The 119,908-nt window shown below is 38.9% G+C and overlaps 2 protein-coding genes and 1 non-coding gene across 5 annotated transcripts; 2 read left to right on the forward strand and 1 right to left on the reverse strand.

The window, feature by feature from the left end:
* The first annotated feature begins 4,372 nt into the window (after positions 1-4,372).
* On the forward strand, positions 4,373-84,268 carry KLHL2 (kelch like family member 2). 3 transcript variants are annotated; one of them, XM_045831724.1, is made up of 15 exons: positions 4,373-4,657; positions 17,194-17,319; positions 27,465-27,571; positions 34,259-34,380; positions 56,186-56,348; positions 61,810-61,919; positions 66,154-66,270; positions 67,685-67,834; positions 72,999-73,116; positions 75,334-75,531; positions 75,961-76,062; positions 77,295-77,423; positions 78,475-78,615; positions 81,599-81,742; positions 83,147-84,268. In XM_045831724.1, the coding sequence occupies exons 1-15, from the start codon at positions 4,632-4,634 to the stop codon at positions 83,173-83,175; spliced, it is 1,782 nt and encodes a 593-aa protein (XP_045687680.1). In that variant the 5' UTR covers positions 4,373-4,631; the 3' UTR covers positions 83,176-84,268. The 3 variants fall into 3 exon arrangements, with proteins under 3 accessions (XP_045687680.1, XP_045687681.1, XP_045687682.1); XM_045831725.1 differs by lacking the exon at positions 17,194-17,319; XM_045831726.1 differs by lacking the exons at positions 4,373-4,657; positions 17,194-17,319; positions 34,259-34,380 and having other exon boundaries at positions 27,482-27,571.
* Positions 15,736-15,880, reverse strand: LOC123814226. The gene has a single exon (XR_006784852.1). It is a non-coding gene; the product is annotated as a U4 spliceosomal RNA (small nuclear RNA).
* A 4,380-nt stretch (positions 84,269-88,648) lies between the features above and the next one.
* MSMO1 (methylsterol monooxygenase 1) lies at positions 88,649-104,036 on the forward strand. Its single transcript, XM_045831166.1, has 6 exons — positions 88,649-88,800; positions 93,712-93,997; positions 97,875-98,023; positions 98,885-99,011; positions 100,764-100,918; positions 102,956-104,036. Exons 2-6 carry the CDS (start codon positions 93,743-93,745, stop codon positions 103,149-103,151), a joined length of 882 nt encoding a protein of 293 aa, XP_045687122.1. The 5' UTR covers positions 88,649-88,800; positions 93,712-93,742; the 3' UTR covers positions 103,152-104,036.
* Positions 104,037-119,908: the final 15,872 nt, after the last annotated feature.

Genomic DNA, 119,908 nt, shown 5'->3' on the forward strand with positions numbered 1-119,908 from the left:
CCAAGGAATTGACTAACCACTTATACCCACATTAAACATGTTTTTCTGCATCCAGAAGCTGACTAAAACCAGACTAAGAACCAGAAAGGATTTCTTGGCAAAGGATCCTTACTTGCAAAAATAATTCCAAGACTTGGGCTGAGCTCAAATTTTAGGATTTATGTTGACATTCAAGACTTATCCTTTCATATTACCATGTGAATAATTTGACCAAGTCACACAGACTCCCAGAGGTTTGTTCTCAAAAGGTCTAGGTTTAAGAAGGATATTTTTCATCTCTTCTCTCCGCATTGTCCTTTATTATAGTAAATCATTTTTTTATTAATAGAAGTATAATAATACTTCTATTAATGAAAAAGACACATTTCAACATCACTTTGTCATCGAAAATGTGTAATTAAACCAACATACAAGGCATTGGAATACATTCTTAGGAGAAAGGTTAATAGGGGATAGGGTATAAAGATTTTATTTGGCTAAAATAATACCACGGGAAGTTACCCCATTATGTTAAAGTATAATCCACAAATCATCCTACTAACTGACAGTAGGTAATTTCTAAGTCTGATTGAAAAGAGGAATGGAGCACACTGATGACCTGCAGATGGTGATGGTTAGAGGTGATAAACTGATGCCAACAAGAAAAAAAGAAAAGACTGGGAAAAGTGGTAATGCCAAAAAAGCAAACACTTCACAGTTTTGCTTGCAGTCCTTGCTATTAACAGTTGTGATGGACAAATCCAAGCTGTGTGTTGAAGTGTGTGTGTGTGTGTGTGTGTGTGTGTGTGTAACTTGAGATGAATGATAACTAGCTAATAATGCTTCCCATAATTTATCAAGAATTTTTACTTGCTTTTTTCTTATCCCCAGCATTGAGTCTGTGGAGAAAGATGTTTAGTCCTAGATAATTGTATAATGAGGTATTACATCACCAGACTACATAAATAGATGCCATATAACGGTATACAAGTACAAATAGATTAAATAAATTTCCTTTTTTAAAAAAAACACAGAGAAACTGCTTACCTGATATGCATTAGTGTGAGGTCTATTTTTGGATACTTCCTGTACTAATACTTCCAACGTACTTCCAATTAAACTTTGCAGCAAACAATTTGTTTTTGTTTCTCCAGGAACCTCTGATACAGGATAATGGGCAGGTGTGCTGGACTGGAAGAAAGGTTGGGTACCTTTTTTTTAAGGGTAAAGTTCTTATTCACTCTCCAAGAAAGGAGAGGAGCATGGTGTGGAGAGATACAGGAGCTAAGGTGGGTATCTCAAAGACAATGAAAACAAGGAAGCAAGCATTCGTAAACTGAACTCATCGAAATGAAGGTCTCCTTCAATTAAAAGTTTTCTATTTGTCTGGAGCAGAAGCTCACATCACCTTATTTAACACCACAAAGCTTGTAATAAATACCTTCGTGTATTGACAAATCCATTTGCTAGATAGCACAGTCTCACAAGAATATTTTGAAATACTTCATAATATATTATGCACACTAAGCTGCTTCCAAATCAAAAGAATAAAAGCAAAACCTTAATTCAAAGTTAGAAAATCAACTCAAGTAATCCATTTCAGGCTAACTCTTTAGGATAGAAGACATTTTGGAAGGTCTCCATCTTCTCTAAGACTATTTTTGAATGAGTGATGCTTTTCATACTTGTTCTCTTTACACTGGAAGGGATGACAAAAACGTGATGTTTTATAGCCTTTGATAAAATTTTTTCTTTACAGGAGCAAGTCTCAGTCCCCGGCTTCTTGCCATGTATGTGTCTATGCCTGCCATGTCAGGCCTGCCACGTCACGTCATGCAGGTCTGTGGCAACATCCAATTTCAATTTGATCTAAGTAATTTTTGCCGCCAGCTACTGTCATGGACTTGTTCCTCTGTGTGGTTTATCCTTCTTTTGAAATTGAATTTATTGGGTGAACTTATTGAATTTAATAACATTGGTTTTAAAATGATATGCTTAAGAGGTGCGTTCCTATAACATACTCTCTGTATATCGAATTGTGCATTCAAGACCCCAATTCAAGTCCTCCCATCACCATTTATCCTTCCTTTTTACAAGTGATGTTCAGGTTACTTATATTAGTTTTAGGTTATTGTTACTAATTTGTCTAAGGAATTGTTTTATTTTACAGTATAGAAATAGATGGACTTTCTAAGATCTCATTCCTCACTGGGGAGTGAAGGGCTCAGCTAAAGAATAAGCAGTACATGGATGGAGCTAATAACCTGAGCCGGGAGAGGTCAAATGCCTGTACGTGTTCCATCAGTTCTTATGCTAAGCGAAATAAAAATAAGTTTTTGGTGGCCTTGGGTATCAATTGCTAATCCTTCGTGTTCTTTACTTGAGAAAATGGTGAAATGGACATCCAGAGGAAGACATATTAAAATATTTTCCCCCATAGATGGATTTCTGTTCATCTTCACAATCATTTCTGTTGTGGATGCTGAGACAGAGGTAAGTGCGAGGCTGCATCTGGCTGAGTACCAGTTTTGTGAAGTAATTTGGCCCACACAAAGATGAAAATGGAAACTTTGGCCTCATAAATTGCTACAAATCTTAGGTAGGTCTGCTTATGTCTGAAAGCCTGAGATTTTGTCAGGATCTTCTCAGAAAACAACAAAAACTCAGCACAGATTAATTAACATTTTCAAATTGCTTCAAGATTCTTAGATGAGATACCTGATTAAATCTAAGCCTAGACTACCAAGATACTTCAGATCCTCCTCCAGCTGCTCCTTCTCTGTCTCCTTTGCTGAATCCTCTTCATCTTACTGTCTTAATGTTGCAGTGCCCCACAGCTCACTTCTCCAGCTACATTATCTAGTTGATCTCAACCAGTTCCATAACTACCATCCATATGCTGACAATCTACACATTTCAGTCCACCCCAGATACATATATCTAACTGTCTACACCTATCTTCACATAGATGTTTAACAAGCACCTCAAACTTACCATGTCTAAATCAGAGTTTACACATACTACACTCCCCCCACTAAATCTGCTTCTCTCTTTCCCCGATCTCAGTAAATGCCAGCTCCACTCTCCCAAGATCTGAGACCAAAATCCTTGGGATCATCTTTGACCCTGGTTTTTCTTATATACTCATATCTAATGTATGAGTAATTCTTGTGTGCTTTATCTATTAAATAGAATCTGACCACTTCTCTTCATCACTCTGACTTTACTCCAGGCCTTCTGTAGTTTTAATCCCACTAGGCTAATCTTACTTGCTCTCTTGCTTCCCTACATATGTTGCTCATATAGCAACCGGACATCTTTTTTTAAAAAAAACTTATGAACCTTTTGAAACATACACATAAATATTCATAAATGGTGATTAGCATCACTTGGAAGGCTTGTTACAGCACAGACTGCTGGGCCCCACCCAGAGTTTGATTCAGTAGATCTAAAGTAGGCTTGGGGAACTGACATTTCTAACACGTTCTCAGATGCTATTGTTGTTCAGCAGGCATACTTGAAGAACCACCTGCTACATTGTTCTCCTTCCCGTTTAGAAGCCAGGCGAGATTTGGCATTAAGAGTCTCCACACTGCTCTTCCCGAGGTCATGAATCTCTTTGCATTACTCATGATTCACTGTATTCTGTGTCTGTTTAAACGTTATCTTTTGAGAGGCCTTCCCTGGCCACTCCTAAAATAGCTTTTCATCTTTTCACCCTGAGCATTTTTCTTCATAGTAGGCAGGCGTCGTTTCCCTGTCTCCCTTATCGATCTAGGTGGACAGCTCCATACACGCGCAGACCTGGGTTTGCTCTCTATCGTATCCCTGACTCCAAAACCTTGCCGAGTAGGTGCTCTTTTCACTAGAATGGATCATATGCTGAGGAAGGAGGCGCAGCTTCTTGCTTGGGACACTAGATAGGCAAATTCGTTCCTTCTTGTCTCAGTGTCACCATTTGTAGAGGAATTGGTTGGTTATGCTTATGTTCCCCACCACCCTGGGCACAGTAGGCTCAAATCCAAAGAATAATGTGAACAACCTGTGAAGCAGAGCAGTAAGTGCATAGCGAGCGCTATCATGCCCTGCTTTCGAGCGCTCTTTCCCTGCATGACAACACCCCTGTCCGATTTTCTAGCTCTCCCGCCCGGGTGACCCACAGACCCCACTGCAGGAGCCGTGGCCCCAGTCCCGTCCACGGGCCGCGCCTTCGCACGCCCGCCCTACTCCAGCAGCAGTAGCAGCCGCCGCAGCAGCAGCCGCAGCCGCCGCAGCAGCAGCTTCAGCAGCAGGAGGAGGAAGGGGAGGTGCCGAGGGAGGGGTCCCCGGCCGCTGCGGGAGGCCGCCTCGCCGTCCCGTCACGGCGTCAGCGCCGGCGGGGCCGAACCCGGAAGTGGCCGAGCCAGAGCCGCGCGCCCGCCAGTCTCGCCGTCGCCGCCGCCCCGCACTCGGGCGAGCGCGGTAGCCGCGCAGTCAGACGGAGCGCGCCCGGCCGAGCGGGCCACGGCCGCGGGGGCCGCCGCCGCAGGTGGTGGCGCTCAGTGAGGCGGATGGAACGCGGCTCCGCGGGTGGGCAGTGCCGGCGTCCGCGGCTGGAATGGTGCTGGCAGCGGTGGTCGGTGCCTGCGTTCTAAAGCCCGAGAGGAGCCACAATGGAGACGCCGCCGTTGCCTCCCGCGTGAGTGAGCGGGCATGCGGGCGGGCTGTGCCGCTGCGGTGCGGATAAGCGCGCCTCTGCGGCGCGTGTCGGCGGGCGCTGCTTGGGGACGGTACCCCGGTGCCCGCCGGTGTTGGACGCCGGGAGCCGCCGGGGAGCCGGGGGCGGCGGGAGGTGGGAGCTGCAGGGCGTGACGAGGCGCGGTTCCCGCAGTCGCGAGGCGGTCGCGGAGGGAAACTCACTTGGTCAGGCAGTGACTTAAAACGCTGCCCAGTATTTCCTGGGAAGGGTCTTCCCAATCCCAGGAGGATGGGAGGTTCAGGATGGGGCTGTGCTTGGGGACTCTGCCCATTTGTGTCTACCTGCATGGAATGCACGAGCTGCTCGCGTCCAGCTGGCCGACTCCTTTCTAAGGGATGGAAACAGGATGCACGGGAGTCCGTTGAAAAAAGGATACTGGAAAGTACCAGACGCCCGGCGTCTAAATGAATTGATCTTAGGTTGCTTGCTTCTCCAAATTTCTAGTAAAATTAATTGAGGAGCATTTACATCACTGAATGAGCCGCGGCTGTTCAGGGCATGTGACCTCTTTTACCTGGCACTGCAGAAAATTGTATCCAGAAATCAGAGCATCTTCTGTTTCCTTGGTACCCTGGGCAGGTTAGTAGTGTAGGACCTGCAAGGCACAGGTGTCTTTCTTCCGTGGTATCCAAATACATTGAACATTACCTGCAACAAAATTACTCTTCAGAAATGATAAAAGCTGAGCAGTTATATAGGAGATATTGAAGGTATTGCATTATTGAGTACAAGATTTTTATTTTTTACGTTTTGGTAAAAGTGAACTATAAATCCCTGAGTTCTGAGATTTTCGATTTTGATTTGCTTTCCTTAGTTTCATTTTTATCAGGGAACAAGAGCCCTTTGAATCTGACTTTCAAACCGCAGACACACCTCATTTTGAAGAACGGCTTACCTTTTCATGAGAGTTATTCATGGAGACTTACCTTTTTTTACTGCACCCAGCCTCTTGCCATTCTTTAGTAACATTCCAGCCAAAATATGGACCTGAGGCTTGGGCTGAATAATGTTTTGATGCTGAATCCTTTTAGGAGATCTAATAGGATTCTGGAACTACAATTTCTAAAAGTGCCGTATGGAATTTTTAGCTTGAGTGGAACAGGTCATGGGAATCTAAGGAGCAGATGATAAGACTCTTGAATTAACCCTTCTGAGCTGATACAAGTGAGGGTTCAGTTGCTTCATGATCACTGTGGTTTTGAGAGCTTTGTGATCTGGTTTTGCTCTTTAGCAGGTTCAGAAAGGCTCCTGATTCCTAGGAAACATGCTGGTGGATTGTTAACAGTGGCAGTGTGAGCACCAGCACAAGTTGTGTCCAGGCTCAAGAGGCACTTAAGGCAGGAAATGCTACCTGTGTATGGACAATACATAGTGTATACAGTATACCATGTAGGTATGTTACCTGTAGCAAGCCTGCCCCCTTTATATCAGTTCTCTGCCATCCCTTTTTAGTTTTTTGAGCAGAGTGACCTAAAGGAAAGACCAAGGAGATCTTAGAATGCAGGTGAAAAAAGGGCGTGGAAAAGCAGGCTCCGTAGGGAGGGAGTAGAGACATAGACAATGATTTAAATAGAAATAATTAAAAATTATGGGGGGGACACACTGTAAAGTATATGATTGTCTAACCACTATTGTTGTATACCTGAAAGTAATACAAAAACAATTTAAACTGCAATTGAAAAAAGCAAAAGATGAAATATTTGTGTGCTTGCAAATGTGTATTAACGGGACCTAGGAAAGATCGGCTAATACAGTTTTGGTGCCTAGCCCAATTCTTTGGTATTGAGACTCCATCAGTAGTGCTGGAACAATGATAAGCTGAGAGATAATAGAAAGCCCAGAATGCCAGCAGTGATGAAAGAATTGTTAAAACTTCTTTTAATTGTGGGTGGCCAAAGTTGGTGAGACTTTTGCATTGTTTCAGTTCATTTAATAACAAATACAAATTGGTTTTTATTTTCACTTGGTCTGTCTAGGATTCTCATCCCAGAGCTACTCAGAGTGTTGTTTACCTTTCTGCTTGCACTCCCACTAACTTGTTTTTTCCTTCTACTCTGAATCATGAGTGCTGAATTTGAGAAATGCAAGCAGTGTCTTTGGGAAGTTGCTTACGGGCTCCCTGGGCTAGAGCTAGACTAGGACAGGGGTCAGTGGAAGTTATTGGCAGGGTTCAGTTTTTCATAAGGTTAGATTTGTAGCCTGAACTTTAAGGCAAAGAAAGATGTTTGACATGGACTCAGAGTGCCTTGGATGATGTCTTAGGAAACTGGGACTCAGATCCTCTTTGTATATCTGTTTATTAATTCATTTGTTCTGCAAATATTTGAATGCCTGCCTCTCTGTCTGGCATTGTGTATGGTATTTTTGCTCATACTTCTCTTTTAGCAGTCAGTTTTACATTGCTTTCAAATCTCGCCTGTTCCATTTCAGCCTTTTGGTAAATTTTCTTGGAGGAATGGAGATGACTGTGCCCCAGGCTCCCTTGTTCCTTCAGTATGGGCTTGTTGAACTTAGGTTTTGATCTCTTCTCTTTCCATTCCTCAGCCTTTCTGATTATCGTATAGATTGTCATTGGGCTTTAATATCTCTGCTTATAGTGTTTTTTTGCCTCTTTAAGTACATGTGGTATTTCAATGTGTTGCATTTTGAGGTCTGGGTGATATTAAGGCCATGGACCTGTGCCTCTGAATCTGAAATCTGTGCAGCTAAAAATTTGATGTTATTAATAAAGGAAATGTACAAAAGGAAAGGTAAACTGATAAGCTATGACCTCAGGAGATTTTTATATATTCTAGCTTTTAGAATTATTTTTAAAAGGCTTTTCATAAATGTTAAGGGAAGACGAGGTATAGGACAGAGTTCATCCTTTGACCTCCCCTCACTGAACAGTTTTCTTGGCCTTTGTTTTCTTACTGGTTCCTATTTCATAAATTGGCTCTCTTTCTACAGGCTTTGCTTTTTTGCTTTTTCTACTCAAAACTAAGCAAATATGCTACAGATACAACCATATCTTTTTTTCAGTTGATTCCACTTCACTGGAGACTCTTGAACTTCAGAGGTATTCAAGCGTGGGCTGCAAAACATCTTGTTGACCCTGTTCTAAGGAATTATAGTAGAAGATTGGTTGGGTTAGAGCAGAAGTTCTCAGATTTTTGGATTTTACTGGCTTGTAAAATTGAAGTCCAACATAGAATTGCTGAGTTTTTTTTTGCTTTGCCAAGTAAAGAACTAATTGATAATAAACTAATTATCAACTGTCATCTTTTTGTAAAAGAAAGGACATTTTAGCACCCCTTCACAATTTAAAGAAGGACATAGTCTCAGAATGAAGAATAGTTCTTAAAGGGAATAAATTTAGTTTTAGGAAATCTTACTGCGTTGCCCTCATTTTGTCACAGACCAGTTAAAAGTTTGTTGAAGCCTGACATTTGTGATTCACTGGCCTGGATGACCTTTAATGCTCTTTCTAATTCAAAGATTCAATTCCTATGACTTTAGAACCTTGCCATTGGTTATCCTAATATCCATTTGTTTGTCTTTTATAGCCCACTGGCTATAAAAGTTGAACCAGTTTTTTGTTTAACTAGTCTTAAGTAAATTGGGCATCTCTCAGATCATAGGTGAACCTCCTCAATGATAGACAAAGACCTTTAAAGTATTTCGGAGCAACAGTAGCCCACAATGTAATGTTGAAAAACATATGAATCCAGCCCTGGCTGGCGTAGCTCAGTGGATTGAGTACGGGCTGTGAACCAAAGTGTCACAGGTTCGATTCCCAGTCAGGGTACATGCCTGGGTTGCAGGCCATGACCCCCAGCAACCGGACATTGATGTCTCTCTCTCTCTCTCTCTCTCTTTTTCTTTCTCTCCCCCCTTCCCTCTCTAAAAATAAATAAATAAAATCTTTAAAAAAAGAGAAAAACATATGAATCCATATGGGTTGAAAGAAGTGTCATATATAAAGAAAATTTCAAACTGTACTTGAAAACTTGAGAAGCGGATTCTGAACTAGGTAGCATTTATGTAGTAGTCTTAAAAATCTCTGTTGCTGGGAAATCACTTCTCCCCCTGCCACCAAATACCCCCCCAAACCTCTTATTACTAATTTATATTTTCTAATGCACTTAGTAGGTATTTAGTAAATATTAGTAAGTATGCTTTTGTAAATGTGACTCTAAATTTACTCATCCATGGCTGTTATGGAACTGCACTAGGAATGTTTATGAAAATAATTCAACTTTTTTCTTAAGATCAAGGTGATATGGAGAATGAAAATTGTCTTTCAGATGCTTTTCTATAGAATTTTACTGAATTCTAAATGTATCTACTGTTGATAATGAGGAAGGTCAGTTTTTTTTGTTCATATTTATTAGGCACCTGTGATGACCAGGCTTTGGGAATAATCTCAGAAAACAAAACAAAGTTCTTTTCCTTGTGACTGAAACTGGCAGCAAACAAATACGTAACACAATTCTTATAGTGGGTGGGTTAATATACTTTGTCTTATGCACTTTCTTCATTTTAGATCCTTGGCATTTGCTCAAGTATTTTTTGGACCGGTTCTGTTCACTGATTCTGCCTTCAAAAGCAAGACTTTGCTTTCCATAACACCACTTTTTCTTGGTTTTCTCCTCTAGTTTTTGAGTTGCTTAAATGGGATTTATTTGTTTATTTCTTTATCTCACTTAATCTTGTCATCAACCTTCCGTATAGTGTGGGCCTCTCATAATTATTCTTTTTCAGAAATTAAATTACTTTCCCAAGCTTACAGAGGAGAAAGTGAGACTCCGTTGGTCACTGTTTTCATCTTCCGTGGCTTTTCTTCTGTTACTGTTGGTTGGCAGTGTCTGTTTCTCACAGATGCAGGCCTTGGCCAAGTCTTTTTCAATCATCTGCTAACCACTGAGTTGTGGCTCCATCTGTATCTTAAGACTGGGCTGAAGAGCTGTGTTTCAGCCTTGAACTTTGAGCTTCTTATAGAACATTTACTCTCAGCTCAGCTCATATCTCAGATTCAACGTTTCTAAGACTGCGTTCGTAACCTGTTCTGAAACTGATTTCTCTTTATAACATCTCTACTACTTATCCAGTGGAGTAATCAGCCTATCCAAAGCCTTGGAATGGTCTTTGATTTCTCTCTTTCATCACTTTCCACATCTTATCAGCTCCCAGGAACTGTAGAGCCTTGGTTTCAAGTGTCTATTCTGACTGCTATTATTTTGATGAACAGATTTCATCACTTGATACCTGGATTTTTTTCCTGCTGTTGAGCTTTGTTTTCTCTCCCCACCTTTCAGTCCACCTACTATTTGACCCCCTTCTGCCCGCCCCAACATCTTAGAGGCATGTTAAATGACATACCGAAACCAGACATCTCAGCCTGGTAGTCAAAGCCCTCCATCATTTTGGCCATATCTTATGTGTTCAAAATCTGCTTTATCACACATCAAGAGTCTCCAGCCATTTTTCATACTCCCTGCAGTTAAACCAACTTGGAGTTCCCCCAAGAGTTGGAGCCTCCTATCCTTCATAAAGTCTGTCCTGTTTCCTAAGACTCATGCCAGCTCTCTTTGCATTCCCATAGTACTTACAATCAGTAGCCCGTAATCTTGCACCTGTGTACTAACTCGTGCCCTTCCCTACTGGTTTCAGATGTACCTCCTCAGGTCGTAACTGAAGAAGGTTCCTGTGCTCAGCTTCTTTCTGTCCCTCTCCTGCTTAGCATAGGGCATGCAGTGGGCACCTAGGCAATGCTTGCCTGCTTGATTTATTAACAGTGGTAGTTGTCTGGAGTATTACTAATAATTTTAATTGACTGTTGCAATTAAAGATGAGGAAGGCCAGTAAAGTCCATAAAAATGTATCTCCATATTCAGTTTAGCTCCTAACGTCAACATTTTTCTTCTGAACTCTGTGTTTACATTTGTGTAGTGTTTAGTATAGCTCCCTGAGGCAAGGACGTGAGGTGCTATCATCTTTGACTTTCAGGTTACATTTTATGTTTGACATATTTGTGGAATAAGAAAGCCTTATTTTATCATTAAAACAGTCCAAAGCCCAGAGAGGCTAAGTAACTAATCCGAGGTCAGTTGGTTAGTATTTGGCACAGGCGGGAGTACAATGCAGGTCATCCAGCCGATTCTGGCCCTCTTTTAGTGCCTTTGCATTCAGTGCTGGAAAAGGTAGCCCAGTGGACGGAATTGCCACATCATATTGCTGCCTTCTCTTACCAGCCAAGTGATGGCAATAGTGGGGGAAGTGGCAAAAGGAAGGTCAGAAATATGAGTGATAAAAGACACAAATGTTTGAAATAGATCATCAGCCTCTTTTAGCACTTTACAAATACCCATTTGACAGTGCTTTGTTAATTGTTTATAAAATATTCTTTAAAATAAGAATGATCTTGCATAAGAAATGCTTTTACCCTGGTCCCTTTCCTGGTGATAGTCACTGTCAGGGACAAAAAGTGCCTGATTATGCGCTGTTTGTCATGTAGGTGGGAGGGAGAGAGAGCAGAGTTGAACTGCAGTAGAGCTTTATACAGCTCTATTGTTCTACTGTCTGAGAGCAATTACACTGCACCTTCCATCAGCCTCCCCACCTCAGACATCTCAACCACCTCCTGCCGAAATTCCGCAACACACTAGACAGGGAGAGCCCCACAGCTGAGTCCTAGGGGCCTGAGGAGGGGTGGCATGCAATACCTCAGTGCTCTGCTTTACTTGCTAGCCTGTTTTGGTAACATTGGGCAGTTCCAGTTTTTCTAGATGTTTCCAGCTCTGGAAAATTGGAAACATAACTTTTAGTGATATATGTACTATACTGATGTATTCCGGGGCATTATTATGATATTGTCTGTGAGATGACCTGTGACTGGGCAGGAGGTGTTTTTTAATCTCACAAGAGTTCTAAATCTCATATAGAGTTCTAAAACTCCACCTACTGAAGGTACAATTCAAGTTCTTACATGTCTGTAGGGTAGACATTAACATAGTAAAGCTATGTTTATTTGGTAACATTACCATATGTTCATAGGTTGCAGTTAGTCTACTGGTTCTGGACTTAATAAAAGTTTAAATTCTAAACACTTGAAGAAAATTTGCAGAGCATGTCTCTTTGTCTTTAGCTAATTGCAAAAATTGAAATCACAACTCTACCACACACCAAGGCGTGTTTCCAATAGAAAGAGCCCTCTCTACTTTTACAACCTCTAAGAAATATAGTGGTTATTTGGGTGAGATGAAGGATATGAGAGTATTTTGTTGGGGCACTGTAGAGTGACATAACAAATATTAGTTATATCACTTCCGATATCCTGGACTTTGTGTATGGCAGCAATGTTAGTACAATAACGAAGTTTTGCTAGGAAAATGATAAGCAGGATGACAGCAGGGAGAATCAAAGTGGTATCATAAAATAATGGAGAAACTTCAGAGCTGTACAGCATGGATGGTGACTTTGAAAACAACAGCTGCTGACGTGAACTTGGCAGAAATTTGTGAGTAATGGTGGGTGACTCATTGCAGGCAGGGGAGTCTTGCAGCTTTTGAGGTGAAGAGGCAGAAGGGAGAGCAGAGATGGTGGCCACCAAGGGGCTAAGTATTGGTGTTCTGAATGTGAAATGTCTGGTCCCCTGTTAAATTTTGCAGCTGTATCATTCATATGAATTAGCATTGTTTCTACCCGAAGACATTAAAAACAACCAACCCATATTTTCTAGTGTTTGTTCTCAATCCGAGATGATTGTCCTAGAGTAGGAGTTAAGTGGGTGGTGGGGTATATCACAGCACTTAAAAAAATTATACATAGCCTCCTTTCACCCCTACTCCTAGAGATGCTGTCATTTTGATACAATTAGTGCTGTAAAAAGGGCTTTCCTGAATCTTCTTGTGAAGAGGGATGGTTAAGTGTAGCTTGAAAAAAATTGCTTGGGTCATTCAGATTCTATGCCCCCCCCCCCCATGGGAAATCACTGTTCTCAAGCATGTAAAAAAAACTGGACCTAATTTTTAAGGTGTCCTCAAAATTTTTGTGGTAGGTTTAAACTTTGCCTGGTTATGGAGTCTTGACTCTTAAAAGGAAACAGCCCAGTCTGTGTTTGCTTCTTCTTGGAGAATTCAGTTATTGTCAGTAATATGTTCTTAGCCAGAGTTAGAAGTTACGTGGTGTGCCCTGACAGGTGGCTCAGTTGTTTAGGCATCATCCCGCAAAGCAAAACGCCACCAGTTTGATCCCAGGTCAGGGCACATGGCTAGGTTGAGGGTTTGGCCCCTGGATGGGGGGTTTACGAGAGGCAACGGGTCGATGGTTCTTTCTCACATCAATATTTCTCTCCCTCTCTTTCTCCTTTTCTTCCCTTCTCTCTAAAAATAAATAAATGAAATCTTAAAAAAGAAAGTTACCTGGCCTGAGAAGCTGCCCTAGCCCACAGCTAGGAATTTGCAGAAGAGGCAGTCATTGAAAGCAGGCTTTAGAAGTAGCTATCACAAAGCATAGTGGTGGGCTGGGAACCAAACCCTTGGAAGCCTCAAGTATTTTAGAGTATGTTTTATGACAATAGGCCATTGATGATAATAAGACAGTGAATGGAATGTAGTTAGGGGAAGACTTAAAAAGTGAAAAACCTTGGAAAAGTATCTTTTCCAGATATTTTGAAGAAGACAGTTCTCAGAATGAAGAGCTTTTCTGGAAAAGGCCAGCTAGCTCTTCGCTTTAAAGGGAAGCAGGGACAAGATGTGACACTGCACTTAACAATGGTGTAACTTCGTGTTTCCTTCCACTTAGCTGCTTCCTAGTGTATGGTCATTTTCCACATCTATAGTTTTAGACATGAAGTGTAATGTTCTATTACTCATTTCTGCTACTGAATGAGGGCCATCTAACACAAAACCACATAGGAAATGGGAAATTATGGAGAAGGCCTTAGTGTTGCCAATGTAGACCTGTGCAGCAGGGAGCTGTATTTGTAAGTGGCTGTCAGTACAGAGAACACTTAAAAAAATTAATGTTATTTCTGACTCATTGCTTTAAGCCATTTAAGAAAAAAAAGACTTATAATAAAGTCTTTTTTTGCAGAGTTTCTGGAGTATATAAAAAAGTGGAAGATGAAAATAGCTGTAAGAGCAGTGATGTAGACACTGACTGTTGTGTGGTAGTTGACTTAAAGTTGATTCTCTAATGCAGGAGGTTTTAATTTCTAATTTCTTAAGCTGATATAAACATTCTTGACTCTTAATGATATGCCTTCTAGGACAGAGATGCTTTTGCTTCTATTCGGAGCATTTTCTGGAAAGCTTTCTATGATAGTTTGCTAATCCTCAATAATTATATTTTGTCTGTTGAAAACTCAAGTTATTAAACTAGAAGCAGGTATTAACATTATTAAATTGCTATATATGTAGACATTCAGTGTTACATGGTCAGTTTGTGTAGGTTACATATATCTATGTAATTTCCCCCTTTTCCTACTGTCTTCTTTATGGAAAAAAAATGGTGTGAAGTGGCATTATGAAAATATGTCATATACCATAAAGTGTTTCCCCAGTCTCCTCTACCAGATCGAGATGTTCTGCCATCTTTTGACTTCTAGACTCACTAATTCTTCTTCTTAGGCCAGGTGTAACTCAACTTCTGTATACACACACAGAAATGAGAGGCCACAGGGAGCAGAGTACCCTCTTCTGTTGTCCCACTCCAGCTGTGGGCTCATCTACTGGAGGCACTGCCTTGCCCTAAGTCTTACCTTACAAATGTAAGGCCTATTTAAACACTCTCAGGTGGTGGGGAAGCAGGACTGATGCTCACTTCTTCTAGGCAAGCTATGGAATAATCAGCTATCTGGGTGTGGATTCTTGGGGGTGGGGGCTGGTGATGGGAATGAGCAAGGTTATGTTGGAGGTTACCTTAATGTCCGGGTGCCCGAGTTTCATGGCCTCATGTACCATCTAGGTCAGCAATTTTCAACCAGTGTGCCGCAAGAATTTTAAAACATGCAGTACTTGACTATTTAGTCAGGGTCACTGACCTCTTTTCTCTTAGACTGTCAAATAAAAAAATAACAACAGCCAATACAACAATAGCTGTCTGGTGTGAATGAATCAAAATTATACCTCTTTTTTGTCTGGTCAGCAAAAAATATATTTTTTGGTGTGTTGCAGAATTTTAGAAATTAGTTTGTGTGCCATGAGATGAAAAAGGTTGAAAATCACTGATCTAGGTAATCAGTGATTTCCACATTGCTATCTGCAGCTAGATTTTTCTCTCCAACTGTGGGCTCTAGTATCCATCTGATATCTTTTTGACATCTTTACTGTGAGGTCTGATATCTCAAAACCAACATGTATAAAACTGAGCTCTTGATCTTACTCCCAAACCAGTTCTACTTGCAGCCTTTCCCATTCAATTAACAGCAACTCAATCCTTCCAGTTGCTCAGACCAAAAACCCTGGAGTCATTCTGACTTTCTTGGACATGCTACATGTGAACAGAGCTTGCATTCTGTGAACACATCTTGTTGTCACTACCTTTAAAATATGTCAGAACTGAGCCACTTCTCACCGCTGCTCCTGTCCCCACTGCTACTACCCTGCTCTGAGATACTGTCATCTCCTACTGCATTACCCTCCTCAGTGGCTTCCCCCCCTTTCATCTTTGACCCATACAGACTATTCCCAACCAGCAACCAAAGCAATCCTTTGAAAACATAAGTTGGATTGTGTCACTCTTCTGCAGAGCTTCCCCATTTAATTAACTCAGGGGAAAAGCCAAAGTCCTTATAGTGTCCTACATGGCCCTGCATGATCTGCACTCCCCTGTCCCTGCTGGCCCCAGCCCTGGTCTCATTGCATACTCCTGACTCTCTTTACCTTGCCCCTTTTCTTTTCTCTGTAGCTCTTACCATTTTCTAACATGCCACCTACTTTAATGATTTGTTGTGTGCATTATTCCTCCACACGTACCCTAGACTGCAAGCTCTGTGAGGACAGAAGTCTTCGTTTTGTTCATGGATGTATTCCAAGTGCCTAGAACAGGGCTTGGTATATAGTTGGCACTCAGAAAAGTTCCTGAATGAATTAATGAAAGATAATATTTAAAGTTTCCAATTAGTAATAATCATACCTCAGGTAAACCTCATTGGCTACGATACTGCCACAGTGCAAAGCTGAAAAGATAATATTTAAAAAATGAATCAGCCTTTCAGAAATGGGTCAGTAAAGGAAGAGGTAATAAGAGAAATATAGCAGCAACTAATGATGTTTGCCTGTTGTTCTTGGGTGATGTCTGTACGAGTACGGTTTTTTAAGGCTTAATTTGGCCTCCTGATTTTTTAATTTAATGGATTTATTGCGGTATAATTTACATGCCAATAAACCTCATCTACATAATTGTACGATTAAGTGATTTTTAGTAAATTTCTAGAGTTGTGCAACCATTTTCTCAAAGTTCCCTTGGGTACACTAGAAGTTAATTCCACCTCCCTCACTTCCCCTGCCCTCTAGGTGCCCTGGTTTTATTTGCTGTTTTATGTCTCTCAAGTCTCAAAAGAATAATTTATGCAGTGATATCAATATAACCTTGTGCCCTAAAAATTATAAATTTAAATATAAAATTAAATATCCAGTGCTAAATGTAGGAATTGGTATTGAACCTTAGTGAAACGAATGAGCTTAAGAGTCAGACAGGCCTCTTACTCTTTCATTTACCAAGTTACCCAGATTATTTTTGGCCTCAGTCTCTTCAGCCATTAAATGGGGATACTAATAGTAATTAGCTCACAGAGTTGTTGTGGGAATTAAGCAAACAGTGAAAGAAAAATACATATTATAGTTGTTGCCATATAGTCAATACTCAGACTTTAGCTAACATGATTAATGTCTTGATAGAGTAGGTTGGAAATGGTATATGGGATAAATAACCTTACAAGGGTGCGAAGCAGGGATGGTTGGGGTGGCAGGAAGTGGTGGGGGGGAAGTGAAGATAACTGTACTGGAGCAACAATGAGAAAAAGTTTAAAAAAAATACAAGTAGACAGCAAAATTCAAATCAGATGCTAAGTTTCTGAAATTTGTGTAAAATATGATTCTGTTCCTGTCTTGGTCTGTAAATACTATATGACTATAGCAGATTATAAAAACAGATTAATTTCCAATGGAGGAGATCATTTCTTAGCATTTTTATATGGAAGTATCTGCTGAACCATGTTTAGTGAATTGTCAGTGCTCATGTTTGACAGAGCTGTGATACCAGGGAGGTAATTACCCACTTTTTTGTTAAAGTCATAGTGACCATCAGAAAATGTTCTAAATTGTGTCTTAATTGCACATCTGGGTGTACCGTGAGTATAAGTATACTCAGCAGTGAATGTGGCCAGGACATTCATTGTATCTCTTGCAGCTCGATAAGCCTGAACTAAATTATCTTTAATAAAGTTTTTTTTCTGGTTTTTTTTTTTTTTTGTTCTTTTCTTTTATGTACAGATGCACAAAGCAGGGTCATCAGAAGCCTCTCGATTCAAAAGATGATAATACTGAAAAACACTGCCCAGTGACAGTGAATCCTTGGCATATGAAGAAAGCTTTTAAAGTCATGAATGAACTAAGAAGGTATCATTATATTAACATACATGTAAACATGGGTATCTCTCCTTTTTCAGATGTTTAATAGTAAATATACTCTTCTTGTTTGATACATAGAACATTAAAAGCTTTTTCTGTGAGTGTTTTAAAGGAAGAAAGAAAGCAGATAATTTACCAGAAGTGTAAGTGGTGTAAGGCCACTCTGTTTATGTGGCAGCCTCAAGCCCCGTGGCCATTATGAACGCAGATGTTCTGTAAGTGGAAAGTACACGATGTATTTCGGAGATTTAGTACAAAAAAAGGAATGTAAAGTTCTTATTAATAAGTTTTTTGCATGTTTTATCATTTTGAAATAACGTTTTGGATATTTTGGGTTAAATGGAATTATTGAAATTTATTCCACTTTTTATTTTTAAATGTAATTACTAGAAAATTGTGACTTGCATTATATTTCTGTTGGACATTGGTGGTCTAGGGTTTCTAATTTGTTATCACAAAGAATATGGAAAGAAAACTTCTAGATAGAGAAAAATGTAGCACTCTCTAGTGGTGGTGATAGTAATTTTGGGGGCCTGTCCATTGCTTAGGTAATTCTCAAATGTGTTAAGAGTCACTGTAGTGAAAAGAATGATTCTGCAGGTGGATTGAAACAGGAGTAGCTTTTCTTTTTTTTAATTAGAAGAGTATTGTATGTATGAACAATATTGGTTTTGTGAGCATTTTGTGAAAGACATTTTTTTTCTCATCATTCCCTTTGTTAAAGTACTTTACACATAGTTAAGAGGTTGGGCTAAAAAGGGAATGACTTAAACTTTCCCTTAATGGCTCTATGCTTTGTCTTCCTGAAAGCTCATCTTTAGGTCCATCATTTGTTCATTTGTTCTTTAATTAAATTAAGTAGTCAGTAAATATTTATCTGCTGGTGATGGGAATATAATGACAGTGGTGAAGCCAAAACAGACATGGTCGCTGTCCTCATGATGCTTATAGCTTGATTGCAGGAGACAGGCATTAATCAGTCAAAGAATCTCACAGTGTCAATGGCATTAAGTGCTATAAGGGGGCCTCTGGAGGCAGATAACAGAGGTCTGTGAAGGAAGGAAGGAAGGGAGGAAGGAAGGAAGGCTTCCAGAGAAGAACAGAATAATTCTGCTGAGATCTGAAAAGAAATAGAGTTAAAGAAATGAGATCCAGATGGGGTGGAAGGGATTAGAGAACAGTGTTCCAGCTAGGGGATGGCGGCACTCAAATCTGTGGTGGGAGGGAGCTGGCCTCGCTGGGGAACCAAGGGGTAGCTGGGGCACAGGTGGCCAGCGGGTCACAGCAAGAGAGGAGGCTGTGTGGGTAGGCGAGGGCCAGCGTTCTTGGGCCCTTACATATTTTGGTCTTTGTTTGGAGTTACCATGGGAGAAAGCCACTTCAGCAGGGTTGTGAGATCAGATTAGTATTGCAAAGAACACAGTGGCTAGTGGTTGGAGAGTGGATTGGAGAGATGGACAAGAGAAAGTTAAACTGAATATTGGAGGTTTGATTTGCTTCCTAGTGTTGTTCTGACATTTTCAGTAAGTAGGTTTTCATGAAAAAATATAGCTGGGATTACCCAGCAAGTGGGGCCATGCTGTTTCAATATTTAAATCTCATAGCAACAATATTTTTTAGAATGTAAAATGCAGTGTTACTAAGTGGAACTGAAAGAAAAGTAAGAAAAATATTCAGGTTATTTTGTGACTGAGATCTTTAATGGTTTTTCTTTTTCTTTGAGAAGTTTAGAAAGATTGACTTTAAATAGTCCTCTTTGCATTTTGCCCCCAATCCATGGGGTGAGGATTGGTAGCTGTGGTCTTCCACTGGTGTTGTGTGAGTGTGTGTCTTTGAGCCCTCACTATAAAGGGCGGGGAGCAAACTGGATGGAGTCTGAGGTTCACTGGCAACAGCGCTGGCAACATTCTCTGAGCCTATGAGATTTTTCCAGCTTACCTGCACATCACAGGGTATACTTGCCTTGTCCTAGGATTATTTAGCTGTAGCCTTCATCTACCTGTTTGTTTCATTTTGGGCGTGAACTATATGGCTGTGAAATAGTACCTTCTTGTTGAGGCTGATTTTCAGAACAAAGAATGACCTTTGAATAGCTGGAGCATGTTGGCTGCCAGATCCCTAGCCAGGATTGTTTTAATGAAGTCATCAACTGCTATTGTTTTTAAAAATGAACCCTCTGTGGGATTCCTTAGACTAAGCCACCCACCCTTTTTTTTTTTGGTGTTTAATACCGCTCTCTTTTCTCTTACCCCTTACAGCCAATTTGAGTAATTCTTTTAAACAAATCTCTGAAGAGGCTACTCCTTTACAGCTGAAAATCACTTCTTACGTCCTGCCCTTGCATCAGTTTCCTGCTGCCAGGAAAGGGTAGCTGAGAGTGACTTCCTGACTGCTGGGAAAGGAGAACTTCCTTGTTCTCACCGCTCTGCACCTGGGCTGTCCCCTCTGCTCGGTCAGCTGGACGCCAGAGAGTTTTTAGGAACTTCTGGCTGATGGAAAGTGAAGTTTAAGGAATAAAAGTCATTTTTTTTCTAATTATAGTTGGTGTGAAGTGTGGTTGTGAGGGTGGGAGGACAGTTTTGTAAAGTTTCAGTTATAGAATTAATATAGTTTATAGAAAAAAAATGTTACATTTTATTTAAACAAACTAGGTTTTTTTTTTAAGATAGGAGGCCCAGATACAGTTATCTGCCCCAACCCAATATAAGCTTGAATAACTTAAAATTATTTGGATTAGAAATCCTGCAATCACTTGTAAATAGTGTATTCAGCAAGTGTTTGCAAACACCCAGTTCTCCTTTAAAATCATCTAGCATTCCCAAAAGGCTGGGAGCCAAAAAACAGTGTCAGACTTGCCCATGCCCTTCAAGTGCCTAGATTGCTGCAGGAGACGCCAGGGAACAGGATGAGGTGGTGGAAAATTGTTCGCAGAATGTACGTGCTGAAAAGGATTCTCACAGGACAAATCCACAGCCATCCAGAGAGGTGGCTTCAGCTGGGCCTGACGGGGTGCAGTAGGATTCATACAAAGGATGGGAGAGAAAAGGCAGTTCCTGGTCTGGATAATTACATGAGCTAGGCAGGGGGTGAGCATAACCTGTTGGATAAAGCAAATCAAGAATTCATACTGGGAAGTCTGTAGAAAAGGTTAGGAAGCAGGAGAAGCACAGTCTTGTGGCAGGTTTAACTGGTGTGTTTACTTTGGACCTAATCCTGTGGGCAGTGGGAATCAGTGAAGGTGTTCGAAAAGGTAGTAGCATTGTCTCGCTTCCAGGCACTGACTGGGCCCGACCCTGTTTAGCTTCCCAGATCAGACAAGATCAGGCGTGTTCACTGTGGTTTGGCCTTAGACTCGCTAGCAGCATTGTAACATTAATGGTGTCACGGGAACAGCCTGGCAGTGTAGTAAGAGGACAGGTCAAGTGCAGCACATACCTCTGGTGGGAAATTCATCTCTTTAAATTTTCCGAACATGGGTTGGGGGAGGGAGAGGAGTTTTTCAAAACACTAACATTTTCAAAATTAAGCCAGTAGATCTTTACAGAGAGCTTTTTATGTGACACACAGTGTTGGGTTGCTGGAGGAGGCAAAGAAACAGACTAAATCCCAGATCCAAGTTTTATAGAGAACATTAGATTGTGAGCTTTTTGAGATGTCTGTAAAAAGAGCTGTCAAAGTTAGCATTTTGCCTTTAAATAAATTTTAAATAAAACCCACTTCGATTTTCTAGGATGTGGGATAAGACTGTATTTGAGCTTCACAAATTTCAGTGAATATTAGTGGGAGCCAACCTATTACTTGTTTAGAAGAAAGATAATTTTGATCCTTAAGTTATATTTAGGAGTTAGAAGTTTCCAGTAAGGATAAATCGTATGAGACACTTCAAATGTTCACTTAATAGATAAGCCACAAATATTTGGTCATTCAGTTATAATAGCAGTTCTTACATTCTAAAACATATTGTAAATAAAAGAGCTCTCTCTTAAAGGAGTGCTTATTATATTCCCCGCCCCCCCCAGGACTTTTAGACATTGTGTCCCCAGATCACTACGATAAAATTTTCTGTTGTGCATCTGTGAAAAATTTGAGTTGTGGTTCTTTAGGTTATTTTTGATTTGTTGCTTAGATGACAAGTGAATTAAACAAGAAATTTAAGTGAGCCTGCCTTTCTCTTTATAGCTTTATATCACTGTTTTTACAAGAGATTTTAGGAAAATATTAGGATGTGAAATTTTTATTGCTCAAGTATATGTATTTTTCTACAATAAAACACTGTCAGTTTCTTTTGTTTTCGTGTTATACTAGCATAGAATATCAAACATTCCTTAAAGGACAGAACAGTTGGAAAGAACTCACAGATCAAACAGGCTTGTTTGTTTAGAAAGTTTGAGGGATATTTTGAAATTTATAGTCTCAATTTAACTAGTAATTTTCCACAGTGATTTTTAAGCACTCAGGATCAATCTTTTTTAAAATGGTTCTTACTGAGCATTGGACAGAATCATATAAAAATTTCAAAGACTGAAGAATGGATGTTAGTAAATGAATTTACCAACACAACTTCTATTTCTTATTCTCTTCATGTTGCTGAAAAATTAGCATGTGTGAGGTAGTGTTCCACTTCAGAGTTAGCCTCAGCATCCCATCTTAAATCAGAAAACCAGAAAATCTTAGTTTGTCTTGTTTTTAAAAAATTACTGAAGCTCGGAGTATCTATCTTGTGATTTATTTTACCAAATTAAAAAAATTAACTTTTAATGAGGAAGTTCCCTTTGTACATAGTCTACATTTTCTACCAGGTAGTGGAGTTTTTCATTCACACATTTAGGAGCTCACCTCTGCATTCGTTTTCCTCAAATCTTTTAATTCCCTCATCTCTCTACTGTGCTCCTTTCCCATCATGTTTTTCTGTCCCTAATGTCCTCTTTCACTTTATTTCTGATTATTTTTTTCATCTTCTCTCAGTGGTGACTGAGTATTCTTGCAGGTCCTCAGATCAGGAGGTGTTCCTTTCCCTTCCCTACAGATAGTAACACGCTTTCCCCCATGTGTTCTTGTGGCTCCGTTGTGTCGGTCTTCACTGTTATCCTGCTGCCTTGATTCTGTCTGAAAAGAACACTAGATTCTCTATTCTGGAGCCCCTTACTAGTTTAAGGCAGCTTCTCAGTCACTGACTGTAGTAGGTTTTCCTGCAACTTTCTAAGTTGACTGTCACTGCTTCCTGCTTCCTGTTGTAAGGTCTCAGTGGGTGCAGATCTGTTGAGGCGGTGGGGACTCTTAGTGTGGTGGATCTTACTTCACCCAGCATCTAGGTTTTCCTTGTGCGGAACTGCCACAGACATTCAAATGCAAACCGTCATGGTTTTAAGAAGGAAAAGAAGAAAGACAGCAGTGGCCCTTGTCTTGGTGTTTTGTTGTTTAATTTTATTGGCTTTTTAGCCAGGTTGCATCTGCCTTGTCTCTTAAATGGCATTGTCAATTATAGGAGGTTTGGTTAAATATGACTAATTTAAGTCAGCAGTCAGGTAGCCTTTCACCTTTAAAACAGCTCATCTCCCTACCCCACCTCCCTACATGCCAGGTAGTCAGTACTCGGTGAGGATGTGGCTGTGTTCTGAACAGCAGCCCCACATCTGGCTCGCCCCTGCTTCTTGATCAGCTTTTAAATTCTGTGGCCTCTGACCTCTTCCCCCTGCCCCTGCCTTTTTAAAAAAATGTCTTTCCTTGTTTCTTTGTCCTGGTACCTGATGCTGTTCCAAGATGACCTGGGGCACCTTCCTAGGCTGTGGTTTGTGTTTGCCCCAGGGACTCTTGACTAACAGTGCATCTCACCAGCCTGGCATCTCAGTTGTTACTTCTGTTCCATGCCATGTGGCAGGAAGTGCCTCCAGATATTCCCTGGCACCCGGGAAAGAAAGGCGGACAGATGCCCTGTCATCTGCCTACCACCCCCACATCCAGTAGAAAGTAAATTCTTGTTTCATGTGACTACTAATTATTTTTGATATCTCAGAGCCTGATGGCACATTGTACTTGAAGAAGATATATACACAACAGTGCTAGGCTTTCTAGTCTTAAGAATTCATCCATTTAAAACCAAATAATGTCATGGTATGTTTAGGCATGTTTTATTAATTTTCAGAGCAGTTTTATTTTTCCTGAGAAGGATCCATTCTCAAGATGTCATTTCATTTAGGAAATGGAGCACCTTTCATTTTTCTGTGCCATCTGAGTTTTACATAAGGGCCATGTAACTCCTATTCTTCAGATCTGAGCTTAGGAGCAACTTCTTTCCAAAGCCCCTGTGAAGGTGGGCTTGGCAGCTCTCGTGTGTTCCCAAACACCCCGCACTTGTGCTGTCCTAATAGTCATAGGTCCCTTTTGTAATCACCTGTTCGCTTGTCTTCTCCCTGCTTGACTGTACATTCCTTGCTGTCATGGACATTTTCTTGTTTATTGTGGTGAACTGACATAGTCCTTGGCATACAGTAGTCACTCTGGATATTTGCTAAATGAGTGAGGAAATGCTAAATAGCAACTTTATCTCATTCTGAAATCTTTTTCTTCCTACAGTCCATTCCCTTATTAGATTTCAAGTAATAGGAACATAAACTCAAAAACAGCCTAGTTTTGGGCTGCTCAGACAAGTTTCTCTAATTTTTATTGCCAGACTTTTTGTTTGTAGCCTTTTCTTCTCACCTCATAGTCATTCAGTGTGTTGATTTATAATATGGCCCTTAGACTCCGTGTGACCTCACCCAAGGCGTGGCTGCATTAATTACTAGTTTGGGAATGCTTTTACCTCATTAGTTAACTAAGATCAGCTAATAAGCTAGAAAGACCAAGCTAATTATGTGACACCCAGCACGTGTTATGGTGCAAGGTTTGGATCAATGAGTAATTGTAATTGAAGCTTAATGTAATTAATTATTGTGATTTTGAGGTGTTCAAGCATAATTCCACTTAAGTTCCATTTTGAAACTAGAGTACTAAGAGGGATGATAGACAGGGAAAACTGGCATAAAGATGCAGTTGATCGATGTTTGATTTGTGTCCAGACCCCTGTTGCGCGTGGGTCACCGGCCAGCAGTGACCACGGAACGCTGTGGATGGCTCGACGATAAACACGCGAGAAATAACAACATGCACAGAGACAAACTAGTTTCTGTGGGGAAGTAGGGACGAAATGGCCACCCCCCCTAGTGGGGAGCGCGCCGATTTACAGTCCATACCTGCTTTTATTGGGCTCATGCTGCATAATAATTCAGGTAAAGTATAGTACTCATTAGGGGAAGTAAGGAACTATAGAAAACAAAGAACTCTGCCGGTCTATTGAGTTGGGGGGTCAAAGAGCTGTAAGACTGAGGAACAAACTAACTTCCTCCTAAGACCCTTCTCATTCAACTGAGAGCATTCTAAACAAAGAAGGTTTCACAGTAATTTACATGTTCTTTCTTAGGCCTGATCACCCAGGGAATCCGCACTTCTCAGTACCGAGCTGCACCACCCTGCCATTGTTTCAGGCTTAGGTGGAGCAAGGGAACTAAGGCAACTGAGAGATAAGGAGATTTTCTCCCAGACGCTGAGAACTCAGGCTATGTCAAAGCCGAGGAGCGAGGGTCCATCACCCCCCTTTTGCTGCAGCCCCCCCAAGTCCTTCTTTTGGGGGGCCTCCCAAAAAGTGATCGTGCCTGGCTTAGGTCGTTCCCCCGTGGGGAATCTTACCCGTCTTTGGCTAACCGACCAAGCTTTTGGGGGGTTCAGTCATGAATAAAGCAGCAGAAGCAGCATTCCTGCCAGGAAGATAAGCTTTTATCTCCTTGCCGGCTTACGGTTCCAAGGGCGTTCCCTTAGCCTTAGCTAGGCGGGGGTTTCAGCCTCTGATACCAGTCAGGGCGGTTCCCAACAGACCCCTTGGTCACAGCAGGGAAACGCAGATGACCCTCTAGAGAGACTTGTGCAGCTCTGCCGGCTGCCGCCCCACCCCTCCTGCTTTGTTCTCGCCCTGTCTCTTCACACTGCTCGTTCCACAGGTCCCCGTTGGACTTTGCCGCTTCCGGTCTTCGTGCCACAGCACATTCTTCCGTGTCATTTAGACTTCTCTCGCTCCTTCTTCTTCCAGCGAACATTTACTTTTTTAGAGCTCAGCTTAAGGTCAGTAGCTGCAGGAAGCCTTTCTGACCACTAGTCTGATTTAGTCTCGCTCCCTATTCCCATAGCATTTTTATAATGGCCCTTTCCACTCTGCCCTGTAATCTTTGATTGTCAGTCCCTTCTGCTGGTCTCCTTAGGTAGAGGTGATCCTACACTGCCTTGTTGAATGAGCAAATAAACTTTGATTTTTCTAGGTACTCTTGTAGAGTAGTGCCCAAAACCCATTAAAAGTGGGCCTTTTATAAACTATATATAGAACTTTAACAAACAGTTCTTAGTATATAGGATGTCAAATAATAGTTTGGTGTTATTTATAATTTATACTTTCTATTCCCTGTTTTATTCAAACTTTAACAAGCCTTAAAAGCACAAATTTAGATGGTTTTGTGTGGTGGTTAAGAGACCTCTGTTGCTAGACTCTGGATTTGAATCCTGACATTGCCACTAGTAGGGACTTTAGGCTGGTTGTTTGAATATCTTTAACCTGGCTTCTGCAGCTATGCATTTTGGGAGTAAAAGTCATAGTTATACCTGCCTTGTAAGATTGCCTGGGGTCTAAATGAGATAATACATGAAGGTGAAGCACACTTATATTGTGCCCTCCTGAAAATACTGCTGACTTTTCTCAGCCTAGTTATTTGTGAACCCATGGAATTGATAGAATTGAAGAGTGCTTTTATTATTCTCAGAGCAGATGGTGGACATTGTCAGCTCTCCAGGCGGATGTAGGATTCACAAAGTACTGATGCGGAGGAATGACAGATTAGTGAAACATCGTGGCACCTTTTATGACTTTAACGTGGGACCTGCCTGATGTCTTGTACAGCATCGTGAGCCATCACCTCGGCACCACCCATGAGCTGTACTTCAATCTAAAGGGCACAGTGCACTCACCACCAGCTAAAGACTGAGCTCGAGCTGCAGTCATCACTGGTGCTTGTTGCAGTTTCTGCTGGACTGGAGGGAAAATAGATGCCAGTAGCATCCCTGAAAAGTTTTGATGTGAACTCCGCAGAAACAAGTTTGTAAGCAGTGTGGAAAAGTAGAAAACTTCTAGGACTTGGTTAAACTCTTCCTTACAGAGTTTAGAGAGAAAACATTGCTCATGAGACTAGAAACTTACAGAAGCAGGCAGGCCATGCTTGGAGGAAATAGGCAGAAGACTAGAGGTGCGGCCACGTGTGACCTAGTATGCTCTAAACAAATTCAGTGCTCAGATATTTGAGGTGTGTGGAAAGGATTTTTGATTTTACCACACCTGTTTCAGCCATTGATGCCATGAGTATGAGTAAGGTCAGTTTTAGAGTTGGTGCCTTCTTGTTCAGAATAAACATCAGTAACCTTTTTTGCTGAAAAGGCATTTATATTTAGCTGGAGAATCTCACTTAGCAGCTTGTATAGCATGTAAAAAATGTTTACCACTTGTTTGTGAATACATTAAAACAGTTTAGAATTGAGGTATGTTTGCTAAATAATGGTCTGTTTGAGGTAAAATAATGGTTTTAGGTAACAGAATTATTTTTAATTTTATGATGACCCAGGGTTGTTTTAAATATGTATCTTTTTGGTGCTCCACCCAGTTTAGTTGTCTACATGCTTTATTGTGTTTTCCTCTTAATGTCAGGCTGCCATCTGCCATTTCTCCTGATGCTGTTCTCAATTCAAACATCCTCTTTTTGAACAGTCCATTGATGGTTTGCTGCCAGTGATTTCCTTTAGGTTGAGAAATCAGTAATCAAGGTTGGAACTATTTCTCTGTTAAACAAAGGCCAGATTCTGAGTAAGGGCCAAGGCAAGTCAGCCTTTGTCATGACAATATTTTATGTACTTTCTGTTTAGGAATCTTGTTCTAAAGGGTGGTAGTTCTCAGTCAGTCTCGACTTCAGAAAAGTGGGCTTTTACTGTAATAATTTTGCACAGGATGCTGAGGACATTTATTATTGGTATGATTACATTTTTTCTCTTTGCTTTGTAAACAGTCAAAATTTGCTGTGTGATGTCACAATTGTGGCTGAAGACATGGAAATCCCTGCTCATCGAGTGGTGCTGGCCGCCTGTAGTCCTTACTTCCACGCCATGTTTACAGGTATGAAATATTTTAGGTATCGCTTTTGTTTTAGATCTGGACAGTGTAGGAGCGCTTCCTGCCCCAGTGCTCGCTGTGCCACTGGGGAGATGAGATGTGCACATTTGACATGTGACAGTGATGGAGGGCCTGTGTGCCCAGAGCAGTGACGCGGGTCCGGAAGGCTGTGATGGACAGCATCCAGAGAGGGATCTGACGTTTCTTGAAAACTAATGGATATAAAGGATTTACACAAATGAAGACGAATGCTGAAGGCCATGTGGAGAGAATGGACTTAGTGTTTGGGGAGTAGAGAGAAGTCTGGAGGTCACCTCGCTTTTCAGCCTATTGCAGTCTTGCTGTTCCTGCACTGAGTTAAATGATCCAGAATGTAGGAAGGATAGCAGAGGGGCTGTGAGCCAGGTTGGAATAGTGATTTGGGAAAGTGCCTTTACTGCGTGATTTGAAAAGGCGATACTAATTTAAGTGGAATTAGTAAAATTTGTTTGTCCTGGTGGTCCCTTCTGTCTCTTCGTTTAAATCTTATTTGTTATTCCTGAATACTTCTAAACAGAATCTCCAGGCTTGTAAGAGGAGGGCTTGATTTGAAGTGTATTGGCTCTGTTTAGGAGTTCCCTAGTCAAGTGCTGTCCCCTGTAAGTGGCCTTCCTTCAGCTGACACTGCTGTCACCACTTCCTTGTCAGAGTTACTGGATCTTTGGGATCATCAGTCACTTCATCAGTCTGTGCTTTACTCTGTCACTTTCCCAGTGGTTCTCAAGTCTTCATATTTTAGCTGAAAGGCAATTTATGAATATGTGAGCTTTGCCTAATGATGGGAATGGGGGGGCCTGAAGACTTTTTGAGCCTATAAATATTTTTAGTGTTTTTCAGTTAACTGGCAGGTGGGTACTTCTTGTAGTTCACCCTATTTCTGCCTGAGAATACTTGGGTAAATTTTAGGTTGCTGTGTGCTAAGGTTGATGCAAAATAGGGACACTATGTTAATTTCTGGCACATAATGTGAATTGAGTGCCACCATTTTTTTACAACTTTATTGAGGTATATTTTACATAAAAATTAACCCATTTCAAGTGTGGGGTTCAGTAATTTTTAGCAAATTTACTGAATGGTACTGTCGTTACTGTATAAATCAATTTTAGAACATTTTTATTTCTTCATAATGTTTTTGAAGTTTATTCATGCTACAGTATGTATCATCAGTTTGTTCCTTTTTATTGCTGAGTAGATTCTGTCATATGAATATACCACATTTAGACTGGTCATTCCCTAGTTGATGGATATTTGGATTGTTTCTACGTTTTGGCTATAATGAAGAATTCTGCTGTGAACATTTGTGTACAGTTCTTTGTGTAGGCAAATATTTTCACTTATTATGAGGGTGGGTAGGTAGGTATCTAGGAGTAGAATTGCTGGTTCATACAGTAAATCTGTGTTTAAGAAGTAGAATTGCTGGTTCATACAGTAAATCTATATTTAACTTTTTGCTATGCTGTTTTCCATAGTGGCTGCACCAGTTTATTTTCCCACCAGCAGTGCACACTGGTTCCTATTTCTCCAACTTCTTTGCCAAAAGTTGTTTCTCTCTTTTTTTTTTTAAATTGTAGTCATTCTAATGGGTGTGAAATGGCACCTATTGTAGTTTTAATTTGCACTTCCCTAATAACTAGTAGTGTTTAGCATCATTTGATGTGATCAATAGGCTAGACTTTTATGGTTCTTCATTAATAGGTGCTGTTTACCTATCTGGCAATCTTTGTACTTTTTCTTCTTCTGAATCCATTGCATAGTAAACAGTTTGGCAGAGATTAGGTAAAGAAGATGTGGAGATTCGGTCTAGGTCGTTTAGTGTACATACTATATTCATTTAAAATTTGCTAGAATATAAGTCTCTTTCTCTCTCCTTGGTGTGAAACCTTGTTAAAGTTTATTATAAAACATAATGAAGGTCAAGTAGACCTGGCATATTTCCCTTCTGTCATACATATACCACGTGTATTTGCAATCTCTTGCTGAGTCAGTAATTAGAAGAGTTTATGGTGACACAGGGCGTTACTTACCCTCCTTGTTGTGCTGTGAGTCACCTCTAAGAAAATGGGGAATATGAAGATGATCCTTTCTGGCCTTTGTTTTTAATCTCCCATAAACTGTAGGTGAGTTTTTCATTCAGACTATATCACCTGAAGAGGAATTTTGTTACTCATCCTAGTTCCAAGTATTTGGACAGAGAAGGGGGGTGAAAAGTAATTCTGTGATGAGGTTCCAGGTTTCCATACTTTGAAGTATGGGCCTATTCAGAGCAAGGCCAAATAAACTGTTCACTTAAGAAAGAATATAGCAAATTGGGTTCTTTTCTTAAAAAAGTTACTTGTTTGCTATAAATGTGGAATTTAAAAAGCTGTTTCTCTTACACATTTGAGGCTAAAGTGTCCTAAAGGTAGTGGGGAAATACTGAATTTTAATTTTTACTTCTGGGCCTCAGGAGTTCTGATTAAAGGTCTTTGAAATGGAAATGTTCCTATTCTTATGTCCTTAAGCTTTTACAATTTGAAGGACTTCATTTCTTTTCTCAAACAAAGTAGAGGTGGTTCAGAGTTCACTAGTGGAATTGCTTAGCTCATCCTAGAATGCTTGGTGGATGTTTGTTGATGGAAATCCTTTCTAGCTAGGATACCCATGTTCAAGACTAATTTAAGTGTTATTAATTATGTTAAGTAAAGACGCTGCATCTTAAGTTGGCACTTGTTTTACATTTCATTCTTCTAGTCATTCATTCATCCAACCAATATTTATTGGGTATTTACCATATGTCAGGCATTATATGATACAGAGATAAGAAAGACAGCATTCCTGCTCTCCTGGAGCTCAAGAATTCAGGTGGGGAGAACTAGGTATTGTTACAACAGAGTGGATTTGCAGAAGGTACCCAAGTGTACTCAGAGTGAGAGCCTAACTCAGCCTTGGGTCACCAGCAGGTAAGGCTACCTAGAGAGATTCCATAGAGATTATTAGCCTGGGGAATGAGGGGGTGGGGAAACAAGGAGGACAAAGCTCAAAAGAGGAGTCTTGGTAGGAAATTGTGTGGTGTCTGGGGAAAAGGACAAAAAGTTCCTTCTTGGTATATTTTAAGACTAGAAGTGGGAGAGAGAGGATGCTGGATAGTGAAGCAGGGGTGGACGTGGAAGAGACCTGCTTGCCTGGATGGGACCAGCAAAAGCTTCTGGGTGCCACAGTCAGATCTGTGGAGTCCATTCTGGAGGCAGGGAAGAAGGAGGAGGTTCCTGCAGTGATGTTGGTGAGAGGTGATGAGAGCCCTAGTGGCTCACTGGTAGAAGGGATGGAGAGAAGTGAGAGGATTGATTTGAGATATCTCTGTGGTTAATTCTGCAAGGTGTGGTGAACAATGGGGTAGATGGGTGGATCAAGAAGAAAGGAGAGCCAAGGATGACTCTCAGGTTTTCAGTGATGGTATCTGTGTGGATATCCTAGTATAGCTTCTACATGATCAAAAACACAGAAACTAACACTGTAATCAAGAGAGAGAAAATATGGGAAGTGAAAAGTGATACAAGATGAACTTGGTACAGTATCACTGGATATCTTTTTAAAAATGCATTATCAAAAACAAATCTCATACAACCAAACTGTTTAAAGATTTTCTCTATGAACACAGCAAAGAGCAATAACTAAGGTGCTACGTTACAACTAGAATTAGATTGAAATAGCTTTCACAACTTTTTATTCTTTGTGGTTTTGATTTTTAGTTGTTACCGGAATTTTTAAACTTATAATGCAATCTGTGGCAAACTTTGTTTTTATAAATACAAAAAATAATGATTAAAATGTTTTTGAAGCTGTGTATGATTGGGATTGAATTTGCTGAAAGTAGATAGACACATTTTTCTGGGGAGAGAAACAGCTTATATTAAAAATGACATAATGTATGAATTACTAAAGTGCATCTTAGAGTAATACTTTGAAAACTATAATATTAAAAGCTGCTTGGTAGAGGGCTGTTTTTCAGTTATATTTATGAATATTTTTGTCTAAGCTAAGTCATGCCAAAACCCGGAGTAGTGAATTCATTCCTTGAGAAAGAGGTACACGGCTTTTCGTTTGTGTGGCCCCAGGCCCTACAGGGGTGTGCACATCACAGAGATCAATTAATTGTGGCTAATTCTAAAAGTCCATGTGGGAGCCCTGGTCATTGTGACTCAGTTGGTTGGAGCGTCATCAGGTAACTGAAAGGTTGCGGGTTCAAAACCCGGTCAGCACACATACCTAGGTTGTGAGTTCGATCCCCAGTCTGGGAGAGTTTGATCCCTGGTCTGGAAGCATTTAATATCTGGCCTGGGAGCATACTGTCCCCACTCTGGGCGTGTGTATATGAGGCAGCCAATCAGTGTTTCTCATATCCACGGTTTTCTCTCTCTCTTACTTTCTGTTCAAAAGCAGTGAAAAAATATCCTTGGGTGAGGATAACAAATAAAAAAATAAAAGTCCACGTGGGAATCACCAAAGTATTTACTTTTGGCACAAAAGAGCTTCCAGATGATACAAATCTAGTCTGTCCACAAGATCCAGAAGGATAGTGGAAGATACCTTATATGCACACAAAGAATTGTTTTTCCATGTTCCTCAACCCCCTTTTACCCCCTTTTTCTTTAAGAGGGGAAGAGAAATGTGCTTTAACAGCAGACACATAATCCAGCCTCCTATCTTCCGGCCGTATAGACATACATACCTTTTTATCTTAACTAGCACCTTCCCTTGTGACACTGGTGGATGTTTTCCCCCCTGGGAAGTAGGATAGTTTTTGAGATACTTTAATTCTTAGGAGAACAGCTTCTTTCTGAGACCTTGTCAGAGGTAATCTCCAGGGAAGCATGCGTTTAAATGTACATCACTATTATTATTTCTTTTCCTCCCAGGGTTTGGGTTTGCAAAGGAATTTTGTGTAATTATGGAGTCCCTTAGGCTTTTCTTTTCTTAAGTTTATTGGGGTGACATTGGTTAATGAGACCATGTAGGTTTCAAGTGTATATTTGTATGACACATGATCTGTATATTGCATTGTGTGCCCACCACCCAAAGTCAGATCATCTTCTGTCACCTTTACCCCTTATTATACCCCCCACCCCTTTTGCACTGGTAACCACCATACTATAGTCTGTGTCTGTGAGTTTTGATTTTATGTCCTACATGGGAGTGAAATCGTATGGTCCTTAGCTTTTTCTGACTGACTGATTTTCCCCAGTGCAGTAGTCTGAGGTCCATCCATGTTGTTGCATATGGCGGTGTTCCGTCTTTTCCTGTGGCGGAGTAGCAGTCTGTCGTACATATGTCCCACATCTTCTTTACCAGGTCATTTATCGGAGGACGTCTTGGTTGTTTCCATGTCGTGGCCACTGTGAATAATGCTGCAATGATAGGCTTTTCTGATAGTTTACAGTCGCTGACAGTGCACTGTATCTGAAAAAGAAATGCACTTCTGGGAAACATTGAGGTCGTTGTGTCCCTTTTGTAACAGGAGATGCCTGATTAAAGTGAGGCTGAAGGACACCAGCATCATTTTTCATACTGCTTCTTTTACCTTTAAAATCTGATGAGTTTTAGAAACCAATCTTTTTGCTCTTGACATTGTTTTTAGATTGCCCTTGTCATTTTTAATTGAAGTTTTCTTTCCCCACCATTTGATTGCTTATGTCTTGACATGTCTTGGGTTATTTTGTTGTCCACATATAAAGCTACTTCTTACTCTCCTGAGTCCCTTTGATTTAGGGCCACCCCTTCTCCTTTCTGCTTCCCTGTTTCTTTCCACAAGAGGGGATCTTATTTATGATCCTGAATACTTAATTAATCCCATGGGTATTGGGAGGGAAGTCCTATAACCACTTTTTAGCAGGCAGTGATGTAGCAGGGTCTCTGGCTTTAGTAATAAGAGCTGGCGTGGAAATGACTTCAGGATGAAGTTACCACAGATGACAAACAGGAATGGAACTTGGGCTAGAAGATCTTTGTAACAAGCCTTTGCCATCGAGTAACCCTTTTGTGATCCCTCTTTTGTCTTGCATTCCATCAGCATCTTGTGTAACCTTGTTCTGATTGTTTCCTTCATGACAGTTGTGTCCTCCCCACGACGGCAGAGCCTCTGTGTCTAGCACAGACTGTGCGTGTCCGTGGCGGGCACTGATGTGCTTGTTGGATGGATGCTGCTGACCAAATGGGTCCTTTTCAGCAAGTGCTCATGCCGTTGGCCAGAGGGGTAACACTGCGACTCTTCTGGTCATGAGTAGAAATGCAAAAAGAAAATAATACTGCTCGGAAGAATGGCTCTCCCCACCCCCCCAAAAAACAAAAACAAAAACAAGAAAAACCGTGGACAGCATTGGGTGCCGAGCCTAAAATGACACAGGTGTTACAGTTTATGCATTTAGACACGGGCCACGTTCATTGTTGTGATGTGATTTTTCAGATACAAGTGGTGACAAAAGCACATCTTACGGTTTGCTCAGGCAAGCTTGTGGAGGAGGTAGGGGAGTGCTTCAGGCCTGCAAAGTGGCTGATGAGCTGCTTACTGAATACAGTGAGTGGCAAGAAAATGGATCAGTCTGCCTTGGCACTGGTATTCCCACAGCGGCATCCTGCGGTAGTGTCACTCTCTTACTTTACTCCTTTGTGTTTTAGGTGAGATGAGTGAGAGCCGAGCAAAGAGAGTCCGAATAAAAGAGGTAGATGGCTGGACCCTGAGGATGCTAATTGATTATGTTTACACTGCAGAAATCCAGGTTACAGAAGAAAATGTACAGGTAAGATAAACACCGCATGCCATTTAGTGCTGTATGACATGCCAGTTTTTTAAGTCAGAAGTGCGTACCACCCAGAATACATCTTGTACCAAAGTAATAGAATTCACTGTTAAAACCGTATTTTTAAGAGACATATGGAATGATTATATCTTTGTAATAATGTTTCTGATTTCAGTATTTTTTATATTCTTAAAGTTCTAAGATGCAAATCCTTTTGTTCTCTGATTGGTGCTTGTTCTTTTATGAAATACTGTCATATTCACTTATAACTGCTGATTGATGCCACCCACATTTGTCTTTTATTCCCTTGAAGGTTAAAGTCACAAAGGATGTTTTTGACTACCAACAGCCACTACTTCTTTTATTATTTTAGCATTCTCTTCAGGTGCTTCTAGAGTTTAGCTTAAATTAGACATTGCATCTTTCTTTCTATAAAGATCAAATGTTTTATCTATGTGATGTAAATGTTTGAAAATACAGGTGTGTATGGAGTAGAAAGTGAAAGTTTGTCTTTGAAATTGCCCTTCCCCTCATGCCCACCCCAACCCACTCCCACTGACCCACTGTCTTTCCTCAGAGGATAGCCTCTGTTTGGTGTGAATTCTTTCAGACCATTTTCTGTGCAGTTACACAGTTTTCTTGACATAAACGTATTTGTACTGTACCTGTTGTTGTGCAGCTTGCAGTGTTCACTGAACAAAGTGTCTTGGAGTTCTGTACACTTCCATACATGTGGGTCCAGCTCATTTTTTTGTGTGGTACCCTATATGTTAATCAGCAATATGATTTTTTACCTTTACAAAATGCTGTAGTGAATTAACATTTTTACATTTGCATCCAAAAATTTCATGGGATAGATTCCTCAAAATGTAATTTGTGGGCCAGAGGCTATATGCATATTTCAGTTTTTGATAGATATGCCAAATTGCCATCTATATAAAAGTTTTTATTTATTTACACTCCTTCCAACACATCAGTTGTGTTTTGAGGCATATCAACACATCAACAGGACGAATTAGGATTAACTTCTTAAGAAATAATCTTTAAATTCTACTTGCACAAATAGGAAATTGTGGGTTCAGTCTTTTGTTCCTTATAATTAGTTGAAATGTGCTACAAAATATTTGAATGTGGAGATTGATATCTTTGCACTTTAACTTGATAAGACTTGCTATTATTAAATCTGAAAGATTGACAATCAGTGGTGGTCTTTTCCAGGTGGCCTCATTAACCTTTGCTTGGAAGTCTTGCTTGTGAGGTCAAGTGTTTAAAAAATCCCTGGCTGGTATTGAAATTGTGTATTAAGTTGTGAGTCAGGTTCTGGGTGAACATTTGTTTTTTAGCATGGCAGGAAGTGTTTGTATGTGTCATGCAGTGACAGTCCAACATGTTATCTCATTCTGGCCTTTTCCGCACAGTTATGCTGTTTGTTGGATTCTCCGGCATTATTTTCAACAAGACCTTACCTCGGGTTCCTTTTTGCTTCTTTTAAGTAATTTAAGTGCATGGGCCTCATTGTGTTTTATGTCTGACCTTTAACACATGAATTGCTGATTGGTTTCTTTGATTCACACAATGTACCACATGGGGGAAGTTGGAAAACTGGAAAACAAGATAGGCCTAGGAGACTAGACTGTGAGTTCAGGCCGGAATGCCCTTCGTAGTAGTTCTTGTGGTGGAGGATGCCTCTCAAGTTTCTTTTAGTAAGTGTCACGTTCTAGTTCTGAAGTTTTACTCATCATAGACTTTCAGGAAACGTCTTGCCATCCTAATTTGCCTTTCATGTATATTGTTTAGCTCTTACAGGAACACATTCAGAGTTGTATTTGGCCCACTTATTGAATGCTTAACATTCATATAGTTGTTTTTTCAAGTGTGTGTGGGAAGAGGGATGTCTTTTCAACATATGGGTATCTTGGTATATAAAGCCTTACTTTATATTTCTCTTTTTATCCAAATTTTTTATTTTTATTTTTATTTTTATCTTTATCTTTGATATTAAAGCCTTACTTTATATTTCATTGAAAAACTTGTTTTGGAAAAGGCAGTTTGGAACTAAAATCAATTAAAATAAGCTGCCTTTTCCATAATAAGTATTTTTCAATGAAATACAAATAAAGGTTTATCTGTCATCGATTTTGTCTGTCTATACTTTGTTAAATCTTTCTTACAAGTGCTGTTCACCTTAAGGAAAGAAGTGGTGTGGTGGGAGGTGTCTAGTGTTCTTACTCATGTTCAGCTGAAGTTTGGAATGACCCCAACGGAAGCTCTGCTCTAGGTATGTCTGCCTTGACAGTAGGGACAGAACTGGCTGTAATTCAAAGGTTTATTATTTGGGGCATATTTTCTCATTAGATTCAGAATTAGATCGCTTGTCAGGTGACCTCCCTTTTGTAAGCAGATATCTTAGTCTTTTACATTGGGATTGCATGATTTTATGTAGAATTACAGTACTGTAGAGTGCTGAGGTCCAGCTGTGTGAGAGTCAGTGAGTGACAGAACAGGACCCTAACCTTGCTTTCCCCGACTCCTAGTTCAGGGTGCCTTCTGTGATACCTGACAGTCTCTGTATTACACACATTAAAAACACACATATAATAGCCGTTTGAAGTTAAGGTCGTTAACTTTGAATCAGAATGACGGGATGAAGTAATTTGAAAAATTAACTCCAAAGAAGGAACAGTTGTTATTGTATTGTGCTATACAGGTAATAGAACTTTAATTCTTGGCTATTTAAGGTTCCCTTCTTTGTGTATATGTTGCTGTTTTTTTGTTTGTTTGTTTTAGGTTTTTAAATTTTGGTTTTGAATTTAGGTATTTTATTTATAGCAAGGCTGAGAAATAACTTGAGCCAAGTAAATTTAAGTTTATTTTTTAAAAGAGAAATAAAAGGAGAATATATATCTTACCATGATCATGCTTTTAACTGAACTTTTTGTTGTGGTTGTTCTTAATTTACATTTAGCTTGTGTCTAGAGTTTTCAGTTACATTTTATAAACTTTATGAAACTGGGGACAGACAGTAAAGCCAAAGACTGCTATGAATTGGGCTTTTACACTTTTGGGGTCATGGTCTACTTTGAGAATAAGATGAAAACCTGTGAATCCTTTCCCAAGTACAGTGGACGTAAGCATGTATGCACAAAGTTTTGCATATACTTTGAGAGAATTCAGGTGCTTTGCTGTCTCTCTGCCTCCCTCTCTATTAAGAATATTTGGCTTTATACACATATGAAGGGTTTCTCATGAGTTTATTTTCAGCTGTACACTAGGCATTTTACATATTCATTACCAAGTTAGATAGGTATTACTCCATTTTGTAAATGAGGAAGTTCAAGAAGGTTAAGTAATTATAATTAGTTCAACATCACAGAGCAACTATTAAGTTGTAATTAACTAGTATTGCTTAAAAAGAGAGTTTATAAATACTAAGAAGTTTTTTTTTAATCCAAAAATTATGGAAGATTTATTCTTCAGTTTATCTGTTGATTAACATTTTTGAAAATCCTGAAGGATGAATTTTTAAAATCATTTACTTCATTGCTACATTTGTGGTTTTGTTACATACATTTTTACTTCTCAGCTTTTGGGAATTTGTTTTGGTTTGGTAAAGGTAGGTAAGCATTTTTCACTTGATGTAAGTGTGAAGAACAAAGGTAAGGATGTTAATAGACAATGACAGATGTGAGCAAATTCTTTTATTCCCAGATATTGTGAGTGTTCAGCCAGCCACAGGTCCTGCCTACATTAGAACTTTTGTCATGTCAGAAGATTTTAATAATCATCTGATAATTTTTGAATGGATGGGTTTTAAATAGTTCATGAAATTTGTATGTTGCATAAATTGAAATTATTTAGGATAGAAAATTTTATCCTTTTAGAAAAGGAGCAGCATTTATTTATTTATGGAACAGAATTTAAGTGAGAATGTTTTGAGAGACCTTTGAAATTAATTTTTGGTAAGGAACCCTCAAGAGTGTTTAACACAGTCCTAGCACAGGAGAAAATTCAACATCACATGTCCGCTCTACTGGTGGTGGGGGACAGGCTGGTTTTGTCTGTTCCAAAAGGGCAGTGGCAGCGTTGGCTGTGTGGTGTTCTGCCCCTGAGTCATTCCTGAAAGGTGGGCATCACAGGAGGCCTATGGATATGGTTGATCACTTCATCGAAAACAGCTGTTAAAGTGGAAAAACCATTAAAAAAGAATATATGTAGTGTATGCTCTAAATATTTTATTTAACCTAAAACACATAAGTGTATAATTATATGCCAATTTTTTATTGTGAAACTAAATCTGGTCAGCTGCTTGGCGAGCCACATGCTCTTGCCTGCACATACCATTTCATAAAGATGCATCAGTTCTCATGTTCCAGTTTTTTATGTACTGCAAAAACTGAGACACTTAAAATGTCAGTGCAAAGTCATCTTCAAATTATACAATTTCTCTTTCATTCCTCCCATGTCTAATTGGATTAAAAAGTTTCTTTTTGCATTAGCACATTGGTCAAGTGATTCTAGAGCAATGAACTTAGTCTTCATAGAAACAGCTCCCTTTTTACGCTCACATTTTATTGGATTACACATATTTATTTAAATTATGTAATTTTAATAATAAATGCAGGTGTCATAAACATATTTGGGAGCCAATCCAGCATGTATAAGTTGATAAAGTGCAACTCTGGTCAAGGGGCAGACATGTGCAAGCATATTAGAGAGTACACTTTGCAGAGGGTATGAGGAGATTTGATTACTGGTAATCAGGTGAGTAGATGAGCAGAGGCTGGTAAAGAGTGCTTTTGCTGCATGCATTTCTGCATCATTTACATAAACATTGACATGAAATTCTCATTAGATGGATATTTATCTTAAAAGTGGATTTTGAAGACACCCTATCAGTTAAACAAACATTGGTGGAGTATCTGCTAAGTCCTTGGTCCTATGCTAAACCCTGATGCTACAAAAAATTAACAAGGAACAAAGCCTAATAGATAAATAGAGTATGGACTTAAACTGGATTTGAATCTTGGCTTTGCTAGTTAAACATCATGTGACCTCGTCACTTTGTTAAGAGAACTGGTTTATGAAGAGGTGAGACATGCTGGGACTCACTAAATGCCTGGTTGGAATTGAGAAGTGAGTCAGAAATGAATGGGGCCAGGAATAGAGGCACTGATATGGGTGATCAGGCACTCAATACATGTTTTTTAAACTGCGGGTAGCATGCAGTCCAAAGTAAAATGTTCAAGGATGAGTGACAAATACAGGTTTGAATGAGGTGCTGCAGGGGGCAGCTGGAGGCTCCTGGTAATGATAGTGTTAATGGTAGTAATCCTTATAACTTTAATTAAAATATTTGACTAGAACATTCATTCTCCAGTCACATCAATTAAATGATCTTTTACTCTCTATATAAAGTTAGGAATACAGAACACATGAAGAGGAAAAGACAAAGAAAGAACTCATGGACATGGACAATTGTGTGGGGGAAGGGGCAGGTAGAGGTAGAAAAGGGTATGGGGGGATATGTGGTGATAGAAAGATATAAATTTTTTAAAATAAAAAGTTTAGTAGAAGAAGCCATTGAGGTCAGCTAGCTTGAGAAAATCTAGAAGCTTATTAAATTTGATGGACATCAAATTTGAAATAGTTAAGTTTGTGTTTGTAGGAAAGCTAAGTACTCTGGAAGCATTAGTAATTAAGTTACTTGTGGTTCTATAGTCTTAAAATGTATAGTCTTGAAAATATCTGTCCACACAGTTGAGTCACTTCTTGTAACTCGTGTTTTAAGTAGGTTCATGTGGTACATAAAAGGCATTATCTTGATGAGCAAAAAATGACTTTGTCTTGATTATGACACAGCATGTTATAGCAGGGTGGTAGTAATTTGAGCAGGGATGAGAATAGGTAGAAATACACCAAAGTTCTTATTAGGTGGAATTTTTCTGGATCCTTAGTCTTTACCTCATGCTGTTTAGTTGTGGTGCCTGAGTGGGATAGTGTGTTAGTATCAGACTTGTACTCAGTGTCAGGGTACTCTTCCCCAAACTTGTTTAGGGTGGTGAGAGTCCAGCATTGTTTATATGTTTTTAAAGATTTTGTTTGTTTATTTTTTGAGGGGAAGGGAGGGAGAAAGAGAGGAAGAGAAACATCAATGTGTGGTTGTCTCTCAATCGCCCTTCACGGGGGACCTTGATCTGTAACCCAGGCATGTGTCTTGACTGGGAATTGAACCTGCAACCCCTGGGTTCACAGGCTGGAACTGAATCCACTGAGCTACACCATCCATGGTGAGAGTCCACCATTGTTAAATAACCTGTGGTTCTGGCATATTTGCTTTGATATCAGCCAAAGTTTTTATAAACAGTAGTATTGTTGACATACAGTTTTAAAAAATATTATTACCTTTTGGACCTTGATGTCTTAATCCTGTTATCAGGTTAATAAAATTAATGTTTCTGAAGATCATCTCATTTAAGTATACTTGTGCCTTTCTCTAGGATACAGAATTTATGAAAACTTTATTTTTTTTAAAAGATTTCATTTGTTTTTAGAGAGAGGGGAAGGGAGGAAGAAAGAGAGGAAGAGAAACATCGATGTGTGAGAGAAACATCAATCAGCCACCTTTTGCATGTCCTTAACTGAGGACTTGTCCTGCAGTTCAGCATGTACTCCAGCTGGGAATCAAACTGGTGACCCCTCAGTCCACAGTACAATGCCCAACCCACTGAGCAATACCAGTCAGGGCAAAACTTCAGTTTTTGTAAAAAATAACTGTAGCTATATAACATATATAGTTCTATAACATATCCACAAGGTGATATTTTAAATTAACTTTATGAATAGAACTGTAGAAATCTGATCGTGTAAATACATTTGATTTTGTTTACTTTTTTAAATTTTGGATTCTATCAGATAGGATTATTTCCCATTTAAAAATATTGTTTCATAATATATAGATGTCTTCCACTGCCTTCTGGTTAATCTCTTGTTGTGGGCTTAAAGCACTCATTTTTTCCCCCTAATGAGGTATAATTTACATACCATAGATCTTAACTGTTCTTTTTACTAAGTTTCAACAAGTGCATACACCCATTAACTGACACCTAAATCAAGTTATTAAGCATTTATAACTTCATATTTCTTCATAATAAATCCCTCACCCCTGACTTCAGGCAATCACTGATAATGATTTCTACTAGAGTAGATTTAGCTTTGCCTTTTGTTGAACTTCTTGTAAATGGGACAATACAGAATGCATGCTTTTGAGGCTGACTTCTTTGGTTCAACATAACACTTGTGAAATTCATCGGTTTTGCAGCTTGTTTCAGTAGTTGGTTCCTCTTTGTTGCTGAGGATTCCGTTGCATGGATTTGTATAGCATGTTGATGGACATGTGTTTACATTTTTTGGCTGTTATGAGTAAGACTTAGAGCACTTTACTAAGGGTCATTGAGAACAACCATATGGTATAATTAAGCTCCTTTTGGGGTCAGGGAGAGGCATCAGTAAGATGGATGAAGTTATTTAATTGCCTGTTAAATGTGATTTTGTTTTTTATTATTATTTTGCTTATCCCTGTGCTTTTCTGTCATTTTCTCACTTTATATTCTCCAACAATAACTTGACCTTATTTTATAATCTTTCTCTTTTCATGTCAAGCTTAGGCTTTGGGAAATAAAGTTGGGAGATAGTGTATGAATATTTATTACAGATAGGGTTGAGAGGAGAGAATGTAACATAATTTCTTGTGAAAAATAGCATACAACTGAAAGAGAGCTATTTGTCCAAGAAGCAAGAGTGTGTTATGTGGGTATGTGCATGTCTATCTGTGTGTGTGTGTGTGTGTGTGTGTGTGTGTGTGTGTTTTGATTTAGTACTATGTTTAAGAATATAAAAAAATCTTCAAAAATTATTAAGGTTATTAAAAGTTTTTTGCAGCCGTTCAGTCTTGGGAAAAAACCTTTGTTGGAATAAGTTTGGTAATCTGTGGTGGCCTCTGAATCATGTAAATCAGTGTAGGAAGAAGATGAAAAGGGAGCAGGTGTGGCGGGAAAGGCAGGAGGGAGCGAGAGGGAAGAGCTGGGAGGCGGGGGGAGGAGCTGTGTGTAATAAATGCAGTGGCCGGGGCTGTTTGGATTACTTCCCTTGGTCTAGGGCAAGGCTGCCACAAAAAGGAGACAATGAAGATAAATTATTTTGAAAACAATAATTGTCAGTTATTTTGGTAGTTATCATTCACAGTTATAAATATATCCATGCAGCACCTTTGAAAAGCCAGATATGTCATTAGTCCCTTGTAGTAAGAGGTTGACCTCTTAACCTCTGTTCTTTGAATTAACTGACAATCTTATTCTCTTAAATGTGCTTGCTTATTTTAATTTTTAAAGAAACATTTTTGAGGCCTACTGAAGGTACTCAGCCTCAGTGTTTTTCTTTAGACAGTGAGTTGATACCTCAATCTTAACACCCTGACCTAACCAGTTTAAATAGAATAATCAATAAAATATACTTTAAAAAAGGAACAAAAGGAACCAGCCTTCATTACGAGTTCCTTCCGGAAGTCCTGAAAGGCTCATTACAGAGGGAAATTTTCTTCCAATACCATTAGATATATGAAGATTGCATGACCTCAAAGTAAAACTAACTATATCAGTTCCAAAACAAAACAAACAAACAAACAAACAAATTCTGATTTTGGAAGGTGAATGTGGAGACAGTGATAGTCTGTTATTAGTCTGTTCTTTAATTATGCATGAAATGCTGAGGTTGTGGAAAGGAAGAATCCTGGATGATCCAATGGAGGTACAGAAGGAAATTCTGATTTGTAGAAGTGAAGTGCATGTTTGGTTAGTAGAGAGACTATCAGTCATTTTTCTGAGTTTTAGTAATTTTTGAGAGCAAGGACTAAAGAAGAGATTAAAGTAAATTAATTCAGATAAATGATAGCATAAATAGAATAAAATATTTAGTTGGGAAGAAGGAGCTGCCTACTTTCCATGTTCCAGTCACTTTGCTAAGTATTGACCTCATTTAGTTTATATAAAGTTCAGGACAGAGTGTTGTTTTTTTGCAAATTAGAGAATTGCAGCTCAGAGGGACTAAGTGATTTTCTAGGGTCACACAGCTAGTATATGGAGCATATCAGCATTCAAGGGTAGAGTTCTCTGACTCCAGAGCATGTGGTATGATATCATTCTGTATTTTTTTTTCATACTAAGTCTGTTCTGCTCCAGAGGCTGGGATCTCAGTCACAGATTCGGGGCTAATGTTTACAGTTCCTGAGTCCTTCAGTGCTTGTGGACTTTAGACTTTGATATCTGAAGGCCACTTTGAAAGGCAGGAGTGCTGGGATGGTGCATCCTCACATGCTCATACTAAGTGTAAGCACTAGTGTTAGGATCTAGGTTCTAGGGTGGCAGGTGTGTGTCTCTGTTTTGTTCCCTGCCATATCCCTAGAACCTAGACTGGTGATCAGTATTTATTAGAAGCTCAATAAATATTTGTTAGATGAATAACAAGGGAATGCTTAGTAGGAATGGCAGGCCCTGTTTGATGAGTGGAAGCTGAGCCCGGGAGGAGGGCCTGGCAGGAATGGGACAGGAATAGAGGAGCCTGGGAACAAGCACTCTGCACCTTCTGGGTAGGAACCCAGGGGCAGAATTTCAGCCTATGGGGAAACTGGTCAGTGCACAGCACAGTAGGGCTATGTTACTGTTGCCCAATAGACTAGAGGGACCCTAGTTTGAGGCAGTGAAGGGTGTGTGGGCTGGAACTGGGTCTGGAGAACAAAGGATCACAGTGCCCAAGGTCAGGCTAGGACTGGGTGAAGCTGCTTAAGTTAAGGCCCAGATATTCTCTCTGATAAGAGGCAGGGTTGGATGCAGATTCACTGCTGCAAGTTAGGGAACTGATTGGATGTGAGGGCAAGGGGCCATGCTGTCTTAAGACCAGCAGTGGACAACTTTTTTCACTTTTTCTACTTCTGCGCACTCTGTCAAAAAATAAACCTTGTGGAAATGTTTAGTTTGTTGTTTCTGTCTCTGTCAACATTCTTATTTTCAAGTTCCTTGAAATCAAGGGAACTTTCTGTACATTAAGATTTTCTAATATGATTAAAGCTGTGTATCCATTTAATTTTATGATATGAATATATATCAAATATTTCAGAAACATTAGATTTGTGAAAACCATTATTAATCTTCATTGTCTGTCATTGATTATAATTTTTCATCATGTGGATTCAACATTATTTATTTAATTGCTGTCATATTGTTAAATCTTTAGTTGTTTTTGTTTTTACCCCCTACTGTTATAAGTAATGGTAAAATAAAATTCATTGATTGTAGCCTATTCCAATTTTGTGAACTATTTTCTCAGGGTAGATTTCCAGAAACATACTTCCAGGGTCAAAGGCTTTAAACTTCTATGTTTTTTGGTAGCTCTTGATAAAGGTTGCCTATTTGCTCTCTAAGAGAGTTGACTAGTTTGCAGTGATGGCAAAATGTGCTAGGCGCCAAGGCATGCTATACCTTGACCTGAATGTATGTTGTTAAAAAAAATTGTATCAGTAGTGATAAAAGGTGCTCTCTCATTATATTAGTTTATATTTATCTGATAATTAGTGAAGGATCAAATACTTTTCCCATGTTCGTATGCTGTGTTTGTTCTTTTCCAGATTGGCCCTGATTGTATCTTTACTTCAAGAATGTTCGATTAAAAAAGGAATCAATCTTATGCTTTTTGTGAGTGGTCCAGCATAGAATATCATTTTGTGAAGGAGAGAGGAAGTCCTGGCATTCCGTTGTCATAGGGTTGACTGTTCAATTTAATCCAAGAAAAAAGTCCTTGAATTAGAACTAAAGTGCCACTCTGGTCATGTGCTGGGCACTGTATTGAATGGTTGACCATCTGATTTAATTTTTTCAACAACTCTGCAAGATAGATGCTGTTTTCATTATACATTTGAGCCACTGTTGAATAAGTTGTCGATTTAGTGCAACTTTGGGTTAAAAATAATGGAAAAAACAGCTGTAAAAGGACAGGATAGGAGAAGTGGCTTTCAAACAGGCCCCACAATTTTTTTTCCACACTACCTTTTCTTTTCCCCTTCATGTTTTATACCATTGGAAATGACATCAATTATAGATATATTCTACTTAAAAGTTAGCCTCTCTTAAAACTTTAAATGCCTCTGGAAGGGATTTGTCCTGGAAGGTGATGCACTGTTAACCATTAATATGAGTGAATAAGATGGCTTTCTTTTTGACCCTGCTGGCCGTAGCTGTCCTGAGGGATGAACTTTGGAGAGGGGGATGGGAGCTAGGTATATTTAGGGAATGAAATACTAAGCAATCAAGAAAGGCAGATCTGGGTAGGGAATCACAGCTGGGTGCACAGAGCAGAGGCCTGGCTCCTGGTGGCTGAGGTTTAGGGCTTTGAGAGGTAGAAGTGCCACTGAGGTGGCAGGAGGCCACCGGCCAACACTTCCTGTTTCAAAACTGTGCTGGGCCAGGCCGGCATCCCAGAAAGAGGAAGGAAACGTACTTTCTTCTTCCCTGCACCCCATACTCTCTAAGGTCACAGCGGTCAGGTAGTAATATTATGTTCATTGATATTGTAGTTTATGACTATTTTTAATGCTGTTTCTATGAGTAAATTGTGCAATGAGCATTAACCAATTGAGAAAATCAACTAGTGAAATGATTTATCTATAAACTGGGGACCAATGCAGATCTTAGAAGATGTCTACTAATGCAAGTTATAAGTTACATTCCATAATGAGACTTTTTTAGTTCAGCATCAAATAGTTTCTTTAAGTGTGGGGATAATTTCTTCCCTCTGCTCATGCCATTTGGACAGCTATTTCCTTGTTTCTTTTCAGGTCCTTGCTGGCATGCAAGGCCCTTTTACTTTAAACAAACAGGTACTTCTGATATGAATATAAAATAGCTTGGAAATTAATAAAAATCTGCTTTGAGCAGTGTACTTCCCATACAGTTAATAGTGACTGAGTTGTGAGTTTCAGGTCTGCGTGTTTTCTTAGACATCTGGAAATCTTATATATGGAGCAGTCAGACCCATTGGTTCTGTCTTCCCATAAACACACTGTTAATGGCTCAGGATTTAAAAGGCTTACTTATATGAATTATTTCCCCCAATGGAGTAAATAAATACCCCCGCTGAAAATAAACTACAGATCCTAATAGCCAAGAAGAAGGAATGTACTTGTCTAAGCGAAACATTTTATGTGTAATTTGGCTTGTCAAACAACATGAAGTAGGATGAAAGCATCGTGCAGCTGGTGTAAGAGTGTCACCCGGGCGCTAATTGTTTGGCTCGGCTGTCTTCCATGTCTGGTGTTCAACTTGTCTTCATTAATCAGTGCTAGCTTCCCCCTACTTCTTTGTTCATTGCAGAAAACATCTCCACAGAAAAAAAATTGTCAGGCTTTTTATGTGTCTTCTGATGTTGGAAATCAACATATCTAAATGAAAATATTATTTTTTTTCTATTTGGCAGAATGATAGCATTTGAAATTGTTTATTTAATTAGCTGGCCATGTTCTTTTACTTCATGTTTCTCCAAGCGCATAAGATATTGCTGTTTACATGAACAAGAAGAGTAGTGTGTGGTTACTTATTGTTCTGTAAAACACTAGCTTGGTGATCAAAGGCGGCTGAGACTCAGTGCCCAGAGGATAGGCCAAACTGAGGCAGTCTCTGGGGAGTGGTGGTTGATAGTCACTGAATGAATAGCTGCCCCCAGCCATTTCTGTATTGGCTAGAATTCTAGAGATCCAGAAAGGAGCATTCCTTTCCTTTCTTCTTCTTGACTTTCTTTTAAATAATTTGTGATCATTTAAATGGTATATATTCATTATAGAAAATTTAGAAATAAAAATAGAAGTAGAAAGCCTCCATATCATCACTATAGACATAATCCCTATTAATAATTGCGATATAATTCTCTAATACTGTCTGTGTTTATGTACATGTGTGTTTACAAAAAAGATGATCATACTGTATATTCTGTTTAGTAATTAGCTTTTTATACTAAATATATTGGGAACATTGTTCAAGTCTTAAATATTTGTCTACAGGATCTCTTTTAATACAAAGTTCAGTCTTATTGACATTATAGAATTTACCTGTCTCTTGTTATTGGGCATTAAGTTCTTTTCATTTTTTAAATTATTTATTGATTTATTTATTTTGGAACATAGATAATTATTGTATTTTTTTCATTACCACTTAATCCCCTTGTCCCCCTCTCCCATCTCAAATTTTGATAGAGTAACAGCATTATAATCTTATTTTTATAACTAAGTATGCCAACATTCAGGTTTGTCCCATGGTTCCCCTGGAAGCAAGGCTTTTGGACAGCTAGTTTGTTTGGAAAGCGATCCAGGAGAGCAGTAGTGAATGAAATGAGGGATTTGAATTGGAAAAGGGGGAGAACCAATTTAAAATGAGGTATAGATCTGGTGACAGCTAAATGTGACATGTTATTCTCACCAGGACCTTTTGAGGAGCCTTACGCAGTTTGAGAACTGCCTGCATGGGGTATAAACATGGAAAATACCCATCTTCTTCCTTTGGACCATTCGTGCTTGGTCAAGGGTGGTCCCGCAAGTGGTTTTGCCAGTGAGATTCCAGGTTGGGCAGGTGTGAGCCCCCAGTGCATTGCTGGATGGGAAGCCAGAGAGAGGTTTGGAAGGGGGTTGGTGAGGCACTATTAGGTGACATCTTCACAAAGGTGATCAAAGCCCACGTGGACCTGGTAGCTGCAGTGGCAGCTTGAACAAGAGGTGGGGCCGAGAGGATTTGTAGTGGGATGCAAGGGTTCCATGTAAGTTTGTGTTTCAGGGTAAAAGGACATCTAAAATTGTATCTTTTAAACATTCACAAGAATAACATATTACATTCAGGTTGATTCTTTTATTAGGCACCTGGATATTCTAGTACCTGAGGATATAATAGAAGGTAAAACAGGTGTGACCCTGCTGTCACAGATGGAGATTCTTTTGCAGGGAGAGATAGTAAACATGGAAACAAATTCGTAAGATTATTTTTGACAGTGGTAAGTGTTATGAAGCAAATGAAATGGAGCAGTGCTGTTAGTAGTGACCAGAGAAGACCTGAGACTGTGGTGAGAACAGCAGGGTCTAATGGAGAAGCTCGGGTGATGGAGTGGACTTAAAGGAGAAACAGGTAGGGAGGAGGCTGCAGGAAGAACAGGTGCCTGGGCCCTAAGACAAACTGCCTGCTTTACATTTTTTCTTAGGGCATGGCAGACCCAGGAGATATTTCTGGAATGTGGCCCTTCCTTAGTATGTACACTATATGGGAATTAATCACTTTTATTTAGATTCTTGGAATATATCATTAACATTCAGAACATACAGCAAATATAATTGCTTATTCTTTGATGTTTTAGAATACATTTCAAGATCTCAGAGTGCCTTAAGGTTGTTTTCATCAGTCTCAGGGTTAATATCAGGAAAACATGAAAAATGATACCAATGTAAATTTTCTGTTAGATCATAATGTTTTGTGGTTGGGGTTTTATTGTATAAATATAATTTACCTCATATAAGAAACAACACTACTCAACTGCTTCTTTGTTCTACAGAGCTCAGAAAAATTAGTTTTAAAGACATAAATTTATTCTTCAGCTCTCTTTTTTATTCTTCAGACCTCTTAGTTACAATGCCCAAGATATTTTTTTGTGACCTAAGTATAAAATTAAGAAACCACCTCTTTACATTGCCAGGTGTTTCTCACATTTGTTACTAATAGTATAATTTATCCACTTTGTAGAAAATAAGCTGTGGGATATGAAAGCCCCAGACTAAAGCGCATTCTTTCTCGGCACTTCCTTTCGGGATGGCAACGTAGGTAAACATGGCTCACACAGCCACCTGAAAGTTAGAACCAAACTGTAGAACAACCATCACTCAGAACTGTCAGAAATCAAGTTGAATGGAAGTCTGACAACTACAGAATTTAAAAAATCACATCCATACAGACTGGTAGGAGGGGCAGAGACACAGAATGGGCTGGTCTTGTATCTGTGTGTGGTGGATAAAAATTCAGGAGTGAGCCCTGGCTGGTGTTGCTCAGTGGATTGAGCATGGGCTGTGAACCAAGGGGTCACTGGTTTGATTCCCAATCAGGGCACATGCCTGGGTTGTGGGCCAGGTCCCCAGTGGGAGCTATGTTAGAGGCAACCACATACTGATGTTTCTCTTTCTCCCTCCCCCTCTTTAAAATAAATAAATAAAAATCTTTTTTTTAATGTTTTATTTATTTATTTTTAGAGAGGGAAAGGAGGGAGAAAGAGAGAAAGAAACATCAATGTGCGGTTGCTGGGGGCTATGGCCTGCAACCCAGGCATGTGCCCTGACTGGGAATCGAACCTGCGACACTTTGGTTCGCAGCTCGTGCTCAATCCACTGAGCTACGCCAGCCAGGGCTAATAAAAATCTTTTAAAAAAAATTTAGGAGTGATATCTCGGGAGCAAGGAATCCCAGCCCCACACCAGGCCCCACCCAGCCCAGGGTTCCATTGCCAGGAAGCTAAGTCCTCATAACTACTGGCTTCAAAAACCAGTGGGGATTGAGTCAGTGGAAGAAACTTCTGGAGTCCCAAGCAGTTTTTCTTAAAGAACCCACACACAGACTTACTCAGACTCATTCCCTCTCAGCTCCAGCATCAGGGTACCTGCTTAAAAGGCACCAGTGGCATACAGAGAGGAACTGAAGTGTCTGGCATCAAGGTGAGAGCTGGAGAACAGCTTACTAACAGACAGAAAGGGGAGAAGAGGCCATTGTCCCTTTTCTTAACCCTCCCACAACATAACCACAGAGCCAGCAGGCAGTTGTCATATCTAAGACTCCATCAACCTGGCTAACACTGTTTGCCCCGCCCTGGAGATCCCACCCAATTTACAAGCCCATCCAAACTGTTAACAGTAACTTTTCCATATGAATGACTGGTCTAGGCTTTTGCTTCACAATTCCTAATCCTCTCAAACAAGCAATAGCCAGCCTCTGTGAGCCCCCAGCCCCTGTACCACTTGCTGAGCAGTCTCAGGACCAGCATTAGAGGCAGCCAGCCCGGATTCACAGCTTGGCTTCACCTGGGAATCTCCAAGCCCAGTGCAAGTAGCATCCATCTTATATTGCTTTATAGCTCATGAGGGTAGCCCTGGGCAGAACACAGGAGGGGGCTGACCTTGGCCTGCACTACCAGGAAACCTTAGGGCCTGTGTACCCAGTGGACAGCTACAGAGCATGTTGGAACACCACCACCCTACCCCTACACAGCTGATCCTCCATGGTGGGCAGAGGTTGGTGGTCCGTGGTCACAGCCAGTCCTTGCAGCTGACTGGCCTGGGTAAATCCCTCCCGTTGACCTGCCAACAGCAACCAGTGCTCAACTATAAGAGGAGCGTGTACTCAGCCCACAGAGAGAGCACACCACAAGTACCCAGCTTGGGTAATAGAGGGGGCTGTGCCACTGGACCCTACAGGACACCTACTACGTTAAGCCACACTACCAAGACATGGAGTTAAAGCAGCTCCACCTAATACATAGAAACAAACACAGGGAGGCTGCCAAAACAAGGAGACAAAGAAACATGGCCTCAATAAAAGAACAGATCAAAGCTCCAGAAAAAGAACTAAACAAAATGGAGATAGCAATCTATCAAATACAGAGTTCAAAACACAGAGTTTATAAAGCTGCTCAGGGAACTTAGTGAGGACCTCAACAGCATGAAAAAGATCCACTCAGAAATGAAGGATACACTAATTGAAATAAAGAACAATTTCACAGGGAAACAACAGTAGAATGGATAAAGCTGAGAATCAAATCAGTGATTTGGAACTTAAGCAAAAAACCAATTAGAACAACAAGAAGAAAAAGAATCCAAAAAAATGAGGATAGTGTAAGTAGTCTCTGGAACAACTTCAGGAGGTCTAGCATTCACATCATAGGGGTGCCAGAAGGGGCAGAGAAAGAGCTAGAATTGGAAGTTTATTTGAAAAAATAATGAAAGAAAATTTCCCTAATTTGGTATAGGAAATAAACATCCAAGTCCAGGAATCACAGAGTCCCAATCAAGATAGATGTGGAGAGGCCTACTCCAAGACACATCATTATTAAAATGCCAAAGGTTAAAGAGAAAGAGAAAATCTTAAAAGCAGTGTGAGAAAAGCAGTTAGTTTCCTATACGAGAGTCCCCATAAGACTGTCAGCTGATTTCTCAAAAGAAGCTTTGCAGGGTAGAAGGGATTGGCAAGAAATATTCAAAATCATGAAAAGTAGGGACCTACAGCCAAGTCTGCTCTACCTAGCAAAGATATCATTTAGAATGGAAGGGTAGATAAAGAGCTTCCCAGACAAGAAAACACTAAAGGAGTTCATCACCACTAGACCATTATTGTATGAAATGTTAAAGGGGCTTACTTAAGAAAAAAAAAAGATAAAAACTATGAGCAGTAAAATGGCAATAAATACATATCTATCGACAATCAAATCTAAATAACTAAGTAAACAAGAACAGTGACAGAATCATGGACACAGAGCATTTTGGTGGTTGCCAGATGGGAGGGATGTGTGGGGGAACGGGAGACAAGGTGAGGGGATGAAGAAGCACAAATAGGTGGTTACAGAACAGCCATGGGGATGTAAAGTACAGTGTAGGAAATGGAGTAGCCAAAGAACTTATACACATGACCCATGGACATGAACAAAGGGATGGGGATTGCCTGAGGGAGTGGGGGTCTTGGATGGAGGGGGGCAAAAGGGGAAAAATCAGGACAACTGCAATAGCATAATCAATAAAGTATAATTTTTAAAAATTTAAAAAGTAAAGCACATTCAAGCTTTTCCATGATATATAAAAATCACAGGGATCAGAATGATGTCAGATATTGAAAGATTAGAATACTAAATCAGATCTCCCAAGCCAGGTCTTTCTGAAGTTCAGTAATTTGTGTGTTGTTACCTTCATGATTTTGCTATATTCTGTATTGCTGATACTATTAAATAGTTAGTTTTTCTTTACATTGACTCAATTTTTGCTTACATTAATTTACTTAAGAAAAAATTTATATTATTAAAATAAGTAGAAGGTAACTGTAAAAACACATTCCTAACTATTAACATGAGCGTGTTTATCTATCTGCATGTCATCCGAAAGCATTATGCCCATTTAGCGTATACTGCGCTCACAGCAGACTCTGCCTGACCCATAGCTGGTGTGTGACTTTGGGCAAGTTACTCAACTTCCCCAAGCCTCTGCGTCCACTTGTATGTACTGTAATGGGAATAATGAGATAGTATTACCTGCCAAGTGCTTAGCACAGTGCCTGACTCAGTGAATGAAAACAACTATAAGAATGCATTGTCAAAGTTATTATTATCATTATTACTCTTACTGGAAGAATAATAATGGAGATTTAGAACTTAGACAAGCACTTAAATTCTGCACCTTGAGATGGGGCTCAAGATAAATGAACACTAAACCAAAGAGTTGGTGAATTTGATTTTAGCTCTAGCTTTTCGCTGACCAGTTATATGACTTAGTTAAGTCATTTGCCTCTCTTGGGGGTTTGGTTTCTTCATCAGACATATTAGGAGATTGGATTCGATTTGATTCTAAGGCATCTAGCTCATAGGCTCTCAGCTGTTTTGAGTGGTTCTTATTGTGGGGTATGGGTCATCTTAAATTTGGAGCATTTTTTATTTTGTTTGGCTTAGCTGGCTATCCAACTAATACACAGAATAATCTAGAATGTTGGTGTGGCCCTAGATGCTTTCTTGTTTTCATCATGAGTGACTAATGGTCACCAGGGGCCATGTTAGTAAGCCTGAGCCAAATTTTAATTGTTTTTAAAGCTGTATGTAATTAATTTCTTAATTATGAGCTGTTGATGTTTAGTCCTAGTAAAATTGCATCATAAAACTGAGGCATTTTTGAAGGATTTAGTGACAAAAGGAAAAGATAAATAAACTTGTTTTATATATTTGACTAACATTTAAGGTATATTTAATATATGTTTGCCAAGCATGGAGACACCTGACTCATCATTGCTATTTATAAAAAATTATTTTGAATTTCTTGCTGCATGGCCTACAATTAAAATAACTTTTATATTCCTGACCTACTTGACTTATTTGATCCTTTCCAGATTTGAGATTATACAATTTTGTGAATTTCAGTCTCTTGAAAAGGGAGGTTTAGATTTGGAAGTGATGAAGTTGAAATTAAAGAAGATAAAAAATTTTTAAGCCTGTTACAGCTGCTTTTTAAAATGGAGGCATATGTAAGTGTGAGTGTATATGTGTATGTTGGTATAGTATGAACTGATCACTGACTTTTTTTCACTTAAGAAATTATCCTATTCATATAGTTTTCTTATTCTTTTCAATGACTTCAGAGTAGTCCATTGAATAGATTATTTTAAGTAACTAGTCTCTTTATGATGGACATTTAGGATTTTAATATCTTAAACAACATCTTAATTAAGATGTTATCTTAATAACATGTGCTATTAAGCAGATGTTAGAAACATCTACAATAATGCTCTAATGATTGTCTTATACACTTGAGAGCTTGTGCATTCATTAGTGTATCTGCAAGTTAAGTTGTTGGGTCAGAAGATATGGGCATTTGCAATTTTGGTTGAAATAGACAAACAGCTCTTCGTGGAGGTTAAACCAGTATAGGGTGGGCAAAAAGTAGGTTTACAGTTGTTTGTATAGAAAATAATACAACAATTAATAACTAATAATACAAAAATAGCCCTGGCTGCTGTAACTCAGTGGATTGAGCACAGGCCTGTGAACCAAAGGGTTGCTTGTTCGATCCCCAGTCAGGGCACATACCTGGGTTGCAGGCCTCGTCCCCAGTGTGGGGCGTGTGAGAAGCAACCACATATTGATGTTTCTCTCCCTCTCTCCTTTCCTTCTCCTCTATCTAAAAATAAATAAATATAATATAAAAAAACCCCAAATAAACTGTTTTTGTGTACTCACAACCATAAACCTACTTTCGCCAACCTCTGTATACATTCCCACCAACAGTGCGTGAATGAGCCTGTTTTTGCTCAGCTACTTTTTTCCCTCCAGGTACCTCTCTGTCTTTCTGTACTACCAAGTAATTTGAATACTACTGTACTACACTATATTTTCTCTGGGAAAAGGCTGATTAGATGGGTGCTCATTACATGCAGATTTAACAGAGATTGAATATTACACTGAAGACCACTTTCTTACTCTCTATATTTGCTGAATTAAATGGCTACATTGTTAGGCATCTTGGAATGTACTTTACGTTGCTTCAGAGCACAATTATACGAGTGTAGAAAATCCTCCCGTTTGCAAATTATCTTGACTAAAGTCTCCCATTGAGATTTATTCTCATAACATAAGGAAACTCACTATGCACATTATACAGAATGTTTGGCTGTAAATAGCATTATTTGCACTTTATTTTTTTTTAATTCAGAAGGACAGGGCATTATTTTTAGATACTATTTTTATATTATCAAAAAAATGAATATTAGTTGGTGAAGTTGGACTGAAATTATCCCCTTAGTCCTTAATTCATGAGCATTTGGTTATGTACATGTTGGCACAAACACACAGCCTGTAGGTCTGACAGTTAAAGCTTCTGTGGTTTCTTTAAGAAAATAGAGTAATTTGTGTTACAGAAATATGTGATGCACTCTCTTTCACTTTTGGACTTCTTATGCAGATTTAAGAAAATTGTAAAAGATATTCAAAACTACTATTTCTTTTTTCTCTTTGGGCTGCAGATTGGCTGATATCAAAGTCAATTACTGAAATGAACTTAGGTTTTATTTTTTTTAATGCTATATGATCTCTTCTAAAATTGACCATTTCTCTGATATAGAAGGTTTTTTTTTCCTTTTTGCTTATATGAAAGAGCAGCAGATGTTCAAGAACTTTTTATGAAGTTTTCCCCCTAAATTTGACTTTCAAATATCTTTCTTAACATATCACTCTATTAATTCACTTATAAGGAAAAATGGTTTTATTATTGACCTGTTTGAAAAGCAGCTATAGTGTGAGATGTAGTATTTATAGTGAAGATACTGGCTAAGTCCCATAGAACACCCTATAATTAAAGAAAGTTTCTTGGGGTTATTCAGATAAAAACACAAACTAAAAAGTTGTTATTAGGCAATTACCTTTTATGTTTTCCTTTCCAGCACATGTATTACCGTGTAGAAACACTGTCTGCTTATAGGTAGAGACTGTTGAATTTAACGTTGTTCCGCCCCGCCTGAGGAAAGCAGTTCGTTGTGTTGTTCAGACAGTGGAGGGAGAAATGAGGCTCTGTTATGGTGTCTGTGGTTCTGGGCTGACCGCTGCTCCATGGATCACTGAAGCTCACGACTGCTCAAACTAAGGGAACAAAAGAATTTTCACTGAGCCACAGCACCCCCTAGCATCCTGAAAACGCATGTTTTTAAAATTCAAAGGAACATTTTGTTTATGCTCATAGAAACAACTGTTAAATCGAGCATGACCTAATTTCTCATATTTTCTTATGACTAAGAAGAGACCTTTGAAAGATTCCATAGAAATTTCGGGGTGTGTGAAGAGGTATCACTCTTTTTTTGCAAATAATTGTTACATTACTTTTCTGTGTATGTCTGGATGCAGGTCATAAGCTATGGCTGGACCTCTTGTGCCCTGTGTGGAAACAATAAATAGTGACAGTGTTTTTCCAGCCAGTGCCCTAACCGTGCTTCCTTGTGTGTTGCAGGTGCTTCTCCCAGCCGCTGGCCTGTTACAGTTACAGGATGTGAAGAAGACTTGCTGTGAATTTTTGGAATCTCAGCTTCACCCTGTCAACTGCTTAGGAATCCGGGCTTTTGCTGATATGCATGCATGCACAGATCTCCTGAACAAGGCCAACACCTATGCAGGCAAGTCAAATAGACCTCTGCTGAGTTAGAGACCAGGAGGAGTCTAGAAATCTTGAGTTATGAAATGACTCTGTAGTGATTTTTGGAAAGTTGTATTCTGCTTTTGGATCTGGACTTTATACATGTACATTAAAAACATAATGGTAGCACTGCATCATTGAAGCATGCTCATGAATTCTGAACTTTAAAAAAAAACCCACTGTAAATTGTTTTTGGGCCTAAGTAATAGAATAGCTAGTTTTATGCAAGTATTGAATCCTTGGGTATTTTTCATTCAGATTTTCAAATAGTCATATAAGAAAGTATTTGCATATGAAATGAAGTCACTTTATCTCTGTGGCTTTTTACACCCTCCTTTTAAATCCATTAAAACAATCGTCTTGCTTAAAAATTTTCAAAGTAATGAGATCTGGATGCATTTGGGTGGAGCAGAAAAGCAGATTCTATATAGGCAGCCCTCTCTTAGACAGTGGTTTCCAGGACCTGGTATCTGTGGCAGAGGGAGGGCTTGTTGCTGTTGTTAAGGAAGCCATACCTTGGTGCTATGTGGGACCCCGAGGTTCCTGGTCTCTTCAGCTGCGGAAGAGAGATTCTCATTATGGATTTGGAGGTAGCTAAAGTACACAGAAGTAACCAATAACTTATTTTGCTTTGAGTTTATAAACATTTAAAAATATATATGTTAAAAGTGATTAAGGAATTTTCTATTTTCTTAACCATCTTTCTGGAAGGTAAATCTTGTGGAAGTTACAGTCCACCATCAGTCCTCTGTGGCTGAGTTCCAGTAGGGAGAGTGACTGTAGGACCTTCCGTGACCCCTGCCCCTTAGTGAGCTCTGGAACCCCTACTTCTTCCAGCCTTCAGATGGGAGCCCCTCGTCCAAACTCTGCTCCCTCGTGTTTACTCTGCTGAGTGAGAGACATTCTGACTTGTAGACCTGGGTAAGGGGTATATGTGTGTGTAAGTGGGAGTGCGTGTGCACACGTGTGCACATGCAGGGCACTGGAAAGGTGAAGTATTCATGGAATTCTGTTGCATTTGTCAGAGAAATAATGGTATAAGGTGGTTAATTGGAAACAAAAAATGCTTCAGTAAAACACAGTAGGTCTAGTAAATCTGAGCTTTATAGATTTCTATAAGGTGGCTTGATTAGCCTAACTACCCTTTATAAAATTGTTTCAGTAGGAAAATGTGATACAAGTTCCAGAAAGCTTGTTTATGGAGGAACTTTTAGAAACACAACCCTTTTGTAAGTTGAGGAATGTCTGTAATGTGTAATGGTATTCACGTAATCCTTTTGAGTGGGATGAGGCAATTTAAGAAAAATCAAAGACAAATTTGAATCCATTGATGTGTTCCCATGTAACTGATTCTGTTTTTTAGCAAATGGGAAATAATCCTTCTAAATTCATAAGGTCCATTAACTGCTACATACAATGTGCCTGTTTTAAGTGATTTATATTAGGAAAACCAAGGAAGCGTATATATTTTTTGGTAATTTTTTTTCCTGCATAAAGCAACCACTAACATTATATCTGTCTTGGGCTGGTAGTTGTCTCCAAAGTGCTTGATAAATGTTACTGGCTCTTAAGAGATAGGGAGAGGGGCTGGGGAGAGCACGAACAAGGCAGGATTACTGCAAAAGATGTCCATACATATGTCTTACATGATGTACTCATGTATCATGTAAAAGCTAGAGTAAAACTCCAGCTTTACTCAACTAGAAACAACTCATTTACTGTGCTTCCAGGACAGAGATTTTGTTATTTCTTTTATTTAAAATCTTAAACTTATTATAGTATACTACAAAATATGAACAGGTTTTCACCAAAATTAGAGCACCTCCATATTTTAGTTTATAGAGTTCTTCTTTGTAATTATGCCAAGATTTTTTTTGTGGAAAAATTATTGTCACTTTCAGCAAAATTATAAAGAAAAATTGGCTTTTTATCTTTTAAAAATATTTTATTTATTTATTTTTAGAGAGAGGGGAAGGGAGGGAGAAGGAGAACAAGAAACATCTGTGTGTGAGAGAAACATCAGTAGGTTGCCTCAGCTGGGCCTGCAGTCAGTCACATGCCCTGACTGGGAATGGAGCCACTGCCTTTTGGTTTGCGGGAATGATGCCCAGCCCACTGAGCCACACCTGTCAGGACCCATTCTCTTCTTGCTCCTAACCCTGGTAATCTGTTTATACATCCTAGGCCTCTCCAGGCACTCCACACTGCTCTGCTTTTAGCTTTTCCTCTAGGCTTGCATACTGATCAAATTTTTTTTATATGTCCAGGTTTTACATGTGTGTCTCCTCTTCCTTTGTCTTAAGTGAAACTTGGCTTTTCCCCCAAACTGCATGTTGGGGCACTTTTCTTTAAGGAACCATTCCCTGACTCACTGGGGATTTGGATAAAAAGGTACCTATCACCTCCAGACCATTGTTCTGTCACTGTCACCATCCTCAGTTCTGCACTGGCTGGCTGGTTCTCAGTCTGCAGCATTCTCTCTGCAGCCCATTGTCTCTCTAGGCCTTCAGGCATACTTCTGTCTTTGTCACTTAGATTGCCTTTTCCCACTACACTTGGTTTCCTCTGCCCCCAGCAACTTCCAGATCTGTTCTGTTGCCTCCTTTGAGATCCCCTTTCATAGTTTCTTGTGACCATCCTCTTTCCTCCATAAATCCACTTGCCACCTTAAACCACAATCCCAGAGCATGAAGTACCTTGTTGGTATTTGAAATTCCAAGGTCTCATCTTTTGTGCTGAACATATTCCTACCTTCTTTCTCCAGTACTTGTTTTTCTTCATAAATCTGTGCTCTCTGGTCCCAGTTTCCCTGCTGTCTCTTGGCTGGTCAGTTGAGACCCAAGGGTCAGTCATTTGAGAACTACCTTCCTTATGTGCCTGCATATAAACTGCTCAAACTGCTGTGGGTGACAGGCTCAGTACAATTTAACCTCTGCTTACAAGGAATTTACAGGGCAGTAATAGTCAACTCACACCCAAATTTAGTATATTCAGATTATGCCTCATTCTCTGTAAAAGTAGTTCCCATAACTGTCTTCTGCCATCATTTACTTCAATCATTTGCCCACTTTTCTGTAATGTAGGCTAGGAATCACTGCTCGGGGTAAACATATGTCAAAACAAGTTTATGACTTTGAAAGCTGCCCTCTCGAAAGAAATTTGTGTTGAGATAGTGGTTTTAATAATGTTATTACTAGTTCTGACTATGTGATATGCATACTAAAGAATAGATGATGATTATTCAGGGATCTATTGCAATGTTAATTGATTGATACAGAAGATGCTTTTCTTTGAAGAACTGTGAAAGCATTTGCTATATAGCACTTCTTTTTTTAAAAATCAAATTTACTTAATCTTTTTTAAAGATTTTATTTATTGATTTTTAGAGTGAGGGGAAGGGAGGAAGAGGAAAACATCAGTGTGTGGTTGCCTCTTGCGCGCCCCCTACTAGGAACTGGTGTGCAGGTTTGCCGACCAGCCCTCAATCCACTGAACCACACCAGCCAACACTGATGTATAGCACTTCTTGATTGAATTTGTGCTGACTTAAATGACATTTCTTAAAAGAATTAATCATGTTTATATTCTTGCACGCATTATGGTCCTAATTTATGCCATAGCAAACTACATGCAATCTCTCTGTTCTTCTTTATTGACAATTTTTCCAGTTGGACTGAGCTATTTTGAGGTTTCACCAAAACTGTTTGTGTTAACGGAACTGCTGGAGCTATATATGTGATTTTTTCCCCCTAGAAACTAACAGTATTCAGAATCAAAGAATTACAGAGTGTTAGAACTTGTAGGGAACCATAGCATTTATTTCTCTTCTTGGCTTTGGGACAAGTATTAGGCTTCTATTGACCAAATCAATTCAAAGACTTTAGGGTTTTAGTTGATAATACAATATGTCCAACAGAAATCAATAATGTAATTAATTGTGTCCCAAGAGATGTAAAGCGATGATTATATTTTGTTCTGCCTAGATCAGACCATATTTATGAAATTGAGTTCATTTGCAGGTTACATGTTTTAATAGAGATTGATGAACTGAATCCCAGAGAAAGCCTCAGAATCTCTGGCAGGGCTGTTGGAGGGTATCTCTCCCCAAAGGCAGTTAGTAAAGACTGGAGGAGGTGGCCACTTCAAATGGGAAGGCAGCATTGCAACACTCCAAGGAAGATAAAAATGAAAGGCATATAACACCACAGAAGGATCACCACGGTCTTCCAGTAACTGAACCCAAAGATATGGAGATCTACAATTTACCCAATAACAAATTTAAATAGCTATTTTATGGAAACTCAGTGAGCTTGCAAGATAACACAGAAAGACACTTCAACAGAGTTAGGGAAAGAATACATGAACAAAAGGAGAAGTTTAACAAAGAGAAATAAAGAGCCCACAGAAATTCTGGAGCTGAAGAATTCAATGAATGAAATAAAGAATGCATTAGTGAGCATTATTTGCAGACTGGTTCAAGCAGAAGAATCAGATTGAAGACAAGAATTTTTAAAAAATATGTCTCTCTTTTTTAAAAAAAAAGATTTTATTTATTTTTAGAGAGAGGGGAAGGGAAGGAAAAAGGGAGAGAAACATCAATGTGTGGTTGTATCTTACATGCCCTCTACTGGGGACCTGACCCACAACCAAGGCATGTGCCCTGACTGGGAATGGAACTGGTGATTCTTTGGTTCACAGGCCCATGCTCAATCCACTGAGCCACACCAGCCAGGGCTGAAGGCAGGAATTTTGAAACTATCCAGTCAGAGGAGAATGAAGAAAAATGATTGAAAAACAGTAAGAAAGACTTCGAGACCTATGGGATACCATAAAAAGGACCAATTTGTGAAATATTGGAATTCCAGAAATATAAAGGGGCACAAAGTTTATTGAAAGAAACGAAGTCTGGGAAGAGGTTTGGATATTAAAGTTCCTGGAGCTTATAGGTCACCAAAGTCAACTTAAAAGTCCTCCTCTGTTCTTTTGCATGTGGCTATCCAGTTTTCCCAGCATTATTTTTTGAAGAGACTCTCCATTTCTCATCGAATGGTCTTTGAACTAATGTTGAGATCATTTGCCTTGAGGAAGTTCAGTTCTTTTTTTATTATTGGGTTAGATTAAGAAAAACCTCTTCTTTTCCTTAACCAGTGTGACACAGTCGGTTGGGCATTGTCCTGCAAAGTGAAATGTCTCTGGTTTGATTCCCAGTCAGGGCACATGCCTAGATTATGGTCCCAGGTTGGGGTGCATGCAAAAGGCAACCAATCATTTCTTATATCACTGTTTCTCTTTTCTACCTTTCCTTCCCTCTCTCTAAAAATAAATAAATAATATCTTTGATGAAAAATTAAAAAAAGAAAAGCCTCTTCTTTTTCAAGCAGTTTGAAACTATGATAATGGAATGTTGGTGTTAATAGAGTTTCTTTTTAACCTCCAAACAGAGCAACATTTTGCAGATGTCGTACTTAGCGAAGAATTTCTCAATCTCGGCATTGAACAAGTGTGCAGCTTAATCTCAAGTGACAAACTTACCATATCTTCAGAAGAGAAGGTAAGTATACATTTCTTTCCCCAGTGTACAGTGATATAGTACTTTTCTTTCTTTCATTTTCTTTTGTAACTTTGTGATCCTGTATGTGTAGTGCCAGCTGGTGATCTTTGATCTGGAAGTTAAGAAACTCAGATAGTTGACTTGATTGCCTGTGTAAATTACTGTGTATCTTATCTTGAGGTTTCCTTAAACTGTTGTTACACATTAGAATTTTGTACTTGACTTCTACGGCAAGAGCTCACACACATGAAACTATCTGAAACAAGTGTTGTTTTGCAAGCAGGTTTCTTCCCACAGCTAGATGCCTATAAGAATTCTGATCTAAATCCAGTATTCCTCAAACCAGAGTAATTTTACCATCATGTAAGCTGGAAGCAGTTACCCTGGGTGGCTAAGTTTAGCCGCTTCCAGACTGAACATCCTTGATCATGCTCTTGCTTTAGACTGGTCCCCTGTTACTCACACCCTAGACTGACCAGGGCTCTGTCTCTCCATGTTTCAGGTTGCCTTGTCAGCCACCTACACCTTTCATATAGGTGGAGGGAACAGCTTCTTTTAGTGGGTTTTTCTCCATTGGATAGATTTTGTAACCCATGTGAATCAGGGCACAAAAGTTTATGAACACACTATGTTTGAAGGAAATAAAACTGGAGCTTTTCTTTTGTGTGCCTTGCATGTAAAGTTGTATAAAATTTAGTTCTATTCCTCAGGGATATTCATTCTACCTAAGGCTAGAAAGACACATTTACTCTAATGTTTACCATATGAAAAAATATCTGAAAATTACTTGTGAGGTATATAATCTTAGCACTCTAGAAATACAGAGGAGAAGGCATTCCTGTTCACATTTACTACTCATGTATAGAGTGCCTACCGTGTGCCAGACACTGCCAAATGTCTTAGGTATGAGAAGATTAACAAAACAGAATTCTCTGCTCATAGATTAGAGGGACGGCCAGTGGTGTAAATGATTACAGAATGCTGGATACTGTAGCAGATTTAATCATTCCTGTGATGGTGATGGGAATGGGAGTTCAGCTTGGCCTAGATATATCCAAGTTTTTAAAAATGCCTATGAGTTTGCCATGGAAATAAGGATGGGTAGGAGTGGGAAGGGCATTCCAGTAGTGAGAACAGAACATGCAGGTATAAAGAGGTGTGAAAGGAGTAATTGCATGCAATTGGTTCAGTAAGATTAGAGTTTAGAATATGTTTGGCAGAGTGGTAGGAGATAAGATGGGAAGATGATGTAATGAAATGTCTTCTCTGCCTTATTAAAGAAAATTGACTTCATACTAATGGTGAAGAACCTCTAAGAGGTTTTAAGCAATAGGAGAATACCATCAGCATACCTGTCTTATAGAAATGTCATGAAGGCTCTTCTGGTTTTCTTTCTTCTTTAAAAAAAAATTATTATTTATTTATTTTTAGGTAGAGGAGGAAGGAGGGAAACATCAATGTGAGAGAGATACATAGATCTGTTGCCACTCACACACCCCCAACTGGGGACCTGGCCTGCAACCCAGGCTTGTGCCTGACTGGGAATCGAACCGGAAACCTTTTGGTTTGCAGGCCAGCACTCAATTCACTGAGCTATAACAGCCAGGGCTCTTCTGATTTTCTATTGCTGCATAATAAGCCACCCCAAAATGTAGTGACATAAAACATCCATCTTATGCTCACAATTCTGTGGCCAGAATTCACACAGGGCATGTAGAGATCCTTGCCCCTGCTGTATTGTGTAGGGGGTGTCAGCTGGGGTTGCTTGAAGGCTGGAGATATTTGGCCAGGTTCTACTGGGGCTATAGCCCTTCTGCACATTGCATCTTGTGTCTGGAGTATCCATAATGCTTCTGTCACTAACTTGTCTGCCTCTGAGGCTAGGGGTTGTTTGGTATCTCTTTCTCCCTGTCCCTCTCTTTTCTTTGCCCCCTCCTCTGTTCTTTCTCTCTGTGGCTAACTTAGGTTTTTCATAGCTTGGTCATCTCAAGTAATCAGACTTCTTACATGATCTCTGGCTTCCCTCAAATGAACATTTCAAGAGACCAATGTGAACACCAAAAGGCTATGACTCAATGTCAGAAGCCACACAATGCCACTTCCACCACATTCTATTGGTTACACAAAGATAGCTTAGATTCCCTGTGGGAGGTTTCCTCATAAGATGTGGAAACCAGATGTCCTTTATTAGGGGACCATCTTTAGAGACTAGCTATCACAGTGGCAATGTGCAAAATGGGCTGAAAGTGGAGTGGGGGTAATGTAGGAGGATATTGAAGTCATACCCATGAGCGATAGGATCTGATGGGGAATGGTAGAAATGGGTGGAGAAAAGAAGGAAGAGCTGAGAAATAGTAGGTAGAATTGATAGGCTTCTCTTCGTCTCTAGCACCTGGCATATAAAGGCACTTGGTAAATATTTGTTGACAATGAATTAAAGAGGCATGTTAATTATAATGTAGATTATTTTTAGTTTCTGGTTCTATTCCTGCATCAGAATAACCTATTCTTGGCTTCCAGTAATCTGTTTACATGTCAAACATTTTCTACAACCTTTTAAAAGATTATTGGGTTATATATTCATCAGTCTGGAAGGAAATTATATAGTCAAATCCTATCTTCATGTTTATTAGCTTTTCATAGGTATATATTATAAGTTGTATGCCCTTAATTATTTTTAATTCAAACGATTACATTTTAATATATTCTATTGTGACAAAAAAGAGTATTTCTTTTTTATCCTTACGTGATGACATACGTACCAATTTTAGAGACAGGGGAAGAGAGGGAGAGAGAAAGGGAGAGAAATATTGGCATGAGAGAGAAACATGGATCGAGTGCCTCTTGTACACACCCCAGCCAGGGACTGAACCCTCAGCCTAGGCATGTGCCCTGACCAGGAATCAAACCTGCAATCTTTCGGTTTGTGGGATGAGCTCCAACCAACTGAGCCACGCCAGCTAAAACACAAAAAAGAGAGTTTTTATCTATTCTGCACACCCTCAGTTTAGAAGTGTATGGTCCAACATTTGTTTGTACGCCTAGAGAAAAAGCCAAAGATGAGTTGGTTATAAGGATGTGTGATTTCATTCTAGAATATCACTTTGATTTATTATTTTGGGTGCTTTATTCCAAAGGGAGTTGTAATTTAAAATATAGGCAAATTTAATTTGGAAAGGTTGTTAGTAGTGAGTCATCATATATCATCAGATTATATCACAGCTACCACTCAGTTTCAGGAAGATTTGGTAGTGTACTTGATGAAATACTTAATAAATACCAAATAAAAAGTGCTCACTAAATATATGAAAGTACTCTTAAAGTACTTATTAAAATAAAAGAGAACTACCAAACAATCCAGCAATTCCATTTCTGGGTCTGTCCCAAGGAAATGAAAACAGGGTCTTGAAGAGGTATTTGTACTCCCATCCATGTTCAGTGCAGTATAATCCACAATGGCCAAGACAGGGAAAACAATTTAGAGTCCATCAACAGATAACTGGGTAAAGAAGGTGTGGTGTATATAAACACCATGGGATATTGTTTAACCCCAAGATAAAAGGAAATACCACCTTTTGTGATGGAACGGACCTTGAGCTCATTATGCTAAGTGAAAATAAGTTACGCAAAGGCAAATACTGTATGATGTTACTTGTTTGTGGAATCTAAATAACTCAACAGTAGAGTGAAGGTTACAAGGGATTGGGATGGCAGGGTAAGTGGGGAGATGTTGGTCAAGGTGTGCCAACTTCCAGTTTTAAAAGATGAATACATTCTGGGCGTCCAGTGTACAGCATCGTGGCTATAGTTAAAAATATTGTATTATATACCTGAAAGTTGCTGAAAGTAGATCTTAAATGTTCTCACTGCATAAAAGAAATGGTAATTATATGACATGATGTAGGTGTACAGTGGTAATCATTTTGCAATATATCAATGTATCACATCAGTATCTTAAGATTGTATACTTTAAACTTACACAATATTATGTCAATTGTATCTCAATAAGTCCAGAAAAAAATAAAGTATTTACTAAATACCAAATGAAAAAAGGAAATTGAATGGCCTTTTAAGTATACCACATGTCAGAATTTTGAGGAAAAAATAAGCAATGGATTTAAACTTGGATATCTTAGCAAAAGTTGTGTTATGAAATATAGTCTCATTATATTTTATTCAGTTACTTTGGTACATAACTCATTACTTACTTTCCTTTTTCCATGTTTTCTGCAAGGTGTTTGAAGCAGTAATAGCTTGGGTAAACCATGACAAGGATGTAAGGCAAGAATTTATGGCTCGGCTGATGGAACATGTACGGTTACCTTTGCTCCCTCGGGAATATTTAGTTCAGGTAAAAGCATATACAGAATATGTGGATACATGTAACATTGTGTCACTGGGCTGACCACATGTAGATCTTTGTTCCCCAAGGGTAAGAGTTACAGGATACAGATCCATGGGATGCAGGACCTTGGCACCTGCTCTCTCTTAGACCATCCCCATCCTTGGAAATTTGTTTCCCCGTATTTCTGATTGGTTGAGCAAGTCCTAGAGCTTATCAGGGTGGCATCTGTGGTCATTTAAGCACATGTAAATAAATGCACCTGTGGCTCTGCCTTTCTCCTCTGCATCCCTTGTTTTCCTTTTTTTTAAGTGAAAAATTTTTTAAAGATTTTATTTATTTATTTTTAGAGAGGGAAGGGAGAAAGAGAGAGACAGAGCGAAACAATCAATGAGAAACAATGTGCGGTTGTGGGGGCCGTGGCCTGCAACCCAGGATCTGTATCTTGGGACACTTTGGTTCACAACCCGCACTCAATCCACTGGGGTATGCCAGCCAGGGCACTTGTTTTCCTTTTGATGGCCTCTTTTGATTGGCTTGCAGATGTGGAATTTTGACATCCTGTTCAATTACTGTTTAATTCTACTTGGTAATTTCACAGTGGCACTCATTTTCATTGCTATCTTTATTTCTAAACTGAGAAAAACCAGGTTGTTTAAAATAAGTAAGTGCAAATGGATCTTTAGTAGTCTCTAAACAAATTTTAAATTTACTTTTTTATTATTAGCATCCTACTAGTAACACTTCAACATTTTTATAATTAAAACCATTTGAAGAAACATTTCATTAAGAGATTACATCTGAGCATTTTAGGATTTCTCGAAGTCTCACTATTTTTTTTATGATCTGTGTAATCATTGGTACTCTGCTGTTAAGAAAATGAACAGAAAAAATTCCTCCTCTGCCTTTGAGGTCAGGGATAGCAAGAACAAGACTTATTTGTGGTGTAAGCACATTGTTATAAAGTATTTTGAATCCTTTTTCTGGATATTTTATTTGCCATCTCGAGTTTGAAAAAGATTGTCGTTAATTTATTACTATTACCTCTCCCACCTGAAGGACTCATCTAAATTTTATTTCCTTGTTTTTCATTTGTTTGGCTTGATATTTAAAGGTAAGAAATAGGTGGATATAATATTATCCAAAGATTATTCTGTAGCTGATATTGAAGTATGTAATTTTCATTGCAGTTCTTTATTACTTACATGTTTTTTTCTGCAGACCAGATAGATACTTGAGCATTTTTTGGCTTCATTTATTTTTCTCTTAGTGGTATTCTAATTGTAACTTTTAGACTGAATTATAGAGGATAGGTACTGCTGTTTTTTTCTTCTCTTTACTTTTTTCTTTTTTTTTGGGTCTTTTGTCAGTATTATCATGAGGTAGCTGTCCCCTCATGGGGTTGTGTAATTTCTTTTCACAGAGGGTGGAAGAGGAAGCATTGGTCAAGAACAGCAGTGCTTGCAAAGATTACCTCATTGAAGCCATGAAGTATCATTTGCTGCCCACAGAGCAGCGTATATTAATGAAGAGTGTCCGGACCCGACTGAGGACACCCATGAATCTTCCCAAAGTAGGATCTATAGTTCGTATTCGTTATTACCTCATCTGAAAGGCTCTTATTTTTACTCATCTGAATTTCCATCCTTTATTGTTTTTAATTCCCTGCAACAGACAGTGTACCTAGGAATTCCTTTCTGTGTATATAATTCAACTTCTGTATTATTTTTGTCTCTGGAGGGTGGGGATTGTTTGGTTCATTTAATTTTTATAAGCTGCCTGATGTCACTCTTCTGCAATAGAAGGCAGCTGGTTTTTGTCCCTTCTGAGTTTTATTATTTCTAGTGACAGTAGAAGGGAAAATCAGGCTAGATAGAAAGATTTCTCTATAAGCCACGTGGGTTGGGTAATATCTGAAAACCAAGTAATTTTATAAAATTAGATATTAAAGCTAAGAATGATAAAATAGCTTGTTTAGTGTATTTTTGTTTTATTCCCTGTTATATGCTATTTGATGATTCATCCACACATCCTATATAGCCATTTCAGTGTAGGTTTTCCCATATGACTTTCCAGATCTCCAGTGTTCATATTTTCCTGTGTGAAAGTTTCCATATTCTACCTGTGTGTTTTTAGTTGAAGCCGTTTGTGTTTCACTGTTTTAATTTTCCTTATGGAAAAACTCATTTCTGTCTGTCTGCAGTTCCTCCTCTCTTTGCATCTTTATGGTACTAGAAGACCAACACTAAACACTCTAAGCACCAGTTTGTGTTGGTCTGATCAGAATGATTCATGATATAATGCTTTTATTTATGTATTTATTTTTAGCTTTTGTGCGTGGGGCAGTGATGGATTAAGAAACAAGAATTACTCCACTATTCATTGTTTTCTTATCTGATCTTTGGTTATTAATCTGTCCTTTCCATTATATTATGTCTTTTAAATTCTTTCACTTTAATACTTTTATTTAGTGTTTTTTCAAGTTTTATTTTTAGAATCTACATTTTTAATTGCTTCAAATCTATACTGGTATGGTATTGTTTTTTTTTTTTTCTGTTTTGCCCAGTGTTAACAATTCTCAATTTAGAACTAACAGCATATTTGCCAGTGTGCTATTTACTTTTTCTAGATCATTAGTAAATATTTTAATTTAGAATGACCTCAATACTCTCCCTGGTGATACCACATTAAAAATATACACTCACTGACACAGCCCATTTATAGAAAATTTCAGTTCATGTGCTTGTGTTGATTATCTAAGCCAAAAATAAGTGATTTGGCATATAATGTCTGATGAGGTTCAGGGTGAAATAGATTCTAATTTGGCGTGACTTTTTTTAAATATCTCTCTCTGCGTTACTCAACATGTTGTTGGATCTTAGAAGTTTGAATGCTTTTCTCAAAATATTCTAAATTCTTACAGTTATTGTCTCTTTAAAGGTACTTACAAGGCATTCACTTCCTACCCTGTTTCAAAAAATTGGTATTTGCCTTTTTTAAATTTTCTGATCTCTCCTCAGTTCTCCAAGATTTTTCAAAAATAATTGTAAGTGGCTCAGTAAGTACATGAGCTAGTTCCCTTAACACCTTAGTATGCATGCCATCTGGGTCTGCTGATTTTATAAGTGTTTACATTTCCAAGTACCCTTTACCTGCTTTTATAAGTAGCCATCTTTATAAGTCTTCATTATTTCATATTTGTCCATATTATTTGGTGTCAGTTTTTGCTTTCATAAAAATAGATTTATAGAAATTGTTTATAGCCTTAACTCATTTAAATGACCACTTCTTTTATGCTAGTCTTTTCAGCTTCTTTTAAATAGTTTGTTTTGTCTTCAATACTTTTTAAACAATTCTTCTTTGTAAAATATCTCTTTTTACCTTGTATATTTCCTCTTCTGAATTCTTTGGCTTATCTATCGTCAGCTATGTTGCAGAGACTTTTGGGATGGAAACTAATTCCCCAAGTATTTTATTTTCTCCTTTGTCGAGCTGTGATCATCTGTTAAGTTGACCTTGTTTCTGGGCTTCTCTGGTTGTAGCATTGGAGTGGTGCTTCTAACTCTGCTATACTTTTGGATTTCTCAATTCTTCAGTTTGTGCATTGTGGTGGTCATGCTCATCCATGGAGATTCTCTTTCGTTCTGCTCTGTCAGGGTGTCTAGGCATGAGGAGTGGCAGAGAGCAATACACTGTTGCTTTGACTTTGCATTTGCACCATCCTTCTCAAAATTTATTCATCTATATGTATTTTTGAAAAGGTGCTTTTGTTAGATGCTCTTTCAACAGCACTATTGGTCATTCCAGAGTGGTTATATTCAAGATGAATTCTAAGTATGTAGGTAGGAATGAAACAAATGTTTTCTTAAGCTTACATATTTCATCATAATGATGCATCTTTTCATAGTAGTAAGTCAGACCGGACAAAATGTGACATTAATGCTAAGGAAAGTGTTGCATCATTTTGATAACATTTCTACCACAGCAGTGACCTAGTACTTTTATAACAGGCTCTGATTCTGTGGACTTATACTAATTTGCATGAATGATTCTTTTTATACCTAAAGCATTAGTTTTGCATCCTCAATAAACAGTATTGAGGTTATGTAAGATATCTTGGATTTGGACATTGTAACAAAAAGCCATGTATGTTTTGCTACTGTACTTTATTCTTGGCTTTTCCTCTTTGGAATCTGTATTTTTATAAATGCTATTATATTGTTTCTTTGTATGTATTTTTATGTTTTACTAGGATATTGAGATTTGCAACTGGAAAATTATGGAACTTGATTTTTTTAAGGGGGCAGTTTTTAAACTAATATTTACTATGTGAAGAAAACAAAAGAATAAAGTTTAATTGACCTACGTTTCAGGCTAGTCACTTGAATTTAACTTCCTACATCTTACCTTTCTTAAACATGTCACATTTAACTTTTCCATACAAAAGGTCTTCCTGGTTTTCTATTTCTTTACATTAGCGTCATTAGTTTGGTGTTTTATAAATGAGATCAGATGTCTTTTATAGATAACCTGGGTGTCCAAGTCATGAGCACCTCTTCTGATGTCGTGGCACAGTGGCTTTTAGCAGTGGTTTGGTCTCATGCAAAGAGCCCAGCTTTCTTGTCTTCCCATTAAACATTCTTTTTTGTCCCTGTTAGCTCTGATTCCTGGACTCCCAAGCCCTCACCTCATTTTTCTTCTCTTGAGTGAATACAGGACAGATATTACCACTGTTCTCTGTACTCAGTAGCATGTTTTCCCTTCCGCCCTCATTCTGATGTTGCCAAAGTGAACTCTACATGGAAATTGTGAAATTCAAAGCTTGAGAATCATGAAATCTAAACCAATGTTATTTATCAAGGATTTTTTTTTCAAAGACTTTATTAATTATTTCAGAAAGAGGAGAAGGGAAGGAGGAAGAGAGGGAGAAAAATATCAACGTGTTGGTTGCCTCTCATGCATCCCCCATTGGGGACCTGGCCTGCAACCCAGGCATGTGCCCTGACTGGGAATCGAACCAGCGATCCTTTGGTTTGCAGCCCATGTTCAATCCACTGAGCTATACCAGCCAGGCAGCTCAAGGATTATTTTGAAAAGTTTTTTTTCTCAATTGATCTTTATCATAATCACAAATGTTAACCAAATCTCTGTCAGTTCTTGTCTAACCACCAGGCAGAGTTTAGAAGTTTAAACACAGATAGACTTTATATAAATCCCTACATACAGGATTCATCTCACTGTATATTTTACTTCTGTGATTTTTTCCCCCTTTGGTGATAGATGGGAGGGTATTGTGGATTTTTTTTTGTTCTTTTATGTATTTTCATTCAACACTAGAAGAGTGGCAGATCTGAAAAAAATTATGTAATCAGTTTGTGTTCAGTCTTCTTTTTAAGACAGGTAAAATTCCTTCTATTCTCCAGTTAATAAATTACTAAAACAGGCTTTGTTTTGGAAACTTGGGATTTACTGTGATTCAGGATTGACGTTTTCTATGTATGCATCTTTCTGTGATTCCGAGTTCAGGTAGGTTCATTGCTCAGTCAAGGGTACGAACCTCCCCTTTATGAAATGTGTGAGTCATTCCTTCTTTTGTTTGTTTTGATTTTTTTGTTATTGTTTCTTTTGAACATCTGTTTTTTTCCTGTCATCACTTCATCCTTCTCCCAAGGTCCTTTGTCATTCTTTACAGTATTCCATGTATGACATCATTAACTTTAATGTTCTTCTGATTCAAAGGCTATGTGTTTAGTGTTGCCAAAGTGTGCCTGTTTGTACTCAGAGACAAACACATTAACTACTAAATTCCAGCTATCTCACAAGGTCCCGCCCACTCCCAGAAGATTTCACTGATCAGTAGCAATTAATGTCTATAGTAATCATGTAGATTTTTGGTCATATATAATTATGTATTGTTCTTGGATTCCTTTATGGGTCTTGTTTCCTTAGTGAGATCCATAAGCCCTTGAGGGGTAGAGACCATGTCTTATGTATGATACTACCACAGTTCTGGACAAATACAGGTGATACGCACTTAGTGAATAGCTGTTGGACTGAGTAAAATTGAAGAAATGTGTAGACCTCATTTGTTCTCGGCCTAGACTATTGTGCATTCATTTATTCATTCATTATGAATTGTAGTATCTCTGTTATCTGTCCTGTTCATTTATTTGTGGGGCATCAGTGGAGGTCTCTTTACTTGACATCCAGCGATCTGTGCTCTCTTGTGAACTCCAGTTGAATTTCTCCTCCTTTTTCAATAGTCCCATCCCCCATCTTTCAGCTCTCTTTTAATACCTGACTGTCTTTTTCACCTCACCTGCCCACTAACATAAATTTCACTTCTGTGTGCTCTCCTAGATTGCGGAGATCTAATCCCTGATCATTACAAATCCAGGATCTGATTATTAGCGAGCCCTATGACATACTGCGGCCTTGCCAGTGCTGACTGCCTGCTGTTTTTTGGCTTAAATACTGCTTTTGCTTGAAGGATCAGAAACTTATTTTAGTTTCTGAAATCCTTATTTTTGACTAAATGTGCTACAGAATAGAATTGAATTCTAACTTGTGCCCCTTTTGTTGATGTTTATTAAATGTTGGTCAGGTGGTTGTTTCCCCCCAGCTCGCCCTCCCATCTTCATCCTAACACTCTCCACATCAGTGTCTTTGTTAAACATTTTAAATCCCCGAGTGTGCAATGGTTGTTTGTTCAGGTGCTTACATTTCTGCCCTTCCAGCTGATGGTGGTGGTTGGGGGCCAAGCACCGAAGGCCATCAGAAGTGTGGAATGCTACGACTTCAAAGAAGAACGGTGGCACCAGGTAGCAGAGTTGCCTTCCAGGAGATGCAGGGCAGGTAAGCCATTCCCTGGTGCTGGGTCACAGGGAGCTTTGCTCTCAGGTCTTGTATGAATCAGAAGAATCTTCATTGGCAAAGCTTTGATAACTGGTGGTTAAACCGTGATTCAGGAGCCTCATACAGCTCATTGATGGGGTTGGGCACTGTTTTCATCTTTCACAAATCTTTCTGATTCTCCAATGTAAGGTGCAGTAGCTGGGAATTTGCTGGATATTTTCTTAATTACTGCTGCTGACAGGTTGAGAAGGAATTCTTTAGGTTGGGACCTTTAGTTCTAGGAGATTCCCAACTTAGTTATAAGCCATAGTTGCTTTTTTCTAGGTGCCCACTTTATAAACTGTTGTTAAATAGACATTATGTAGCAGAACTGCAATCAGAAAAGGCAGTTGCAAACTCTAAGGATTCTTCCTGAGATTCAAACGAGGATCCATTATTCATAGCTCCCACAGCAAAGTGAGTTCTAAGGTCATGGAACATTTCTGTCATGGTAGTGTCTTGGAGCAGTGTAGCTTGGAGACTGTTACATATCCGCATAGTTACCTCATTCTTTAAGAGCTGTCTAATATTTTTTGCAGGGAGGTCTGGATATAGTATAATTTTTCTTGGTTTTTAATTGATCATTAAAATTGTTTTTAACATTATGCTATAAACAATGCTACAATGAATTTCTTACCATACATCATCATGTACATATGCTAGTATAGCAGTATAAAACTCCACAACTGGAATTAACTAAAAGGATTCCCCAGTTATTACACAAACCTTAAAATATGAAAATGTTGTTTTCCCTACACTCCTGACAACACCTTGTAATTCAATATTTTGAGCTTTACCAATCTGGAAGGTGAAAAATATGATCTCATTTTACTTTGTATTTCTTTGATTATGAGGAAAGGTAACATCTTTCTAAATTGTCAGCTCATGATTTTTGCCATTTTTTTATTGTTTTATTCATTTGACAGATATATGTTAAGGAAAGGAACCTTTTTGTTTATCATATATGCTGTGAATATTTATGCGTATTAACCTTTTTTCTTTTGATTTTACTAAAGTTATTTTTGCCATATAAATTTTTTACCAGTTTATGAAGTCCTGTACCTCAGAGTTTTATCTTTAGACTTAAGCATTTGTTTCTTGCTTAGAAAAGTCTTACTCCAAAATTATTTGTGTATGTGTATGTGTGTGTACATACAAGTTTTTTTTTTAAACTTTTTATGTTGAAATAATTTTATACTTACAGAAGAGTTATAAAGGTAGTAAAATGAGTTCTGGTATACTCTTTTCTTTACATAACTGTGAAACTTATCAAAAACTAAGAAATCAGTATTGGTATATTACTGTTAAGTAAACCATAAACTTCTATGTGGAACTTTGGGGCTTGAAACTTGAAGAAAGCAGAGTGGGTGGTGAGAGGAGCTTCTCAAATAAGGACACAACATGAGGAAGCTCAGAAAAGTGGAAAGGGGGCTGAAAACCATAGTATAACAATATGATTTCTCTGTCCAGGGATCACCTACCACCTCACTGGCCTGGGGGTTAGCACACTTTTTCTTAAAAAGACTTAGAGAGTAAGTAGTTTAGGCTTTGTGGGTTATATGGTCTCTGTTACAATTACTAAAATGCCAGTGTTTAAATGAATGGGTTGGGCTGTGTTCCATTAAAACTTTATTTATACATGCTGAAATTTGGATTTCATATAATTTTTTATGTGTCATGAACTTTTTAATTGTTTTTTAACCACTTAAATATGTAAAAAACATCTTAGCTCATGGGTCCTACAAAAATAGCCTGCAAGATATAATTTACTGACTCCTGATTTAGCCCACTAACCTGACAAACTCGGAGCACATTATCCAGATTAAGTATAAACATATAGAGTAGAAGATTCAAAATTGAAAGCCATGGGAGACGTGCCCAGGTTACAGGAGCTGGCTCATTTTTGAAGTCTGTAAATAAGCCTTTGAAAATGCCTAGAGTCAAAATAGGATCTCACCCCATGCCATTGCGTGTTTTAATAATCTTAAAGAAGAGGACAGTTTAGTCCTTATATAGCCTTGTTAATGAATAGCATTTCTTAGGACCCAGTCAGTCAGGATTCTCTGAAGAATAACTTACATTCTGACAACAGCTATAGACATACTGGAAAGCAGTCCTCAGGTAGTGATGGTAAGTTTGGTCACATATTCATCATTAGCCACTTTATTTCTTTTGCAGGGATGGTTTACATGGCTGGGCTAGTGTTTGCCGTAGGTGGCTTTAATGGTTCCTTACGAGTCCGCACTGTAGACTCCTACGACCCCGTGAAAGATCAGTGGACCAGTGTGGCGAACATGCGAGACCGGAGAAGCACTTTGGGCGCTGCTGTATTAAATGGACTGTTATATGCTGTGGGAGGCTTTGATGGGAGTACAGGTGATTTCCTTTTCATTTTTTTGCATTGCTGTTAGAATTAGCATAATGATCATGTTTATAGAACAAATCATGGTACAATTAGGAGATACCTGTTTTAAGGTATTAAGTTTAAAAATTCCATCAAGAATTTCTTCAAGTGATATGAGTGATAAGTATATAAATTTTCCTTCTCAGGCATCAGTATCAGTCATCTTACTAAGTTTAAAAAGCTAATAAATGCCAATAGCTTGGATAAGAGCCCTCTGGAAAAGAGATTATTCGTATTTATCACTTAATTGATATATTCACATTCCATCATTTTTCTCTTAATTTTAGCCCAGTTTAACATACCTGAAGTATTGTTCCCTAATAATATATTGACATGTAGGAACAATGATCTTACATTTTTTCCCTGGGGGAGGAAATGAAAGACATTACGCTTTCTTCCAGGTCTGTCGTCTGTGGAAGCGTACAACATCAAGTCTAACGAGTGGTTTCACGTGGCTCCCATGAACACGAGGAGGAGTAGTGTGGGCGTCGGCGTTGTGGGAGGTGGGTGCCCGCGCTTCCTGCCAGTGAACACTTCCAGGGACAGGTGGCTTCCTGGTTGTTGGGCGTGGTTCTTCCAATAATCTAAAAATCAGTCCTGTAAATGGGAAACAAGTGGTCATTTCAAAGGGGAACCAAGTAGGTGTTGCAAATTTTTAATTATCTTTTTTAAATAATTAGCTTGTCTGTATAAACTAACCTGTATAAGGCCCTCCTTCCCCCACCCTAGCCTTCCTCTCTTCCACTCCTTTACTCCCTCTCTGCCCCCACCCTCTGTCTCTCTGCATATGTAACCCACATAAAACCGTTAACTGATATTAATGCAGTTGTTTGGGGGACAAATCAGATGGATTTTATACAAAGAGCTGCTTAACATTTAAGGGATGGGTTGTCACAATTATTTATCTGTATTTGACTTTGTTCCCCAACAAAATTTAAGAAAGGCTGTAAGTATTTTTTGGTATGACTTTTATTCTATTTTTTGCTTGGGTAAATTTGTGGGTTGCCACACTCTCCCCACTGCAGGTTTAATTTTCTGCACTATTTTTTAAACAGCTTTATTGAGAGAGAAATTACATGCCATACAATTCATCCACTTAAAGTGTACAGTTCAGTGTGCATCCATGACAATTTGTGTTAGAACTTTTTATTACCCCCAAAAGCAGCCCTACTCCCCTTAGCTGTCACCCCCATCTTCCACAGCTGTCACCAACCACCACTCTACCTTCTGTCTCTGCACAAATTCCCCATTTCTACACATTTCATACTATTGAAATCACACACTAAGTGGTCCTTTGTGAATGACTGCTTTGACTTAGCACAATGTTTTCAGGGTTCATTCGTGTTGTAGCATTTACTGGTACCTCATTTCTTTTGGTTTAACTGTTTTTAAATTTACTAAGATATCTTTGATACCTAATTCTTTTTTTCAGGGTGGTATTCACTTACCAGATGGTGTTATCCAAAGACATAATTGAGTGTATTTTCTATTGTCAGTCAGATTATTGATGAAAGTGTTGATTAATATCATCATCTATACTCTGCAGATCTTCATAATGTGATTTGGTATCTCTGTCTCTCTATGTATATATATCACCATCGGGTCAGATTTTAATCGTCCATAAAAATCAGTCATACTTTAAAGGAAAACTTAGAATGGAGGAAAATATATTATCTTCTGACTTGAAAGAATAGCTTTTTTGTGAATGTGGCTTTCTTTGTGACTCCGTGTTTAGGTTTGCTGTATGCGGTAGGGGGCTATGATGGAGCTTCCCGCCAGTGTCTCAGCACAGTGGAGTGCTATAATGCTACAACAAACGAGTGGACCTATACCGCAGAAATGAGTACCAGACGGAGTGGAGCAGGTGACTAGGAACCTCACTTAGCAACTGAAGCCCAAAATGATGGAAAAGAGTTAAACAAATGAAATGATTCCTTGACATCTCTTATGTTTTCAGAAAATATATAGTGATTCCAATAACTTTCTTAAATGTCTTTTGAATTATACAAGTAGTGGTAGGAAGTTGCACTTAAATTTCACTGTGTAAAATTTCTGAGTGCTGTATTAAAGGCATCTTCTCTGTTTCACTTAATTATATTATTTGGCATTCTAAGTTTTTTGTTTTAGTGCTTATTGAGAAACTTGTTTAATAATCAAGCCTCTTCATATCCATACAAATTTTGTGCTTTAATACTTGTGATGTAAAATTTCCCAGGGCTGAGAGACCAAAGAAAGAGGCTCACAATTCTAACATTACATTATGAGTTTATTAACGGAACTTCCATATGAGGTGCATCTTGGACTGCAGCAAGAGGACCTGGGTGTCCTCCCTGCCATGTGGCAGGCACTAAAGGGAATATACGACAGGGAAGGGTGGGTAGGGGTACTGCGTTGTGACCCACTCCAGGTAAGGGGAAAATGCCTTACATGCTGCCTGGGGTGGGGCAAAGACCTGCTCTAGGGACCAGCACATTTGGGTTGTAGGGGAGGGGTTGGCAGTCCCCGAGGGAATTTACGAGAAGTAATCTCGTTCTGGCTAGAGGGTCCACTATCAGTCACATCAGGGGACAGTCTCTCCACCACAACACTGGTTTGCTTTTATCATATAAGTTGTTTTCAAAAGGATTTTGTTAATGGCCTTCCCTCTCTGTGTTTCACCTACCTATTATTTTTATACTATTTGACATACCTTTGTTTTTAAATAATAGTTTTTATTGAGATTCTTATTTGTCTTTTCTATTCCTTTCCCTTTCTTAGACTGTATACTTTAACGTCCACTTTCTTTTTTTAATATCCACTTTTACTACGAATAATAATTTCAGAAGTTCTAGTTAGAAGTCATTTGAATAAACCCAAATATGTTACAAGTCTCTTGTCCCTTTTACTCTACTATAGTTTGGTTCTTTGTTTTGTAGGTGTTGGTGTGCTGAACAACTTACTGTATGCTGTAGGGGGTCATGATGGTCCTTTAGTACGAAAAAGTGTTGAAGTGTATGATCCCACCACCAATACATGGAGACAGGTCGCAGATATGAACATGTGCAGAAGAAATGCAGGTATCTGTCTAGTTTACAGTTATAAAATTTATCTGAATTGTATTTTAGTTTTACTAGTATTTACTGGTATCACCATATATTTCCATTGTTCTTCTACTGATCTGGATTCTCTAATAGACGAGGTCTTTAAAGACAGAATCTCATGTAATAATCCTGTTCAACAGAGTGAACGCTTAGTATGGGTGTCCAGAATGGGGAGGGTTGTGATGCCTCCATTAACTTAAAATTTCTCCTAGTGGCTAGTTTTGGTGGTGAATGTAGAGACTAAATTAGAAGAAGAGTACTCTTTATTTGATACTTGAATTCTTTCATTCTTACCACAAACATTTTGAGTGCCTACCACATATCATGTACTAGATATACCAGTTCTTAGGAAACTTAGTCTAGTTGAGTAAATATTTATACCAGATTAAAAGGTTAGTGTTTAAAGGTTAGTGATTAAAATCTGGAGGGGAAGCCCAAAGAAGCTAACCCTGATCTATCTAATATAATTCAGGATTCCTAGGAAATGGGAAAGCTAAAACAACAAATAATTTTAAGGAAACTGAGGTCTTTAAGAGTAGGAAATTAAATACTTGAAAAGAAGATCCGTGGAAGGGACATGGAAATGGAAAAAAGATGCAGGATGGCTAGACAGTCTTTCAGGAAATGCTTTTCGTCTTTAAAATGCCGTTATCTTCGTACCAGTTTCCATAGTCCAAAATAAGTTCCTGATGATTCTCAAACTCAATGTGCACCACTGGGTGATGTTACAGGATGCACACCCCAAAAGATGCTCCTCTTAATTTCTCTTTAATTTAAATGTGATTACTATGGGAAACTAAATACGTGGGTCTCCAAAGACTATCAACAACAGAACAGAATTTATAATTAGTTCTGTGTCAGCTTGTACCTCTTTTAGTCATTTGTATTTGGTAAGGTCCTAAAAATCTCTCAGCTGTTGATAGCCTGGAAAAACATGGTAACACCCACAAATCTGGACTCTAGATAGAATGCGTGCTTGACCCCAGTACATACTAAGTTAGAAAAGTCACAGTATATGTGCCTTCCCTGAATTAGGAGGTTTATTTGCAATTTGAACTTTCATTATTGTTTTCCTGAAGATTATTTGGAATAATCTTATTTTTTTCTCTACTCATGTTTTATTTTCAAATCAAAATAAGCTCATTTCTGATGGCCAGATGGTATATGTAGAGCAATCATTGCCCTGCTCTTGCTGTTCAAGTATTTGAACTACTTTAAAATGGTGTGGCCCTGGCTGGTACAGCTCAGTGGATTGAGTGCTAGTCTGTAGCCAAAGGCTACAGGGCCACTGGTTCAACTCCCAGTCAGGGCGTTTCCCTGGGTTGTGGGCCAGGTCCCCTTTTGGGGGTGTGTGAGAGGCAGCCACACATTGATGTTTCTCTTCCTCTCTTTCTCCCTCCCTTCCCCTCTCTCTAGAAATAAATGAATAAAATCTCTAAAAAATATATATATATTTTAAAAATGGTATGAATTTGCATCTTGTCGGGAGACTGGAATAGTTACGCAATTGAGTTTGAGTAGGGAAGATCCACTCCACTTGCACAGAAGGTACTGTTGCTAGTGCACTTTTAAAGATTTTATTTATTTTTTTAGAGAGGGAAGGGAAGGAGAAAGAGAAATGTCAATGTGTGGTTGCTGGGGGCTGTGGCCTGCAACCCAGGCATGTGCCCTGACTAGGAATTGAACCTGTGATGCTTTGGTTCACAGCCCGCACTCAATCCACTGAGCTACGCCAGCCAAGGCACTAGTGCACTTTTAAATGCTGTATATAGAGTTGGCTCATCCTTATGTTAGAAATCTGCAAGGATCTATTAATTATGCCAGCCAATCTATCTGTGGTACTGCAGAGAACAGAGTGCAGCAGCATCCTTCTGGATTTTTTGATGCCCTCTAGTACCAGTTCACAATAGCTCTGATCTTGTTTAGAATTATTAAATGTGCTCTATAAAAATGTGGAAATAAAGGTATTTATCTTTTAACTAAGCAATTTTTTTGTAAAAATTTATATTAAGAAAATAATTGCAGAAGTATATAAAAAAAGTATGCAGAGGGATCCTTGTTCATTGCAACATCATTGATAAGAGCAAAGAAATCCTAAAAATAACTTAATATTCATTAGTATAAAAAATGTTTATATCAAAGACAATTTATAAATTATGGTGTTGTCATATATGGAATACTGTGCAGCCACTTAAAATTATGTAGATAATTAACTATATTGTTAATATTAACTTGGGGAGATGTTCAAGGCATATTGTTTGGTGGGAATGGGTGAGTAACAAAGTAGCATGTATATTATGACCTACTTTGGGGTTAAAAAAGAAGTTCTGAGTATATATATGCATAGAAAACAGCAAGAGTAGAGATCACAATTTCAGTGGTCATTATTCTAAGTGGTGTAGGATTGGAGGTGATCTTTTTTTCTTTATACTCTTCTAGATGGTTTGAATTTTTGCAAAAAAAATTCCATAAGTTACTGTAATAATAATGAAATAATTAATATTGTTCTCCTTTTTTGAAGGAGGTAAAATAGTTAACTAGTCAGTATAGTAATTAAAATTTAGAATCATTTTTATTTTCTTCTAAAATATAGTATTTCCTTAGGTTTCTCTAAGAAATTGACTTTAGGAGAGTTACTAAACTTATTTAACCTTTAGTTTTTCTATTTTTTAAAAAAATAAAATGAGAATTAAAGTAGTTTCTAACCTATAAAGTAAGGGTATTGTGAAAATTAAGTAAAGTAATGCAAAAATAAAGCAACTACTGTATAAATGACACCAGTAGGAGTTCAAAGTGGGATAGACTCTCATGAATAAAAGGAATAAGAATTCTTCCTTGGTCACCATCTTCTTTTTCTTGCCTTCTTCAAGGAAGAGTTTCTGGATCACCTCACCAAACATGTAGGGATACTCATATTCATCCAGATTTTTAAAATAATTATTTCTCTAATTTTTTAAAGGAGTTTGTGCTGTCAACGGTCTGTTATATGTAGTTGGAGGTGATGATGGTTCCTGCAACTTGGCGTCGGTAGAATATTATAACCCAACCACTGATAAATGGACAGTCGTATCATCTTGTATGAGCACAGGGAGAAGTTATGCCGGTAATACTTGTCTAGTTTTCTTATGTCTTCTGTTAGAATACCAAAAAAATACATCATTATGATTTTTACATTAACAGTCTTTTTCTGTTGTAAGAAGAAATTTTTTTCTCAAAGTATATTTTACTTCTTGTTCTTAATATTGTATATATATTTTCTGAAATAAAACAGCAGTATTTGTCTTTCTACAGTCACTTGTACTTGAAATCACAAATCTTTCCATTGCAGGATCATATAATACAATTTAACATGGCTAATAGTTGTAGGTGGAGTGGAACTTGAGCTGTCAGACGTACAAGGAATCTGACCCTTACAACGTCCCCCAGCAGGGCTCCGAGTGATAGTGTAGAGCCCGGATAGTGAGGGGGTAGTATGTTTTCTTATGCACAGCAGTGGTCAAATTATAAAATATCATTTCAGTCCATCCTCTTAGTAAGAGAAATTGTAATTCTCTTTAATAAATGCAATGATAAATCTTTAAAACTGTATGTTCCATATTAATTATTCTAATGATATTTGTAGTGCCTTAAATATTAGAATGTTTTAGTAATATTCTAATATTGTTCCAGTTGTAGAGAAAAATGTTTATATTAGTTAACCATCACTATTGTTTATGTATCATCCAAAACAACACCTAATAGAGCAATGGACAGTAGGATCCCAGAATAACATCTTGAAATTCAGGGAAAAATTTTTAACAGTTTCCTTGAGATACAACTGATACTGAATAAATAGCATATATTTAGGTGTACAGTTTTATTAATTTTGGCATATGTATATATCTGTAAAATCATCACCACAATCAAAATAATGAAAATGTTATTTATCACCCCTAAAAGTTATTTTTTTTAAGATTTTATTTATTTATTTTTAGAGAGGGAAGGGAGGGAGGGAGGGGGAGAGAGAGAGAGAGGGAGAGAGGGAGGGAGAGAGGGAGGGAGAGGGAGGGAGAGAGACGGAGAGAGAGGGAGAGAGAAAAACATCAATGTGCGGTTGCGGGGGGTTCTGGCCTACAACCCAGGAATGTACCCTGGCTGGGAATCGAACCTGGGACACTTTGGTTCCCAGCCTGCACTCAATCCACTGAGCTACACCAGCCAGGGCTAAAAGTTACTTTCTGCCCCTTTGAATATTAGGTGGATTTTAGTATTTCCTGAATAAAATTATTTTTCCTTAATTTTAACTTCAAAGAGCAAAAGATTAATTCTGGATTAAATAGTCTGATGTTTTGGTCTATAATTAAACAGCTTTCACTGTCATTTAGATGATATAAAATGATAGTACTTTTGATAACATTATGATTTGTTCAGTCCCTGTTGATTGACTAATAAAATAAATTCAGTATCTTCTCAGACATATAGAATGCTGCCTATAACTTCTGTCTTATTTCTTCATTTCTGTGCTCAGGGGTCACAGTTATTGATAAACCACTATGAGCCTGAAAGACACTTGCGGCATATTTACACCTGAGAAGCAGACTTCAAGTATTTCTGAAGTGACTGTGAATCTAGCACTTCTCCACTTGTCGCTGCACTTTGAGTCTCTGCAGAAGATAAGATCGTCTGCCTTTATAGGCCTTCGATTCTGAAGATTATCTTTGGTAGAAGCACTGTGTAGGCTCTTTCTGCAACAAGCAGCGGCCGACTGGATTTTCATGAGACCCCTGGACTGCAGCACTCACTCTGCAGCCTGCAGACCGCAGTCGTTTCCATAGAGACTAGTTGTCAACCTAGGATGACTGCGTGTTGTTTTGTGAAGAAGGATAAAGTGGTGTGTGTGGTTGTAAAATTAAATTTTATCTTTATTTCCTTCTGAAAATCTGTATACACAGGAACTGAAAGTCTTTGAACAGTTATTAAATTCTGTATAAGTATACAAACTAGTTGAGGGATAAAACTGTTTGCTTTTATAAAATATCTTTGATTACATGAATATAATAAATGGTGTGCATATAACTGTGTGTCTATATGCTTTCCTTCAAATATGTTTGAAAAGATGTTTGAAACTTGATTATACTATTTATAATTGGCACAGTACTTTGAATTATGCCAGTACTACATTGTAAAACAGAGTTGTATTTTTTGATATTTAACAATGCTTAACACTTTAAAATGCCACGTCTGAGGAATGAACATGGTGTAACACACTTGAATATGTGTGATGCCAAACTTTTTTAAATAAAATGTAAATTATGCTTATTTATTATTTCCTTTGGTTTAATCTTGGTCATGTTTTGGTGTGTATTTTTACTTTTTTCCCTTAAAGTAACACTTTGGCATGATCATTACTGCAGGTTTTTGATGAATATAATGAATGTGTGGAATTCAACTGAATTTGCATGGTCTTAAGAATTTTTTCTGTGTGTATAAATTTAGCTGCTATTAACAGAAGAGAGAACTTTCTGTGAGTAGCCCTGTGTGTTGATCAGATACAATTTTTCTGAAATCTTCAATTAATCTCACTTTAAAAATGACCAAAACATGTCTTTCTGGAATTATCTTTGAATAAAAGTTTGTATATTATTTGTTTTACATTGTCCTTGATTTTTATCTATTTAGTTTGATATTAAGAAAGTTGCCTGTTTAGTTTTTTTGTTCTTTTGTAAAATTTGCACTTTTCTAACTTCACAATTCAGTACTTTTAATATGTTGCCAAAGTAACCTCTAAGGCAAGTCTATTAAATCAATAACTGAAGTCCCTGAAAATTGTTCTCCAACCAAGTATTGGTGAAATTTAGTTTTTATATTCTTTTGTCCCCAATATGGGCAGTACACAAAATAAAAGATTTAATACAGAGAGCATTGAACCAAAAAGTAAGTCAATGAAAAAATACTACCCTAAAGCAACTGAGAAATAAATTGTTATTTTGAATCACAGTAAAAGGAGTTGAGGAAATGGGAGCTGGGGAGTGGGGTGGACAGCTGAGGTGCTGGACACAGATGGGTGAGGCAGAGGAGGCGAGGAGAAGGGCAGAGGTGGTGGCATATGGTGGCTCTTCCTCAGGAGAGGAATTTAACAGGTTAGCTTGAGCTTTTGCCAGAACAGTGGAGAGGAAAAAATTATGATACAATTTCTACCTATTTAATGTAGAGTATTCACATTTAAATAGAACTATATTTTATATATATATAAAATAACAAAAATTTAACTTCTCAGTTCTGGAGGCTGAAAATTTCAAGATCAAGGCCCCAGCAAATTGAGTGACTAGTGAGAGTGACTGCTTCCTGGTTCACAGACTTCGTCTTTTTGCTGTGTCTTCACAGGCCTAAGGGATCTATTTGTGGTCTCTTTCATCAGAGCGCTAGTCCCATTCATAAGGGGTCTTCCCTCATGACCTAATCACCTCCAAAAGGCCCCACTTCCTCATATGGGGCCTTAGGGATCACCTTGGGGATTATGTCTCCCCCAAATTCCTGCTGAATTTGGAGGAGAAAGAGACATTCAGTCCATTGCAGAGGTGTTTGGAGTAAGAAGGGATAAGTGCTTCACAAAACACACTAATAACCCTGGGAGGAACTTAACACAACTGTTTCCAGAGCTCCCTTACCTTTAACCACACCGAAACAGTCTGAGCTAGATCCTGGCACAGTAGATGAGATGCAAAAACCCTCCCCTTTGTTAATGACCTGAGACCACAAAAAGTGGATGATAACCTGTTAACCAATAGCTTCCCAAATGAACAATCCTGTATCAAGTATGCCAAGACCCAAATCTTCATTTTCCACATTCAAATTTCAGTAGCACTTACACAGAAAATACTAAAAAATTCAGTAGGTCAACTAATGTAATTATTTCAGGTTATATATATATTTTTGGTCTTAAAGCATATTTATTTTCTCCTTATAAAAGCAATACATAGCGTAACTGGAAAATACAAGAATGTGGGATTTAATCATAATCCTACCATCTCAAATACATTAATTTTTTTCAGTTTATTTGTACCATTTAAAATCTTACAATAGTTTTAATGAGATGTAATTCACATACCATACAGTTCACCCACTCAAGGTGTACAGTCCAGTGGTTTTAGTGTATTCACAGAACTGCAACCATCCCCGCACAATTAATTTTAGAACATTTCCACCATTCCTCAGAGCAGCCCCATATCCATTAATACTCCCTATTTCCTCCCAAAGCAACAGCCCTAGGTAACCACTAATTTATTTTCTGTTAACATAGAGCCATATTTAATACTTAGTTGAATTTTTCATTGTAAATAAGAATACTCAGAAGAAGAAAAAAGCCTATGTTCAACTTACGAAAACATGAATTTCTGTAATAGTGTGGCTCAAGCACATCCATCATCAACAAACATGTCGAGGGAGGGTCTAGTGAACTTAGAGCACTGCTAGCTGTTTCTGATAGCGGAACCAAGAAAACTCTGCAGTGTTATCTTTCCTGATCACTTCCAAAACACTAATGTTTCATGAAACTTTCCATCAATCTATCAATTAAAGATTTATCTAAAAATGTTTAAGCTTTTTAAAAAATAGAATCTATTAGGGTAACAGTCTTAAGCAGTTAGCATGTCAAATACCTCTTTTTCTTTGAAGCTTTAATAGCTATAGAATAAAATGGTTTGCCAAGACTTGTCAATAGCCCGATTCATACTTATGATTTCAAGGGCTTTGAATATGTGGTCTTCCCACCTCCCAGCAACAGCCTTTGTTTGTCTTTCCTGTAGGAAACACCTTACTTTTTTTTTTTAAAAAAAAAAGGTATTTTAAAGCATTCCTGCCTTGTTTAGTTATTGCACAAAGAGTCAGCAGTTGAGGCAGAGAGAGTTGCCTTGGATCATCTTGCCAAGGAAAACAGCAGTGGGTTTGAGCAGAGCTCAAGGCTAGGTCCAAGTACTTGCATCATGAAGAAACTCTGGCCTGCTTCTCCCTCTATCAGTTGCTTGTACCTTTAAACATGTTATTTAAGCTCTGACCCTTGTTTTGTCTTCTGTAAAATAACAGTAGTATGTATGTCACTTCCCAAGTTATGATGTATATAAATGTACTTGAAATACAGAGGGCTCTTGATAAATTACAGCTATTGTTGCTCTTCTCTGAATCTCCCATTTCTTCATTGTAGGGAAATAAGTGAGTTGAGCTGCCACATCTGTATTTCCTTTGAGCTATGAATCTCCAAGGCTTTAAATAATGACCCCTCCACATATACATACCTGCTCTGATTTAGTAAATATATCTACTCTGGTAGGATTCTAAGCCAGCATTTACTGAGCACTTCTTGTATTACAGATACTGTGCAAAGGACCTTAACACACAGTCTCATTTAACTGTCATAACACTCTTTGATATGTACGTATACCTATTTTACAGAAGTACTAGATACGACTTCGAAAAGTAACTTATCCAAAAGCACACTGCTTTTGTGACAAAAGCAACAAGTGACAAGTCTGAGCGCACAAGGTGTGCTTTTAATATTACTTGACAGAGGGCACCAGGTTTGGGCAGAGGGGAAAGTGGGCTGTTGTGCAATCATACCCACAACCACAGCCAATAGGAGGGGAGGCTGTGGAGCTGGGTTTGGTGGAGCAAAGCAGTTTGAATTTGGGGGAAGGGGCGGAGCCTTGATACCCCTGCATCAACCTGTCACTGGACTCAGGCTGCACACCTGCTTCAGTCCTAAAGAAGGGGACCTAGGTGGTGCACCAGACCATCCACTCAAGGACACTACTCACCTTCCGTGTGCACAGGCCTCCTAAAGACAGGGCTCTGACTCTGAACGCCCAAGGGACAGATCCTATTTCTCTTCATTTGATGTGACCTCTCTGTCGTGATACTTTACAAAGAATGTGGCTATCAGATACATGGGACAGTAAGAAGAGTGAGTAGAAGCCCCTGGACCGAAAGAGAGACATTCCTTAGGAGGGGACTTCCTGAAGCAGGTAATACATGAATTGATGGGTTGGAGAGATGGTTATTTCAGGCAGAAGAGCCGGTTTCAACATACTGTGAAAGGAGCAACGGCATTCTATTGTCAGAAACTACTGTATAAAAAGTGCTTTCAACTAGCCCAAATGGTGTCCTCGTGTGAATTTTAAAAAGGCACTCAAGTGAAATTGTAAATTCGTAATTATTGCACTATCTGTACACACTATTACACCCTAGAACGCTGTACTTTAGTATTGAGAAGACTGAGATAAGGCTAGAGCTGTAGACAAGGTTCTAAGTTTCAGCACTCTGTCCAGTCCCTTGGCTCTCACTGTCCTACACAGGAATTGCAGCCCTCAGGTACAGGAGCCACCTGCCATCTATTCTGTCAAATCATTTTCTAAACCTTTCTGAGCCTTGGGTTTTCTCATCTACCATATGGGCATAATGGTAACTAACTCTCTGGACTGTCGCAGGAGACAGAATGTGTTTGAAATTCTCCATCTTTCATATATAGGGGTTTATCAAAGGATACTTGGGCTAGGGCCACAAGGAAGAATTACCTAAGTCCAGGGTAAACCAGAGGAAGGCGGGCTGTCCGTAAGCAAAAAAGGTCAAAACAGATTTTAAAACTCCTGCAATTCTCTCTCCGGGTTTTGGCTACGCGGCTGCTGCAAAGTTTACATCTCAAAGTGGCAGGCAGGGACGTTGCTCTAGTACGCGCTCCCCTGCACGAGGACAGTGCCCGCTAAATTCAGGTGGAACCCAAGTTGCCAGGGCGTTGACTCCTTGCGACCTGCACGTAGCGGCCTCTGCGCCCGCCCTCCTGACATCACGCTCTGTCGTGCGGCCCCGCCTCCAGGCGCGCTGCGGCGCCAATCACTGACTGGGCGTCTGGGTCTCACTATCCTCACTCCATTCGGGGCGCCAATGGTTGGCACCGCCGGTGATTCGTTTGCGCGAGTCGCACGATGCCGGCCAGCGCACAGGCCAATCATGGCGCGGAGAAGGCGGGGCGGGAGCCTCGCAAGCCAATAACAACAACAGGAGGAACGGGCCTAACACCGCAAGTGGGAGAAGCGGCTACCTGGGTCGGGGCACCTGGTCGAATTTGGGTGGCGGTGGGAGGCATTCTCCGCGCGAGCATCCAGGTGAAGGAATCGCAATAGAGGATCGTAGGTGAGGAAGGGGGGTCGTGTGCTCCGGGAGGGTGAAGGGAGTGGGGTCCCCAGGGAATGCGCACTCAGGGCCGGGTAGGGGCACCCTTATACCCAGTGTGAGGGCGGCGAGCAGCAAGAGGAAGAATGGTGTGAAATTCTTGAGTGATGGGTCGGGGCTGGGGCTTGTTTCTTGACCTATAAGTTTACAGTCATCCGGAGACTGGACATATTAGACGGTGGTTACATTACAGGGTGATGGAGTGATGAAAGTTTTACAAAACAGCAGCAGAGGAGATTAGACCTGTTATGTATGTGAGATGGGGTTGGTGGGGTTCGGAACTTTCTTGAACTTGAAGGGTTTTAAGAGGGTTGAAACCTGACATTGTGCCCTAGAAGTAGGGCTTAAAGGGGCAATATCGAGGCAGGGCAAGTCCAAATGAGGGCACTGGTGCAATCTGGGCTTAACTAAGGTGCGGGGTCCGACACTGGCAGACCAGCAGGGACAGCTAAACATCAAGGTTTCTCAAAGAACTCACAGATGACGACTTTTTTCTGAGGACCTAGTCAGCCTGCTGCAGAACAGGTTTCCGGTCAATCAGGTTGTCCAAGGAGGAGAAAAGCAAAAGAAAATACAGTATATCCCCTCCTCTCTCCTCTTTATTTCCTATTTTTAGCTTCTATTCACTTGGCAGCAATTTGCCCATTTTCCTCCCTTGTGTATGAAGAGTAAACTCCTGGATGTTAGTTCAGCCAGGTGTCTCTATGTGTCGAGAGAGAGTTTCAAGATTTTACCTAGTTCACAGGCAGGAGAAACTTAGAACATTCTGTCAGAGATGACTAAGTAGGTGAAAGTGCAGTTCAAAACTTGGGTATCGAGGGAGGTGAAGAGTACATGGGCAGGCTTGCGAGGAGCAGTTGCTGAACTTTTGGATGTGTTGAGCTTTATATGCCTCCAAACTGTCTAACTGGAGCTAGACAGTGGGTTCGGGTAATTAGAACCTGGGGTTTAGGGGAGGGGGCTGGAAATAGAGGCTGTGGATATTAGCCAACTGTGAAAAAACAATAATTTAAGAACACCTAAAGTAAATGGAATTACCAGATTATTACTAGAAAGGAGTAAGGAAAGCATCACTGGAAAACTTTTCAGTCTCTGTCGTCAAGTCTTCCTTTCTCAAAAGCTGTCCCACAGACGTCCTGAATCAGAAAGTGCGGTATCCTTTCTCCTGTCCTGGCTGCGTCTTTGGAGCTGAGGTTCCCTCTGCTGAAAACATCCTGTGTGTCCCCTCCCTCACTCTACTTTTCTCTCTTTTCCTCCGGTCTCCTCCCACCAGCATCCGGGTCCAGTTTAGATAGTCTCTTTCTCTAGGAACTCTTTCTGGTCCTCTTTGTTCTCATAACACCAAGAACCAAGGAAAGAACATATTTTAATGAGCGCAGTATCCGGTCTTACAGACCACTTAAATAAAATAAGCTCGAAAAAATGTTTGTTGGATTAGGCAGCTAGGAGATCCTTAGTGATTTTAGTAAGATAAGAGTAAATTCAGGGTAGTGAGGAGAATAGAAAGCAGATGTAGTTGCTGGGAAATGTGAAAAGGAGGACAGCCTGTAAAGAATACCCTTTTAAGAGGCGTGGGCAAACTGTAGGAATTATTCTTCTCTTCTTGTAATGTTTATTGTGTGCATTATTACTTATAATTAAAGTATAACGTAATGGATAATAGCATAGGCTTCCCCACTTAGTATTTTTGTAACTTGGGAAAGTTGTGTGATCTTTCTAATCCTGGGTTTTTCATTTAGAAAATGGGGATAATGACAGTACCTACCTACCTCATGAAAGTGTGGTAAGGATTAAATTCTTTCTATAGAGAGAGAGCATGTGGCACACTTAGAATCCAGTTCCGGGCACATAGGAAATGCTCAGTTCTTGTTAGCGTCTTAGAACTACTGTGTCCGGCCCTGTGCTGAGTGCTTCACATGCATTCTTTCTTGGATTCATTGGAAGAACTATTGCTTTTTTCTCTTTTTCAGCTTCATTGAGGTGTAATTGACAGATAAAGTGATAAGCTATTTAAAGTGTACTGGTGGTTATTTGACATTGGGAAAAGATCCCCATTAGCTAGGTACCATTGTTCTTTATATTTTGCATATGATAAAACTAAGGCTCAGAGAAGTTACGTAACTTGATCACAGTCACACAGCTGGTAAGTGGTGTTGCTTCAACATTATCAGATTTGGTAATCATGTCATGAAAAGTGAGGATTGGAATGACTTATTTCACAATTTAGAAGATCTTTGAAGATAGCGTGGTATGAGTGGTGAGCTAGCGAAATTCCAAGTAGTCCAGTGAGTTGTGTGTGTGAGGGTTAAGCCATCAGAGGCTTCATATCAATCTCTTCTTTGAAAAAGAAGTTGGTTGGTTCAAAGAAAGAAAAATGGGACAGTGGCTTGGGGGAGAGAGGGATGATAGAGATTGGGAAAGCTTTCCTCAGGGAAGGAAGACGTGAGTGTGTTTGTAAGCTTGCGGGGGGGTGGGGTGGGTAGACTCAGTGAAGAGGGACAAACGGTGAGAAAGGTAAAGTGAATGCTGGACAAGTTCCTGATGAGGTGAGACTTGAACACAAGCTTAGTCAGTCTCAGAGGAGAGGTTGGGTGAGCCAAGAGAAGTTTGGAGGTTGGGAAGGCACAGGACACATGATAGTCTCCCGGGGTCAGTCCCTTGAGAATTAGACAAAAGAATAAGGATGCAAAGTGAATTCAGAGACCTGAGGAAGTTGGCTAAGTTTCTCTTTTTTTTCACTTGGTAACCTATTAAGCTTATTTATTATAAAAGTAAAATATACTCATGAAAAAATTATAAGGTATAAAATAAGTAAAAATTTTTTTCTGTTTTCCTAACAGCCCCGCACTGTGGGTGCACCTGAGCACGACGCAGACCCATTACCTCTTGATCCCTTTTCCTAAAGGTCACCACTCTGAACTGTCCCCTGTTTCCTTCCATACATTTTCTATATTTGTGAGTGTCTCTGTATGTGCACACAGATGCATGGAAGTGCATGGGTAAAATACATGACTTGGACAAAAACATAAGTGGGGCTTCTGCTGTGGGTATTGTGTAACTTGCTGATCCACTTAACACCGGGTCTTAGTCATCTTTCTGTTCAGAACATAAAGATCTTCCTTACTCTTTCAAGTGGCTGTATAATTCTCTGTGGAAGAACTTAGAATTTATTAACTCATTTCTTGCTGGTGGATTTCTTTTTATTTTTTTCCTCTTTGTTTCTCCTGTTATAATCAGTGCTTCTTTCAGTTTTAGCATACCTGTTTTTGTGCACTGGAATGAGAAAATTGCTGGGTCAGTGGTGTATGCATGTTGAATTATGAGATACTGTGATTTTTTTCCTCAAAGATGTACTAGTCTTCCCTACCCCCGCCCCCACATATACACTTTCCACCCCATGAACAATGTGTAATGATGACTGTTTCCCCAGATTATTACACTTACCAGTACTGGGTACTGAGCACTATGACATATAAAGATTTTTGTTTCAGGGTTCATGTCCTTATTTCAGTCAAATTGAACTGCTTCTTTGTTTACTGAGCATTTGTATTTATTTTTCTGTGAACCAAGTGTGCATGGCCTTTGTCATTTCATTGTTGGGTTTTTAAGCTTTTCCTAAGCATATCCTGTAGCCTTTTGTCGTAAGTATGATCTTTGACTTTATTTGTAATCTTTTTCTTCCCCAGTCAGAAGTATGTAATTTTTTTTAATTCTCCTAATTTTTTAAAAGATTTATTTATTTATTTATTTTTAGAGAGGGAAGGGAGGGAGAAAGAGAGAGACAGAAACATCAATGTGTGGTTGCTGGAGGCTGTGACCTGCAACCCAGGCATGTGCCCTGACTGGGAATCGAACCTGCAATGCTTTGGTTCGCAGCCTGCACTCAATCCACTAAGCTCTGCCAGCCAGGGCAGAAGTATGTAATTTTTTAAAAAAGATTTTATTTATCTATTTTTAGAGAGTGGGGAAAGGAGGGAGAAAGAGAGGGAGAGGAACATCAGTGTGTGTGTGGTTGCCTCTTGAATGCTCCCTACTGAGGACCTGGCCTGCATCCCAGGCACATGCCCTGACTGGGAATCAAACCAGTGACCCTTTGGTTTACAGGTTGGCATTCACTCTACTGAGCCTCACTAGTCAGGGCAGAAGTATGTAATTTTTATGTAGTCATATTTGGCAGGCTTTTTCTTTGTAGGTTCTTTTGGGTTTAAGTGACATTTTTAAAAAAGATTTTATTCCTTTTTTTTTAGATTTTGTTTATTTATTTTTAGAGAGAAGGGAAGGGAGGAAGAGAGGGAGAGAAACACCAGTCAGTTGTCTTTCACGCAGTAAGTCCACAACCCAGGCATGTACCCTGACCGGGAATGGAACTGGCTTTGCAGGATGACACCCAACCAACTGAGCCCACACCCGTTAGGGCTTAAGTGACACTTAAACTTCATTATTGCCTATTGAAATTACAAGTTTTTCCATGGAGACCATACTAAAAAGTCTCTTTAAGGAAAGCTTGAAATTCTTTATCCACTGTTACTTTGACCTTGCTCTTAGGAGTTAACATGACTTTTTTTTTAATTTAAAAAATAGTTTATTATATATATATATTTAGTACAAGGTTAAAGATTTATGCAGTCTGAAGAGAAACCAGAGTATATAACATGTGGCTTCGAAATAAGTTTCTACAAATGGAAGTGGTGGTGACATCCAGTACACTTGTATTTTTTTTTTAACTACATATTTAGAACCTGAGAAATTGGTGCTTCTTCAGTAATTGTTATTTTTAAAATTATCAAAAATACATTTTCTGAAACTGTTTTCTTGGAATTTCATTGTTTTGTTTGCATTCTTGCTTATTTCTGTTTTTATTTATGTTTACAGAATTATAAGGCCTTGTGCAAAGATTTGAAAAATGGCAACAAATGAAAGTGTCAGCATCTTTAGTTCAGCATCCTTGGCTGTGGAGTATGTAGATTCACTTTTACCTGAGAACCCTCTGCAAGAACCGTTTAAAAATGCTTGGAACTATATGTTGGACAATTACACCAAGTTCCAGATTGCAACATGGGGCTCCCTGATAGTTCACGAGGCCATTTATTTCTTGTTCTGTTTACCTGGGTTTTTGTTTCAATTTATACCTTACATGAAGAAGTACAAAATTCAAAAGGTGAGTATGATGGACTCGCAGTGGAATATTATCATTACTGTTGCATATTTTTAAAGCAGTTGGGACTTTGTCTTGAGAGACTCCAGATCAGGGCTGTCAACAGGAATATAATTCAATCACATATATACTTTTTTAAAAGATTTTATTTTTAGAGAGGGGGGTAGGGAGAGAGAAGTAGAGGGAGAGAAACATCAATGTGGGGTTGCGTCTTACACACCTCCATCTGGGGACCTGGCCTGCAACTCAGGTATGCGCCCCAACTGGGAATCGAACCAGCGACTCTTTGGTTCGCAGGCTGGCACTCAGTCCACTGAGCCACACCAGGTAGGGCCACAAATGTAACTTTAAATTATCTGGTAGAATACATAAAAACATAAAAAGAAATAGGAAAATTAATTTTAAAATACATTTACTTAACAAAGCAAATCTCAATGATTATCATTTGAACAAGTAATCAGAATTAAAAAGTACTTAATGAGATACATTCTAATTTTCATCACTATCTTTGAAATCCAGCGTGTATTTTAGACCCAATTTTAGTGTGTCTCAGTTTAGCAACTAGTCACTTGTTGGACAGCACAGCCTTAGGTCATTACTGATAACTGTTTCAAGAATAATTTGTTAAAAGTTGTGCTTTAAGTAGATGTGATGTCCCCTAGTGAGCTTGGGAGTTTGCAGGAAGGAATCTAGACTTAGCTTATCAGAGAGGATTTATCAGCACTTGGTGAACCCATGATAGTTTCTCATGCTTACTGTTTACTTTTCTAAAAAGTCATGCCAAACTAAGCTCAAGAGCACACACAGCCTTGCTAGGAAGTAGACATCTTGAGAGTGTTCAGCTGTGGAGACTAGTTTGCTCTCACTGAGTCTGTGTGGGGTGGCAGTACACACAGTGTCTCTCCCAGTCTCTTGGTTTCATTGCCTCTTCCAGCGAGTCTCACTTTCAGCCAGTATGGATAGCGCTGTTCTCTGGGACTAGTGCAGGGGGGCAGGTGCCTGTGGGCTCCAAGCCAAAGGAGGGAAGAACAAAGGGAAAGGAGGGAGGGAATAAAAAGGGATGTGGCCCAAAAGAGAGCATCCTGTTACCCTCAGTTGAGGACACGAAAGTTCCAAAATATTATTTTATACAAGGGCCTGCCTTGAAAGTGAGAATTTAGTTTGGGTGCCAAGTTCTAATGCATGTTTGGGGTGATTCTGGCTACCCTGTATTACCCATTGATTTGCTTATGTGTCTGATTCATTGTATGCACGGCCAGGCCAAGGTATCATTGTCCTTTGCTGTCTGTAGTTGAGTTGTTGACTGGAGGTGTTAACCTTTCCAAAGAAAGGAAGACATCTTTTAGTCAATGTTTTATGAGTGGCTTGAAAATAAAGGATGGGAAAAGAAAGGACAAGCAATCATCCAGTTGGTTACTGGTAGTCATTTGTAAACAGATTCAAGGGCTGGGTAGTGTGGCTTCACATCTATCCTCAGCACGTCTTTCTCTGAGTTTAACAGCCATTCAAAGTTTTGCTTTGAGCTTTTTTTTTGATGCTAAAATAAACTGTGATGGTAAATCAGTATAAGTTTTCACAGTATATGGGGATTAAAAATCACTGCAAGTTAATTACAGGTTAATGAATTTTGAAAGCAGATACCCTGAAACATTGAGGGTACAGGAAGAAGCTGCTGTTGGTGATGAAATAGCAATAAAGACTTTCTGCTTTCAAAAAGAATAGACAGTGTGCCAGTTAATACACATGTATACTAATGAGGGGGAAATATACAGGAATAAAGAAGTAATGAAGTAGACCTTGTAGGATCTATTTCTTTTTAGGAAGTCACCCATTTTAATAATTGTCTAGGAATTTTCTTCAAGGATGAGTATACTAACAGCATTCTTTTTGCGGTCTATGGCCTTATAATGGTATTCGTTCATATTAGGATGCAGCTATATATGAAGTAAAATAATGGTAAACTGATATTCCACTAGGTATGAGTTTTTGGTGGTTAACTGTCTTTGAAACTAATTTGTATACACTTGAAACAGTATAGCATGTGATTTTATTATAATTGATTAATTTTTGTGTTAATTTCTGCATTACATAGGTATCAGATTCTAGCCGGGATATTAAAAGTCTGTTAAACAGTTACTGTCGGAAACAGTGCTGCTGCCAGCCCAAGCCAGAATCTTCCCTATACTTTGTCCCCAGTTACAGGCTGAAGGTTTGCAGGAATAGGGTGATAATGCTCAGAATAAAAATAGAAAGACAATTATAAATTATGGAATTTCCCCATTATATTGTTGAGAAAACTGACTTATATCACAGAGCTAGCTAACTGGTTAGTCGTGGTCCTGAGATTAGAGACCACCTGGCTCTCTGGATTGATTCTCAGTTTAATGCTTTTTTCCCTTGTTTTTGGTCAGGGAAAGTAACTCAAAATTTCAAGAACAGAACAGAACTGGAGACCTAGATTTCAGTTAGTCCCAGTTCTGCTAATAACTGCCTGTGTGGTCCGGGCAAGGTAGTGAGACTTTTTGGCTTCTGACCAGTAAGTAGCTCCCATAAATATTGTGGTTCGGTTGAAAAAATTTCATTGGCAGATTTCTGAATTTTTAAGTAAGGGTATTTAAAACAAAGCAGTAATTTTTTATTATCACCATCTTTTATGAAGCCAAAACCACTTTTTCTTATGTAAGTGTAGCCCTTTAAATTGAATAAATTTAGTGTTTTGTTTTCTTTTTAACATGGCCTGCTAAGCTAGTTTAGTATGCTGATGAGATAGATTTCAATGAATGTTTACTACATTGATCTCGCTTTACTCATTTTGCCATTAATCTTTGAACTTCATCTGTGGACAGTAGCTCTCCATTCTTTGGGAACCAATGGACATATCTCTGAAATTTTTCCAGCTCAGAGTTTATAATTCTGTTATTGTATATGAACAAAAATGCACTTATTTCTGGGAATGAATACTGCCAAATGTCTGGAAGCATCGATATACCTGTGTAGTAAAGGCTTTCAGTGCTGCTGATACAACTGCTTCAATTGCTAGGCGACCCAGGTGTAATCTTCACATAACAGGTTTCTTCTCTGACATTCCTGATAAAAGAAGTGAATGGTCTGTGGGCAGCACAGACCAGGGAGATGTTTGTTCTGTGCTGCTGCTTTGGTCTGAGATCTGATGTTCATTATGCCTGGGCTTGTCTAGTAACAATTCCTTGCTTCCTCCCTCCCTCCCTCCCTCCCTCCCTCCCTCCCTCCCTCCCTCCCTCCCTCCCTTCCTTTCCTTCCTTTCCTTCTTCTTATATTTTATTTATTTATTTATTTATTTTTAGAGAGGGAAGGGAGGGAGATAGAGAGAGAGAAACATCAATGTGTGGTTGCTGGGGGCCATGGCCTGCAACCCAGGCATGTACCCTGACTGGGAATCGAACCTGCAACACTTTAGTTCACAGCCCGCTTCCTTCCTTCCTTCCTTCCTTCCTTCCTTCCTTCCTTCCTTCCTCCCTCCCTCCCTCCCTCCCTCCCTCCCTCCCTCCCTCCCTTCTTCCCGCCCTCCCTTATTTTATTTATTTATTTATTTATTTTTAGAGAACCAACACTTTGGTTCGCAGCCCGAGCTCAATCCACTGAGCTACGCCAGCCAGGCTTAGTAACAGTTTCTTTACTTTAGTGTTGGTAGTTGTCAGGAATTTAGAGGGGAGAAGGTTGCGATTCCTGGGCTTCATTTGCTGTAACATAGTAACTGTGATATAGAATTCACAAAGCAATTAATTAAATAACACAGAATTAAGGTCTTATTAAACATTAGAGAAAAAATTAGGAATTTATTTCTGGATGTCAGGCTGCTATTAAGAGACTAATACTGAATATTTGTGCTTTTTCTCTGTAGGATAAACCAGAAACATGGGAAAACCAATGGAAATGCTTTAAAGTGCTTCTCTTTAATCACTTTTGTATCCAGCTTCCTTTGATTTGTGGAACTTATTATTTTACAGAATATTTCAATATTCCTTATGGTTGGGAACATATGCCAAGATGGTATGTAGATACAAACAAATTAATAAAGATTTGATTTCTATGCTTAGTCATGGCTTGCCACCCGATTAAAATCTCCTTAATGTTTATCTTTTTTCTTGATTTGGGTAATGTTTCTTTGTTCTAAACTTTGAAAGTAAATAAAATGTAGAAAAGTAAACCATGGTAGAAACTTAAAATGTTCCCATTTTTAGATCTTTCTCTATTTTAGTGTAATACTTTATTGGAAGGTGCTTGTACTAACAAAAAAAAATTACATTTTAAGTCTAAAATGAATGAAAACAATGAGAATAGTTTGTGAGGTTTATAAAAATTGTGTCCATATAGACACATATGTATTATCTTGAGCACAGGTATTTGTGATCCAGTAATATTTGTATTCAAGTATATGTTCCTGACATGACTGAATACAAGTATACCGGTATAGAGATGTACTTTTTCTTTTTTTAAGATTTTATTATTTATTTATTTTCAAAGATAGGGGAAGGGAAGGAGAAGGAGAGAGAAACATTGATATGTGAGGATTGCTTCTCATGCGCCTCCCACTGGGGACCTGGCCCATAACCCAGGCATGTGCCCTGACTCTAGGAATCAAACTGGCAGCCTTTAAGTTTGCAGGCAGGCACTCAGTCCACTGAGTCACACCAGCCAGAGCTGTACTTTTTCTGCATAATGTATATAAGTCTTTTTTTGGGATGGTATCATGTAGCTACCTTGTATCTAGCAGTTTTGAGAATTTATTGATCGATATATCCAATTAGGTTAAGCTGATAAATATTTGATTTCATGTAATGTCTCAAGCAGTGGTCGCAAGTAAAAGTCTACATTGCACTTTATACTCACAACAGTATTTTCATCCTAAAGGTATATGCTTTTGGCAAGATGCTTTGGTTGTGCGGTGATTGAGGACACCTGGCACTATTTCCTGCATAGGCTCTTACACCACAAAAAAATATATAAATATATTCATAAAGTTCATCATGAGTTTCAGGTATGTTAGAATTATATTTCATACTTTTTCTGTTAGAGGCAAAATGTCATGTTTAACTTCCTGAGCATTTTTTAAAAATATTGTTTATTTCTTTTTCCTTTTGCATGATTATTAAGAATGTTTCTCATATACCTATACAGACATGGCCAGTTAGTGCTACAGATTTTTGTTTTTGGGTTGTTTTTTTTTTTAATTATTGATTTGAGAGAGAAACATTGATTTGTTGTCCCACTTATTTATGTATTCATTGGTTGATTCTTTGATGTGCCCTCACTGGGGATTGAACCTACAACCTTGCCATATTGGGATGACACTCTAACCAGTTGGCTACCAGGCCAGTGCTACAAATTTCCTTTAGTGTCTTATTTCATGGTAAATTGAGACCTGAAAGAAGAAAATGTGACATGAAAGAGTTCAGACTCTGATCTTTGTGGCCAGAGCTCTATCCTGACACAGTTGATTACCTGGCAGATTGGGTAGAAGCAATAGTGGTCTGGGGTTTTTAAAATGGGACCCCCAAAACAGCAAACCTTTAATCTTTAAACTTCTAAAACAATTACCAATTTAGTTTTAACATTTTTACCATATTGCTGACTCCCATAAAAAATGTTTTAAAAATGATTCTTTCCAATTACAGTTTACATTCAGTATTATTTTATATTAGTCTAGTCTCAGGTGTAAAGCGTAGCAGTTAAACGATCATGCTTTACAAAGTGTCCCCCCTGATACTTTTAGTAACTGTCACCATACATAGTGATGGTATTATTGACTGTTTTCCCTGTGCTGTACTTTGTATCCTTGTGACTGTTTCGTAACTGCTGATCTGTGCTTCCCCATCCCTTCATCTTTTTCATCCAGTTCCCCAACCCCCTTCCCTTCTGGCAACCAGTAGTCTCTTCTCTGTATTTGAGCCTTAAAAACAGTGGCTTTTTATCAGAACTGCTTTTGATGTAGATTTGTCAGACTAGTTGTGTTGTGTTCCACATTGATCCTGATTACTTGGTATGCTAATTGTATGCTAAATCAAGCATCCCTTTCTTGGCAGAACAAATTCAGACGCATAAACCAAAATTAGCGTTCGAGTCAATTGTTTAATGCCTTTATCTTAAGCCATCAAAGACATTGAGATATTGTTAAGGACCTCCCTACTAGGCCTTTGGATGTTTGGTAGGAACAAAAACATCATGAATGTTTTTTACTGAGAATTACTTTTATTGTGTATATATGTTATCATTACATATAGAAACAAGACAATTTACAAGTTATATTCATAAATAAATTAGAATATATGTATTAGGATTTCTGGAGAAAAAGAATAAAAGATACACACACACACAGACTACCAGTACTAATTCTAAGGAATTGGGTCATGTGATTGTGGGGACTGGCAAGTGTGAAATCTACAGGGAACCCACAGGCTGGAAACTGAGGTAGAGTTGATGCAGCAGTCTCAGGCCTGACTTCCACGGGGCAGCAGGCCGGAAGCTCCGGCAGGGCTTCTCTGTTGCAGTCTTTTAAAAACCCCTTCCTCAGCAAACCTTAGTCTTTGCTTTTAAGGCCTTCAACTGATTGGCAGCATTATAACGGGTAATCCCCTTTACTCTGAGTCTGCTGATTTAAGTTTTAGCCACATCTAAAAAATACCTTCACGGAAATGTCCAGATTGATTGCCCAAGCACCAGGGCCTATCCAAACTGATTCATTACATTAGCTGTCACGATATATTAAGGAATTCTTACCTATTTCTTTCAGGCTCCATTTGGCATGGAAGCTGAATATGCACATCCCCTGGAAACCCTAATTCTTGGAACTGGATTTTTCATCGGAATCATTCTTTTATGCGATCATGTAGTTCTTCTTTGGGCCTGGGTGACCATTCGTTTGCTAGAAACTATTGATGTCCACAGGTGAGCTCTGGGTTCTGTCCCAGCGTGAGGTGTCATCAGATGTCTTTATTTTCATGGTCATAAGGTTATATATAAGTACACTAATAGGAGAAGTTAATTTTGTTAGTGTTGTTATTTTTAAGAAAACAAGATAGCATAACCATGGGATGGAAGTTCAAATAACAGAGACTTTTTTTATATCCTTGTCTGTGGCTATGTCATTTTAACAGGGAGTATAAGTTCTTTTTGGTTAAATGAAATACAATTTTGATAGGTACTTCAAAACTGCCCTCACAAATTGGTCCCTGTTTACATTCCCAGCAGAAATATAGAAGAAAGCTTTCCCTCCTACAACGCGCTTCCAAAGCTGGGTAGTACCCTTTTTTTATCTTTGTCAGTAAGAGGACAAGGCTTTCAGTGCTGTATCCACGTGCGTTTCTCCAGGGACCCGTGAGGCTGTACGTCTTGTTGTGCGCTTATTGATCATTAATACTTTTTCTTCTTTGAGTTACCTTTTTATGTACTTTGCTCATTTTTCTGTTAGGGTATATGTTTTAAAACCTATCGGTGTGTGTAAGCTTTGTTGGTTACATATGTTCTAAATTTTTCTATCCATCTGTCATTTGAATTTTAACTCTTGGTGATTCTTTTCTAGTACTGAAGTTTTTAAAGTTTCCCATAGTAAAACCAGTCATTTTTGTGGCTCTTAGGTTTCATGCCTTGCTTAGGTCTTCCTGAAACACTCTTCAAATGAAACTGTTCGAGTGGTTTTCGTAAAGATTTGGTTAAATACCATAATTCTGAGTTCTCAATCCTTTATCCTTGTGTAGTGCATTTAAGCCTAACTCTTGGAAAAAACATTGAATTATTTAGCTTTTACTGAGTAAGAGTATTGTCTCACTGCCCAGCATTGATGAAATTACTACTTGTATCATTTACATATTTCACCTGCTCCTTTTCTGTTGCTTGGAAGAAATTTTATGGTAAATTATTTATGTGTAATGCCTTTTAAAGTACCTAACATCCTAATTTTTCATTATTTTAAAATTATATATTCATTGCATTTTTGACTTGGGACTTACTACTATACCCATGAAAGTGGAATATTAAATTCTAAGAATTTTTTTAAACCACTAAAGTAGCAAAACAGATCTTCTAATTCTAGGCAGAGACCATTCTTCTATAGATAATTGTTAAGTGCCATTTCTTTCATTCTTTCTTTCCTTTTCTTTCGTTGTTCTTTCCTCTTTCCTTCCTTCTCAGCCTTCTGGAGGGAGGGAGAGATTGGGGTGATTTGGACTGGTGTTTATCTGGCTGTCAGATTTTAGATACATATTAGAAATAAAGGAGGCTACTCTAAATGATACTCTTTTAGAAAGTGTGTGTTCATCCAGCTATAGAAAGCACACTTGTATTATAATTAATTGTGGTGCATTTAATTCCAAGTTGTCATTGACTAAAGTAAAAGTTGCACATAGTGATTCTCAGGTCTGACCTTCCTAATGCTTGATACTAATGTCCCGTCACCTTTTCTTGAAGACATTATTATAGGTTACGGTGAGGAAGCTCTTCCTCTAAAACAAAAAAATAATTCATGAAAAAATCTAGTCATTCCTATAACCCCTCTTCTTCATTCCCTGAGACTATAATACGTATTATACAAAATAGTTTCAAAGATAGTTAACAACCAAAAACTCATACCCAGCGGAATATCAGTTTACCATATTTTATTTTATATATAGCTGCATCCTAATATGAAGGAATACCATTATTAGGCCATGGACTGCAAAAAGAATGTTTGTGTGTGTATCCTTGAAGAAAATTCCTAGACACTCATTAAAATGTGTGATTTAATATGACATAATTTCCATAGATTTAAAAAAAATTTCTTAAGTGGTTTTTATAATATGCAGTATTTTCTGTTAAGTTTTTGGCTTTTGTAAGTGTATCAGAAATAAAGCGACTTAGGTCAAGTGCAACATTTGAATTAGTTAACGTGACTGGCTATCAGTGAAAATGTCAATTGTTTCTCCATAATCTTGGTTATTTTTATTTCAGTGGTTATGACATTCCTCTCAACCCTCTAAACCTCATCCCTTTCTATGCTGGCTCCCGGCACCATGACTTCCACCACATGAACTTCATTGGAAACTACGCATCCACATTCACGTGGTGGGATCGAATTTTTGGAACAGACTCTCAATTCATTGCCTATACAGAAAGGATGAAGAAGACTGAGAAAAAGACTGAATAAGTATTTATGTAACACTGCCTGAAGATGTACAGTTTCCCGAATTAAAACTAGTAGCTAACATTGCCTCTGGGGAGCAGAAATAAGCATAGGTCTTGTCTGCCGAGTGATAAAAATTAACCACCTTTGTCTTCCTAGTGGGAACTTTTTCTACTTTCAGGTTCTGTATGTGTAGAAATAAGTAAGGAAGTCTCAAGCACCATGTTGCTAACCTTACAGAAAGGTTTTAAGTAATAGAAGATCTATGTCTTTTCCCCTCCAGTAACACCACAGGCCTGAAATTGATACTGGTCTTTCAGTATTTTAAATATATAGTGACCATTTGAGAAACTCTTTCATAGTGGATATTGGGCTCATGTGGAATTTTAAACATTCTTTAGAGTTTGCCTAAAGATCAAAATATCATGGGTTGAATGGCATCGATTGATCCAGTGTGGATGAGGCTGCAAACGTCAGAGCTGCCAGCACCAGGAGTTTCCAGTCTGGTCTGCAGCTGGCCAGTTTGGGGTGATTTCTGTTGTTTTGGGAACTCCTTATGGGTTCCAGTGCACTACCGACATCTAGGTATTTCTGAATTGATATAAGTGGAATATTTTAGTCTAAAAGTTTTCATGTTCCTTGAATTTTTTAAAAAAATTAAGCTTTATTTCTGCTATTTACCCATTAATTTTTGAAAATCAGGTTTTTATTACACTTAAAGCTGTATCTTGAAACTTTGTGAACTGATTGTATTTGCACTTTGAGCTATTAAAATAAATGTGTTTTTTTTCTGTCTGATTACCTGGTTTCCAGTTTTGAACATCAGCTGTCACCTTTTATTTTATTCTTACAAGGAAAAGTACAGAAATCATTAAATTATTAAGTTTTGTAATAAAAGGAATGATTTTATTTTTTGTAAGTGCTTCATTTGCTTTATTTATTTATTTAACAGTTTCAAAATGTATTTTTAGGGCTCTCTATTGTGGGAGAGTCCATTGACCTGTTTCAGTAAAGGGTATTGAAGCAGCTCTTTTCTCTAGTTAGGAAATGTATGGAAGAATAGAACTAAACTTTTTAGGGCTGATTTAATCTCAATCTAGATTCTAACTCAGATCAGGAGTTGATAATTCTAATTTACTGGATTGTTACTGTTTTAAAGTATGGGGCCATTTTCTGATGATTTTCTGTTTTTTTGAAAAGGAAGCAAAATAGTTCTGTTAGTGGGAACTGAATCTTAAATAGAGAGGAGATATTTAGTCAAGTGGGTACTAGCTTTAAAAGGACTTTGAAGTTTCCAAGTTCCAATGAATTGCATTACTGATGAGGGAAAGAATTTGCAAATGTGATTGTGAAACTATTTTAGATGATTAGGCAGCAAGTCAGTCACTTCAGACTTTGTCTTTTTCTGGAGGTTGGATTCAGGTTCAGTTTCTCCAGAGAAGAGCCTTCCTATCCGTGCGGGGAATAGTATGCCCACATGCCATCATTCTGGGAATCTCATATGGAAAGGCGGCCCAAGATTCCCCTGTTAAGTAGGTGCCCTTTCAGAGAATCCCTTAGATTTACCCCCCCCCCGCCGCCCCCTTACCCAGGACTTCTCCCACCTGGAGAGTCCTGAGCCTCTTCTGTTCAATTTCTGTTAAATGTCTCTAGAAAATAAACCTGCCATGGCAGGGGTGACCAAGCTGATTAGGGGAAGAGACCTGTGAGGGAGAGACTTTGCACACAGTTTTGGATGAGATTGCAATGCTGGTTTTCAGTATTTTGCAATACAGCGTTAGAAATTTTTAGTTGAGTGCATTTTGCTAACAGAAGCACACAGGTTGGTGAGTGATCACAATCGTGTAACTACTACCTGGATCAAGGGCTTGACTGCCTTCACTTTTGACCAGGAATAAAGTTAAACTCTTGGCTGCTCTAATGACTGAATCCAGATGATCTGGACTAATGAGTTTCTCATGTAGTGACTGGAGGCTTTGCCTGCAGCTTCCGTTAAACAGATTTGTTACAGATTTGAATAATGCCATTGAAGGCAAGCTTGTCGGATTTGTAATTAAGGCAAAGGGGAAAAAGCTAACACTTTGTTCCACACGACAGAATTAAGATTCAAATTTTTTGCCTTCATTTGAAGTTCAGCTATGCAAATGGAGGGTGGCAGTGTTAAAAGCAGTATATGTCTGAAAAACTGAAGAATATCCAAAAGTTAGATAATCTTAAACTGAATTATTGTCAAGCCTAAATTACAGAGAAGTCAATGGTCTCATTTTACTCTGCTTTGGCCAGCTGCACATGGAAAAGCATATGTTTACCGTGTCCTATTTTGACTAATATTTGAAAGATAGTAACCAGGAATGATTCAAAGTCTAGCAATGACAGAAAAATAGTTTAAGTAAATACAGAGGTGTAGTGTAGAGCAGTCCTATTAAATATAGTGACTGCTGCCTGTAGGACTTGATTATCTTTGGGGAAAACATTTATTTCAACCCTTAAACAGTATGGACACATTTTTTTAAAAAAAATTTAAATAGAAGACCAGGATACTAGAATCTTGGTTATTTCTTTAAGAAACACACCACATTTCCTCCTTAAGACTTGAAGAAACTTTAAGATTGTAATACAGAGAGAAGATATTTTTCTACCTGTTGTTGGGTTGAAGACTTCCGTGGAAGAAGTGGAGATTTTCCAGAGTTGTTGAAATTTCAGAATGCTGCTGTGTCATCAGTGACCCGAAAAGCTGTTACATTTAATCATCTGCCTGGACTTGAATCTCTTTTCTGTGATGGACAGGAAAGGGGCTACAGCTGAGACCACTGGAGAGCAACCACACCGTAGAGCAGTAGCTAATTGCCAACCCATGTCATTTGTTTTGCTTGGAGCTGTGAGGCCCAAGGAAACAGCACAGGAAAGAACTACATAGACCTTGATGTGGAGCTGGACTGTGCTGTTTACAGTGTGGCCTGTGTGACCTTGGACAGGTTGCAGGCTAACTGAGTCTCTGTTTTCTTGCCTATAAAATGGGAATATTAATGCTTGCCTTGCAAGGTTTCAAGGATTAAACACAGCTATAAAAAAATGGGCAAAGTACCTAACACATAACAGAAACAGTAACAAAAAGCTGCAAATTAAAGCAACTATTTGGTTTTTCTGAATTTATTTGGAATATTTTAGCAAATGGACCATTAAGAAAATGGAAAATTTGAGCCCTGGCTGGCATAGCTCAGTGGATTGAGCGAGAGCTGCGAACCAAAGCATCGTAGGTTCTATTCCCAGTCAGGGCACATGCCTGGGTTGCAGGCCATGGCCCCCAGCAACCGCACATTGATGTTTCTCTCTTTCTGTGTCCCTCCCTTCCCTCTCTAAAAATAGATAAATAAAATCTTAAAAGAAAATGGAAAGTTTGAAAGCAATATTTATCCATTTCATTGGAAACGGATTTTTCCATGCACATAGCAATAATATATGCAGCTTTTACAAATATTTTTCTGTAAGATGTGTGTAGAGGTAATAAAAAATTGATATAAACACCAAATGCACATTTATTTATTTTTTTTGAAGATTTCACCCATTTACCTTTAAGAGGGAAGGGAGAGACAAAGAGAGAGAGAGCAACATCAATGTGCGATTGTTGGGGGCCGTGGCCTGCAACCAGGCATGTGCCCTGACTGGGAATCGAACCTGCGACACTCACACGCACATTTAAACTTAAGATAGCTATTAGTTCACAGCACTGTAACTTAGCAGATTAAAAAAAACTTAAAAATTTTTTAATTTGGTTAGAAATTTTACATTGAAATGGTGTTTAACAACTATTTTACCAGTTTTTAAAAATTTTAGTCCAAATGAAAGATGTCTTATTTTATAACATCCCTCATAACATCTCTCAAAGTGATTCTCCTGTTCTGAGAAATACTCTGTTGGATTAAAAGCATAAAATAACTCTGGAACAGGGTAGTCCAGGGGGCTCTTGCCCCAGACAATTTAGTTTACCAAAGTGAATGGTCTCTTTATGTTAATTCTCTTCTGGTTTGTTTTTACCATGTAGTCCAAGGGTGATCTGTAGACATCCCTTAGTTTACTGCACTAAACTTAAATACTTGATAGAATTTCTTACACAAGACTGAGGATTGACTATACTTTTTATTTTTTTAAGAATTAATACAGGGTAGTGAGGACAAGTAACAAGATGGCAACAGCATTTCCAGACTCCACTGTTAAGAAGTATTTCCCTTCTAATATGGCAGCCTGTGAGTTCCACTGCTTTAATAGCTTATAGCCTGAACGGTCCCAGATTGAGGATTTGGCAACAATTAAGATTTAATTGGCCAAGGGGTGGTTGAGGAAAGTGGTTCTTTTCCAAAGCAAGGAGCAAGATAGAAAATCTTGGCCTTTACTTTTATAAAGAACATGTAAAAGCACAACTCTAAGAAGTACATTAAGAAGTCTATAAAGTCCGTTTTTCTTACAAACTGAATATGTGCTTGATGATATAATGTATCTTTACCTGTGTTTCTAGTCTTTATAGATATCTTGTCTGAGGTTCTACTTATTCTTGTCTTTTAGATCTCAATTCTTAGGTCTGTAATTTACGATAATACCCAATTTTCTTATCTCCAGTGATTAGTCTGAGAATAGGCTCCTGACCCAAGCCTGCCAGTCTGATCCCAAAATCTTTGGGATTTTATGTGTGAACGTGGAGAAGGGTGCTGAATCTGTCTGCAGAAAACACTGTAAACATCCCTCTCACTGAAAAAATGAGGCTAACACAGAGGCTGAGCCCAGAAAGTAACCCTTAGGTGGATGGCTAGATAGATGGAGATTCCTAATGCTGGCGGAGTCCTGGGAAGAATTGGGAAAGAGGCCAGCTCTCTTTGTGAATTAATGTGTCCTTCCTCCCATTTCTTCCTTTTTATTATACCATTTTGAATTTAATTTGTTTTAGTTGCAACAAAGCAAGTCCTGACTAGTTCATCTACTCTACTCAAGACTTCAAAGCCGGTAGAGCTGTATTCCAGGTTTCCTTTGGTTAAAGGTGTATTTCCATGTGAACTGACAGAAATAGGCAGCGGCGATGGGTTCTTCCTCAAGCTCAGAACAATGCTTCTCTCACATGTGCCCACATTCATAACCATGAGCTGTTTCCTGTAGTTCTGGAAGTGGTTGCAGCTGAATGAATGTAGATTTGGAGCAAGTGATTTTTAAATTGTTGAGGCTTGACTTAAATGGAATATCAGATATCTACTGAGGAGCATACCTTGGTCTCTTTAAGAATTTATATATTCAGCCCTGTCTGGTGTGGCTCAGTGGATTGAGCACTGGCCTGCAAACCAAGGGATCATCGGTTTGATTCCCAGTCAGGGCACATGCCTGGGTTGTGGGCTGGGTCCGCAGTTGGGGTGCACAAGAGGCAACCACACGCTGATGTTTCTATCCCTCTTTTTCTCCCCCACTTCCCCTCTCTAACAGTAAAATAAATAAAATCTTTAAAAAATTTATATATTCACTCAGTCAATAAATATTGGTTTCAATTATGTATAGACTCAATCAGGCTCTACTAGCATACACTAGGGGGCGTGGGAGACATGATTTCTGCCCTCAGAATTTATAGTATACTGGAGATTATGGTTGATTAAATACGTAGTTATTAAAGAGCTCTGAGAAGAGGCAGAGACACAAGGGAGTTTGGGATCACATAGCAGCAGGATCTTCCTTGCTTGATGGAAGCTGTTAAGGAAGGTTCTTGTAGGAAGTTATGTTAAATCTGAGACCCTGATAGCAAAAGTTACCCAGAAATGGAGGAGTGGGGGTGGGCAGAAAGGGGAGAGTAATTCACGTAAAGGGAACAGCATGTGCTAAGAACTGACAGTAAGAGCATGGAATCCCCCACATACTGCATGAATGGGAGACACAGGGCGATGATGAGAGAAGTTGGAGAAATAAAGCTGGCTCATGGTGCGCTTTGGAGTTTGTTTCTGAAGCATTTTAGATGAGGGAGCATGCACAAGAAGCAATCCGAGGTAGAAGAATGGAGGACCATAGGGATTTATGGCTAATTTTCCATCAGAGCACCCATGATTAACTCTCACTTGCTCTCTGGTTCCTCTCCTAGGTAATCCCATCACTTCAAGGTATCATTTGAGCCTCTTTTTTTTATGTAGCGCTGTTGCCCTGGGCCCTGTCGGCTGTCCAGATGAGCACAGGCGAGTCGTGAATTCAATGACTAATGAAATAGCAGAGGTGTTAGGAGGCGGGTTGAACAAAATAAGAAGATAAAGAACTAGTTCCTAGGAAGAGGTGAAACTAAATAAGGGATGATAGTTGGGCTGTTAGGGTTTCTGCAAGTGTTAAATATAAGCAAACTCCAGGACTCAAAATATTTGGTGAGGCAAGGAACCAGACAGATCAAGTAAAACATTGAAGCTTGGAGGAATCCTTCATGAGAATTTTGAGCAGTGTGGAAGCCAAACCTAATGTCTTTACACAACAAGGAAAATGTAATGACTCAGTGTGTTTGGTAACACTTCCTGCCACAAGGGGGTTCCCAAGCAGCTGGGGCGTGGTGTGTTCTGAATCTGTGAATTAATTAATTTAACCAATCTAGTTATAGGATATTTATGGTATTTTTTTTCAAAGTGTTTAAAATACTCAACAAGTCACTTCTTAACAGCACTTGGTTTTTCCAGACTTCAATTCTGCCAACTCCCAGTTGAAATAAACTGTCCTATGCATAGTGATTCGTTCTAGCCAGACAACACACTGATCACTGGACAAGGCAATCCTGAGTCTGTACCCTGGGGAGTGAACTCTGAGTTTCTCTCTGGCAGGAACTATATGGTAATCGACTTTGTATTCCTCACCGACAACATTCCACCAAGTAACTACCTAGCATACAGTAGCTTCTAGATAAAAGTTTGTTGAATGACTAAATGAATTGGAAGCCCTACTATATACCATGGAAATAATGCTGTGTGTCTCCACCATTCTGACTTCACCATTTCTTATACATATAAATTGTACTAACTTTTAAACCTCTCTAAATTTTAGTCTTATTTGTAAAATGTGGTCAGAGAGTGAAAGATTAAAGCCAATAGGTAGTATAGTGTGCAGTTCAAAGATCTGAGATATTAAGGTTATTAGGAATGATATCCTCTTAGAGATATATTGGTTATTTTCTTAAAATTGTTAAAGTTTAAACGGCATAAAATTCTTGTGGGCTTAAATTAAAATATTAGGACACATTTAATTTTTTAAACAAGTACTTACTGAATCTCTTTTATGGGTTACCCTCAAGGTACTGATTTTCTACAAGGAAAAGAAAGCAGCACAAGTGAAGAACCATGATTTTGTGATGAGCATGATGAAGGAAATGAACAGGAAGATATGAGAGACAGTACTTGGGAGGAGACAGATTCTGAAACCATGGTAAGAAGTTGAGAATTCCAAGAACATTGGAAAGCTGCTAGAAACTTTTAAGCAGAGGAGTGATATAAATCTGATTTACATTTTGAAAACGGGCTGCTCTGTGAGTAATAAATTCTATGTGGGTAGAAGTGGGAGATGGGATATGAGGCCATTGCAATGGTCTGTGTGAGAAAAAAGCGGTAGCTTAGATTAGGGTAGTGGCAGTGGCCTTAGCAAGAAGGGGTGGAATCAATATATATGAGTATATACATGCATATATTAATATATGATAGAATTGATAGAAATTGCTGATGTGGGGCATGGGAAAAGGGGAGAGATTGAAGATGTAAACTGAAATTTAATTTAATTTATTTTTAAAAGATTTTATTTGTTGATTTTTAGAGAGGGGGGAGGGAGGAGAGAAACATTAATGTGTTGGTGCCCCCTACTGTACCCTGACTGGGAATCAAACCATTAACCCTTTGGTTTTCAGGCTGGCACTCAATCCACTGAGCCACAGAAGTGGGGCTGGAGTTTTATTAAATAAATGCATAATGAGGCCATTTTTGAGACGAAGTAGACTGGGAGAAAATCTGGGTTTTTTTGGGGGGTGGTGGTGAACAGTGATCCATAACATTTAATGAGAATATTAAAGATCCAAGTAGACATGATTATTGATTATAATGAAAGTCTGTGTAATGTTTACAGTTATTGTAGATTTCTGTGCAACTTAACTCACATTATAAATAAAGACCTTATTTATTTACAATATTTTTTTAAATAATAAGATGACCAGCATCTCATAGCTAAAGAGAAAACTAATCATCCTCTTGTGACATTTGATAAGAGTATGGCATTTAATTTTCATTTGTTAACTTCATTTCCAAACATGAGTATATCAATTAGTGGAAAAATTAAGCCCTATAAAGCAATACATTCCCTTAGCTGCTAGGGCCTACCACAACATTTTGTAAATTATTATATTATCTTTTTATTCCATTTTGGAGTCTTGTTTTTAAATAGTAGAATGTACCACTTTAAGTTAAATCTGATGACCACCACCACCACATTTTATGGTTGTTACAGAAATCACATTTTATAGTTGGTAAAGGTACAGGAATAATTATTTCTTTACAGATGGGAGGAGGGCATGGAAATTCAATTCATTGTTTGTTCCTAGTAACATGGGAAAATGTTAGATTTATAGTATGTTTTCCTGAAATAGAGTCAGCTCAGATCCAAAGAAATGAAATGAGGGGTAATTTTAAAATATATCTTTGAGTTAATAATATTTCTCCCATGTATCCTGGCCTTGGAATTTGACCTCTGTGAATTTAGGTGGCTTTTCTGTAAAATGTGCATAATAAATGAGGTCATTGTGAGAATGAAGTTAGAAAATGCAGGTTAAACCCTGAAATAGTTTATAAATGTTATGTTTTATTAATTTTATTTTTTTGTTATGCTTGAATAAGATATAGAAATTCCTCAGTTTGATTTAGGACTACTCATCTAGAAGGAAGGTAAAGTTCCCACACTTATCACACGGATGTAGATGAAGCTTATAAAGCTCCTAAGGCTCTTGAATAGAGATATTACTGATTTTCAACTGCTTTTCTTTCTTCTCTTCTTTTTCTTATTTTTCTTCCCCTTCTTCCTCTCCTCCTTCTCTTCCTTTTCTTCCTTTCTCTTTCTCTCTCCCTCACTTCCTCTCTCCCCACCTTTCCCTTCTCTTACACAAATCCCATCTAGGTTCTCGGCTACACTCTCTATTCCTTTTACTATAGGGTTCCCCTGAAAAAGACAATTCCTTAAATCACTCATGAGAAGGCAAAACTAGCCCCTCAGTCTGAGGCTAGCCCTGCTGGGCAGCTACCACTCCATTGCTCCTGGCCCCTCATCTACCAAGTACTGTATTGGATTCTGCCCTCTCCAAGTTATGTATATCTGGATGCAGGACCCTGGAGTAAATCAAGCCATCTTCATTAACTTGGAGCAAGACTCCATATGAGTTAGTTGTCAACAACACAGCCAAAGCAAGTGTTGTGTTTAGGGTTTAGGAGAATCTTGATTTAACTTCAAGGACTTTGATCAATCAACACTGAAGGGCACAATAACAATAATTATGTAACGGTACTATGTTAAATTCATAGTTATTGCTGAATAATGTTGGGGCATCCCCTTGATGAATGTGCTGTAGTTTTTTCTTCTTCCTTTCTCTTTCTCTCTTTTCCTTCCTTCCTTCCTCGCAAATAAAAATGTGACTGACCACTCACACACCTCCAGGAGGAGGGAGATTGGGTTTGTTGTCACTCACAAAGCTTCTTTGAAATTAAGGGTCCTGGTAATGAGTAAGGGATTTGCTTATTTGTTTTTTTTTCTCTCTGTACATGCATTTTTTTAAAAACTATTTTTCAATTACAGTTGATATTCAATATTATTTTATGGTCGTTTCAGCTATGCAACATAGTGGTTAGACAATTAGATAATTTACAGCGTGATCCCCCCAATAATTCTAGTACCCACCTGGTATCATACATAGTTATTATAATATTATTGATTATATTTCCTATGCTGTACTTTACATTCTCATGACTACTTTGTGTACATGAATCATTAACTGACCTTAAGTTTGACCTTATCAACACCTTGGCCAGTTCATCTAGAAACAGAGAATCTTCCAAAGTGTTGGTCAAGGCAGGACACTTTTAACATATACGTGTGGACAAAACCTATTTACACACACTTATAATTTTGTATTCTTGCAGGGAAGTGAGCAGCTTTTACAAGTAAGAGACTGTTTTACCTTGCTGTCTTGCATGTTGTATAAAACAAAGAGGTGAACGGCTTTCTTTCCTGGACACTTGAGATTTAAAAAGGTACAGGAAATACCATGGATTGAAAAGTGACCTAATTGACAAGGCATAGAAATTGTTTATAATGAAAGATTCCTGTACATCTTTGTCTATCTTCAAAATACTTCATATCCCTGAGTCATAAATCATTAGCTTTTTACATCATAAAGTTGTTATGCATTGTTTGTGTTGGTCAGCTTCCAGCAGCTGAAGGGAAAACTCAGCATTCTTGGAGGTGTTTATCTAATAGAAATTGGCAATTTGATTTTCATTTCAGTAATTTAATTTCTAAAGGCAAGAGCATAATAGAAAATCCACTTTTCTCTTCTGAATATTGTATTTGTGGCAGGGTAGACTTAAAATTATAATACAGACAGAAAGAATGTAGACTAGGAACTGCATTGAATGATTACACAGATAAAATGAGAAACTTGGCGAGTGACTTTGGTTGCACGCAAGCAGCTTGACAAGTGTGGTTGATGACTGGAGAGGAAACTGGTTGTTGCATCACATCAGTAAAGGGATCCTGCAGGAGACCGTGGGAGCGGAGGAGCTTGTTGAGTAAGCAGAGCATTAATAACACGGGGAAAGTTTGCGTGCCATGGTTACAAGGGAGCTGGTAGCAGAGTTGACTGATTCATTCATTCACCTGTAATCACATTGAGCACCTATGACTGTATCACTCACTGTGCTAGGCTGTGGAGGCAAACACACGAGTCAGGCTGGTCTCGGTCTCTAAGTGGGTTGGAATGGATCTAGGACTCTGAATCTTGGGAGTTATAGACATGGAGCAGAGATGTAATAATTGAAACCATGAGCTACAGCATGAGGATGGAGCTGGACCAAAGGCCAAGTGTGAGGCCCTGAGGAAGCCCTGGAAAGGTCAGTGAGTGTTAACTCTTATTAGGTGAGTAGAACCTATGGAGTAAAAGTTGAGTAGAAGAGTGAATGAGAGGTGAGAAAGTTGAAGTGTTTGGATGATGACTAATGGGGAACGTGAACTCAGGTGAGAATTTCCTTCCCTTCCCTTCCCTTCCCTTCCCTTCCCTTCCCTTCCCTTCCCTCTTCCTTCCTTCCTTCCTTCCTTCCTTCCTTCCTTCCTTCCTTCCTTCCTTCCTTCCTTCCTTCCTTCCTTCCTTCCTTGTAGGAGAGAATTGTGCAAAGGCAGAAATGAAAGAAGCAAAAGAGGACCTGAAAGTATAGGAGAGAGTAAGAGTGCCTGGTGCAGAAGAGGAGCATAGGAACGGGGACTAGGGAATAAGGTTGGCCCTGCGGGGAGGAAAGACAGCTGAGGAGGTGTGGGGATCATGTAGATATAAACATGGTTGTAGTTTGGGGGACAGTGGTGCAGGAATTTGAAGTGATCACTTGAGAGAGAGAGAATGAAGTAAAAGAAGCAGGAGGAGATACAAGAAGTAAGATTTCCTTAGGCTCTGTAATGAAATTCTCTGAGGAAGAGGCTCCTAGCACCAGTTTTGGCCCACTGAATGATGGACATCTCAGGGGGAGGGTAGTATCATCAAGGTGAATGATGGAGAAGGTGGTTTTAACCAGTGACGAAGAAGACTAACTACCAGGAGAGGATGTGCCATAGTTCAAGCGAGAAATGACTGGTTAATAACTGTGAAGGCAAAGCAGAAGGAATCAGTTTAGAAAATAAGAGTGTAGGAACAGGCAGAAGTGCCCAGTGCAGTTGCCACTGGTCACCTGTGGCTGTTGAGCACTCGGAAGTGCGGCCAGCCTGAACTGTGCTGGTGTGCTATGATGTCAGTTACACAGTAGATTTTAAAGACTGAGCATGAAAAAATCTTTCATGAATACATTTTATATTGCCAGTGAAAATGATAATATTTGGGAAATCGTGGGTTAAACAAACTTTATCATTAAAATTAATTTCACCTGTTCCTTTTTAGGTCTTTAACATAGCTGCTAGAAAATTTGCAATTGCACATATGGCCCATACTGTGGGGCAGTGTTGCTGGATGGTCAGTAAGACTGGAGTACCCACTGGGATACGGAGTATTTGTACAGGGTAGAGTTGTAGAAGAACAATGATAAAGTTTTTGGACCACATTTAATTTGAGTTGGTATTTAAATGTTTCAGCGGTGCTACTTGTGATTGCAGTGCTGTCCGGCTGATTCAAGCAGCATGCTCAGGATGCATTTGATTGCTACCTGTCTGCTATGGAAAATATCTCAACTGATACAAATGGAACAGGTAGTGAGTTCATTAAGGGGCAAAAAATCAGTGAAAGAAGAGAATCATAAAAACATGAAGTGACCAAGCATAATTTTAAGAATTTATTTTAACTTAAAATATAAACATACATGAGGTCTGTCCAAAAAAAAGTCCAGCCATTGTCAATATAATGAGAACGGTTTCCGTGACATGATGTAACCTGGCAGCCAAAAAGAGTGGACTGGAATGTGCATGTGTGAACAATGATGACTTCACTGCACTAATCAGTGGGGGTGGTAGACATTGTTGAATGAGTATGTGTACTGTGTGGCCGTAACATTCAAAATGATAGCCAGTAGAGCAACAAATCTGCATCCAATTTTGCATGAACATTCCTCTATGGAAACTATTTGGATGATTCAGAGGGCCACAGCTGTGGGCAACTGGTGATTAGCAGCTTCATCACAACAGCATGCCCACTCATGCTTCACGTCTCATGCAGTTTTTTTGGGAAACATCAAATCACCCAGGTGACTCAGCCCTCCTATAGCCCAGATTTGGTACCTTGCAACTTCTGGTTTTTCCCAAAACTAAAATCTCCTTTGAAAGGGAAGAGACTTCAGACCATCAATGAGATTCAGGAAAATATGACAGGATAGCTGATAGCGTTTGGGAGAACTGTGTGATGTCCCAAGGTACCTACTTTGAAGGGGACTGAGCCGTCATTGTCCTATGTATAATGTTTCTTGTACCTTGTATCTTCTTCAATACATGCCTATTTTTCATATTACATGGCTGGATACCATCTGGACAGACCTCCTACTCATCCATTGGTTGGTTGCTGATTGTAGGAACAGTGCCATTTTTTTCCATAATGCATTTTCTACCATTATTGGTTTCAGTTTCTTTAAAGTAGAGGGACAGGTTTTTGAACCAATCTAATAATAGAATCATGAGAGAATTTTGTAAATTTTGTCAGTCCTTCTCTGTTTTCTCTATACCTAATTCCATTTTAAAAATTCAAATGCTTCCGAAAGCATTTAACTGTTTTTCTACCCTTGTCTTTATCAGTTTGCCTAATTTTCAATTTCACAACTCCAGGTAAACCTGGCACAAACGTTTTGGTGGCACACCCGGCTGACTCCTGGTATGAGCGCAACCCAGTGATGAGAGAAGCCAGAGCAGCGCTCGAGAGTAGCCGCAGCTCCCGTCAGGAACACGGGCCTCCTCAGTGCGCCTCAGAGTGCGAATGGAGAGATGCTTAGTGAAGGCTGGCTAAGAGAATCTCTTCAGTGCTAACAAGGAATGACAGACACTGGTGTTGGGAGTTCACAAAGCAGGAGGAAGGATTTGGAAGCAGGAATGCCTGGATGGGCACTGCAGCGGCCAACGAGAGGGTGCCGTGATTGGGGAGTTGGTCCCAGCAAGGAGGGGCAGGACACAGAGGGCTTTTGTTCATTAAGCACTTCCCTGGTGCCTACCCCCTGAAGGCCCTGTTTCATGGAGTGCTCACAGTGTCCCTCATTTTCAGACGAAGTTATTGAGCCATTTTTGCAAACAATGGAGTTGGGACTGGAACATTGTTCTGTGTTCTATCAATCTTCAAAATCAGTCTCTTCAACCATTGTTCCCCAGTATTGTTGTGCATCAGAATCACCATGACAGGGTGTGGGGTTAGGGTTAGGGTTAGGGTTAGAAAGAGCTTATTCAAATGCAGATTAAAAGCCTTATCCCCAGAAAACTGGATTCCATTGGTCTGGAATGTGGCCATGCTCACCTGGTGATTCTGATGTAGAAGGTTCATGAAAGATGAATCGCAATACAATATTGCCCCTACATGGAGATACAGAGGAGGGCCAACCGGCAAGGGAGGAAGGAGTGCTGAGTGAGAAGCGGAGCCCAGGAATGAATATAGTGGGAGCCTGCAGACCGTCATTCCAAATTGCAAGCGCCAGTTATTACAACTGAAGGGATTCCATGAATCACTTGTTAAACACAGCCATTATTTACAAAAAATAAATTACATGAACTTGCAATTAAATAAATGATGTGAAAAATGAAGGCAATAAATATTCAAAATTCATCACTTCTTATGTTGCAACATTTTATTATTGCTGTTTCTGGGCTTATTTGTGCCTATGGTTTCTGTATGGGAGGGATGCCATATGTATTAGTTATCTAGTGCTGCATAACAAATTACCCCAACCACAGCAGCTTAAAACCACAAACATGAATTCCTGAACAGTTTCTGTAGGTCTGGAGTCTGGTTGCTGCTTAGCTTGGTTGTTCTGACTCAAGGTCTCTAATAAATCAAGCTGGCAGAAATGCAGCCTGCTGAAGGCTTAGCTGAGGCTGAAGGGTTTGCTTCCAAGCTTGCTCGCGTGGTTGTTGACAGGCCACAGTAATTCATAGACTGTTGGACTGAGGATGTCAGTCCCATGGGCTGTCGGACAGAGGCCTCCATCAGATTTTTTGCTGTGCGTGTGGGCTTCTCTACAATATGGCAGCCAAATTCCTCCCAGGGACAAGTGATAAGAGAAGGGGAGGGAGAGAGGAAGAGATGGGGAGAGAGAGAGGTGGAAGCTGCAGTCTTTTTATAACCTAATTTTGGTAGACACATCCTATCACTTCTGCTGTATTATGTTCACTAGAAGTGAGCCACTGAGGCTTGGTCTACACCCAAGTGGAAGGGAGGGAATGGCACACCCCTCTTGAACAGGAGGAGTATAAAGAATTTGTACACACCCCCCACACCACATAAAGGTACGTGGCTGCATACCTCGTCTCAACTGCTATGCTCAGTGATGTCACGTTGTTAATTTGAAATCAGCCACGGTGGGAGTATTTACACCACAGAAATCAGCAAACACTCTAAATCAGGTTCCCACCCCCACCCCAGGGAACAGAGTGTTTGTAAGCACTTACCACCACACCATTGGAAGGCCATAGAGCTATGTGTTTACAGAACTTTTATGGTGTAGATGAATTTTAGAGAGGGCTTCAGAAGGAGGGAATAAAAGGTTTGAGATATAGAAAGAGACAGTTTCTGGATCTGAAAATGGCAGAGGTAATGTAGGAATGGAGGTTTGGGGAGCTTAATATGCCCGTACAAAAGTCCAGGAGTGACATGAAGAAAAGATCTCTTTCTTGCACACGCACGATTTGAAGTAGGGATTGCCTACTATATTCTACTATGGGTACACAAAGTTAAACACGTTAGAGACTTGACATGCAAGATTTCCTATCTAGCAGTCAGGATGGACATATCATCTTTTACTTAATTGCCTGTGAAGTCACAAACAAGTAATATACACTCCAGTGCAGCTGACCTACACCTAACATAGACCAGAAATTCAAAGACCAAGGTCTAATTCCTTTGAACTGATTCTTTGGTATATGTGGTATGCCCAATAATAAGTGAGCAGATTTGTCACCTGCCAGATGAGCAGAAATTTTTCTAAAAGAGAAAACTTCCAGAATCATTGCATTTTAGATCAGAAAGAGATTTTAGGAAACATAAGACAGTATTTCTTGAAGCATGTTTACTCATCAAACATCAGTCAAATACATGGTGTTCTTATTACATCTCAGACCTACTGCGTTGCTGGGAGCTTAGGAATCTGCACTTCCACAAATGAATAATCCAATCCAAACCTTTCATTTTACAGATAAGAGAAACAAACTTCTAAGATGCAAAGAGAGCCCTCTCAAGTGAGACCACATAGTTGATAGGATCCCACCCATTATTTTAAAAAAGTAAACAACAACCCATAAAACTGAGATTTGAGAGAAAATAGAAAACACGCTCTTTGTTTAAAGAGACAGCTGAAGGGCCACACAGAATAATATGTTGTTTCCCCACGTCATCACTAGTTCATACGCCCCACCTAACCACAAATGAGCCCGGTGACCATAAACTTCTAACATGAAAATCTTAACCTTCCACTTCTGAAGTTATTGGTTTTTAGCTACTCTGTTTTCCTTCTCTAGGTTTCCAAGGTTGCTCTTTTGAGCTTGATTTTAGAAGCATAATTATAACTCTGGTTTCAAACTTCTGGACCATGTAATCAAACACAGGCTGGTCATAGTGGAAAATATACAGTTCTTGGCTCTGCCTGCATCGACAAAGAACATGGTTGGATCGCAATTCAACCCAGTGGCATGTCTTTAGAGTGGCAGCTTTTCCCTAGGATACCCCCAAAAGAAGGTCCATGTGGCTGGGGGGAATGTGGACAGGCAAAGGGGCTGAAAACCAGTCTCTCCAGCAGCATTTTTTTTTTCATCCAATGAGATCATTTAAATATCTGGATCCTACTCTAGGAGACAGTTTTCTTTTTAACTTCAGTGAAATT

The sequence above is a fragment of the Phyllostomus hastatus genome, unplaced genomic scaffold (assembly GCF_019186645.2).
Source record: "Phyllostomus hastatus isolate PE091 unplaced genomic scaffold, TTU_PhHast_1.1 phas_contig_159, whole genome shotgun sequence".
NCBI classification, from domain to species: Eukaryota; Metazoa; Chordata; class Mammalia; order Chiroptera; family Phyllostomidae; genus Phyllostomus; species Phyllostomus hastatus.

Bases quoted from the DNA above. Each gene is read 5' to 3' on its own strand.
- MSMO1 (XM_045831166.1), top strand. From the start codon at position 93,743: ATGGCAACAAATGAAAGTGTCAGCATCTTTAGTTCAGCATCCTTGGCT. The intron at 98,024-98,884 runs GTATGTAGATAC...TTCATCCTAAAG, and splicing joins TGGGAACATATGCCAAGATG to GTATATGCTTTTGGCAAGAT. The intron at 100,919-102,955 runs GTGAGCTCTGGG...TTTTTATTTCAG, and splicing joins GAAACTATTGATGTCCACAG to TGGTTATGACATTCCTCTCA.
- KLHL2 (XM_045831724.1), top strand. From the start codon at position 4,632: ATGGAGACGCCGCCGTTGCCTCCCGC. The intron at 75,532-75,960 runs GTGATTTCCTTT...GCTTTCTTCCAG, and splicing joins AGGCTTTGATGGGAGTACAG to GTCTGTCGTCTGTGGAAGCG. The intron at 78,616-81,598 runs GTATCTGTCTAG...AATTTTTTAAAG, and splicing joins CATGTGCAGAAGAAATGCAG to GAGTTTGTGCTGTCAACGGT.